At 52.3% G+C, this 142527-nt stretch overlaps 2 protein-coding genes and 1 non-coding gene across 3 annotated transcripts in view; 1 reads left to right on the top strand and 2 right to left on the bottom strand.

Annotated features, from left to right (window-relative positions):
• Nucleotides 1-8819, bottom strand: part of KCTD15 (potassium channel tetramerization domain containing 15) — a 13500-nt gene extending 4681 nt beyond the window's left edge. The window contains exons 1-4 of the mRNA XM_068992696.1: nucleotides 8710-8819; nucleotides 6971-7066; nucleotides 5304-5396; nucleotides 4482-4657 (exon numbers count right to left, since the gene is read on the bottom strand). Coding sequence (XP_068848797.1) covers nucleotides 4482-4657; nucleotides 5304-5369 — 242 coding nt within the window. The 5' untranslated portion in view covers nucleotides 5370-5396; nucleotides 6971-7066; nucleotides 8710-8819. The remainder of the gene's footprint in view (nucleotides 1-4481; nucleotides 4658-5303; nucleotides 5397-6970; nucleotides 7067-8709) is intronic.
• A 20193-nt stretch (nucleotides 8820-29012) lies between these two features.
• On the top strand, nucleotides 29013-29084 carry TRNAC-GCA (transfer RNA cysteine (anticodon GCA)). The gene has a single exon. It is a non-coding gene; the product is annotated as a tRNA-Cys (tRNA).
• A 12911-nt stretch (nucleotides 29085-41995) lies between these two features.
• Nucleotides 41996-114876, bottom strand: CHST8 (carbohydrate sulfotransferase 8). The gene is made up of 3 exons (XM_068993338.1): nucleotides 114747-114876; nucleotides 43678-43715; nucleotides 41996-43102 (listed from the first exon to the last, which is right to left on the bottom strand). The coding sequence occupies exons 1-3, from the start codon at nucleotides 114874-114876 to the stop codon at nucleotides 41996-41998; spliced, it is 1275 nt and encodes a 424-aa protein (XP_068849439.1).
• Between the last annotated feature and the right edge of the window lie 27651 nt (nucleotides 114877-142527).

The following is a 142527-nucleotide window of genomic DNA, read 5'->3' as shown; positions in this document are numbered from 1 at the left end:
GAGACAGACACCTTGTCCCATGCACACAAACCCTTGCCCGACAGACCCGCCCAGAAAGCCCCCACCAACCATCAGATACCCCAGCCCGCAGCCACACGCCTGGTGAACACGTGTAAGCCAGCCAAGACACTCCTGGGTCACACGCCTCACCCAACCTGCATGAACAAGCATTGGACACAACACACCCAGCAACAGGCACAGGGTCACACGGGCTCCGCCCTCGAAGCACACCGACCACAGGCAGAACCAGACACATCCTGGTGAGGGACACACTGACAACACGAGTCCACCAGAGAGACAGCTACGCACACTCAACAAACTTACAAACGATCTACCCACAGCTTCGGCTCAGGGCAGACCACAGGGACAGCACATGTGGGTGCAGTCACAGGGCAGACACCCACAGTCCAGTGTGTGCACACACACATGCACGTAAGTGTGCACACCTGCCACAGAGTGGGCACACCAGTGAGGGGGGCTGGGAGGGAGGCAGCTCCCAGCACCCCATCCTCTGAAGGGCAGTGGTTCTGACCTGAAGGACGCTCTTGGAGAGCCCCGATGCCTGGCCCCCTCCACTTCCGGGCGGAGGAACCAGGCCTCCCCACTGCCCAGGGCAGCAGGCTCTGCACATCCCCTGCAGACCCCAGGCCCCAGTGGGGAGGGTTAGGATCCCCTGAAGAGGGGTGGGGGACATCAAAAGCTTGACTCAGGAACAGGAGGGAGGGCAGCAGGGTCTCCCCAGGGACACCACCTTGGCAGGCAGGCTGCACACGCATCCCCAGCTGGACTCAGCACAGCCTGGGAGAAGGGGGGCTGGATCCCGGCCCCAGGCCTCCCAGCTCAGTCTGTACAAGTCGAGGCTCAGCCCCCTCACTCTCTACCTGCAGCGGCAAGGATCTCCCTCGACAGCCCATCCCACCCTCCGCTCCAAGTCACCACTCTCAGGCTGTCTCACCCCTGCCACCCAGGGCAACGAGCTGGGTAGAAGCTGAGGGGTCACAGCACCCACAGCCTCTCTAGGGGCCCCGCACCAACACTGTCTGCTCTGCTGGCCTGGCACACTCATCAGCCAGGAGGGTGAGTGACTAACCCCGTTTCACTTGGGACATGGCCCAGTAGGGCTGTATATAAGTCAAGGCTGCCTCATAAATGAGTGTGAGCGGGTCAGAACCCATGGGGAGGTGTGGAGCAGCCTGAGTCTGTGAAACCAGTGCTGCGGTCACCCAGATACAACTCATCTCAGAGTTCCAAAAGCCACAGAGCCCTCTTGACCTCCAGGCCTGGTGACAATGGCACTGGGGGACATCACCCTGCTGGCAAGCTCTGTGGGCTCCATGCCTATTCTAGGTGTTAAATTCCCCCAGACCTAACCTCAGCAGAGCATGGGCACCCAGATGTCAGAATGAAGGCCACCCAGCTTGCCTGGAGACAGACAGGACAGACTGAGGCTGTCAGGCACCATGGGCAGTCATCAGCAGACCACCGAGGGCCCCCACGTGGCACTGGCAGGAAGATGAAAGAGCCACGTCTGCAGGTCAGCCTCCCCACGGAACTTTCTCCAGCCTTCCTGGTTGAGCTCAAGCGTTCTGTGCAGCAAGCAATATTTCCAGGCCCTCTGTGTTGCAAACCCCTCAGACCATCCTGGTGGTCTAGGGGACTCCCAGTCCACCACATTCCAGGGCTGCCTGGGTTCTAGGTCGTCTTAAGGGTCTGAGGCTAGAAGGCTCTCATTCTGTCTTATCTTGGGACTGGCTGGTTCTAGGTCTTTCCATGGTTCAGCATCTCTTCCCAGCCTAAGGCTTCTTGTGCCCTCAGGGTCTGAAGCTATTAAAGAGGTGTGCAGCTTGAGGGAAGGTTAGGGCAGTCACCTCAAAGGCACCCACTGACACTTGTGAAGTCTTAGAGAGCCTGTTCTTACCTCGGGCCACCCTCCAAGGGAGGCTGTAAGTTTGGGGTACTGACTTCAGAAGGTGTATAAGGAATAATCTGGCCAGTTCTGACCCCAGCTGATGGGGGTCACCTTCTTTTTACTTCTTTTTTTTTTTAAGTTTTGGCTCTAATTTCCTGGATGTTTCAGCGGTTACACCCAGGTTTACTTCCGAGGTTCCTGGACATTGGTGGCCTCCCACAGCCAGGATGGACACTAGCATGGGGCTGTGATGCAGGAGCTAAGTGATGTCCAGCAAGCGTGGAGGCAGACACAGGAGTCCACTCCCAGTCCTGGGCAGCTGGGCTGGGTGGGTTCCAGGCGAGGACCAATGGCCATCCTGGGCTGACTAGCACCAATGGGGGCTCCCTGCTATGGAGCCACCCTGACCAACCAAGAACGAGAGCCCAGACCTAGCTCTGTGGGCACAGGGTCCGAAGGGGTGAAGGCACAAGCCCCCTTATCTCACAGCATTGCCCAGGGTGGGACTTGACATCCAGAATGAGCCCCCTTCCCCGGTGACCTTAACACAGTTCTCTATTTCCAGGTGACTTATACCTCAGTGACCCTGGGTGAGCCACTGATCATTCTTTCCAGAATTAGTGAAAAACTGTTTTTTTTTTTTTTTAATTTTAACATTCACTCAAAGAAGGAAGAGAGAGATGTGAAGGGCTCCAGCCAGCACAGCTGCCCAACGCACATGTCAGGCCTGGCCTGACCCACTGTCCTGACTGTCCTATAAGTCATTCCACCTCCATGGCCTCTAGGCCAGAGCTTCCGTCTCAGGAGCACCTCTCCTGCGGGCCAGGCCAGGCAGAGCCATCCAGGCAGAACAGCAGATTTATCCTGAGGTTCAGCCCCGGGGAAGAATGCAGACTGCCACCCCCCTGGGCCCATCTTGGTGGCCCGAGGGTCCCACAGGTCATGGGACCACTGAGGCAGCCTGGCCAGGGGGCCTGCCCCAAAGCAGGATGTGGGGGGCGGGGTGCAGTTTGGATGGCTGGGAGGGGAGGACCACCCCCGCCCGCCACGCTCCAGGCAGCAGCCGGGAGGCAGAATGAGGAAGCTGGTCCTCCCAGGCCTGGGTTGTGATTACTCCAGAAAGGCAAGTGTCTGATTTCAAAAAACACTCTTCAGAGAGGTGGTGGGCAAGGGTTTTATGAATGTCACTCGCAAATGTCAGCTGATTAAGGGATGCTCTATCTCAAACAACGCGTGAATGCTGCAGAAGGCAAAATTGAAATGAAATAAGCAGAATCCATCTCCCATCCTAGACAGGGCCCTGCCGGTTAGTGCCAGGCCAACATAGCCAACGTGGCCTCCTGGCTGCTGCCCCCCAAGGTCCCCGGGTCACGAGTACCCCAGGCCTAGCCTCTGTCTGAGGAGGCAGAGAGCTCCAACCACACCTGCACCCCACACCCCAAATTCTGAACCAGACGCTGCATCGGCCTCCAGCAGTCCCTCCTCCAGGGCACCCCCTTGGCCTCCAGTGCGCTCTCTATGCAGCCACCTCCACACGCTACGAATCCTTCCTCCATAAGCAACCACACCAGCAACAAGGCGGCTAGATCAGAAAGCTTCCCAGAGACATCCCTTGGCGTCTGGGGGATTAATTATCTCCTCTTTTTATTTTAAATGTCTAAAACAGAGGTGATGCCCGCAGGGGTGGCCCTCCTGCTGCCAGCCCTTGGCAGTGGCCACCCTGCAGTACCCGGAACAGGCGGTCCTGGGCTCAGCCAGCAGCATGCAGCATCACCGCCCAGAGCCGCTCAGAGACCCATCCCACCTCCGGTCAGCCCTGCTGTTACATACCAACGAAGAAACCTAGGAGAAAATGCCCGACAGGCAAGAGCAGGGCAGTCGGCAGTGCCTGGAGCCCCCACAGGCTCAGGAGTCAGGGTCACCAGGGAGCCGGGCAGAGGGTAAAGCTCCCTGGTCAGAGATCCTTCATCTGCTGATGGTGGTATGTGGCTCATGCTCGTCCATAGCTGTGGATATCCCCGGACATCCTGGAATTCTTAGCCAGTCACTGCCACCCACCCCCTCCCAACTCCAAAGGAGCCTGCTGCTAGCCCTGGGGGTCCAGCAGTGGCCACTCAAACAAAGATGACAAATCGCAGCTGCGCCCCCGCCCCCTCCCCCGCCACCATCCTTGAACTTATGCACTATCCCAGTCGTTAAGACTTGGAAATAGGATGAACTACTTCTCCCCCAAATGACCCCAAGAAGTACACAGCATGGCTCACAACCAGTCTCCTGCAAAGGCCAGGTGTGAGTCACACACAAGAGGAACCTGAAGTAACATGAGGTTCTCCAGCCAGCTGCTGGCCAGCTTCAGATGGGGCTGGCTCTGAAAAGTGGCCTCTGCCAGTGGGTCAGGAGCTCCACCAGCGCCACCAGCTCAGGGTCATAAGTCCCTGTGGTGAGCAGCCATGGGCAGGTGGCTCTGAGAGCAGAGGGACCCTGGGGAGCCCTGTGTGTCGGCTGGCAGCAGGTTTCACATGCTCCCTATGGCCACCACACGCCCCGGTGCCGTGAGGGGCTCGGCTCTTACCTGGAGTCTGGGTACTTGGTCAGTGTGGCCAGGCTGCTGGTGTACATGTGGCCGCCCACGTCGATGTGCACAGGCGCATTGGACTTCGTGAGCTGGGCTGGCAGCGGGATCCCCTGGGCGGCCAGGGGAGACACAGGCGACCGGGTGAGAGACAGCCGAGACATGCTTCCTCCCTCCTGGAGATGGAAACAAGGGACACAACAACGGTTTCTCCACGACAGAGCTAGGCACTCCCTTGATTGCCAATGTGATCACAGATCTAATCAGATCACTTCTGCTTGTGCCTGATCACATATTCGCCTGACAAATTATGGCCACCACTGTAATTAAGTGTATTTGCATCATTTTCTTCAAAGTACCAGAGGGGGAAGAAAAAGAAAGATGCTTATTAGCAATAAGAAATCAAGAAAAAAAAATTTTTTTTCAAGGTGTCAGCCTCCAGGGGCATAAAACAAACTGCAAAATTCTAATTAAAGGTCGCAGGCTTATGTGTTAGATGTGAAATATCCCCTGACAAACGAATCACCAATTTGTGAATTGGGATTCAGGGGTTTTTGCAAGTTTGTCTCAGTAACGAGACACCTCTAAATTAGTGACTTCCTCAGCACCTAAGGCGTTGAGTTTTATACATGTAGTAAATTTCACATCAAATTAAGAGCATTTTTGTTTCGAGAAAATACATAATCGTACAGCCAGTCAACAGCCATCTCTTGAGCACCACGGCTGTGGCTGCGAGGAAGGGCAGCCAGTGAGCAGGTGCTCAGGAAGAGGGCATAAAGGGGGCCACCAGCCCCCGACCCAGCCCACCCTGCCAGCTCTCACCGCCGTGCCGGTGCTGCCGTGGGCGTGAAGCGAGGACCCGCTCGGCCGCTCCTTGCGGTGAGGCATCTAGGCTTCCATCGCTGCCCAGAACATCTGTGGGGAGCGCCGACAAAACCAAACACGACTTACTCCTCAGTGGTCCGGGGTGCCGAGTCTCCCAGTCAAAGATGCTTATAATCGTCCTCTCTGAACATGCTTCCCAAGACCCCATGCCCTACCACACAGATGGCAACTAGCCTGTCCCCACACCCCAAGGCAAGCCTCTGGGCCATAGGAGATTAGTTATACACACATGCACACACACACATTCACTCACACACGTGTTCTCAGGGCAGCTCCATGTCTGCTAATTCAGCTAATGACAGTACTGAAACATATGCTCACCATTATTGCCCCCAAAATGTTTCAGAACAAATCCAATTTGCTTGGTATTTTGGTTTCGAGCCAGGTTACCAAGCGTGTCTCCTCTTGCTTCAGAGAGCACCCTGGGAACCACAGCTCGGAGAGGATCCCCCACCCTCCAGGGGCTGGGGAGCCCCACTACCTCTTTAAACACGGTCTCTGCAGTGTTAACATGCAGCCTGAGACTGGCTGGACCCAGAGAAGCCTCTTCCAGCAGAAGCCAGGGAAGAGCAAAAGTCACCGAGGAAGCCGCCACTCCCGCTATGGCTCCTTAGAGAGGAAAACTTGTCTTTGTTTGCCCAGCCTGCACCTCTGCAGCTTCTCCCCAGGCCCCCAGAAAGGTCTTGACTGTGCCTGATATATTCTAGATCCCCTGGGAATCAAGCCCCAAGGCATGACAGAGATGGCCAGAAGGAGAGAGCAGCTCAGCTAATGAACCCTGCCTCTCCCTATAGTCACTCAGCGACTCTCCTCTGTGCCCTGGCCACCTGAAATAAGATTGTCCCATAGTCTCCAGAAGCTGCCTGAAGACATTCTGCAGACCCTACGCAGGAGGGCTGGAGAAGATCAGTTTTAAGCAGACCCTTCCACTGACCTGGGGCTGGGGAAGGTGGACACGGAGTATCACCCCCTCCCCTCCCCCCACTGGCTTCCCCACACCTAAAGCTGTACTTATCTCTTGCAGGTTCAACCCCACCCTCCCTCAAGGATTGACTTTGTGCCTTGAAAGTCAACATCCAGTTTTCACACATGGACCAAGGTCGAATGAGAATCAAAGCCTGCAAATTTCACTCAGGTCATTCTCCTAGGATTTGTTCGCCCTCCGTGTGCTGGCAGGTCCTCTGACAGGAAACTGGGGTGGGGGTTGCCATTAGCAGACAGTGATGTTTAATTCACGGCCGTCCAGGCTCGGCTGCTTTTGACATTCCTGAGTTCCCTCAAGTTTCAAGAAAGAAAACCAGGTCACTTATCTCAAGTTCTGAGAAACCAAAACACATCTCAGGAATGGGTTCCCCTGCCCTGGGAGGCTCTGCTTGGGGGAGGAGTCAGAAGGAAAGCCATACTGAGGATAAACTGAGCTGGAAGGAATTCCAATGGAAATTCTATCAAAGCGGACAGCACAATATTTGCCCAACTACCAGGACACTGCTCGGAAGTGACATTTCACACCAAGTACTCATCAAAAAGCTGCTCCATCCTGTTCTCACCCAGCCTCTTCTCCATCACAAGCACAACCTGATGTTCACGGCAAACCAGACACTCACCATTGGAAGCCCCAGGCTGTACGCCTTGACGCGAACCTCCACTGCTCCCTCCGACAAACACATCTGTGCTGGACAAGGACCCTTCCCCCGACACCACTGCTGAGATCAGAAGCACAAAGTGGGTGCAGGAAGAGACGCAAGTTCATTCTGCCAGCACCCGCATCAAACCCACGACCCAGCCCGCGCGCGCCACGGCCCTCCCGAGGTCGGCCAAGACCGCCTGTTGCAGGGGCCTCGGCGGTACCGGGCTCCACGGCCCGGCCCCGCGGGTTTCCAAACTGGCTGGGTATTGACCCGTTTCTCCGCGCTGAGGCGGGAGCCCCGGGTCCCACGCCCGCCCGCTGCCAAGCCCCGCCCGCCAAAGCAGAGGGAAGCGAGCAGAATGCCACGCTCATTTACACACAAAATGATTTTGTGTCCCATTGTGCTCGCAGTTGTTCAGCTCTCTGGGGGTGATTAAACTGGCTGAGCTGCGGCAGCTTGAGACGATTTCACTAAATCGCTTCTTCGTGAAGTCGCTTCTTTGCTAAGCTGTTATTTTAACCATAAAAGGTAAACAGAAGGCGCCTGGAGAACTCTCTTCAGCTCTGCGCCCAGGGCGCCAGCCCCGGGGCCAGAGAGCCGGGGGCCTGCCGAGTTGTCCAGGAGGTGGGCCAGAAGGGAGGCAGGCGGGCCACCTGGCGCGCGCCTGCCCTGCCGCGGAGCCCGCCGGCCGGTGTGAACTTCGGGGCGGCCGGAGCCGGCTGGGCCCAGGCCGGCGGCGCCGCGGGGCTGGGGTGGCCGCGGAACCCAAACCGCCTGGCAGGACCGGGAGGGTGTGCGGCAGGGGCGGGGCGGAAGACGAAGTTAAATCAGGAGGCAGACACTTAGAGACCACAGATGGGAAGCTCGCCTAATTAAGGACGTAAAAGCGCTTTTGTTCTCAAAGTTTATTGTTGCCAGGGTTTAAAAAAAAATTAATTGAAACTAATGCTGTTATTCATTCGTGCAGTTAAATTCCTCCATGCACATTTGAGACACGGAGTGAAAACTTGAAGCTTATCTTGTTGCAGTCGGGGGTGGGGGGCAACGGGAGGACGGAAACGCGCTCCAGCTGCGGGGGAGGGGGGAGGCATTTGCGAGTGTGAGCGGTGCCCGCGACCAGGTCAGGGGCTACCGCCGGGCAGCAGGGATCCGGACGCGGCGATCGCGTCTCCGCGCGGCCCGCCTGGGGGCTCCAGACCCCGAGCGCTTGGAACGACCACCAGCGCGCCAGCCCCTCCCGCTCCGTTTCGGACTCGCGGGTGGGCGTCACAGGACGCACGTCCGTCCCGTTGGAGACTTTTCCTCGCTCTGATTTGGACACCAAGCCGGGCCCAGTCAGCCTGAAGCCCAGGCTGCGTGAGCCGGGTTCTGACCTCGGAAACTCGCCGCCCCTGCAGGGCGGTCGGCCCTGCACCGAGGCCCGAGTGCCGAGACCTGAGGAAACCCCCACCCCGCGCGGCAGGAAGCTCGCTGACCGCCCGCGAGGGGAGGGTCCACCCGGGGCGAGGGCCGGCCCACGTGGGCAATCCCCCACTCCCGCGCCAGGCCTTTGTGCTGGGTGCCCCCTCACCGTCAGCCCCCGCCACCCTGCACCCGGACAAAGCAGCCGCCCCCGCCCAGGTCCGAATCCCGGCCGGGCGACTTTCCGGGTATCGCAGCCACTTCGGGGACAGGGGTGCGCGTCGCTGAGTGGTGGCCGCCCGCGCGGTGCTTACCTCGGAGCCGGAGCGGCGGATCGGGCTCGGGTGTAGCCCCCGCCCCCCGCAGCCGCCGGTCTTGGGAGCCGGGCTCAGCCTCGCAGCCTGTGCTCGCTGCGCGGGTCGCTCCGGTCTCGTCCTGGAGTTACTTTCTCTCTCGCCCCCAACCCTCCCCCCACCCACCCCTCCCGCCCCGGCCCCCGCTTCGCGCGGCCCCTCGCGGCGCGGCGCGCCGGGGCCTCCCCTCCCCGCCCTCCCCTCGCCTCCTCCCCTCCTCGCGGCCGCCGCCGCCGCCTCCTCTTCGCGCCGCTCTCCGGCTGCCCTCCCGCCGCTCCCACCTCCTTTCCTCCCTCCTCTCTTCTCCAGCGGCCTTCTCCGATCGCTGGCGAGAAAACCAGCCCCCCACCTTAGCCTGTAGCCCGCGCCCCGTCTCGGCCGAGCCCGGACGCAAAGGGCAGCGATCCGGCTTAAAATTAACCCAGCGCGGCGAGCGCGAGCGGGAGCGCGCTGCGACTCCTGGCTCGGGGCTCGGCTGTGCCGCGGGGCAGAGGATTAGAGTCGCAATTAGCTCCGCGCGCCCGCGCCTGCCGCGCTCGGCGACAAAAATGCGCTGTTTCCCTTCCTTTAGCCGAGCGAGCACACCCGCCTCCCCCGGAGCCCGCGCCTTCCCGCCGGGGCCTCCGCCAGGACCCTCCCGGGAGCGGTGCGCCCGGGCCCCCGCGCCCTCCGCCGCCCAGCCCCCCGCCCCCCGCCGGCCAGCCACGCGGCGCCCAGGCTTCCTCCGGGCTCGAGAGGGGGCGGGGGAGAAGCTGATTTTAATCATTGTCATTTCATCTGATGTAATATTTCCCCGGGCGCTTTCAGCTGGGCATAAATTTTCGGCTCCCAAATAAGTAACACAGGGCACGTTTCTCACATTTCTTGACTCCTCGGTTACAAAGAGGAGAGCAGCCGCCGCCGCGGCGCCCGGGGGTAGGGGCGGGACTTGGGAAGAAAGTAGGCTGCGAGTCGGCCCGGGCAGGAGAGGAGCTGGGGGCCAGGGCCACCCCTCCCCCTTCCCGGCCGTCCTCCCTGGGTCCCTGCCCCGACTGCCCCTCTACCGGGGCGCCGCGCCGCGCGTGACGTCTGCGGACGCGCGGTCTGCCACCGCCGGGGAGGGGAGCACGGGGGGCGCCCGGCCGGCCGCCCGCGGCCAGACGCGCCATTTCCTTTCCGCGCGCGGCGCGATGGAGACGTCTACCGCCAAGACTCTTCGCGGCACCGAGGCCTGCGCTCCGGGCGTCCCCTCGGTCCCCGGGTCGGCTGCCCCTTCCTCCTTCTCTCCTACCTCCTCCTCCTCCCCTTCCTCTTTCTCCTGTTTCCCTTGCGCCCCGTCCGTCCCCCCGCCCCCCCTCCTCCTGGACCATTTCCCGGCTCCTAGGAAACGGAGCGCGGAGCCTCCGGTGCAGTCCGCCCCGCCTGCACTGCGCCCCCGTCCGGCTCTCCGGGGACGCCCGGGCCAGAGCCAGGCTCGAGCTGGAGGACCGGTGCGCTCCGGCCCGGAGCCGCGCTGGGGCCCCCACCCCGAGCTCCAGCCGGATCTGGACGCCCTCTAGCGGCCTCACTCACAGGGGCGCTCGGGGCGGCTCCGAACCCGGGCGGGGGAAGGTGGTGAGAGGAGGACCCGGTGGGAGCCTGCCTGCATTGACCAGGGGACTTCGCGCGTGGAAAGAGCTCCAGTAACTTCTCCACGCGGGAATAAGCAGAGACTTCCCTCCGAGGGAAGGTTTTATTTATTTATTTATTTTAGAGCTCGAACTACAGGAGAAGGGGGAAATTTTCTCATTAAAGTTACATCCCTGCAGTTAGTTCAATTACTTGATATATGCAGAAGATGTTGTAAATTTATAGATTTAAATAGCTTACAAAGATGCCGCAGGCCCCATCAGTTAATTTCCTTAATTTATGGATTTTTAGCTGCTCCTAGAACAGAAAGGGGCCGTGGAAGTAGGTCAGGGATCTGTGCAGCGGCTGCAGCACGGCCCAGGGGCTGCCCACCCTGCTCCCCACACCCTGGCGCCCCCCAGACTTCTGGCTCCCAGCTCGGACCTGACAGCACCACTCTCTGCTCTTTACATCTGGGCCAGGCCCTGCAGGCCTGCTTTGCTCCCTGGTGACTGCCTCAGTCTCTCCAGGGCTGCTCAAGGCTAAGGAGCAGCAAAGCCCCCATCTACACCCTTCCGTTCCGGCACTGAGGGACGGACCCAAATAAGAAGTGAAGCAAATATCCAAATACTTGGACCTCCAGGGTCTTCACTTCAGTGCTGGCTGGGATCACAAATGGAGAAGGGCATGTGTAGATAAAACAAACCTTTTCAGCCTTTGAGAGCTTAAGGGGAAGGAGGAAGCATGAGGAAGAATGCTTTAGGCTCCCTTTTCAGGAGCACCCGGGTGCAGGCTCAGTCGTGTCCCACTCATTGCGACCCTATGGACTGCAGCCTGCCAGGCTCCTCTGTCCATGGGACTTTCCAGGCAAGAATACTGGAATGAGTTGCCATTTCCTTCTCCAAGGGATGTTCCCCACCCAAGGGTTGAACCCCAGCCTCCTGCATCTCCTGCATTACTGGAAGATTCTTTACTGCTGAGGCATCCCAGAAGGCCCGTTGAGAAACATAGACCCACTGAAAACCTGCTTGTCATGGGGCCGTCCCTGTGGCTCCCATCACCCTTCACCACTCTCCCCTCACCCCCAGGTGCCTGCTAGAGCTTCTTTGTTTTGTGTTCAATATGGATGAATATATACATATAAATTAATACTTAAAAGATGGGTATAAACTAAACTGTTTTAGGAAGCCACATGGCGATGTGATTAGTATTGGTATTCATGATTTAACATTTCTTTTCCCACTAGATGAAGTTTCTAAGATTTGCAAGGTACATGTCAAGGACGGGTGTATAAATGGATTTTTATTTATTCACAACTCCAAGACTAATTGCTTCTCTTTGCCTCAAGGCCAAGAGATTGGTTTTAATATGACACTTCAAAAGTATTCATGGGACTACAGAGATAGTAAGTGTCATTGTTTAAGAGACAAATCTCACTGTGGTACTGGTGACCCTGCAAAGAGGAGGTTCCGTTTCATTTTAAATTCCTCTATGTTTTTTTAAGAGTTTCACTTTATACCAACTGTATTAAAAATGCACAATTTAATCGAAATAAGAACTGACCATTTTGGAAGACCTTTATTTCCTTAATATTGCTGGGAACTTTGTTTTCATATTCCTGAATCCTTTTATTAAAGAGCTGAACTTTATACGTGTCATTAAAAAGAGTAAGTTTGGGCCATAATTTATTCTCAAGTGTTTTAAAAGTTCCCGGCTAAATGTCAACCATCTTTTACATTGAGAGACTTGGACATGGGCTATGATAGGCACTTAATGATCTGTGGTGTATAATGCAATGGTGAGGGTTTTTCTTTTTTAATTGAAGATGTATAATTAGAACTGAAAACATACTGAAACATCTTGTGAAATACATCTCGTTTCATTACTATAGTCCAAGAAATTGGATGTGAGTGATTGGATGAAATTGGATGTGAGTCTAATCAGAATGGAACTTGCTTTATCAGTAGATTTGACTAGCCCTTGAGCCCTTATGGTTTACATATTTTAAAAAGTGGGTTCAAACCTGGGCTTGCTTTGAGGTTGGTGTCCGTGAGTTCACACCAAACTGATGCAGGTCGGGCCCTGCATCTAGGTGCTGTGGATAAGACAGTCTCTGGACATTTCAAAGTGGTTTCCAGTGTAATTTTGTATTTTGTTGCTGCTGTTTGTAGACTATATTTTAAGATGAAGACCTAAATAAGAAAATGAGGTCCCAGGGTCTGCTGAACTCAGCCTTTTCAGAAAATCCGTGACCAGATAGCAGATGAACAGGCTGTATGTAACACAGCGGCTGCTGTCTGAGAGGGGCGAGTGTGGGGTGGGGGGTATGGGGAGAAGCTGAGGTGTTGTGGCAAGGCTGTCTGCTTCCCCACCCCAGGCTCCCTGGGGTGAAAGCCAGACCCCTGTAGTTCTGTGCCCACCTCCAGGCTAGAATGGAGCCAGCCTGTCCCAGAGATCACAGTCTGACATCTACTTGACCTCTGCCTCCACACCAGGAATCCCCCAGTCTTCTCTCTAGGATCCCAGTGAACCTGGAGAAAAAAGGGGGTAGTGAAATGGGGGTTGGTTACTACTGCCCCCTGCAAACGGAGCTCCTGACTGTCAGCCAGTTGACCTAGTCCCTGGAGAGTTGCAGTCCAAACATGACTGAGAGATGGGAGGTAATAAAACAGGACCACCCAGCTCTCAGGGAGTTCTGCCCAGTCCCCAGCACCATGCCAAAGCTTCTGATGGAGCGAAAGTAGAGCCTGTCTGCAGGGGCTATAGACCATCCCCTCCTTCTTGCCTTCTGCCTGCAGCCCAGGTATGCTGCTCAAAGCCAAGCCACCTGCCCTCTCCAGGAGCCAGCATCAGGGTGGCAGTGAGACAAGACCAGGAACTCTAACATGGTGGCAGCTTGTGGATGACCTCTGGGGGATCAAAACCCCACCACTGATCAATATTCGGCATCTGAACCTTCTTCCCAAGAGAAGTTTCAGCATGTTTACCAGATTCTCAGAGTCTCTGTGAATTTGTGTGCAAGTAATGAAACTCTCTTGGAAGAAAAGTTATGACAAACCTAGAGAGCAAATTAAAAAGCAGAGACATCACTTAGCCGACAAAGGTCCAGCTAGTCAAAGCTATGGTTTTTCCAGTAGTCCATGTACTGGTGTGATAATTGGACCATAAAGAAGGCTGAGTGATGAAAAATTGATGCTTTCCAACTGCGGTGCTGGAGAAGACTCTTGAGTCCCTTGGACTGCAAGGAGGTCAATCAGTCCTAAAGGAAATCAACCCTGAATATTCATTGGAAGGACTGATGCTGAAGCTGAAGCTCCAATACTTTGGCCACCTGATGCGAAGAGCCAGCTCACTGGAAAAGATCCTGATGCTGGGAAAGATTGAGGGCAGGAGGAGAAGGGGGTGACAGAGGATGACATAGTTGGATGGTGTCACTGACTCAGGGAACATGAGTTTGAGCAAGCTCCAAGAGATGGTGAAGGACAGGGAAGCCTGACATGCTGCAGTCCATGAGGTCGCAAAGAGCTGGACATGACTAGTGACTGAACAACAAAACCCTCACAATGGCTTCATGATAAGGAAAGTAGATTCTTTTTGGTATAATGGCCAGTGGAGACGAGTGGCCCTAAAGTCCACTCGGAGACTCAGCAGAGTGTCCAGGGACCCAGGCTCCCTCCACTTTCCCCTGCTGTCCTCTGCACACCCTCCTGTTCTTATGCCATGTCCTCCCTGGTTTCAGAATAATGTAGTTCAAAGCTCCCTGCACAGAGAACAAGGAAGTGCTCCTGAAACCGTTTGGTGGTGTTTCAGGGCCTCCAAAGAGCTCCAGTACCGTAGTCCTTTATGTCATGCCCTGGGAACTTACTGAGCTACAGTTTTATTATCAAAGGAAAAGTGGGGAGGGAGAGAAGAATTTCTTTCCCTTTCTTGAGTAGATATCATGCCTCCATCATCAGCTCCTCCTCCAGGTTAAGCAGGAGAGTTTTCTTGTCCCTGTAAGAACAAGGTAAAGAAAGAAAGTGAAGTCGCTCAGTCGCGTCCGACTCTTTGTGATCCCTTGGATTGTAGCCTACCAGGCTCCTCTGTCCATGAAATTTTCCATGCAAGAGTACTGGAGTGGGTTGCCATTTCCTTCTCCAGGGACTCTTCCCAACCCAGGGACTGAACCTGGGTCTCCCGCATTGCAGGCAGACGCTTTACCATCTGAGTCACCAGGGAAGCCTGGTGTACAAGCTAGGTCCACAAATTATCCTTTTTCATGTATGCAGAGAGCATGTCCTAGGGATCATTAACTTACTGAGCTCACTGGGCAGGATGTTGGTCTCATGCCAACATTGTTATATTGTTTGGGGGCACATTCCGTGCTTCTGTTGCCTGGTTTTGTTAAGCAAGCCTGCTTGGTTTTGTGGTTAAGTAAACCTGCTCTCCTGAGTAATCATTAACTTACAGGGGTCTCCGATATTTTGTCTACTTACAATCCCCTAATAGGATTAACTAATCTATTAATTAATCACCTATTTTGTCCCTTTACCCTGTCCCTATCAATCCAGCGGCCCTCACAGCTCTCTCTGGCACATCCCACTGGCCAACCTGCAAGCCAGTCCCAGGGAAAACATGAACCAATCAGGCTTAGTCCTGGCCTGCAGGGGGCTGGAGGTACTGTGTGGGGAGGAAGGTAGACCCCGAGCACAGTCAGGATCTGCCTGGGGAAAAGAGGAGAGGATGGGTTTTGTGTTGGGGACCCCAAAGGTGAAGAGCTATTGACCAGAACCCTGAGCTGGAAGGAAGGGACAAGTGTTAGTCTCTCAGTCGTTTCCAACTCTTTATAACCCCGTGGACTGTAACCCACCAGACTCCACTGTCCATGGAATTCTCCAGGCAAGAATACTGGAGTCGATAGCCTTTCCTTTGCCTAGGGATCGAACCCAGGTCTCCAGCATTACAGGCAGATTCTTTTACCATCTGAGCCACGAGGGCAGACCCACCTAGAAGGAAGGCAGAGCCCCAAAGGGCACCTGCAGAGAGGCTGCCACACAGATGATGCTCCAGATCCTTCTAGAGCCCCAGGAGATAGCTGACCTGCCGAAATATGGCTGCCCCCAGGCAACCAGGCCAGGCCACTGGCCCCAGGCCCTCCGCCCTCCTCACCTCTGGCTTCGTCTCAGGTCTCTTTCTCTGGAGCTACATCCGTGAAGTCATGAGGTCCTCCCAGCAACCCCTCAAGGTCTGAAGACGAGGCTGTTCCCTGTCAACAGCGCCTGGTGTTCATCAGGGCATTTGACATGTGTAACTCTCCCCATGACACACACAGAAAAGAATTCCAGAAATATGAGGCTGCTGCAGTCACTGGGGGCCGCGAGGCCCTCTCTAGGGTCCTGCACGTCTCTCAGTCAGTGTCAGGCTGGCCTGGACGCCTGGGAAGCACCAAATCCTGCCCCTAAATGACTTTGTGTGGCTGCCATTCGGGCTCCAGGCAACCACTGGAGTGGCCCTGGGTCACAGGACCCCAGGGGCCCTGCATATGCATTTACACGGGCCTCAGGGAAAAATAGAGTTGAGACAGGGAGACAGCCTTTGATCAGTCAGCAACCTGCCCAGGGTTCCTTCCTCCGGCCAAAGCTCGGTACACCCACCGTCTTCCTTGTCCCAGGCAATTCATTCTCCCGGGGCCTATTCTGTAGCAGCAGTCCCCAACCTTTTTGGCACCAGGAACTGGTTTTGTGGCAGATCATTTTACCCTGGATGGGGAGTGGGGGATGGTTTCAGGATGATTCAAGCACATTCCGTTAATTGTGTATTTTAGTTCTATTTTACTACGTCAGCTCCGCCTGGATTATCTAGCATCAGATCCGCAGGTTGGGGACTCCTGCTGCAGGGAGACAGTCTGTATATGGCAGGAACTTGGACTTCTGAGTACAACTGGGTGACCTTCGGTTTCATCTCACGAAGTCGTGTAGCCGCCCCTGTAATGTGAGAACAGTAATAGTGCTGAGCTGCTGCCCTCGTGGGGAGATTTCAGTGTGACAGCTGACACAGAGAGTGCTCAGCCCAGCATAAGCACCCTTGGAAGGAGCATGGTTGCTTGCTCTTCCAACTGACCTTCCAGAACCTCTGGTGGGGCCGTAGTTACACCCCCGGATCCTACTTCAAGCAGTGTTGGCCCAACACCTACCTACAGGAGACACACATTAGCTGGGGAAGGTGAGTGAGAGGGAGGCCCCTTGACTGCAAGATTTCGGGGTTAAAACCTCGTGATTGTATAATTAAGATAAGCATGTATACATTAAAGGGGAGAATGTAAAGGTTGCCTAACGTTGCAAGATAAAACAAACTTCAGAGAAATTTCATGCTTGCTTTGGGCCATGCCCTTGGGGTGGGGGTAGGAAGTGTCCTTAGGCTCCTCGGAGCTCAGTGTGCTTGGGGGTGGATGGAATCCCAGGTTGGGACCCAGGGGCAAAGGGGAGCCCCGGAGGGCATCTAGGGTCTGCTGATAAATTCTTCCCATTTTTCAAACTGAGAAACTCTTTACTGTCTTTTTAAAAGTATTTTTAAATTTGAAGAAAGACTACATGATCATTATAAAACAAAACAAAATAAAAAACCGTACACACAGTGAAACGTACAAAGGAGAAACAAAAATTGGTTTCTTCTTCCCAGGGGGCAATGAGTCAGTGATCTGGTGTTTGTTCAGCCAGTGGCCTTCCTGTTCTTGTTCACACAGCACAGATACACACACAACGCACACACAGTCAAAGACACATGAGCACAACCGTGGACACATACAGTTGCACAGACACATGCACATAGAAGCGGCAGACACGAAGGGAGACACAGTGTACACACACACGCACACACAATGTTGCACAAGCGCAGATACGCATGGAGTTGCGCAGAATCAAAGACACGTGTGCATATACGTCTGAGCACCTAGGCACACACGCACGCGGTACATGGTGTTTAAACTGTGGCATCAAACTCTTCCCACTAGTCTGCAGTCAGTCTTCCCCGTTACTGTGTATTTCAAAATACAGAAAATCACCTAACAAATGTCTACATACCCACCACCCAGACATGACAAATAGTCACAGCTCCAATATTTGCTTCAGATCCCTTTTTAAAAATCAAATGAAAATCCCTCCCTTCTTCCCCCCACCCTGTAATTGCACCCACAAAGGTGCTACGTTCCTGAGCACATGTTTATACTTTTTGCAACACATGAATGTATTCAGAAACAGTGATGACATGTGTGTGTGTGTGTTGAACTTTCACATAAATGGTATCCGTGGGTGCCCCCTCTTGTACTGTGCTTTGGCCACTTAACTCTTCTCACAGTCCTGGTAGGCACCCTCCCTTGTCACTGCTTTGATCTGCTGGGGGATGGGGGGCTCTGCCTCCTGCCCTGGCCCCTCCCTCAGCCAGCGCATCTGTGTGTTATGTGCCAGGGGTCCCCAAAGGCCTTTCCTGGTGGAACTGGGTCTTTGATGCTTTTGCTGAAAATTGTGGTTTCTGGCCACTGGTGTCAGAGGGAAGGAACGGCCCCACCTCCCACCTCCACCTCCCACCTTCCACCTCCCAGCAGGCTGCTTTTGGAAGAGCTGCATGGGTGGGTGTGGTCCACTCCTTCCTGCTACCTCCCTCCCTCTCCCTTCTTTCTGCCCTCCCCCTCCCCCAACCCTCATTCCCCTCCTTTCTGCCCTCCCCCTCCCCATCCCTCATTCCCCTCCTTTCTGCCCTCCCCCTCCCCATCCCTCATTCCCCTCCTTTCTGCCCTCCCCCTCCCCCATCCCTCATTCCCCTCCTTTCTGCCCTCCCCCTCCCCCATCCCTCATTCCCCTCCTTTCTGCCCTCCCCCTCCCCCATCCCTCATTCCCCTCCTTTCTGCCCTCCCCCTCCCCCATCCCTCAGTCCCCTCCTTTCTGCCTCCTCTCCCACCCCCTCCCTTTGCCCATCCTCCTCCTCCTTCTTCAGTCCCCCTCCCTTCTCTTCCCTCCGCCTCTCTCTCTTTCTCTCTCCACCTCTAGGCGATGCAAGCCTCTGGCTGGAAAGCTGGAAGGTCACCCAAGGAAGTGCAAAAAGAAAAGGCATCTTTCTATATCTCGAAATATTATCTCCCGACAAATTGTTACAGCTCTGTTTTTGCATTTAGGTCTCTTATCCTCTTAGAATTAACTTTTGTTTGTGGTTTGAGGTCAGGATCTAACAAAGAATTTGTTTTTCAAAATGGCTAGCCAGTCTTCCTGGTGAATCAAGTAGGAAAAATTTTATGTTAGGATTTTGACTGGGACTTGGGAGAATGAAGGTCTGATTTTTGCTTTCTTACAGAGGAATGTGGGATTACAGGTAAATTGTAAAAAGAAGGAAAAAAATGTTATTGTAGTAATTAGAGTTCCAAATTATGCCCCACTCCAACACACACACAGCACCACCACCACCATATCCACCCTGACAGTCTCGTATTCCTCTTTCTAGGGAACCTCCGTTTGGTACCTGATAGACTAAATTATTGATACCAGCTTTTCCCTGCCTTGCAGTGGCTTTCGACATCTATACCTTTGCCAGGGCATCATGCGTGGGAGAATGTACTCCTCTAGTCCCCCATCCTGGGCTTCACTGAAGGGAAGTTAGCAGATGCTGCTTAAAGAGCAGAGGCTTGAAGTGTGTGAACTTGCCTCAGGATCGAGCTTCTGCCATTGCAGAAGGAAGAAAATGCCCCAGGCTGCCGCTGACCTTCCAGGCTGAGCCCCAGAATGAAACACGTGGGGTGGGGCTGCACTAGCAACCACCAGCTCAGGAGCAATAAATGCTTAGTGTTGTATGCCACTGAAATTATGGGTTTCTTTGTCACACAGCACAAGCTGACTGATACAAATTGTATCCTTGTGTGTGTGTGTGTGTGTGTGTGTGTGTGTGTGCGCGCACATACACAATCCCAATCCAGTTGGAGTAGGAATGTATATACTATATATATATGTGATACCTTTTATTCTATGATTTAGAATTATGTAATATATATTTATTATAGATTATATACAATATAAATAATATATAAAGTAATATATATTTATGTGTATTTGTCTGTTTATTTATTACATATCTTGGCCCACCCTTAATATTGGCAGGGTTCAGAACAAGAGGATAAGTGGAGATCCACATATCTTATGTCTAAATACTTGAAAGTGAAGGTCACTCAGTCGTGTCTGACTCTTTGCAATCCCATGGACTATACAGTCCACGGAATTCTCCAGGCCAGAATACTGGAGTGGGTAGCCTTTCCCTGCTCCAGGGGATCTTTCCAACCCAGGGATCGAATCCAGGTCTCCTGCATTGCAGGAGGATTCTTTACCAGCTGAGCCACGAGGGAAGCCCAAGAATACTGGAGTGGGTAGCCTATCCCTTCTCCAGTGGATATTCCCAACCCAGAAATTGAACTGGGGTCTCCTGAATTGCAGGCAGATTCTTTACCAACTGAGCTATAAAAGAAGCTCACAATTGTTACATCAAAATACATTACACGCTCCAGTCTCAACAAATATACCTTTATAGTGATCTAGAAGGTGAGATTCTGTTTGAAATTCTCAGATTTCTTAGCGTGGCATGCTGGAATGTGGGGATGGGGGGTGAAGAGAACTGGTCCAGGCCAACCCCATGCTCTCACTGCACCTGTCTCCATCCTCACAGTGGGGGTCTTCATGGACACTGTATTCATACCCACCCTGCACATCCAGGCTGTCCACATGGCCCACAGATGACTGCCACTTGCTCACCTCTCAGACCTTGGGGTGCACACATTTGTGGGTGCTGTTCATGCTCGGGACAGTGAACCCAAGGAAGAGGCCCACTCAGGTCCTTGAGTGAGCTGAAGGCTGTTGGGGGCAGGAAATTCCAAGGTTCCAGTTGCATCAGTTAATACAGACCTTCTTCCCTGTGACTAACCCATCTTTCTCTTGCATAGTTAATCTCTCCCTTTCAAAGGATGCTTTCCATTGGCCTTCACACACATTCATTATCTCCCACTAAGAAAAAGGAAACAAAACTCTGAAGTGTTTGGGCATCCTCTCCCAGCCTCTTCCCTGCCTTGCTCTGCCTTCCCAGCTGATGGAATGGGAGGCGTGGTCTACACTTCCTGTTCTTTTCTCGCCTTCCAGTCCCTCCCCAGTCAATTCCAGTCACCTTCTGGCACTGATTTATTTCTTTTTATTGGAGTATATTCCATGTTGTGTTAGTTTCAGGTGTACAGCAAAGTGAATCAGTTATACGTATACTTATATCCACTCTTGGGCTTCCCTGGTAGCTCAACTGGTGAAGAATCCACCTACAATGCAAAAGACCCTGTTTGATTCTGGAGTCGGGAGGATCCCCTGGAGAAGGAATAGGCTACCCACTCCAGTATTCCTGGGCTTTCCTGGTGGCTCAGGTGGTGAAGAATCTGCCTGCAATATGGGAGACCTGGGTTCCGTCCCTGGGTTTGGAAAATCCCCTGGAGGAGGGCATCACTACCCACTCCAGTATTCTTGCCTAGAGAATCCCCATGGACAGAGGAGCCTGGCAGGTCACAGTCAGTCAGTCATGACTGAGAACCTAACACTTTCACTTTTTTTCAGTATGTGTAGGCCAACCCTAAATCTTCCAATTTATCCTTCCCCTGCTTTTCCCCTTGGTAACCAGACATTCGCTTTCTACGTCTGTGACTCGATTTCTGTTTTGTAAATACGTTTATTTGTACTATTTTTTTAAGATTCCACCTATAAGTGATGCCACATGGTATCTGTCTTTCTCTGCCCGACTTCATTCATACGGTCATCTCTAGGTTCATCCGTGTGGCTGCAAATGGTGTTATTTTGTTGTGGTTTTACTGAGTAGCATCCCACTGCACGTGTGCACCACATCCTCTTTATCCATTCCTCTGCTGATGGATGTTTAGGTTGCTTCTACGCCTTGGCTATCGTAAACAGTGCTGCGGTGAACTCTGGGCTGTGTGATTCCTTTTGGATTCTGGTTTTCTCTGGATGTAGCCCAGGAGTGGGATCCTTCTGGCCTTTAATCCTTTAAGACCACCACAGAGCTCTTTGTCAGGCCTCCAAGGACCCACATCACCTCCATTTTTCAGTCCTCATGTCACTCTGTCTCTCAGCAGCCTGTGGCTTGGCCAGCCACTTCTCCCCTGCTGATCTAGGCTTTCCATAGCTCCCAGCTCTCGTCCTCTGTGAACTCCCTGCCTCCTCTGAAGTGAGGCGAGGCCCTCAAAGTGTGTGCCAAGCCTGAATCTGTCAGGGGAAAATAAGTCAAACCAAATAAGAAATAAGAATACCAAGGAAAACCAAAAGAAGAATACCAAAGAATACCCCCCAAAATAAGAAAACCAAAGAGGTGGCAAAAGAAAGAGCCATTGGGGCCGGAAGCAGGACAAGAGATGGACCCCTAGGGGACCAGGGCAAGTGAGGGGAAGGGTCCAGGGCCTGGAGGTGCTTCCCGGGTGTCGGGGGAGGCAGCCGCACTGTCTCTCTCTTCCCTCTTCCACCCCAGCTCCAGCCTGGCCTTTTCTTTTCATCCCTCTCCCGCAAGACAGAAGCTGTGGCTCTGATACAAGACCGTGTTCCTGTGTCCCCTGCATGTTCCCCATGCTTCACCCTCTCCTTTTGCGTGGACCTCATTACAGTGAAATTTAATAAAAACAAAAGCAGAAAAAAAAAAACCCACACGCCCCTTCATGTACGTGCCACATGGGCCACACTAGGCCCCTTCCCTGCCTGGGCAATTGTGAAGACTGGTTTTGGGTTGGAGCTTCTGTCAACCCTGTTCCCAAGGGACCAGGATGAGCAGAGTCCCTGCTGACCCACACTGGCCCCACACGGTGAGGGAGAAATAAACGTCAGTCTTTTGTGGCCTGTGGTTTTTTTAGGGAATGTTCGTTTATGCATCATGTCCATCCTTGGACAGGCTGTTGCACTTGACATCCGCAGAGCCAACTTTGCCTGTCTCTTTCCCCTCTTACTCAGCCCACTGCTTTGCAGCTTCGTTTGCTGGCTCTTTCACCCTATTTGGCTATTTCCCAGGCCTCCTTCTCCTCTCCTCTTACACTTTCTCCCCCTATAGTCTCACTCACAGCTGCTCTGCATGACAATGACTGGCATATTTATACCTCCTCCCATCCATGGGTCCTGTTGCTCACCCGACGCCTCCCCAGGGATGTCTCAGAGGTTCCTCAGGCTCAACATATCCCGACTCAGCCTCATCCCCTTCCAACCTGGCCTCCTCCCAGTGTCCCCATCTCACTCTACCGCTTATTTGTACAAGACAGAACCTGGGAGTCATCCAGGAATTTCCTTCTCTATGACCCTGTTTTTCATTTCTTTCTTTCTTTTGTAACTAATAGACCATGTCAGTTAAAAAAAAAATTATTTAATGAATTCATTTTTATTTTTGGATGTGTTGGGTTTTCGATGCTGTGCTCAGGCTTTCTCTAGTCGCGGTGATCGGGGACTACTTTCTAGCTGTGGTGCTCGGATTTCTCATTGCCACGGCTTCTCTTCTGGAGCTCGGGTGCTGGGTGCGAGGCTCTGTAGTTATAGCACACGGGTTTAGTTGCTCCATGGCGTGTGGAAGCTTCCTAGACCGGGGACCGAAACGGTACCCCCTGCATTGCAAGGCAGATTCTTAACCACTGGACCACCAGGGAAGCCCTCTTCTCCACTTCTCATCTGCAGCCATCTCCAGCATCTGTCAAATTACCCTTCATACCCACCCACGTTTCTCCGTCTGCACCCCCACCACTCTGGTCCCGCCACCTCCTCATCTCATCTCATCTCATCTGGAACTCTTATCCGGATGCCTGCAGGACTATCTTCTGGTCTCACGCTCTCACAATTTATTTTCCTCGTGGTAGCCAGAAGGATCTTTTCAAAAAGATCCTGCAACTAACTTCTGGCTTAAACCTTGCCAAGTTCCCTTCACTGCACATCACTCTGATGCTTTCTTGCCTCCCTCTTTTACTTAGAAGGACACTATCCTCACCTAGATAATTTAGGAAAATCTCCCCATCTCAAGATCATTAATCACACCCTCAAAGTCCCTTTGGCTTAGTAAAGGGAACATATTCATAGGTTCTGGGATTTAGGGCAAGGATGTCTTTGTGTGGAAAGGTTGTTATTCTGCCAATCACACATGGGTAGACTCATGTCAACCTGTTGATTTTTCTAAATTAATTGCTATTGGAGTATAGTTGCTTTACAATGGTGTTAGTTTCTGCTCTACAGCAAAGTGGGTCAGGTGTCCATTTACATATACCCCTCTTTGTTGGATTTCCTTCCTGCTTAAGTCACCACCCAGCATTGGGTAGAGTTCCCTGTGCTATGCAACTAACTAGACATTAGTGATCTGTTCTATACATAGTGCCAATAGTGTATATATGTCTATCCCCATCTCCCAGTCCATCCCACCCGCCTTCCACCGTGGAATCCATACATTTGTTTTTTACATCTGTGTCTTTTCCTGCTTTGCAGATAAGATCATCAATACCATTTTTCTGATTGCACCTATATGCGTTAATATACCATATTTATTTTTCTCTTTCTGACTTAATTCACTCTGTGCAATAGTCTCTAGGTTCATTCAGGTCTCTGCAAATGGCATAACTTTGTATCTTTTTATGGCTGAGAAATACTCCATCGTGGGGCATCCCCAGTGGCTCCACAGTAAAGAATCTGTCTGCAGTGCAGGAGACGTGGGAGGCACCGGTTTGATCCCTGGGTCAGGAAATCCCCTGGAGGACGGCATGGCAACCCACCCCAGTATCCTTTCCTGGAGAGTCCCATGGACAGAGGAAGCTGGCAGGCTACAGTCCATGGGGTCGCAAAGAGTCAGACACGACTGAAGCAACTGGACATACACGCACAACGTTCCATTGTCTACGTGAACCACATCTTCTTTACCCGTTCCTCTGTTGACAGACATTTGATCTATTGTGTTTACTCCTAATAAAATGAATCACCGCTTCTTTCAGGATGAAAGAGATCCAGTGTGGTCAGCTTGGATTTCTAGTGTCTTCAAGAAACGACCCTGTGTCTACGACTTAGCTTGGGCTCTGTTGCTGGAAGAGTGACCGCTGAGCAGCAGCAGCAGCTGGAGCAGCCTCGCTGAGTGAGAGCCCATCCTCTCAGGCCTCTTCAGAGCTCCACCTCCGCCCCTGGGGCCAGCAGGGGCGCAGGCAGGAGCCAGTTGATGTCACTTGGCCAAGTCATTCTGTTGAGTTCGTTCTGGTTGTCTAGTGCCTCCTCCTTGAAGGATGCTCTCCAGTGATACAGAAAGAATCACTCTTTGTGCCAGGTCCCTTCTGCATTACAGCCCTGGACAGCCTCACTTCTGTCTAATCATTCTCCTTCTCGTCTCCCAACCACTTTTTTTTTTCTTTTTAATATTTATGGTGACGTACGCTGTCTATGGGCTTCCCTGGTGGCTCAGACAGTAAAGCATCTCCCTGCAATGCGGAAGACCTGGGTTCGATTCCTGGGTCGGGAAGATCCCCTGGAGAAGGAAATGGCAACCTACTCCAGTGCTCTTGCCTGGAAAATCCCATCGACGGAGGAGCCTGATAGGCTACAGTCCATGGGGTCACAAAGAGTCGGACACGACTGAGCAACTTCACTTTCACTTTACGCTGTCTATACCAGAACCCACAGCGTGCCAGGAACTGCTTTTCAAAAGATTTATAATTTTCCATATGGCATGACTTTATGGCAGAACCTGAGGAGTCTGCATCATAATTCTCTCCATGGGGCTTGCCAAAAACTGTACATGGTCTCTTTCCCAGGGCTGATACCTCCAGCACCACTTTAACTGTGCTTGTACAGGCTCTTCCATCGCTTTATTAACTGGCAGATTCAGGGAGATACAGGAAGTGATCTGACTAGTGCATCTTAAGATCGTGTGCTGGGCCTCACACCTCCATTTGCTGACACCGAGAGGGGCCCTCTCTGTGGTACAGCCCGAGTCGGCACTTCTTGTGTCAGAGCCTGGACCTGCTGCAAAGTCCTGTCCATCTCTGGGCTGAATCAAAGCTGGCAGCTTTTCAGGTCTCCTGGTATGTGGTTTGGAGTACTTCTACATGGGGATGGTGCCTTGAGGACCCAAGGAATCCCACCAAGCGTTACGCTTCCTTCTCTGAGGTGGAAGGTGAAAGGTGCCATCATTTGTTCTTCGCTTTAAAAAGACCATCTGAGCCACCAGCTTCCCTGGTGGCTCAGAGGTTAAAGCGTCTGCCTGGAATGTGGGAGACCCAGGCTCGATCCCTGGGTCGGGAAGATCCCCTGGAGAAGGAAATGTCAACCCACTCAGTACTCTTGCCTGGAGAATCCCATGGAGGGAGGAGCCTGGTAGGCTACAGTCCATGGGGTCGCAAAGAGTTGAAGACGACTGAGCAACTTCACTTTAAAAAGACAGATTTATTTATTTGGCTGTGCCAGGTCTTCATTTCAGCACTCGGGATCTTTGATCGTCATTTCAGCATGTGAACTCTTAGTTGTGGCATGAAGTGAAAGTGAAACCAAGCCGCTCAGTCATGTCCCACTCTTTGTGACCCCATGAATTATACAGTCCATGGAATTCTCCAGGCCAGAATACTGGAGTGGGTAGCCATTCCCTTCTCCAGGAGATCTTCCCAACCCAGGGATCAAACCTAGGTCTCCCGCATTGCAGGCAGATTCTTTACCCGCTGAACCACCAGGGAAGCCCAAGAATACTGCAGTGGGGAGCCTATCTCTTCTCCAGCGGATCTTCCTGAATCCAGGAATTGAACCGGGGTCTCCTTCATTGCAGGTAAATTCTTTACCAGCTGAGCTATCGGGGACGCCCAGACAAACTCTTATTTGCGTATGAGGGATCTAGTTCCTTGACCAGGAATCAAACCCCGGCCCTCTGCCCTGAGAGCACGGAGTCTTGGCCCCTGGACCACCTGGGAAGTCCCTACTGGTCCTTTGCTGTGGTTGCCCCGGCGTGTTCCAGATCACTGCAGCTCCTGAAAGTCGTACGGGTGTAACTGGTCCCTGAAACTTCACTGGGCTTACCCCCTCACCCTTTGGAGTGTGTGGATCCACAACATACTAGCTACTTCTTGTTCATTCATTCTGATGAGCACGAGGTTATTGATACAGCAGACCAATGCAATATTTTGCAAGATAGGGGGCCAATTCAGGTCTTTGGGGCCTATGATTAGACAGGGGCCTGAAGAGTGAATATATTTCTGGGGTAAGACTGTGAAGGTATACTATTAGCCATTCCAACTGAACACAAACTATTTTTTAAAGATTTATTTTGGCTGCACCAGGTCTTAGCTGCAGCGTGTGGGATCTAGTGCCCTGACCAGGGATAGAACCCGGGCCTCCTGCATTGGGAGCATGCAGTCTTAGCCCCTGGACCACCAGGGAAGTCCCTGTAAACTGTTTTTGATCCCCTTTCCTGTTAAGGATAGAATGTAATGCATCTGCTAGATCGGTGGCCAAGTACCGTGGACCGAGGAGTACTACGGACTGAGGCCGTGATGGTCGCCACTAGCCAGACTATCACGTTTGTCACAGCAGCTGTGATTCTGGCTAGAACTTGACTGGATTTGCACTGTCATCTCTGAGATCTGTCTTGTTTTTGCAGGGGCCAAACTGGTCAGTTCCATGGAACTGTAATGAGGACCATTACCCTTTGATCCTTGAACTTTTAAAAGGGAGCGCCAATATCTGGTACCACCCTCCCCCTCCCCCATTTGGGATGGGATATTGTGTGCTTTTTAACATACTTTCTAAAGTTTTTATTTATTTGTTCTTGGCTGTGCTGGGTCTTTGTTCCTGCATGCAGGCTACTCTCTAGTTGAGGCGAGTGGGCTTCTTGCGGTGGCTTCTCTTGCTGCGGAGCATGGGCTCTGGGGCACACGGCCTTCAGTAGCTGTGTGGGCACACAGCCTTCAGCTCCAGGGGCTCAGCTGCCCCATGGCATCTGGGATCTTAGTTCCCGGACCAGGAATCGAACCCATGTACCCTACACTGTAAGGTGGATTCTTAACCCCCGGTCTAGCACGGAAGTCCCAGAGATATCTTTTTTTTCTTTTTTTTTTAAATTTACTATCTCAGAAGGGAAAAGAAGACAGTTTCAGAGGCTTCCTCTCTGCCTACCCCACCACAAAATCTCTCACCTTGCAAGCCAAGGAGTCAAAGTGGGGGTTGTGACAATTACAGTCTCTAATTGCACTTTGGGGAGTAGGGAAATGATCACTGGGGTGAATCTATGGACCCACTGGATCCATTGTGAGCCAGGCCTGGTCCAATATTCCATCTATCACCTGGGCTGTAGGGCCCCACTAATGGAGGGCCACCACGGTACACCAGAGCTCAGCGTATCTTTATCAAGCCAGACTCTGTCTTACGTCCTAGATTTATTCAGGTGGCCTCTTTCTGTGGGACATGTTTCAGGAGGACTGAGGTATGATCGCTAGACACACTTGCTTTGTGTTACTGGCTCATCCTGCGGGCTCAGTGTCTCCTTTAGTCAGTGGGTTCCGGATCTGAAAACTGACCTCCAGAAACTTGATGAGGAGTCCTGACATTTTTGTTTCACTGGGAGGATTGCCCTTGGCCTCCTGACTGTCCATTCTTGATTTCTCTGATTGTACAGCTCAAGTAGGACATTTGCTGGCTGCCCACCTATTTCGTGTCCAGGGAACACCTTTGGAGGACTTGCTCTAGGCCTGGTCACCTGGGGCCACTCTGACCTGACCACTCATTATAATGATTGCATCCACCTCTCTTCGGATGGGTCGGCATCACCACCAGACCATGATTGTTTGGGGCTCCCTTGCCCTCGTTGCTGTTAGGGACCCTTGTGCCATGAGAGCTGACCCCGCCAGCACCAGGCCCACAGAGGCGAGCCTTCGTCCACCGTCTCGGTGATGCTGGGCTCCTCTGCTAGGGGAAGTGGTGTGTCCACCAGGCCCTCCAGACAAACATACTCTTCACTGGTTTTCCCCGCCTTACATCTTTAGCACATCCATTCCAGCCCACCCACTTCACAGAGCCCTTCAATTCCCCCTTCTACCATCTGACACAAAAATCCCAGCTTCCTAAACATACAGGCCATGCTGTTTTCTGTGCTGCTTTTTTAACTTTTTAGAGCATTTATTTATTTGGCTGCACTTGTTCTTAGTTGCGGCATGTGAACTCTTAATTGTGGCATATGGGATCTAAGTTCCCTGACCAGGGATTGAACCCAGGTCCCCTGCATTGGGAGCTCGGAGTCTTAGCCATTGGCCCACCAGGGAAGTCCCTTTCTGTGCTTCTAGCAGCATCTTTGTGCCACCTCCATGGTCCTTGCATCCCGGGAAAGTACTGCCCCATCAATAAGATTTCCCATCAGTCTAGCCTTCTGTGTCTCCCCCACCATCTGACTTTGGATGATACACCTTCAAAATCCAGTCTCACCTGTGCTCTCCAGCTCCTGCCCATGGGCTATAGTTCCTTTCCTTCCTTATCAAGTTCAGCACTGCCTTGGCCTGGTCATCATGTGACTTGACCCCCAATTACTGGTCTAGTGACCGAAAGGGGAGATGGAGGCAGATCCTGGAGGGGCTTCATAAAGTTGCAGAGTGGAGACCTCTGCATTTTTTGTAAAGGAATAAGGAAGTATTAACCCTTAATAGGGCTTCCCTGGTGGCTCAGACGGTAAAGCGTCTGCCTGCAGTGCAGGAGACCCAGGTTCGATTCCTGGGCCGGGAAGATCCCCTGGAGAAGGAAATGGCAATCCACTCCAGCACTCTTGCCTGGAAAACCCCATGGATGGAGGAGCCTGATAGGCTACAGTCCATGGGGTCACAAAGAGTCGGACACAACTGAGCAACTTCACAACTTCACAACCCTTAATAGGGGCTTCCCAGCTGGTGCTACTGGTAAAGAACCTGCCTGCCAATGCAGGAGACATAAGAGACACGACTTCAATCCCTGGGTAGGGAAGACTCCCTGGAGGAGGGCTTGGCAACCCACTCCAGTATTCTTGCCTGGAGAATCCCATGGACAGAGAAGCCTGGTGGACTACAGTCCATGGGGTTGCAAAGAGTTGGACACAACTGAAGTGATTTAGCAGCAGCAGCAGCAGCGGCAGCCCTTAATAGGGAAGAATGGGTTACTTCTGCAAGGCTCAGAGGGTTCAAGACAATCAAGGGATTTCAGATTTGGGGTGCATCAACTCAGATGTCCCATCTGAAATGTCAAGGGGCCATCCTCTCCCCATCAGAGCACAGTCTTGACACAGAGCTAAGTCAGGTTGCGTTTAATCTTCTTTGGAACTTGGCTGCTCTGAGCTCCTCCTCTTTGTCCGTTCTCCCACTACAGGACTTGAGGACCTCCTTTCACGCTTAGCTCTTAATTACTCTCAGCTTTTGGTTATCTTTTTTTTCAAAGGGCTAGTCAAGTTTAGCCATAGCCACCTAAATCCACTTATTTTGCTATTTCTCAGCTATCCAAATAGCTGCCCTCAGCACTGCATTTCCTTTCACAGGTGAACTATCTTAATTCATCGAAGGTGAACGTTCTAACGTATTGTCAGCTTGTTGCAATCCACCTACTACTGTTGCCAGGCAGGAGAGGGGTGAATCTGCCCAAATCCCACCTCAGCACCTGCTTTCCCAGACTCCTCAGCCCTCGCTGCTGTAGGAGGGGTTCCCCAGCAAGCGGAACTTACTAGCACGCAAGAGGTTGATAAGGGAGAGTTCCCAGGACCCAGAAGTTGGTCTCCAATGCTGTGTCAGTTTCCTGTTGCTGTTATAACAAATGGTCACAAACAGAGTGGCTCAGAGCAGCATAAGTTTCTTACCTTACAGTTCCGGAGTTCAGAAGTTGAGAATGGGTCCGCAGGGCTGTGTTCCTTCTGAAGGCTGCAGGAAGAAGGGGTTTCCTTGCTTTTTTCTGGAGGCTTTCTGCCTTCCTTGGTTCATGGCTTCTTCCTTCCATCATTCTGACCTCTGCCTCCATTGTTTCCTCTTCCTCCCTGACTCTGACCCTTCTGCTTCCTTTAAATTCATTTTTAATTAAAGAAATTATTTCTTTACTTATTTATTTGGCTGCAGGGGGTCTTAGTTGTGGCATGCAGGATCTTTAGTTGTGGGCTTTGAAGTCTTAGCGGCAGCATGTGGAATCTAGCTCCCAGATGAAGGATCGAACCCAGACTTTCAGCATTGGGAACTTGGAGTCTTAGCCACTGGACCCCCAGGGAAGCCCCTGCCTCCCTTTATAAGGGCACCTGTGATTACATTGTGCCTTCCCCCCACGGATGAGCCAGGATCACCACCCCACCTCTCAATCCTTAATAATAGTGAAGAGAATCCTTTGGCCCTATAAACTAGCATATTCACAAGTTCTGGGGGTTAGGGTGTGGACGTCTTGGGGGGCCGTCGTTCAGACCACATAGGTGGAGCTTTGAGGCTGGATGGCCCTTCAGAATAGTTGTATGAGTGTGCTGGGCCTTTCTGTTTCTATGTCGATTAGGCACTGGGTGTGCCGTGACCTTAAGCAAACACCTGTCTTTAGCCTACGTGTGTGCCCGCTAAGTCCCTTCAGTCGTGTCTGACTCTTTTTGACCCCTGGGACTGTAGCCCACCAGGCTTCTCTGTCCATGGGGTTCTCCAGGCAAGAATACTGGAGTGGGTTGCCATGTCCTCCTCCAGGGGATTTCCCTGACTCAGGAATCAAACCCATTTCTCTTGTGCCTCCTGCAGTGGTAGGTGGGGTCTTCATCACTAGCACCCCCTGGGAAGCCCCCGTCTTTAGTCTAGACATTCCCATCACAGCATTGTCTGCCAGCGGCGCTGCTGACACTGGAGGCTCTGCCCTCCCGAGGGGCATCTGCGTGCCTCACCGTGGCGTCCACCACCATCTCTTTTTCTCCTTCCGTCATTGGCCACACAATCTTTTACCCCTGGACATTTGTTCATGCTCTTTTCCTTCATCTCCCTCTTGTCCTGATCTGGGTGCAATCACCACTTCCTCCAGGAAGTCTTCCCTGACTTCTCTATCCAGGCCATCTGCACCACAGCCCTCCGGAGCTCAGGAAGCTGCACCTGTGGTGTTAATACATCATTAGCATCAGACTCCCCAGGTAGAGCGAGCTCTGTGAGGCAAGGATGGGGTTTGGCTTTGTTCACTACTGTGTCCCCTTCACTGAGCACAGTGCACCTCCCACAAGTGCTCAGAAGGTATTAGTTGAATAAGTGAATGAGGGGAACTATTGCTTTCTTAATTAGGCGGATACATCAAGTTTGGCAGCATGAGTGGATAGCATTTGTCTATTTCTCTACTGATGAGCGTTTAAGTGTTTCCAGTGTTTTAGTAGCTAGTTCACATCATGCTGCAGTGATCATTTCCTGCATATTCTTGTCTTCCTGCCTGGAGTTTCTGCAGGACTGGTTTCTAGAGACAGAACTGCAGGGCCCATGAGAGTGTCCCTGGGACGGGGGCTGGGTCCAGTCCCTCCCTGGGCAGCGGGGTCCCTGGCGAGTCCCCTGCCTGAGTTTCCACTGTGGGCGCTGAAGGAGCAGAGGAAGTGGATGATGTACAGTGGGACAGAGAAGCAGGAAACAGCCCTCCAGGGGAGCACAGGAAGCCCGATAAAGAGCCTTGGTGGCACTCCGGGTCCTGGGCTTGGGCCCCTGCAGCCCTGCTCTGTGTGTCCCCCCATCTTCCTGGACCTCTCATCAGGTCCTCCTTCAACTGAAGCTGCTGCCAACACATTTCTTATACCTGCTACCAAAAGGTCCCAGCTCTTGTAAGCTCCAATCACATCACTGACGTCTGAATATGTGATTTTTATATTTTACATACCTTCCTTGGGAACTGAGGGGTGTGCGTGTGTGTGTGTGTGACAGAGACAGACAGAGAGACTCAGAGGGAGCTGTGAAAACCTTTTTTAAAAAAGTTTGTTTATTTATATTTATTTTGGCTGTGCTGGGTCTTGGTTGCTGCACGGGCTTTTCTCTAGTTGCGACAAGCAGGGGGCTACTCCAGCTGCGGTGTGCTGGCTTCTCATTGCGGAGGCTTTCCTGTTGCGGAGCACGGGGTCCAGGGCACACGGGCTTCCGTCGTGCTGCTCCGCGGCTCTAGTGCGCCGGCTCAATAGCTGTGGCGCACGGGCTTAGTTGCTGTCACGTGGGCTTCGGATTAGGGATCGAACCAGGGTCTCCTGCATTGGCAGGCAGATTCTCTACCACTGAGGCACCAGGGAAGCCCTGTGATAAACTTTTGTCTATATTCCAGAGGCCTCTGAAAAGACGATGCCTCCTCTGGGGGAAGCGGTGCAAAGCGACGTTTAGACTATAAGCCTATCAGCGTTTCCTGAGGTTTGTGACAGGAGCTGGAGGCAGGCTGTTCTGGGAGAGTCTTTTGCGCACCTGCCCCACTGGCTCAGACAGTAAAGAATCCGCCTGCAGTGCGGGAGCCCTGGGTTCCACCCCTGTGGTGGGAAGATCCCCCTGAGGAGGAAATGGCAGCCCACTCCAGCGTTCTCGCCTGGAGAATCCCCAAGGACAGAGGAGCCTGGCAGGCTACAGTCCCTGGGATGGGAAAGACTCACACGACTGAGCGGCCGCGTGCACACGTGGACACACCCGCCCTTCCCCATCATGTTCCTGTAGGGGCAGCAGAAGCTCTCTGACCCGACTGAGTGGCTGAGGGTTGATCCACATAGGGGACCCACAGTCCCAGCGTCATCCCACGTGCTGGGCCCTGGTTCTTAGCAGGAGCACACGGGAGCCAGCTCCATGTGCCCCCAGCGCCCAGCACAGTGCCTGGCACGTATGGCGGCTCAGGAAACCTGGTGGGGATGAGTGCCCATGGCCTCTCCTCTTATGGACCTTTCTTTTTTTTTTTTTTAACGTTTTTTTTTTTTTCTTTTTAGCCTCACTGTGAGGCATGTGGGATCCTAGTTCCCTGACTGAACCTGAGTCCCCTGCAGTGGAAGCACAGAGTCTTAACCACTGGGCTGCCAGGAAAATCCTTTTCTCAAAAAAAAAAAAATATATTATTTTATCTTTTGGCTGTGCCCTGCAAAAAGTGGGATCTTAGTTCCCCAATCAGGGATCAAAACTGCAACCCCTGCATTGGAAGGTCAGAATCTTAATCACAGGGCAGCCAGGGAAGTCCCTTATGCATTTTTTTTAATGCATCTTTTTTGACATAGAAAAGCTGTTGCATCTCCAGGTCTCAAAGCCCTTCTGTGGCTTCCTGTTGTTTCTAGCACAAAATCCAATCTCCTTATCACCACGAAGAGGTGCTGCCCTCCCCACCCTGCACACAGGAGGCAAGCGCCCTGTGGAAACTCAAGCCCACTCTGCCTGGGGGTATGGGTGGGGGTGGGGATTCCTTGGAGGAGTGTCCTTGGAGGCAGCCTTATGGGATGACATTCCTCTCAGCCCTCAGGCTCCCGAGGCTGGTCACTCCCTGCCCCAGATCAGGGCCCTCAGCCCCACCCTGGGCCCTGCAACCTCACAGACCCCATTAGGTCAGCAACCCTGGCTGCAAACCCATGGAGAGCATGAGCCCTAAGAAATAATGGCGAACCTGGTCCTTGTGCCATTCATTCTCCTGTGACCCAGGCCTCCTCCAGGGTGGATGCGGGGCTGGGGGCCGAGGGCACCTGCTTGGTGGGAGGTGCAGACGGTGTCTCCAAGTGAAATGCCAAGTGGAGATGAATGACTCCTGAATTGTGGGCACCGGCTACATGAGGCCTGGGTTGAGCCGGGCGGGGCCTGGGGGCTTGGACCCCCAGCCGCTCCCCCCACCCCTTCAAGGGGCAGGGCTGCGGGCTCTTCACCTTCACCCAGGTGCCCAGGATTTCCCAGAAACAGTTGCCTCGGCTTCATGCCTGAAACCTCAAACACAAATAATTTTCAATTTGCCTGGGAGTTTCAATCGCACAATCCAATGTTAAATAATAGATTAGATGCCTCAGGGAGAGAAACAGGATTTAAGCAGAAGAAATAAATAAAAGGAAAAGTAAAATTCAGCACATGGGCTTGGAGAGTAAGAATGCAGCTTTCCTTCCTGACCTATCCGCCTTCACTGCCCTGGCCCGTCCTGCCTGGCTGGGTCGTCTTTCCCGAGTCAGCCCAAACTGCCTTTTGCCCACCTGGGTCTCCCCGCCAGCAGGTCCCAGCCCCACTGCCAGGCTTTGTACCCCAAAGAGAGGTCCGACTCGCAGCCCAGGTGACACCACCTAGCCCGCAGTCAGGCTGACCCACACACAGCGGTTCCAGATAGTCAGGTAGACACAGACTGTCCCAGGTGACAGGCAGGTGACAGGAATGACGTGATGGGGTTGGGTGCAGACACAGGTGTGGGAGGAGGGCGTCCTTGGGCCAAGAGGAAGCTGAAGAACGTATGTCTGTGAGACACTGACTTTCTACAAGCTCTGTGCTCCCCGTCGCCCGCTCCCCTCCCCAGCCAGCTACAGTCGGTTCTTGTCATGACAAGAAATCACACCATCTCCAAGGTCACAGACTCCCAATGCCCACCTTACTTCCTCTACAGACACCTCCACCTTCCCCCTGCCGGCAGCCCTTCTTGTTGAGCCCAGATCCCTTGGGCCTCTGCTTCTGTCTCCCTTCCCTTCTTTCCACCCCCATGTGCCCAGCAGGAGTCTAGTTCTAACCTTTCTCTGCAGAAGCATGAGAGCACACTGGGGGATACCAGGGCCGGAATGCCAGGGGCTGAATCTTGGAACATCCTATTCATAGCTGTGTGAGCTTGGGCAAATTACATAACCTCTCTGTGTGTCAGTTTCCTCTTCTGTAAAAACTGGGAGGATAAATGACTATACCTACCTTTCAGGGTTGTGGTGACAATTACATAAGGTAATATATATGAAATGCTTAGAGCAGTCTCCAGTATAGCAGTAAAGCCAGAATTCTTAACATTGCTTCAAGGGCCTACAAGGGAACGAAGCAGAATCCTGGTGGTTCACTGATTAAGATTCCATGCTTCCACTGCAGGGGACATGGATTCAATCCCTGGTTGAGGAATTAAGATCCCACGTGGAAAAAAAGATGAGGGCACTCGACAAGCAGAGAAGTGCATGGATTCAGGATACCCTTAGGGCACAGAGAGAATGACTTCCAGGGCCAGTCGGGGATGGGAGGCTGATGAGAGGCCTGGGGAGGAAAGCTGGGAGAGATGGGAGGTGCCCTGACACAGCCAGCAGGGGTGCGGTCTGAGGTGCCGGTTTGGGAGTCCACCGGACAGCGGAGTGTGTCTGGCGAGCTGGTCCAGGGAGCATGTAGATCGAGGGGTAACTGTCAAATTCAGAACATGGGATAGCTGGGGACTCAGAAGCGAGCCATTTCTGTGGGTGGGGGGACTGGCAGGCAGACCACAGTGGGGTCAAGAGCAAAAGGCTGGAGGATGCGTGAGGTGGCGGGACAAGTTTTGCAGAGAAGGAGCAGACAGAAATGGGGCCAGGGCTGGAGGGCCTCTTTGGTTTGGGGGCTAAGGCTCCTTTGGTTTTGAAGACGGGCGCTGCTGAAGCCTAATGAGCCAGCAGAGAGAGGGCAATGCCTCTGAGGAGGAGACAAGGGGCTGGGCTCCGAGAGGGATTGGAGGGTGGACCCTGGCAGGGCAGGGGGAGGGCGCAGCTGGGCTCAATGCACTTGGAGCATCAGTTTGACAGGAGACGTGAGGGCCCATCTGGCCCTCCCCTTCCTTGCACTGCAGTAAGGCACTCTGTCAGTTCTGCACATTTCTGTGTGTGTGTGCGCGTGCGCGTGCGTGCGTGTGCATGTGCGTGCCCATGTAGGCATGTGTGTATGTGTGTGCTCACCCTTGTGAACACGTGTGTGCGTGTCCACGTGAACATGTGTGTGTGGTGGGGCTGAGGCCACAGAAGGCTCGGGTCACCCTCATGCACAGTGGAGGACGGATGCTTGCAGGCTGTTGGTAGCCCTGAGAGGTTGTGATGGCGAGTGTACGGAGAGCCCAGTGAGTCCTCGCCTCTTGCAGCTGAGGGGGCAGGCTGCAGGGGTTGGCTGCTTTGGGGTTTGCCAGGGGCAGGAGACAGCAGGAACAATGGCCAAGGTGGGTCAGGGTGTGCCCCCGATCTAAGCTTGCCAAAGAGGGGAGTGAAGCCAGCAGGCCTGAAGGCAGCACCCCAGCTGACCCCTGACCCTTCTGTCCGTGTGGACCGGTCTGTGCCCTCCAGGGCTTCCTGAAAGCTTACCGCCCCATTAGGCCCATGAGGGGCGCTGGGGATGTTTGGGGTCCTCCGGAGCTGGTGGGTTTGAGACTGACCTCCACGGTCTGCCTGGAGAGACAGTTGGGGAAGCAGGGTCCCTGCGGCCCCAAGGCTGGGAGGGGCAGCGGGCAGATGACCAACAGTCTTCTCTGTGTCTGGGGCACGCTCCGGACCGCAAGAGCTACACACAAGCGGGGCGTTGCTGCCACCTCGTGGACCGGTCGGGGATGCTCAGGCCGCGGATCGGGAGTGAGGATTTAGCGCCCTCTGGTGGCCTAGTGCTGCCCTGCCGCGCCCCCTTCCCCGCCCGCTTCTTGAACTGCCCTGAGGTCGACCAGGGCGGGGCGGTGGGCGTGCACAAAAGCGAGGGCGCCCAGTCCTCCGGGTGGGATTCCGGCACCAGGTGCGGTTGCTGTGCAGCCCTGGGCGGGACTCCTTGTGCCTCCTCGGTCTTTTCATCCATAAGGTAGAGGCGTGGTCAGAGCTGCCAGGAGGGCTGTATCAAGCAGCGCGTGGGAGTGGCCAGCATCGCACCTGCCCATCAGGAGCGCTTGATTCATGCCGGGCACATCCTGGGCCCCACAGTTTGGAATTACTCACTTTGACCTCTGACCCCGGACCCTTGTTCTGGGCTTCAGGTGCTCTCAGGAGCAGCCCTCCAGCCTACTCTCTCCCCTCCCCTCCTCTTTCGGAGGCCGTCCCAGAGGTGGGGGAGGGGACCGAGGTTCCCAGGTGGCCCCAGCTCCTGCAGACCCCTGGGCACTGTCTGCTGTCATTTTGCAACTGAATCTCCTGTGCAAAGGGCCCTTCTGCACAGCGTGAGAAGTCAGGGAGCAGTACTGGCCTCACCGTCAGGCCCACCATCCAGAGGAACCAAAGCTCAGGGCTCACAGGCCCTGTCCCTCGCCTGGGCCCTGTAGACCCTGGAGGCCACCCTCTCCAGCAAGAGGAGCCAAGGCTGACATATGCCGTCAGCCTCATCCAGGGTCATTGTACCCACCAGCATGGGGGCCCAGAGATGGGGCAGGATGATTTCAGCCCTGCTCAGCCCCAGACCGTCCACCCCCAGGTCCTGGAGAACACCCTGGTCCACTCCTGGGGCCCTGTGCTTAGTGCTTAGTTGCTCAGTCGTATCCGACTCTTTGCGACCCCAGGGACTATAGCCCACTAGGCACCTTTGTCCATGAGGATTCTCCAGGCAAGCATATTGGAGTGGGTTGCCATGCCCTTCTCCAGGGGGTCTTCCCAACCCAGGGACTGAACCCAGGTCTCCTGCACTGCAGGCTGATTCTTTACCGTTTGAGCCACCAGGGGTTCTGGGGTCATGGATCAACACTAATCATCCTGTCCCAGCTGTGGTTCCCCAGCACTAGGTGAGGTGGGGGACATACTAGGAGGAAATTCCCTTGGTTAGCCATGCGTGCTCCCCAGAGAGGAGAGGGCTGAGAAGATGGTGGGAGAGAGAGGAGACCACCTCCTGCCCTCAGGTCTCTCCTGAGTCCCACCGAGGGGACTCAACCTGAGGATGAAATTGACAAACAAGCCCTGCCTGGAAGGGAAGAGGATGCTGGACAACTGTCCCTCCATCCACTGCTCACCCATCACTATCTTAATGGCCAGGGCCCATGGTGACAGTAGACGGGAGAGTTTTGTCATATCTTGGAGCCACAGGTGCCACCTGGCTTGACCTGGCATCTCATCTCCCCAGAGACTATAGGGCTCACCGGTCTCATGGGGACCCTAGGTTTGTGGGACAGCTATTCTCTTTAACTGGCTTCCCAGGTGGACTAGCGGTAAAGAACCAGCTTGCCAGTGCAGGAGATAGAAGAGATGTGGGTTCAATCCCTGGGTCAGGAAGATTCCCTGGAGGAGGGCACGACAACCCACTCCAGTATTCTATCTTGCCTGGAGATTCCCACAGACAGAGGAGACTGGTGGGCTACAGTCCATGGAGTCGCAAACAGTCAGACATGATGGAAATGACTTAGTATGCGTGCATTCTCTTTAATACTCAGAGAACCGGGCTCATGTCTGGGGAGGTCTTAGCCACTGTCAGGAAAAAGGCCTGGTGGGACTTCACTGTGGGTTGCTCCCAGAAAGGGCCCATTTGGAGGACCAAGCCCGCAAAGGGCACTGGGGGTTCAGTGGTTACTTTTTCTACCTTGATGGACTTGCATGACCTCTGGGGGGAGCCTGTAGCCCCTTCTTGGGTCCCTGACCCAAACGGCCCCCTTCAGACTATACCCCACAAAATGGTGAACAAAGGAGGACTGTCCACAGTACCCCCAACCCCTCAACGCATATACAGGCTCACACACATGTGCACATACTCTCACCCCAGACACAGATGCCCATAAGACAGACCCCTGCCACACCACTCACAAAATACACATACACAGACTCACATGCTACCCTCCTTCCCCAGAAATATGCACACACTTTCCTATGTCAACAGTTAAGTCCACTGTCTCCAAGCCCTAGGGCTAGATGAGGCTGGGCTTGGGGGCTGGAGCTGGGTCCAGGACCACCTCAGTGGGTCCAGGTGAGGTCTCAGGGCTGGGCTTCTGGAGCTTGTGCTGGGGGCCATCAAATGGTGATCACGATCATTGCCTGGCCTGCGTCCCCGGCCACTGGCCCCAGAAGGAAAGACCCTCTTTGATGGATGTTTTGTGAGTGCATGCATGCTCAGTCACTTCAGTCGTGTCCGACTCTTCAGTCATGTGTATGGACTGTAGCCTACCAGGCTCCTCTGTCCACAGGGATTCCCCAGGCAAGAACACCGGAGTGGCTTTCCACGCCCTCCTCCAGGGGATTTCCTCAACCCAGGGATGGAACCCCAGTCTCCTGCGTCTCCTGCACTGGCAGGCAGGTTCTTTACCGCTAGTGCACCTGGGAAGCCTGTGTTGTGTGTACACATCTGCCCAGCCAGGCCTGGTTGTCTCTGTGAGATGACACAAGGTACCCTTTCCTACTTTCCAACACACACACACACACACACGCAACACCATGGAAGGATGGTCCCCGGGGCAATCCTGATCGTCTCCAAGCAGCAGCACTGGGTGAAGGCACCCTGCAGGCTGCCCCAGCCTGGCTTCTGGTTCTCTCTTTGTTGAGCAGACCAGTGACATTGCCATGTGCGTACGTACTAAGTCGCTTCAGTCGTGTCTGACTCTGTGAGACCCTGTGGACTACAGCCTGACAGGCTCCTCCATCCATGGGAATCTCCAGGCAAGAATACTGGAGACACGTTTGTCAAATGTGTCCTCGACCAGAGACACTGTTTCTACACAATGCATTCTGCCTCACTTTGTGGGCCCCGCAGCCCAGAAGAGGCACTTTCTGGGTCATGGTGAGCCAGGCTCTCCCTGCCTCTTCTCACACTGCCCTGGCCCTGGCCTGCGTGTGGGTCAGCCTCGCAGCCTCTTCCTGCCTTCCACACCTTCAAGTCTCTTGGGCCCTGACCCCGGCCTCCTCCCTGCCCCTCTGAATTCCTTCTGTCCTATGGCCCAGGTCGCTGTCAGCTGCAACTCAAGGAGAGGCCTTGCCCTACTCAGCATTCTTGGATGCCTTTGGCCTGGAGCAAGCAGGGGGCAGCCTCAACTCCCTTGTTCTACTACTCTTAAACTTTCTAGAGCCCCAAAAGAGAGAGGGAGTAACCCATGCCAGCATGAGCCTGGCTGGGATCCAGTAGCTTGTTTCACCCTGAGGACCAGCAGCATCCTGTCAGGGTCTGGGAGATTCCCCCTTAGCACATGGGAACAGATAGAGAGCAATCTCCTGGGAGGGATCCGCAGACAGGCCATAGAAAGACCCAGGAGGGCCTGCGGCAGACTACTGGGGGACACGCTGACAGAAAGATGAGGCCCAAAGTGTCTGACAGACAGACAGGGCCCTAGAAACAGCCGGGCTGCACTTCCCATTAAAACAAGACCCCAAAACTGCCACGGTCATGCCCACACTCAGAGCTCCACCACTTTCTCCGAGACCTTTCAATAGTCACCCTGGCTTTTGACAATTTCAGAACCATTTCTGCATGTGACAGTGTAAGCTTTTGGAGGAGGTGGTTCCTCTACAGCTTCTCCCCTCCCTCCATCAGTGCTGGTTCAAACAGAAGCAGGCAACCCTGGCGGCTTTGAGGTGATTCTGTCGGATGAATGAAGTCAGGGATCAAGGCCAGTGTTAGGGGGTCTGCAGATGACATCATTGGGCCAAAGCCCTGCTTATCCCGAGGTTCAGAAGGCCAGAGACAGGACTTCCCTGGTGGACCAGTGGTTAACAATCAGCTGGCCAATGCAGGGAACATGGACTCGATCCCTGGTCTGGGAAGATTCCACGTGCCTCAGGGTAGTTAAGCCCATGCACCACGACTTCTGAACCTGGGTCCTCTAGAACCCGAGCTCTGCAACAGGAGAGCCATTGCAATGAGAAACCCTCTTACTGCAACTAGAGAAAGCTCGTGCACAGTAACAGAGACCCAGCACAGCCAATAAAATAAAATAGAAAAGAAAGCCGGGGTGGCATCATTCTCACCTGGAAATGCCACATCCCCTGAGACCCATGTGCACTGTAGCATCGGCCGCAGGGGCAGCCCCAAAGGACAGTTGGTCTAGAGAGCGTGTCAGTGCTCTGGCAGTCCCCAGAAGGCCCCCACAAAGTGCACTGATAGAAGGGCCTCCACGGGGACAGGTCTGTCTTCTTTCAGGATGAAGTGTGCCGGTACCGAGATCTCAGCACCTCGTTGGTGGCGTCCTGGCCTTGGGAGTCTGGGTGGAGGCGCTACTGCGGGCCCTGAACCGGCACTGCTGGGGCCTCTGCTTCTTCTGCGCAGGCCCTGGGCGGGGGCTGCAGGCGCCTGGCTCCCACCATCCTCCCAAGGGGGAAAGAGCCCCAGAAAGCCCCAGGGAAGGGTCCCTGTGCTCCCACACCGACACACAAAGTATAGACACCCCTGCTCTGGAAACCATGTGCTTTATTTCAAACCTCATTCCAAGGGAAACTCCCCCTTGGGTCGTAGAAAAGCTGCAAACCGTGCGGTTTGGTTCAAGGCAACGCTAAGGGAAATCCCTTACTGCTGGGGCCCTCGTCCGCTGGGCCTCAGACTTCCCTGGTCATCCTCACTCTTCACGGAGCTGGGTGTGGGCAGCCGGGACTCTGGAGTGTCCAGCTCACCACCTTCCCCGCCAGCCCCCAGCATCTTCCTTATCTGAGGAGTATGGGAGGGGGTTATGGGACAAGGACCAGGGTCTGGTCCAAGGCCTGGGCCTCTGTCCACCCCCCGCCCCCCGAAGGGCCTGCGCCACCCTCAGAGCCTCCTCAGAGCCCTGTTGCTCTGGGTACATCTCAGCTCCCAGATGAGGACCCAAGGGGGAGTGGGATGCCCCTGCGGGCCGGCGAGTGGTGGCGCTGGCCCCGGCCCTCAGTACAGGTCTGCGAAGGGCTTGGAGTAGTTGAACACCAGGTAGTCCATGTAATAGAAGTCGTAGGTGCGCTGCCGCTGCAGGGCAGAGAGCTGGGCGAAGTACTGGCGCGTGATGCGGGCTGTCGTCCGCGCCTCCTCCGAGTGCCGGTCCTTGAACCGGGGGAAGGTTAGGTTCCGCGGCGCGTGGATGAGGCTCAGGAAGAAGTTGGCATCGTCCTCCATGCTCTCAAACTTGCCCACAAAGTCGTAATCGATGAGGCAGGGGCTGCAGAGCCGGCTGACATGGTCCCAGTGGATGTCCATGCCCACCGGCCGGTGCACGTCCAGCAGGTACTGCACGAACTCGGGGAACCGCACGCCCGAGCCCGTCCGCAGGGCCTCCCGAGAGGCGTTGGCCCGGTAGCGGGCCAGGATGGCCTTGCCGAAGACGGGGTGGTAGTAGCTGTTGGGGTGCTCGAACTTGTCGCGGAAGGCGGAGACCAGCCTCTCGAAGGGCTCGCGCACGAAGAGCATCTTGGTGTAGGTGCCGAGGCGGTGGAGGATGCCCTGGCGGTCGAAGGTGTCCAGCCGCTTGAGGGCGCTGCCGTAGTGCACGGCGTCGTGCGGGATGTCGGCGGTGGACGAGGCCAGCCCGGCCAGCACCATGAGCACGCGCTTCCAGTTGGAGCAGCCTGCCTTGGGCACCTCGCAGTACAGCACGCGGTGGCGGTCCTCCACGAAGATGCGGGACACGTGGCGGGGCGTGACCGCCCTGCGGCTGCTGCTCGCGCGGTACTTGGCGCACGCCTCCCGCATCACCCGCTTGCGCTCCCGCTGGGTCTCGCGCAGGCTGGCCCAGCGGCCGTCCAGGGCCCCGGGGGCCGGCCGGACCAACGTGCGGGCCGAGCTGTTGGCGGGGAGGGCCGCCGCAGCCGGCATTTTCTTGATGAGCAGCCTTCGGCGGCGCTGCCGAGGTCGCAGACGGGCCCCCACGTTTAGCTGAGCTTGAGGGTCCTGGGACATCCGCAGGCTCAGGCCCCGCGGGGCGCGGCTGGACAAGTCTCGGGTGACCCTCTCCGTGGCTGCCTTAAAAGGACCATCCTGGGAACTGCCTGGTGGGAGGTCCTGGGGCAAGAAGAGAGGTGGTTAGCAGCGTGGACAGATCGGCTGGGCACTAAGGCGCCCAAGGGACCAGTCACTCGCCAAGGCCGGGGTCCCTGCCTCCTCTGTGGACTGAGGTTTTTCTCAAATGAGGGCGAAGGGGACAGCCTGGCCCTGCAGGATGCGACCCCTTTGGTCTGAGCTCGCATACAGTCCCCAGAGCCCCGTCTCCCCTCAAGGGCCGTGGTATGTGTGTGTTGGGGTGGGGGTGGGGGTGGGGCAAGTGTTATTTTGGCCACGAGATGGCGCAGGTCTCCCAGGAACATCCTCCTGGCGAGGAGGCGAAGGGGAAGCTGGTGGCCTGAAGGAACCAGGCTCAGATTTAACGCTTCTATTAGCACAAGCGGGAGCCGCCATCCACGGGAAAGGGAAATTCATGGGTCCAAGGTCCCCGGCTTTGTTCCCAAGGCTCCTGGGAAAGGCAGGACACATTTTTCTTTCCAAGAATAGATTTAATGTGAGCTCTGAATTTCTTCCCTGGCCTCCCCAACCTTCCCCAAGCTGCCCATGCTGAGATTTATCAAACTCTCAGAACTCACGTTGTGCGGCTGCTGTGGCCTGATGCTGAACTTTATTCCTAAAAAGCAAACAGAGAGGATAGTATTGGCAGTGGAAGTACCACGTGGTCTCCTGTGGGCAGTGGAACCTGCCTGTAGGTTCCTGACTGTGGGTGCCTGGGCTGGTGGGCACTTGGTGTGAGCTCGGTGAAAAAACAGTTCAGGGGGCCAGGAGGAGAGGCAAGGCATGGTACAAGTGCCCCTCCACTTCCCTGACCCACGTGGAGAGCAGAGGGTGCAGCAAAGACTTGGTCCCACTGGCTCCCACCTGATGTTAACTTCTGAGCATCCTACATCCTAGTGTGACCTGGAGAGTCCAGAAGGTGCCTCGCCCACGTACCTGCTCAATGGAGCAGCTGGGAACCTCACAGGCTGCCCCCACCTCACACTGTCATTAAGACACATGGAAGGGCGCTTCAGGAAGATCTGTTCATCTTCTCTCTATGCCCTGGCTCCGTGAATATGGCACACTTGTGTCTGTACTTGGCACACAGGTCTGGGAGTGGACTCATTCCCCTTGGACTGGGGCCTCCCCACTGGCTCTGGAAAGTTCCTTCACCTCAGCATCTGCTTTGCAATTTGGGCCCCTAGCTGGTCCTGGAGCTCTAGGGTGAGCTGATCTCGTTCTGCCCACCCTGGTTTCCTCCAAAGGGCGGAGGAGAGCCCCAAATAGTGACTGATAGCCCAGCAAGCCCTTACTGGGGACTAGGAGGTGATGGAGAGAGATCAGGGCATCACTGGCCACACCTTGGATCATCCCCTCTGCCCCCACCAAGGAGGTGCTTTGTCTGCACTGGGGCTGGGGTCATTCAGGACGAGTAAGCTTTGGAGAGGCAAATCTTTGGCCAAGAAGAGAGGATTTGGCCTATTTGAAGGGAGGTCCTGCGAGGATGAGAGGATTTCCTTCAAGGAGGTGGCGCTATTTAGAAGTCTTGGCCTCCTTCCCTGTCCCTACCGGGCCATGGAGGCATTGGGCTCTTCCCACCCCTGTGCCATGTGAGTGGACATGGCTTCTCTGAGGGTTTCCCACAAGCCACAGTCACAATCAGAACCAACGATCCTTAAAACAAGCAGAGAGCTCCAGCTCCCAGCTGGCACAATGGGGCACTGCATAAACCACACCTGGTTGAGTTCTGGCTGTTGCTTGGGGGTGGGGGTGGGGTTGTTCTGGAGACCCTTCCCCTGCTGTGTCTGTGTACTCTGCAGAGGTCCAGTGTCTGGAGCCCAGCTGGCCAGGGGACACCCAGGCTCTCTGTCCCTGACCCAGGGACTCTGCTGATTCCTTGTGAGGTCCAGTTTTACAGGTGCAGCCCCTGCTATGACCCTGGCCTTATACTGCTCAGTCTGAGGATGTGCCCACAGTTCTTCATTCATCAGCAAATGAGAGTGGGGGGATGTGAGGACACCTCTGGGTTGGGAAACCTAAATTCCCTGAGTCTGCCAGGACCTTTCCCAAGACCCCAAAGAGGTGCAAGTGAAGGCACAGCTTGTCACAATGCATCTTTCTTCTGCTACAGTGTTCTTCTTTGACCTCTTTGTCCAGGGACTGGCCCTTCCCTGGGCAAAGGGCAGAGTGTCCACACCTTTCTGGGCATCCCCCAGCTTATGAGCATTATGTGTGCGTGTGTGCATGGGTCAGCTCTGGAACAGGCCTTCCTGACTCTTCCATGGAGAAGGGCAAGCTCCATGTAGAACTGACTGCACCCCTCAGGAGGGTGGGGTGTGAGCAGTGGGTGCTTGACCTTGAGGCAGAAGCCTCTAGAATTAAGCCCCTCACCAGGATCCCCCAGTCAGCCCACAGCCTCCTTCCCTTGGCTAGCCACCTCCCACCCCCGCTGCACTCTCTCGTCTCTTCATGCGGCCTGTCCCCAGCATGAGCTTCCTAAGCTCATTTCCAGCTGATACCTGCGGGTTTCCTTCTGCAGCCGATGATCACAGATCCCTCCACCAGAAGGGCTCCTCTGCACACTCAGTTTTCCTCCACACTGCCGGGTTTCCTTAATTATTTTCTTCTGGTGACAGCAGCTGGCTCTGTTAAATCACCTCTCCTCCTCAGAGTCTCAGATATGGGAATTTACTCTGCTTGTCAATCCTGTCAGCTTGTCAAGGTGCAATGGTGCCTATTTATATTCCTTTTCTGGAGCAAATGAGTCATGCCAGATTTGGCTGAGAGTGGGGCTGAGGAGCCACTTACAGAAGGCATCTTGCCAGCAGGCAAAGTGAGACAAGGATGCGCTTACAGAGGTCACAGCTTCTACAGCCGTGACCTCCCACTGGCACCATTCCCTCAGCCTGGAGGGTGGTGGACTGTGAGGCCTGACCCATTTTTATCTGTGCAGACTTCACAAGAGGGCCCTGAGCCTAAGGGCTTTCCAAGGCTGGTCAGGCCAGAGCTCTGAGCGCGGACTGGCGATAAAGTCCTTCTTGACAGAGCCCAGGGCTGCGTGAGTCTCCTGACCTCTTGGGCACTTTTCCCCAACAAAGCTAACCTGGCCGCAATTGCCCCCTTTGAAAAAAAGGATTACCTTGTGGAAAACCCAATAACAGATTTTATATGGAGCTTGAGTTTGCCACAAGCTGAATGGTCATGACCCTTAAACTTATGGCAGCTTGTTTGCAAAGACTGTGAGCCCATCCCATTTGGCCACTTTGGAATAAAGAAACTTAACAATGGAGTGTAACAGAAATGGCCCCATTGGCCAGAGGCTAAGTGTCCCTACTTTTTCCATCAAGGAAGTGGCTCTATATCCACTGCTCAGATAAAGGGTGAAACAAAGACCACCTGCAGCTCTAAGATGTGACAGCTAGGAGATGTCTTGGGCATCTGAGACTTGGGAGGCGGTGGGGAGGGGGGGCGGGGTGTCTGTGCATTCCCCAGAGGACTGAATTTCAGGACCCTGGACAGCTCTGGGGAGCCAGCCAGGGGAGTGCCTCTACTGCACAACCAGGAAAGTACTGCCACCAGGGGCCCTGGAACCCATGCCATGGGGAACCTGGAGGGGGCTCGGCCTCACTATAAGACCACCTGCCAAGCCCCCCAAAAGGTGTACAACATAGATAAAAGCCACAGCCCCGCCCTCTCTTCCATCCAATGTCACCATGCTGCCTCTCATCTCCTGTCCCCGACCTTCACTCTGTGACAGGAACCCCAGGGCCAGTCATGTATGCACTCTCCTTTCAGTGTCTGAGTCTCCTGTCCTCTCCCTTCAGCATAATATTAACAACCTTTAAGGGAGCCCTCTCCCCCCATACAGTAAGAAATGAACCACCACTTTCTCTCTCTGGACAGAGGACATTCGCAGAGTGGTTGAAACACATGCAGTATGATAAGAGTGAGCATCAGTGAGAATAAACAAGGCGTGAGTTATTGAGGCTGCCAACTGTGCTCCACACTGTGAGCTCTTCATTGGCTGAAGGTTTTCTTCTGAGCGTCTGGCTGAAAAAGCTCTCTGGTTACCTGCCAAGGCAAGGCAGAGGCTGATGTGAGAGTGTGTGAGGCCAGTTTCCTATAATTAGGCCAGGCAGCCTGGACCTGAGGCAGAGCTGGGGAGGGGAGGTTTCAAGCATGTGGGCTATTGGGGGGAGGGTCCCTTGCCCACCACTCCTCTCTGAATCACAAGAGGGAGACCTGCTGGGTTGCATTCAGAAGCCTCAATCCTGGATGCCCAGGACCCGCTGGGGGTAGGGGTTGGAAACCAGTCTTTCAGTCAGGTTATGTAGACAGGCAACACGGATGTGGGTCCAAAAAGGACCCAGGTACTTAGAAAGGGCTGCCTCATGAGCCCCTGACCCCTTAGCCCCAAGTGGGTCATTTGAGGAGAGTGATTGCTATTTTGGCTGCTCAAATTCTAGCCCTGGGCTCTGATGCGCAGTGGGGAGAGGGTCCTGCCACTCTAAACACTAGAACCTTGGGGAAAGCATGGCCATCCCAAAGGAGTCAGACCCACAAAGTGGGGCAGAGATGGGAGAGAACTGGAGAGGCCACAGGGTATGAGTGGAAATTCAAAGACCCTGACCTGTCGGGAGCTTCAGACTCATGGTCCTTGGATTCCCCAGAGGTTTCTGCACTGAGCTGGGGCTCCTTGGCTCCTTCTCCACAGCCTGGCTCTTCTAGTGGCTGAGCCTGTGTGGTGAGCATCCCCATGCCCACACCCACTTATGCTGGCCATCTGGCAGGGATCTTTAGGGGTTTCAGGCTGGAGGGAGCCAGAAGGGACATTGAAGGCAAATCCCCCACTGCAGCCTGGTTCCCTCATGTGCTAGAGTCAGCCTCCAGGCATCAGTCCCACCCCAGGTTCCCTGTCAGTTGCCTCTGGGGCATGAGTGTTTCCACATCCCAGTTAGAAAGAACGAGACACCTACCATGTGTGCAGGAGAAAGGCCTCCCTGCTCTGGGGCAGCTGCACAGCTGGCCAGTGTGCAGCACCTCACACAAGCAGTGATGAGCTACAGGGTGTGAAACTGGGATGCCGGCAGGAAAAAAAAAACGCAACCAGGGCACATGTATTGCCTTCCCACTGGGGTCAGAGAACAAACCCCAAGGGAGCTGCCAGGCTCTACTCCACAGGAAATCTGAAAGGTTTCTGAATCAGGGTCCTCCAGAGAAACAACCAATAGGATATATATATATATATATATACATAATTTGTATATCATATAGCAGGGGGATTATTTTAAGGAATTGGCTCTTGTAGTTGTGGGGGTTGGGTGAAATCTGCAGGGCAGGCCAACAGGCTAGAGATCCAGGGAAGAGCTGATGGTGCAGCTCAGGTCTGAGGCCGTCTGGTGCCTTCTTTCCTCCTATGGCCTTCAATTGATTAGATGAGGCCCAGCCACATATGGAGGGTAATCTGCTTTACTTGAAGTCTATTTTTTTTTAATTAATGAGAAGGATTGGGGGTGCTGTGCTAGGTCTCTATGGCTGCACTCAGGCTTTCTCTAGCTGTGGTGAGCCGGGGCTACTCTTTGTACAGGCTTCTCTTTGCAGTGGCTTCTCTTGTTACAGCATGGGTTGTAGGTGCACGGGCTTCAGTATTGGCAGCAAGCAGGCTCAGCAGTCACTGCACGCAGGCCCCAGAGCACACGGACTTCAGTAATTGCAGGGTGTGGGCTCAGGAGTTGCAGTGCAGGCACTTCGTCACTCCGTGGCACATGGGATCTTCCTAGACCAGGGATCAAATCTGTATCCCCTGCATTGGCAAGCAGACTGCTAACCACTGGAGCCCTAGGGAAGTCCACTCGAAGTCCATTGATCTAAAGGTAATCACATCTAATAACATCTAGACGTGCCTGACCAACTCTCGGGGCACCATAGCCTAGTTAAGTTGACATATAAACTTGACCCTCACAGAAGGCATATTAATTTCCTGCTGCTGCTGCTGCTGTTAAGTCGCTTCAGTCGTGTCCGACTGTGCGACCCCACAGACGGAAGCCCACCAGGCTCCCCCGTCCCTGGGATTCTCCAGGCAGGGCTGTTCTAACAGAGCATCACAAGGCTAGCTGGTTTAAAAGTAACAAAAAGGTATTCTCTCACAGTTCTGGGGGCCAGATGTCTGAAATGCCGGTGTCAGCAGGGCCCTGCTCCCTCTGAATGCCCAAGGGGAGCATCCTTCCTTGCCTTGTCTAGCTATCTGGCCGCCCCAGATGTTCCTTGGCTGTGGCAATTTACATCCAGTCTCTGCCTCCATCTTTTTAAGTCTTTATTGAATTTGTTACAATATTGCTTCTATGTTGTGGTCTTTTGGCCAGGAGGCATGTTGGATCTTATCTCCCCAGCCAGGGATTGAACTCACATCCTCTGCACTGGAAGGCAAAGTCTTGACCATGGTCCCCCCGTCTCCATCTTCACATGATTATTTTATGTACCTGTCTACTTGTCTCTTCTCCCTTGGCCATTCTGAATTTTTTGGTTGTTCAGTCATCGTGTCCGACTCTAAGAGCCCTCCCTGCCCCTCACCATCTCCCAGAGTTTGCCCAAGTTCATGTCCATTGAATCAGTGATGCCATCCAACCATCTCATCCTCCATCGTCCCCTTCTCCTCCTGCCTTCAATCTTTCCCAGCATCAGGGTCTTTTCCAACAAGTCAGATGTTCACATCAGGTGGCCAAAGTACTGGACATTCTGAATTAGGGCCCACCCTAATGACTTCACCTTGATGACATCAGCAAAGATCCTATATATATTATGGTCACCTTCACAGGTACTAGAGGTTGAGACTTCAACCTATTTGGCGGGAAGTGGGGCACAATTCAAACTCATAATGGGGGAGGGGGAAGTGAGTTCAGGGGGCTTTAAGAGCACTGGCTGGAACTGCCTAGAGGAGGTGAGGAAACACTTTCGCTGCAGGATTGGGTGGCCCCATCAGTGACAAAGGATTGTATTAGTTCTCTGTGTTCTTGGGACAAGGACTGTGTCAACGTCTGGCACCAGGCCTGGCACATAGCAGGAGCTCAATAAATGCTTGTGGAAAAGCTGATGTTGCCTGAACTGAGAGCTGGCCCTGGAGTGCGGGATGGGTGTTGGGCTTCTCCAGGGTTCTGGCTGGAGTCCACCAACCCCCAGCTGGGCTTCTCCAGCTCAGCCTGGCAGCCTGGGGAGGGTCTGTGCATCTGGTGGCAGCTGCCAGCCAAGTGGCTGGCTGTAGACATGTGCTGCCCTGGCCGAGGGTCTGTCCACCCACCCAGGCTATGCGGGGTTTGGGGGTCTGGGTACTCTCACCTGGCTCCCTCCCATTGCCACTTGGGGGGCCCCTGGCTGGGCCTGCCTCTGGGGCCCCATGGTGGCCATTCCTCCTCCGACTCTTCCTACCAGCTCAGGCTCTGCCCTTTGGAGGGGCAAGCCCTCCCCAACCCCCTCTGGCCTCTGCCTGCCTACTTGTGAGCTGCTCTGTTCCTCTGGGCCGGTTGTTAATATATGCAGATTTGATGCAAAACGGAAGTTTAAACACTCTCAGCAATTAGAGGGCAGCTTGGACTCAGGGCACAGAATTCAAATGGAAGAAGCCTCACCAAAGGGCCTTAAATTCTCACTTGTGTTCACTGGGACATTCAACCCATTAGATTCTCTGCTAGGGCCTCAGAGCACGGCCCTGCCACCTCTGCTGCCCCCATGGCCCAGGGCACAAAAATGGGGCTCCAGGAGAGAGGGGGCCCCAGAAAAAGGTGCCAGCTGCTGCTGGACCCCAAAGATGGATGGCTCTGGGGTCAGAACCTGGACCTTGGGGAAAGGCAGGGGTCAGGCCAAACGTGCTCCCAGGCAGGACGGTGGGTGGCCCTGCAGGGCCCTGTCCTCTGGCCTCAGCCTCTGGGTGAGGGAGCTTCTTCAAGTTGTTCTGAGACACCCAAACTCACAGTGGGATCCCACAGTGACCCCTGACCCTTGGCCCAGACTTGAGCAAGGGTTTCCTCTCCCTTAACTGAGAGACTGCATAGCTCTTAACCCCTTGTTAAAAGTCACAGCTTTTAACAAGGGGTCAGTATATTGGGCTTCCCTTGTGGCTCAGCTGGTAAAGAATCTGCCTGCAACGCGGGAGACCTGGGTTCGATCCCTGGGTTGAGAAGTTCCCCTGGAGAACTTCAGGGGATGTTCTGGCCTGAAGAATTCCATGGACTACAGTCCATGGGGTTGCAAGAGTTGGACATGATTGAGTGACTTTCACTTTCAGTATATTTAAAGGGCTTCCCAGGTGGCTCAGTGGTAAAGAAACCTCCTGCCAATGCAGGAGACATCGATTTGATCCCTGGGGGAGGAAATGGCAACCCACTCCAGTATTCTTGCCTGGAAAATCCCATGGACAGAGGAGCCTGGCAGGCTGCACTCCATAGGGTCACAGAGTCAGACATGACTGTCCATGCACACAAGAGGCAGTATATGTAAAAAGAGGAAAAAAAACGAGAACACTGCTTTGCGACCTTAACCTCCCTGAGCTTTAGCGTCCTCATCTGGAAAAGGGGATGAAAATACGGATCTTGTGGGTCTGCAAATGTGTAAATGAAGTGATGCACGGTGCTGGGCACAGAGAGAGCTCAGAGGATGGAGGCCCCCGGCTTGTGATGTCCCATCACCTGGGCACCTTTGCAGCGCCTGGGTTTCCCGAGCCCAGCTCCTGCACCAGCGCAGGGACTCTGGGACCTGCCTGCGGGGGAGGGAAGCGGAAATCTTCCCGTCCTGGGCAGATGGACACCTGACGGCTCTGACTGCTCCTTGTTTTGTTTAGTGATTCCATCCCCTCGCCTCTGTGATTAGGATCCAGGATTCAACTGAGTAGTTCCCTGTCAGCTCAGCCTTGGCTGTGAATTCCCTTGGAGCTGCCTGTCAGTCAACCAGCCAGGCAGTTAGCTGGTCTGCAAGGCCCCCCGCTGTGCTGCCGCCCACCACCCGGCTGGGGGAGGGGTGTCCCTGAGCATCCTCTGTGTGCCCGCCTGCTCTCGGGGGACGGGTCCTCAGCTCCCACTTTGAGGCTCTCCTCTGTCCAAGCCTGGGGTGACTCCATCGTGTCTGGGGGTGTGTGGCCCCCGTGCACATGCCACGCACACACAGCTGCTCCGTGGTGTGTGCACATCGCATGGAGCGGGATTTGGTGGGTCTTGTGCTGTGTTTCACCACGAGGGCACCTGTGTGCCTCCTGCTGTGTGCCTCCTGCTGTGTGCTGTGGCCTGCGCTGGGCGGGGAGGGTGTGTTCACACCCAGGCACAGTTTCTGAGAGCCTGTGGCACACGCTTTAGAGCAAGTCCTGCTTTTTTCTTCCTTTTACGTATTCAACACCCATGGGCCTGGAAGGATAAGCAGAGGCGAGTGAATGCTGCTGCAGATGAGAAAGAGCCCAGTTCATGACGCTCGCCAGCACAGCCACAGCGGCCCCTGGCGGCCCCGTCCCTGCCTCCCGTGCAGTATGAGGTCTGACAGAACAGTCACACAGGCGGCCGCCGTCCGTCCATTCGCCCACACCGAGCACTGCGTGTGCCAGGCAGTGTCTTAGGCGCCGGTGACAGCGTCCTGGCCGTGAACGAGACAGTCACGGCTCTGCCCCATGGAGTTTTCAGTCTAGTGAGGAGGTGAGGCACTGAACAGCTGCCCTCCATGTGTGATGGGGAAGTTTAGGATGTGGTAGGGGATGCCAGCAACCCCAGGGCATCAGGTGAGGTCTCCCTCAGGTAGTGACAATCAAGTGGCACCTGGGCTTCCTCAATGGTCCCGTGGATAAAGAATCTGCCTGCAGTACAGGAGACACAGGGGATGCGGGTTCAATTCCTGGGTCGGGAAGATCCCCTGAAGTAGGAAATGGCAACCCACTCCAGTATTCTTTCCTGGAGAACTCCACGGACAGAGGAGCCTGGTGGGCTACAGTCCTCGGGGTCGCAAAGAGTCGGATGTGACTGAGCAACTAAGTCCAAACGTGGGTAATGAGGGTATCGCTGGCAGACTTTGGTGGCCTTGCACTGTGACATCAGGGTTCATGGAAGGGTGTCAAGAAATGGCAGGGCCAAGGCTGCAGAGGCCTTATGGTTCTGGCAAAGGCAGAAGGTCCTTCACTTCTCTCCTAAGCCCTGAGGGGAGGCCTAGAAGGGGTTTAAGCTGAGTGTTATTGTGAATTTAAGGGTCATTCTGAGGTGAAGAGTTGAAAACAGAGCAGAAGGTCTGGTCAGCAAATGTTGCCATTGTTCAGGCGGAGATATCTGAGGCCTGGACCCAGGTGAGGATGGCAGAATGTGGCGGAAAAGGGATCTTACCCACTGGTGGTCGAGTGCATAAGATCTCACCCTCCAATGCAGGGGGTGCAGATTTGATTCCTGGTTGGGGAGCTAAGATCCCATATGCCTCACATCCAAACTCCCCCAAACCCCAAAACACATAAAACAGAAGCAGTACTGTAATATTCAATAAAGATGGTCCTTTAAAAAAAAATCTTAAAGAAAGTGGAGAACGATGTGAAGACTATTTCAGGAGGAATAGTCGGCAGTGGGTGTGCTGGTTAAGGTTTAATGACTGGCTCCGGGGGTGCTGGAGTGGGGGTGGGGAGGAGCCTAATTGGTAGCGTTTGCTGATTTCCGTGGTGTACCTACTCCATGGCAGATTCCAAGCTACAGGTGCGAATGTGGAACTGGGACCTCGTGGGCTGGTACCAGCCTGCTCCCTGCATCAGCAGGCCCCAGGGACTGACTGGGAGCAGAGCCAGGGATGCTGGCTTCTGACTTGAGCAGTGGGTGGATGCTGACGCCCGTTCCCACAAAGGGAGGCAGACCCTTGCCGAGTCTGAGACGCCGATGGGTCTCCCAATGGCAGGCATCCACAATCAGCATGATTGCCAGTGCACGGCCATCTGGGGTGCCCTGCTAGGGACCAGCGCATCCATCCCCGAGCCCCTGGGCAGCCCTTTGTAGGAACCTGACTCCCCCAAGGGGCCTGAGGCGCCTCCCTCACCGAGTGGCCGCTGCAGCAGGTGGGGGGGAGCACGTCAAGGAAGCATCAGCTAGATGGGTTTACAGCTGAAGGAGGGGGAAGAAGGGAGGCCAGGGTTAGCAGGTGCATAAGTGGGGGCACATCTGTGGCTCTCGGGGGATCACTGACGGTGTGGGACCAGCACTTTCCGAGGACAGAGAGCAGGGCTGAGGCAGCCAGTTACCTGAAGCCCCGGCAGTGAGCCTGGCCCGAGTCCTGCCTTTGTCCTGAGCCTGTGGGGAGCCACGGCTTCAGCTCTGAGTGGCCTTGGCCAGGTTAAATGGATGGATGTCATGTTCCTCCTGTTTGGCTGTCAGGGCCCCTGGTGACCACTCTCCAGCCAGCTCTGCAGGAAAGGGCCTAATTTGGCTTAAATATTGGTGAGTTTCCATCAGGGGTGACCAGAAAATAAAAATGAGGGAGTCATTCTGGAGCCTGAGGCTGCAGTAGGGCCACCAAAGGGGCTGCCTGTTTGCAGGAAGAATGCCAACCACACCAACTGGCCCAGGCCTGTGACAGACGCTTCTTCACTGGAGCCGAGTCAGGTCATCGGAGGCTGCCGACGGGGCAGCCTCATTACCATGGTGGCCTGACCGCAAGATAATGATCGGTCTGGTTCTGGCCGGCTTCTGGATGTGACGATCCAGGCGACGCGTCAATTACTGAGCTGGTCTGTGGCTGTCAGACCCGTCACAGCTGTTGCTTGCGATGCCCTGAAAAGCCACAAAGCAAATCCTTCTAGCTGATGCTTCCTTGAAGCGTCCCCCAGCCCCCAACTGCTGCAGGGGCTGCTCAGGGAGGGAGGTGCCCCAGGCCCCCTTGGGGAGTCGGGTTCCTACAACGGGCTGCCCAGGGGCTCAGAGATGGAAGCGCTGGTTCTTAGCAGGGTGCCGCAGATGGCCATGCATGGCCACTGATCATGCCCAGAGGGGCCCCTGGCCTTGATTCCAACACCACCCAGGCCCAACTTGTCTCCAGGGTCTCCTCCAGCCCAACTGAGACCCTCAAGGGGCAGCAGCATTTCAGAGATCATCCTCTGTGTCCCTGAGCAGAATGGAGTTCTGGTGACTCACAGATGGCAAAGGGCAGGCGGGGGACCCTGGCAGTCAACCCAAGTGTTCTCTGCCATCAGTCTGGAGAGATGCAGTTCACAGCTAACCCAAATCCCAGCTGGCTGTGGAGATTCCCCTTCCCTGACTACCTGGCTAAAGCCTACTTCCTCTTCCTTCTTCCTTCCGGCTGGCCAGCCCTTGGCTCCTCCCAGCTCAGCACCCAGAGGTCCAACAAGCAATGGACCACACTGGGCTGACAAGGGGCTGACCACAGCAGCCCCAGGCCATCCTGGGGAGCACAGACATCTGATCCTCCTAGCATTTGGGGGATGTCATGTTAACTCTGAGAGGCACTCTTTGCAGGGAATGTGATGTCTGTTTGCCTGGGTGCGGCGGGGGCTGCCGGATTCCTGGCAGGCACTGTCTGAGGTCCTTGAACATTCCCTTCAAGACTCAGTTCTCCTCTTAGCCTTGGCCTGTGAATGGGCAGCAAAGCCCTGGAAATTAGACCTGCCCACTTTGCAAAGAGAACACGGTCCCTGTGTAATAGCTGCTCGAAGGGTGGCGAGGGTCACTGTGAACAGAGAGCTGAAGAAGATGTTCTGAGCTGTTTTTCTGCTTCCTTTGAAGTCCAACCAGCAGCTGCTCTCAGGACGACGAGCACAGATCACAGGCACAGACTCGGCCCCTCCCGGCTGTGTGCATTTCTTTCTGAATTAAGACTCCTGTCTGGATTGCCGGGCACGTGTTTTGGGCATCACTTTGCAGTCGAGAATGTGCAATTCCACAAAACAAAAGCAGCCCAACTCAGGCCTCCACCCGTCCACATCTGTGTGCAGCAGAGATGAGGGCCCAAACGTGTTAGCGTGTTTGCAGCCATCCTCTCTAGAATGAATGATTTGCTGGCTGGGTGAGAACGGCTCAGCCCACTGAGGCTTTTTCTGCAGGATTAAACGTCATTCCTTCTAATGACTTGATTTATGTCTGGAGGTTTACAGCTCCAAACAAAATATTGTGATGATGGCAATAAATCACACCAGGGATGCTTACAACGGCGACGAGCATGTTTTCTGTTTGTTAGGGAGGTGATTACAGAATGAGGGGCTGCTGTGTAACAGCATATGTGGGGCAGGGAGTGCCCGGAACACACAGGGCATCAGGCAGAGGAACACCTGGATAGGCAGGTATCAGGCTTTGAATGCCCAAGGCTTGTGTGAGAATCTGTGGCTGGAGTTGGCAGAGATTTCGGAAGAGTTGGAAACTCACAGGGAGGTACCATCATGCTGGGTACTGGGGGAGGCTCATGGTTGGTGGACATCCTGAGAATATCATCTCCAGCTTTCAGCCACTGTCTGCCCTGCTGCACCCGGGCTGAGAACAAGCGCCAGCTGAGGTTGGGGCCCAGGAATCCACCCTCTCCGACTGAGAACAGGAGCCAGCTGAGGTTGGGGCCCAGGAATCCACCCTCTCCAATTGAGAACAGGATCCAGCTGAGGTCGGGGCCCAGGAATCCATGCACGCTTCTGGAGGCTACATTGCTCCTCTGTGCATCAAACAGCATCTGGACACACTTGGGCCGTTTTCCAGTCTGCAGCCCTGTCTTGGGTAAAGAGAGGACCTGGCTGGCCCAGGCTAGGGTCACTTTGCAGGGCAGGGCTCCTGGGTAGAATGAGGGCTGATTCCACTGCAGACAGGGGCCCCTGGCTGGCATCTCTCACTCACAATCTGCAGACAGGGGATCTCTACACACCCCCTCCCACCCCCGCCCAACACACACTCTGGAGACCTCACCCTGCAGAAGAGAGCTCAGAGAGACTGAAGTCAACCTCAAGGCTTAGATAGGACCCCAGCCTGGGCTCAGGAAGACTTCCATAGCCGTTTTCCCAGCTGAAGTCAGAGACGCCATCCCCCGTGCCCCCAGTGTCTGGGAATGGGGGCAGGGCAGAGGCTGGAGATGGCACGCAAGAGAGGGAACACTCGAGGAGCAGCCACGAAGCAACCTGGACCATTTCCACCGGACCAAATGAAGCTCCCTTCTGGCCAGAAATCTGTGAGAGTACAAGCCTTCACGTTGGTAAAACGGATCCTGTCCCTGGCATCAAACTGGGGGAAAGGCGATGGGAGGAGGCTGGACTGGGGTCAAGTTGTGGGGAGACGTCTGCTCATCCCTCAGGCTACCATTGTGGTTCAGTGGTAAAGAATCCACCTGCCAATGCAAGAGATGCAGGTTCAGGAAGATTCCCTGTAAAAGGAAACAGCAACCCACTAACAGTATTCTTGCTTGGGAAATCCCATGGACAGAGAAGCCTGCCGGGCTAGAGTCCATGGGGTTGCAAAAGAATCAGACACGACTTAGCAACTAAACAACAACATCTGCTCATTGCATGGGAACACAGCGGCTCTTCTGGTCCATGCACTCTCTTTCTAGGCAAAGGGATTGTTCTCAGAAGAACCCAATGGCCTACAGTGCCACATCAAAGACTGTGTGCCATTGGAGGTCATGACAAGAGGCAACTCAGGGACGCTGAGCACTGGGGGAAAGTGATATACGACCAGGTATTGTCTCCAGCCGCTGCTCATGGCACATTTAACTGGGAGGTGTGGGTGGGGAAATTGGGGCGGGGGAAGGCTCATGTGGTACACGCAGAATGTCTTCCACGTCAGATGTGATGCAGCACAGCTGATGGATGGGAGATGGCATGTGAGTGGCACAGCAGATAGTGGTGGGATGAGCAGAGCATGGCATGTGGGTGGTGGTGGTGGATGGTGGGGAGACGGTTGGTGGATGGGGGACATGGATGGAACGCAGATAGTGGGTGAATGGGTTGAGGTCCAGGAAAGGGATTTTTTTAAGACAGTTTTTTAACTGGAGTATAGTTGATCCCCTGGAGAAGGGAATGGCTACCCACTCCAGTATTCCTGCCTGGAGAATTCCATGGACAGAGGAGCGCTATGGGCTACAATCCATGGGTTGCAAAGAGCTGGACATGACTGAGCGACTAACATACACACAGATTTGATTTACAATGTTGTGTGAGTTTCAGGTGTACAGCAAAGTGAATCAGCTATATATATACATATACTTGAAGCTGAACCTCCAATACTTTGGCCACCTGATGCGAAGAGACAGTTTATTGGAAAAGACCCTGCTGCTAGGAAAGGCTGAAGCCAAAAGGGGAAGGGGCAGCAGAGAATGAGATGGTTGGATGGCCACACTGACTCAATGGACATGAGTTTGAGCAAGCTCTGGGAGACAGTGAAGGACAGGGTGTGCTGCAGTCCATGGGTCACAAAGACTCAGACACGATTTAGCATCTGAACAACAAACACATATATCCACTCTGTTTTAGATTCTTTTCCTAGATAGGTCATTACCGAGTGTTGAGTGGAGTTCCCTGTGCTGCATAGTAGGTCCTCATTAGTTACCTATTTGATGTCTAGTAGGCTGTGCATGTCACTCAGGGAAAGGACTTGAGATGGAGGTTGGGCAAGGACTGGACAGGTGGGTAGCTGGAGTGGGGTCAGAGGAAGGAACACAGACACAGGCAGGCTCCAGCCCAGCCCCACTGGCCAGCGATGCAGCCTGGGGCTACGCTCTCCCCGGGAGCAAGATGGACAGAAAGCCCAGCCCCTGACCATTTTTGGCTTCCCTGATGCTCAGGAGGTGGCCAGGGTACAGCAGCCGTGGGAACCCAGGACCCCCTCTGACCCCCTTGGGCCCTGAGTGTACATCCTGGCTGCTTCAACTTAGATGGCATGACCCTCTGCACCAAACGCTGGGAGCAATCTCCAGGATGTCGAGAGACAAAGCTTCTGTCCATCTTTGATGAAAACAAAGCCCCCCCCTCCAAAAAAAAGTGTTGTCTGTCTTATAAAGTCTGGCAAATTTTGATAATGAATGAAAACTTCAGAACATAGGAAACCAAAACCTTTCTAATCCCGGGCAGCTAAGGAGTAGTGGTAATGTATCTCAACTTCAGAAGCAAGAAATAACCTTTTATCACCTAATTTAACAATGTTACTGGGAAAATATGTTAAGAGAATGTGAAAATGCTATTTAAATGATAAAATATGCTGTCCTGGATGGCAAGGATTCTAATTGCCATGCTCAGAGTCCAAACACACTCCCATGCCAGCTCCGACAGACACTGCTAATGACACGCTGTCCGTAACGAGGCACGGCAGAGAGGGCCAGCATCTCTCCTGGGATCTGCCAAAACCCGACAGCTGTCTGGGCTCCGCGGCGCTCATCAAGAGCCCTGCCTTGTGAAGTACGAACTGGCTTGGTATTAATATTAATCGGCCAACACATTAATATTAATCAGTTAATATATACTTCCCATGACAACAAGAGATAAAGGAATCTTATTATGTAGGGGATCAGGGAACACGGAATTTGTAAGTGGATTTCTTTGGGATGCATGGCATGAAGGAGCCTAAGCCTCTTAGGCATGTCGTCTCCACAGAGAAAGGAACTGGGGCGCACATGTGGAAATATATGAGAGGAAGCACCCGGGGTGGGATGAATCCTCTCAGGGGCAGGGAGACGTCTCCCCTAGTTGGCGAGCTGGTTGGTGGGAAAGTGGCTGGGGGGAGGTGTGGGTGGCTCCCACATCCCTTCCTCTCCGAGAAACAACTGTTCTTGAGGGGAGCAGCCTGCATAACCCCCGAGGAGAGAACACAGTGACAGCCCTCGACCCCCAATCCTCCCGGTCCTGATGAAAGGGGACTGGTGTGCTTCTGGAATTACTCACCTGGGGCCTGGCATGAGTCTCAGGTTACCTGTGTTGCTGGCATCCAGGCTGCTGGCCCTGTTGGTGGCAGAGCCAGGGGCCAGGCCAGACCTGTCTGACTCCAGGCCTTTGTTCTAACCATGAGGCAACACTGCCTGCCAGTGTCTGGGGACAGTGGGTTGGCCAGGTAGGGGCTCACAGCAGGTCTCACAGAGTCATCACTACTGGCCTCAGGTGGATAGGATGAGTACTCGGGGGTACTGCCCACTCTGGGGTTCCTGGGAAGACCAGGCAGTTGGGTGGTGGCAGAGCCCTCTTCCACCAAGGATTGCCTTCCTGTACGCTTGCCTGTAGACAGCTTCCAGAGGCAAAGGCACATCTGAGCACAATTAACATTTTAAGCACTAATTATTTTCCTTGGGTGTCTAAGTCTGAGGATCCTTCAATCTCAGTTTAATTGGAGAAAAATGGTCATCAGTTATTGAACAGCGGGAAGGCGGCTCCACGCTTCCCCAATACGAGCCAAGCTGAGAATCATCCAAACATATGAGTCCCTGTGGGCGGGCCACAAGCAAGGGTGCGGTGGGCGGGCCTCAGGCGCCCTGCCCTGCCCTCCCAGACATCTGCCGGGAAGGCTCTGGGGCCATGGGGCCTTTTTGTCTTTTCCATTTTGCTCCACTTTCTGCAACAGCATCTGTTGCAAGAAAACCAACTGCAAGAGGAAATGGGATTCATTATTAAAAGGAGCACTTATAACGTCCCCTTCACTGCCCCTTGTACTTGATGATAATCTGAGCTCATAATGAAATCCTCAGGCCCTCCCTGGTGAGGCTGGGAGGGCTGCGGGGTCGGCAGAGGATGCCCTGGTCTGCAGTTGAGTGACACAGTGATGCTGGCCCGAACAGATACTGGCTATTCAGTCCAGTGCCCACAGCTGCCTTGCCCCTCCCCCTGGGGTGGGCACCCGCTGTCTAGGGTCTCATGGGAGAACCATGAAGTTTTCATGCCCAACTCGTGGAAAACCGACAGGAATGTTTTATTTTGCTTTGTCTATTTTTTCCCACTTTGATTCTCTCTGAGCAACCAATTAAAAGGCTCATTAGTTCAGGAGCCCTGACAGGGAGCTGAGAAGGTGGCCCCCAGGAGCCTGGCGGCTGGTGAATCAGGGAAGTGAAAGCACTCTTCTGGCAGAACCTCTGTAGACGGGATGGCCTGGCCCAAGGCTGGGGTTTGGGGGGGGGGGTGGTCCAGGACACAGCGGGGTGCTAATCTGTGGCTTCTCGGGGGACAGGCCCCCAGGTCCAAGTAGCCCTGGGGAGAAATGCACAAAAGACTCTAAGGAGGAAGGGTCTGACCCAGTGAGTGCCCTTGCTGGGGACCAGAGCCCCGGGTGAGGGCATCTAGTTGTGTGTGCAGCTGGGAAAGCTGAGTTCAGCTGTGTCCATCCGTGGTCATGTGACAGCCCCCTGTCCAAGGGCACATACTCCTACCCGCCCCCCGACTCCACTGGGTAACCTCCCCTAGTCACGCCCTGTGACCCCACTCACTAATGACCCCACGCTGACACCTTCCTGTTCAGAATACCCTTCTCCAGCCCCATGTCGCTCTCAGCTTCCATATCTCTGGCCTCTCCTCCTTGGGAAGGGATCAGAGCAGCCTGATGTACTGATGCAGGGTCTGAGTCTTTCCTGGCCTGTCCCCCCTAGCCTGCCTCTGGGTGCCATGGCCCCTCAATCACTTCAGCTGCCTGGGATCACCCTTGGCCCAGGCTCCAGCTTCACCAAGGCCCTCAGGCCTGCAGGACTCAGGCAGTACAGTCTGTGGACAGACGAAGGGCAGGAACCACTCGGAGATCCAAGTGCCTGATATGGCCCCTCCCCATCTGAGGTGGGGGCCTGCCACACGTGCCCTCCCTCTGCAGGGGGCCCCTGCCTCCCTTCCCTGGAGCTCTGATCCTAGAAGGGTGGGTCTCCGTCTCAGCAACTTTCCCACAGCACCCAGAGACCACCCTGGGGGCCACCCAGGGAAGACCTCACTCTGCTCCCACACTGACCCTGCTGTCCCTGGTCAGTGAGGGTATTTGTCGATTCCAGGTACCCTTATAGAAGCTCTGGACCCTTACACAAGCCCACAAGGTTGGTGCCATTTTGACCCAAATGGACTCACGAAGAGATGGAGGTGCACACACATGAAGCCACCCAAGGACGCACAGCTGATCAGTGGCTGAGCCAGGATTTGAACCAAGTGGTCCTTGGCCCCCAGGTCAGCTCTCCTCCCCACCACTGCTTTCTCACGGAGTCATTCCTGCCTGGAGTCAGGGTCCTGCTGAGTGCGAGACACAGGTTGTCTCGCTCCCTCTCCTCAGCACCTGGCCCCTCACCCGCACCCCACTGGGCCTCTCTCAGGGTCGACTCCGGGGCAGGGGAATTTTCCTTGCTAACCCCTCTCCAGCTTCAGCCCTGGCCTCATCCAAAACAGCATCTGGAACATCTCTGATGCCTTCAGGCATCTGTGTGCACCCACGGGGCGTGAGCTTCCCAGCCTGACATCTTTCTTTAGACTCCCCTTGGCTCTCTGCCTGCAGTCCTGGCTGCCCCCACCTGGGCTGTGGTCCCTCTTTTCCTGTGGCACCAGCTTCCAGATGAATGAAGGTGGCCTGGCCCTGGAGGTCTGAGCTGTGAGAGTCCCCACCAAGCCTGTGAGCAGCAGCAGTTCACTGGCCTGCAGACTCAGTTTCACCATCTCTATAGCAGGAAATCAGTGGCTTTGTGCCCACAGGAAATTGTGTCTCCCAGAGGACAGGGTGATGTGAACAAACTGGTGAGGGAGTGTGCAGACCGCCCCCCACCCACCCCTCAGCTGTGTTCTGATGGTAGGAGCCCCTGGGCACCCAGGTCTGGATCACAGCCTCCGTCTTTCCCTCCCCAGCGGGGAGCACCGCCCAGGCTGCAAGCAGAAGTGAAGCCCCGGGAAGGAAGCCTCTGGTGAAGAGAACCTGGGCTGCTGGAGGGGACAGTGCTGTAAGCTGCTCAGAGGTGCCGGCACCGGAATGGAGGGGGCACCGTGTGACTCTGGGAGCAAGCCCTCCTGCTGGAAGCTGTGGCTCCATTTTCTGCCTTGGCAGGTTCCAGACCTGCTCCAGTATTTCATCTCCTCTCATGGAGAATGGCTTGATAACGGTTACTGTGGGGAGGGTGGCAGGAGCTCATCTACGGGAGAGGAAAAGCAGAGTGCCCAAGCCTACGAAGTACCTGGGGCAAATTTAGATCCGGATGCTCAGTATCACAGGCTTCCCAGGTAAAGCTAGTGGTAAAGAACCCGTCTGCCAATATCGGAGACTTAAGAGACGCGGGTTCAATCCCTGGGTCGGGAAGACCCCCTGGAGGAGGGCATGGCAACCCACCCCAGTATTCTTGCCTGGAGACTCCCTTGGACAGAGGAGCCTGGTGGGCTACACTCTATAGTGTTGCAGAGTTGGACACGACTGAAGTGACTTAGCATGCACACTCAGTATCACACCGAGGGGTGGCCCGGCTCTCACAGCCCCCTCCAAGTCAAAAGAAGAACTGCTTTGGGTGAGGTGGGGGCAGATCCAGCCTCAGGCCTGTGGGCAGCCTTCCCCTTGATTCCCGATGAGAGGTGGGCGCTGCACAGGGCAGTTCTGTCCACAGTCCCTTACTCATCTCCTCCTGCTGCCCATTCTGAGAGAAACAGGAATCTCTATCCCCCAGACCACACTCAGAGCTTGTTAGGAGTATAAAGTTTGCAGCCACACCCAGGGAGTGGCTGCAGGGGGAGTCAAGACCAGCCTTCAAGCTGCTTCTACTGGTCTCTGCCCCACATGTGCAGGCCAAGACAAGTTCAAAGCTCAGAAGACATCTTTAGAATTGCTTTTGTCACCAAATATTTCATTTACTCAAAAGAAAATATGTAGCATCTAATGTACATGGTATAAAGAAAAAGAACACAAACATCCAGGCATTCACCACCCAGCTTAAGAAACACAGCTTTATTAAATAGTATCAATATCACCCAGATTCCCTTGGCCCCTCTCCAACATTCCCATCCTGGCCGGTCAGGATGCCCACTGCACTGAATTTTGTGTTTATCATTCCCTTGCCTTTTAAAGGTCATTTTTCTTTGGCACGTGCTTATACTCCTAAGCAACTTGTTTATTTTTGCAAGGTAGCTTGGAATTGGCCACGGTGGGAGCAGCTTCACCGCAGACATTGGACAATGTGACAATGCTACACATCAGGGCTTGGCTGGTTTGTTCCCTGCTCCCAAAGCCCATTTACCAGCGTGTGCCTGGTTGCAGGCCACCTCCGGGAGGGAGGTGTCACCTTCTGGAAGAGGCTCCTGTCAGCTGAGGTCAAATCTCTGAATTAAGGGTGCAGCTGTGAGCCATTAGCAGTCCATACTCATGGTGGCAGGTGACGGGTGCATCACTGGGAAAGCAGAGCTGAACGGGACACCCACAGCATCAACTGCAAAGAGTTATAGCAAGATCCAGATAAGATGTGACCCCACAAATCTGTCCCCCTCGTTTTTTATTCTGTGGCTCACAGTATTTACAGGCCATTCCCTGGAGTCAAGCACATGCTTACCAGAGCTCTTCCCAACCTGAAATTATTTATGACTTGGCATTCAGGGAGGAAAAGCAATTTTCTCGAAATGTCTGATGTCATGATATACAGTCCATTTGACATGCATGTGCCCAAGCCCACTGCTCTGCAGGTCTGCCCCTCAATTACTATTACCCTGAATCAGCAAGGAAAATTAATACTGCTTGGCAGGATACTAACTCAACTAGCATCCAAACAAAATGCCTACAGAATCTTCTAGAAAAATACATACCTTGGAAGAAATTACCAAATGCACCAGTTATTTGGCCAGAGCACCATTTCCCAGGGCTCTTTGGTTAAGTGATGCTGGAGTGAGATCTGGTTTCCTGGCTCATGGAGCCCCCTCCTAGCTACTCAAGGCTGCATGGCTGTGTACAGGTCACACCCATTTACTGTAAACTCTAAGAACCGCGTGTATGCATGCTAAGTCGTGTCAATTGTGTCTGACTCTGTGCAACCCCACGGACCATAGCCCGCCAGGCTCCTCTGTCCATGGGATTCTCCAGGCAGGAATACTGGAGTGGGTTACCATGCCCTCCTCCAGGGAACCTTCCTGACCCAGGGATCGAACCTGTGTCTCTTGTTTCCCGCATTGGCAGGCAGGTTCTTTACCACTAGCACCACCTGCATCAATGGAGAAGCAAATTGTGGCATATCCATACAATGGAATTTTACTGTCCGTAAAAAGAAACAAACTACACCATGGGTGACGCTCACAGACCTCCCGCTGAACAAAAGAAGCCTTTCTGTACGTCCTGCAGTATTTCAGATAAAATTCTACAAGAGGCAAAACTAATCTCTAGTGTCAGAATAAGATGGGTGGTTACCCGAGGGATGGGGTGGAGGGAGCTGAATGAGCAAGCATATAAAAGAATGTTCTGGAGGTGAAGGAAATGCTGTATATCTTGATTGGGAAGATGGCATACATTTGTCAGAACTCACTTACACAATGTTTTCCTGTGTATAAATTATACCTCAATTAAACTGATAAAAAATTGTGTGAACACGTTTTAGAACTCTAAAGTGCCGTGTTAAAAACACTGCTATTTCCGCTTTACAGATATCATGCTCATATCTCAGAAACCAAATGGCAATTCCTGGAAGGAAAAAGCTTTTATAAAACTGAAAAAAAGAAGTGAATTCAATGACTTGAGCAGGAACTTCCCTGGTCCACTGGCTAAGACTCCAAGCTCCCAGTGCACAGGGCCCAGGTTTGACCCCACACACTGCAACTAAAGATCCCACGTGTTACAACCAAGACCAAGTGTAGCCGAATAAATAAACAAAAATAAATATAAAAGTGTTTTTTTTTTTTTAATAACATTAGCCACAGTTAGTTTTCAATGATCCTTGAGTAAGCAAAGCAATTTGGAGAAAACTACTCTCATAAAGGAAGCCTTTAGGCACATACGGGAGGGAGGAGCCAGGAGAGAGGGGCCGGAAGTGCAGGGAGGCTGGGATCAGATAAGATTTTGGGGATGACTGGGTGAAGTGGCCACCACGGAAGCCCAGCAACACTGCTCACAGCCGAATTTCCCTCCAGAGACTGCTCTCGGCTGGGCTGCAGAAAGTCGCCTCACCCAAGGCTGCATCTTCCCTGGGGCTGTCTGCATCCAGTGACTGGCTGAGGCAGACTGAAGGCTGCAGCCCCTTGCCTGAATTCAGGGCCATCCCAGCTCCAAAGCTCCAAGTGGGGCTGGCTGGCTACATCACAGTCTGACTTCTCCCTCTTCCCACTCTTGCTTCCCTCCCTTCCCCACAGGTGTTGATCCAAGAGAACACCCTCCCCACATACTTCCTGCACGTCCCCAGAGTCTGCTCTGCAGGACTCCGACTGTCGGTGCCAGAGATCTCAGAGAGTAGATGCTAAGGTGAGGGACGATGGAGTTGGTTGGCTCTCACCTCTCTGGCAGGGTATCGAAAGACTCTCATCTTCTGCAGTAAGAGGACCAGTCCTAGGACTTCACACTAGGAGTAGCAGAGCTGCAGAGAAGGTTAATTCTCAGCAATGTCAAGCACCTGATGGAGAAGGAATGGGAACGGGAGAAATGGGGTGGCGATATCTGGATGGATGGATGGATGTAAAGAGGAAAGGGACTATACTCCGGAGAGAGGTGAAGGACCCAGGAATATACATTGAACTTTATTCCGAGGGTGTTAGGCGAGAAATCAGAACATCAAGTTGAATAACGAGGAACAATTTATAGGGGAGCGCTCTCCCGGGATACAGGATTGAAGAGTATGGCAAGGAGCCCAGACGCTGCTGCTAAAACACTGCTAGGATGGCTCTTAGAAGCACAGGGAAGGCTATGGCCCACACAAATGAAGCAGACAAGATTGAACTGCTGTGGCAGACAGTGCAGGAAGAGATCAAAAGGCTCACAAAGGTGATCATGCCAGGGTGATGAATGAAAGGCTGGAGAACTCACCACATGACTGTGTTTTGTAGGAGGACCGGGGGGTGCTCCCCTGTCTAAAGCAATAGAGAATGCACCGGTGAGAGGGGTACCAGCATCAATAGGAAGCTCAGTAGTGGCTCTCCTATGTAGGACAGGACTGAATAAAGACCCATCATTAGAGATCAGGAGTCCCTGTTATCAAGGGGAGATGATAGGCTCATGAAATAATATTACAAAACCTACATGGCAGTGCTCAGCCATCATAAACAAATTCTAATGAGCAGCAATGTCAGGGCATCAACCAAGAGGAGCTGACCTGCAGAAAGCTATGAAGAAGGTTAATAGAACATGGCATCACAAGGGCAAGAAAGATGGGCAGCCATCAAGGGTAGTGATCAACATATAAAATGGGAAGAAGCCAAAGATGGGCAACCAGGAGGCTGAGGGTAGCTGTTTCAATAAAATGGCACGATCTCTGGACCAGTTTTCAAATCCAGAACTCAATGACTGAAGGGAGGTTGGGTCCCCAAGTGGATGAACCTTCTATCATCACGGCAACTGTGCATAGCAGGCCTTCCTCAAAGTGACTGGCAACCATTTATTTGGATAAGTGCATGCTACAGGGGTTGGGGGAAACAACACCTAAATATGTCTAGATTTTTGTCTGAGTTGACATTTGTATCTAGGGACTTGGCTCTTGGAAACCTGACCTGTCACGTAGCCTTCCTGGTACAGAGAGAGAATATAGGGACCAGGTAATAAATTTGTCGACAAAGGTCCATAAAATCAAAGCCATGGTTTTTCCAGTAGTCGTGTATGGATGTGGGATTGAACCATAAAGAAGGCTGAGCACCGAAGAACTGATGCTTTCAAACTGTGGTGCCGGAGAAGACTCTTGAGAGTCGCTTGGACAGCAAGGAGATCAAACCACTCAATCTTAAAGGAAATCAACCTTGAATATTCATTGGAAAGACTGATGCTAAGGCTGAAGCTCCAATACTTTGGCCACCTGACTCACTGGAAAAGACCCTGATGCTGGGAAAGATTGAGGGCAAGAGGAGAAGGGGATGAAAGGGGATGAGATGGCTGGATGGTATCACTAACTCAATGGACATGAGTTTGAGAAACTCTAGGAGATAGTGAAGAACAGGGAAGCCTGGAGTGTTGCCATTCATGGGATCAAAAAAAGTCAGACATGACTGGGAAACTGAACAAGAACAATAAATGGCCCATATCTGCCTCAAGTCAGGTTCACAGACTTCCCCACTCCAATGGTCATTCTCCCCATCTCTGAATTTACCACTGAAATGAACACATGTGGTAGTTGGCAGAGCCCCTAGGTCCTGACCCATGGGATAAGAGCTACCATAGTGAGGAGCCTAGGAAGCCTCTGGAATTTACTGTACACCCTGAGCCAAGATATTAAATCAAAGGTAATATTTAATTTTCTATTTTGCCATTCCTGGGGAAATGGCAGAGATTAGTGCTACCATTAAAGACCTAAAAGATGCAGGAATAGTAAAACCATCAAATTGCCATGTAATTCACTAGTCTAGTCCCTACAAATGACAAGTGGATACTGGAGGATGACAGTAGATTGCTGCAGACTCTCAAGCTGTAGCCCCAACTGTAACCACTGTGTCAGGTGTGGTATCTTTGCTAGATTTACGCGGCCTCGGGTACATGGTATATGACCATGGTTTGACAAATAGATTCTTTTCCATCCCTGTCAAAAAAGAGTATCAGAAACAGTTCACATTGACTTGGAATGGACAACAGTAGATGTTTAGTTTGCTCCAAAACTACTTTAACTCTCCTGTCCTCTGTCATAATATAGTCCCAATAAACTTCCTGCACATAAATCTCTGTCTCAGAGTCTGCTTTCCCAAGGAAGCAAGCATGCAAAAGCCTGAAATAGAAATACAGCTTTGCAATCGGAGGCCAAGCCCTGGTTCAGGGCCTGGCAAGACTGAGGTCCTGGCAGAGGCCCTGAGCAGAGCTGATTCAGACAGGATCATGTCCATAGCTGCAAGGACTAATAGCGTAACTGAAGCAAAAGGCCAGATTCTTTCTGGAATCTAAGCTGCACTAAGAAGCATAGCAACTAGCAGTTAGGTGATTGAAACCAGGCTGAGACTGGGCACTAAGACATGCCTGAAATGGGAACCTGTGGTGGCAACTCAGCCAACTGGAAGAAGGGAGGCTGTTTTCAGGACCACGGATAGCTCCAAATAGCTTCTTTTTTTAAAAAAAATAAAACAAAATTCCAGGTTTTGGCCCCAGGTTGTGTTCTGGTTTCCCATTCCAGGAGCCCTTGGAGATGCAGTGTGAAGTCTATCAAAAGACATCACTGGATAACCAGGTGCAGTCCTGGCCGTTAGCATGATCAAGTGAAATGACTGCAACTGAGTCTCAACATCATGAACTTTTCAGAAAGCTCAGAAGCCAAGATGTTCACATGATACCAGTTCTGGGGGCCGATATAAAAATAAAGCATTTATCATGAAAAGATGCTCAACATCACTCATTATCAGAGAAATGCAAATCAAAACCACAATGAGGTACCACTTCACACCAGTCAGAATGGCTGCGATCCAAAAATCTGCAAGCAACAAATGCTGGAGAGGGTGTGGAGAAAAGGGAACCCTCCTACACTGTTGGTGGGAATGCAAACTAGTACAGCCACTATGGAGAACAGTGTGGAGATTCCTTAAAAAATTGCAAATAGAACTACCTTATGACCCAGCAATCCCACTGCTGGGTATACACACCGAGGAAACCAGAATTGAAAGAGACACATGTACCCCAATGTTCATCGCAGCACTGTTTATAATAGCCAGGACATGGAAACAACCTAGATGTCCATCAGCAGATGAATGGATAAGGAAGCTTTGGTACATATACACGATGGAGTATTACTCAGCCGTTAAAAAGAATTCATTTGAATCAGTTCTGATGAGATGGATGAAACTGGAACCGATTATACAGAGTGAAGTAAGCCAGAAAGAAAAACACCAATACAGTATACTAACACATATATATGGAATTTAGAAAGATGGCAATGACGACCCTGTATGCAAGACAGGAAAAAAGACACAGCTGTGTATAACGGACTTTTGGACTCAGAGAGAGAGGGAGAGGGCGGGATGATTTGGGAGAATGGCATTCTATCATGTATACTATCATGTAAGAATTGAATCGCCAGTCTATGTCTGACGCAGGATACAGCATGATTGGGGCTGGTGCATGGGGATCACCCACAGAGATGTTATGGGGAGGGAGGTGGGAGGGGGTTTCATGTTTGGGAACACATGTAAGAATTAAAGATTTTAAAATTTAATAAAAAAAAAAATAAAAAAAATAAATAAAAAAAAAGCATTTATCTCTAGAGGGGTTCAATGTCCAGTGGGGAAGTCAGGCAGGTGAACACATAATGGCCTTTATGGGTCCTTGAACCTCCGGAGATGGTAAGCTGGCGAGCAGTGTGTGTGGGGGGTGTGTGTGTGTGTGTGTGTGTCTGTGTCTGTGTGTCTGTGTGCTGTGTGTGGGGTGTGTGTGTGTGTGTGTGTCTGTGTGTCTGTGTGTCTGTGTGCTGTGTGTGTGGGGGTGGTTGAGAGAGACAGAGACAGGAGAAGAGAGAAAAGGAGAGGGAGAGGAAGGCCCCCAAATATTAGGATCCACTCCTCCAGTTGAACCTCCATGATGTGGTTTAATCTCAAGAGCCTAAGAGTATGTCTTAGGCTGCTGGCCTAGGCCTGTTTCACAGTGACTTTCCTCTGCCTGGAAAGGGTGCTTACACTAATGCTCTGAAGTGACCTCGGCCAGCAATGTCTCTGACCCAGACTCACTTTCAAATGGCCACACAACCCACAGGCCACAGGGAAACCCCAAATCTTCTTGCCCGACAGGTGCTCAGACGTTGAACTTTAGTGTGACACTCGGTTTTCATGACACAGATCTGCAAACATACCCACAGCCTTGGGGGTCACTGGGGCTGTCCCCTCACCTTCAGGGACTGAGAATTTCTACTAAGGAACCCCACAACCCATAGTGAGGCACTCTTGTAGGAAGCTGCGGGAGGTCTGCTTGATGACCTGGTTTGACTTTCTCTACTCAGGACTTGCTGCACAGGTCCAGCACAGCCTCATATTTGCATTTAATTCCAGGACAAGTTGTAGACATTTATTAAAAATTGATTTAGAAAATATTTTAAAGCACAGCCTTCTTTTAAAAGGTATGGAAGGATTGATAAGGAATGTGACAAGGTCCCCATTCTTACTCCCGCTTCTTTCTGAGAGCTACCCTCTACCTACCTAGGCTGCACCTGACCAAAGCCTTGAGTGCGGGGCACCACTTTCCTGGGTTTAGGCTTGTGTGTGTGTTAGTCACTCAGTCGTGGCTGACACTTTGCAACTCTAGGGATGGTAGCCCTCCAGGCTCCTCTGTCCATGGGATTCTCCAGGCCAGAATACTGGAGTGGGTAGCCATTCCTTTCTCCAGGGGATCGTCCCAAGCCAGGGACTGAACCTTCGTCTCCTGTACTGCAGGCCTATTCTTTACCATCTGAGCCACCAGGGAATGTTTATCAGCCCAAACCCCATCAGATCCCTCGATCTTCTCTTTCTGAGAGATGCCCAGAGCCTGGATATCAGAGAAGAGAGCTGTCATTTTCAAACTATTACCTGAGCATTCAGGGAATATTAGAAGAGACAAATGTGTTTTTGTAAATACGTAATACCTGTGAGCTCTTGGGAACAGGGTTTTTGGGACTGGTGGAATAAGCCTTGAATTCCATTTAACACACAAGCAGACACACAATTTCACACCCATGCATTCATAAATGTAAGTATTCCTCGAGTTTCATGCTGTGATTTGCAGCAAAAAGAAAATGAATGACTTAATTCTTATTTATTAACTAGCTCTGAGCACACAGGATAAAACAAGTATTATTTGGGATGAGTAAGGCCAGACATTGTGTGAAGTATCTGAGGATAATCAGAGCCTCAGGAGAGGAAGACAACTGGTCACCCAGTTCTGAAGAAGGGGAAGGAAGGAAGGAGGGAAGGTTTTCTGCTTCTGTGACTTCCAGGGGAATGGGTGAAGATGGGGTGAGGGCAACCTTTCTCTGCTTATTATCATTCTGTCTCATGGGAGTGGGAGAAGTGTCAGCTTGGGCTGGTAACAGCCATGGCTGAGAGTGGGTTGAGAAACAGATTAGGTGTTTGGAACACCTAAAAGGAGAGTCACCTAAAAGGATACTCTTCCTAAAATCTCCATGAACTTACATTTCACTTTCTCCCTTTCCCTCTGTGGGTGGAAATGGAGAGAGAAAGGTCAAGACATGCCTTGTGACCTTAACTGATAAATGGACTTCTGAAGGGGTGAGGGCTGGGTAAGGAGCTGTGTCTTGAATTTGGACACAGCCCACAACATGGAGTTCAGCTGAAAGGGAAGGAAGGCAAGATTCTCACAGCCTTAATTAATTCTGGTAATGTCCTCTCCTCCCACTGTCCCCATCTCTGGCCAGGCAAGCATGTGTGCCCTTCTTGTTAAAGAACTTGAGCTCCATCTTTCCAGATGTCCAAAAGAAAAAAGTGAAAGTGAAGTCATTCAGTTGTGTCCGACTCTTTGCAACCCCATGGACTGTAGCCTACCAGCCTCCTCTTTCCATGGGGTTCTCCAGGCAAGAGTACTGGAGTGGGTTGCCATTTCCTTCTCCAGGGGATCTTCCCAACCTAGGGATCGAACCCGGGTCTCCCACATTCCGGGCAGACGCTTCAACCTCTGAGCCACCAGGGGAAGCCCCAGATGTCCCAGATGTCCAAGAGAACTGATATTGACATCAGAATAAAAGCACACAGGTCTGTATTGGCTTTCTGACTCATTGGGTATCCATGACTCCCTGCATCTGACAGAACTGAAGTTTTGCAGTAATATGGGAAAGTGTTTCATAAATTCCACTCGGCTACAGCCTCCCTGGGTTGTGGCATTTTGCCAAAAACCCAGGGATGGAGACCTCAGAATGGCCACAGAGTCTTTGCAAAGGTTGACACAGGTCCTTCTGCCTCTGCAATCGTGCCATCTCCCCAATTAATTTTAATGACTCTGGGAAGGGCAGAGATCAAATGTTGCCCAAATTTTTGAAACACACATTTTCAAGGCCATTTGAAGTGGCCGGTCCGTGACCCTCATCCTCTCACACTGGCCGAGGGTGGCCAGGGAGGATGGAAGACACAGAGTCCCCAGATCAGCTCTGGGATGTTATGAGCAGGCTGAGATTATGATATATTTATCTAGCAGAATGTTCTCTAGCTACATGTCATATCCTCATCAAGAATGGGAAAAGGGTAATTGGATTTAAATGTCAAGATGTTCCCAGTGTAGGGTGGAAGGCACACCTCTATTTTCTCAGCTACACTGTTTTTTTGGTCTTATGATAATGAAAACTGCAACCACTTGTTGCTGAGGATGACAGGAGAAAATTCTCCAGGATCCGGAGCTGAATGCTGAGTCACAGCCCAGGGGCCAGGTGGGCGACTAGCAAATGCAGGAGTCACGAGACAGGTGGTCAGGGAAAGACGGAGAGCCCAGCATCAGGCACGGGGACAGGCTGGGCAGAGGACAAGCTGAAGGCCCCGGGGAAGCCCCAGGGGAAGCAATGGCTACAGCACCCAGCCTGGGAGGAGCGCGCGACGAGCCCAGGCACTCCCTGAGGATAACTCCTTCTAGGAGTTCTGCCCTGCGGCCTTTTCCTTGATTTTGTGAAGCTGACTGTAAGGACCTGACAGCAAGGGGAAGTGAACTGTCTCGGCTCTAATCCAGGCCACCCTTATCCCTGGTCACCAGGCAGGTGATTTCTACTGCAGCTTTGAACGTATTTCCCACTGGCTGTGCACTCGGATGGAGAAGGACACACCACGCATTCTTCCTTTCCTGTATGCTGGGAACAGGGCTGTGGGCTGTATCCTACAAGGCCACAGACCTCCAGCTTTTGTGATGGAGGGAGGCGGGGGGGCGGGGTAGTGTGTCCACTGGTGCTAGACCATCTCTTCAGGAACAGGAAGGGAGTCTGGGCAGGACAATTCCCAAGCCCGAAGGACCTGGGACTTCTGCAGTGTCCTAGCCCCCCCAGACTGCCCACATACACTGTCTGCCAAGTAGGTGATCGCCCGGATTGTCCTGGCAGGCACGGACTGTGCACCTAGTCTGAGCTGAAGCAGGGCTCCCCGAACGCCTCACAAGGGTCCTCAGGGAGACCACTTCTCTGCAAAAGCAAAGCCCCGCTCTCCAGAGAAGAGGGCATGTGTGCAAAGTTGCCTCGTTTGTGTCCAACTCTTTGCAACCCTATGGACTGTAGCCCACCAGGCTCCTCTGTCCATGGGACTCTCCAGGCAAGAATACTAGAGTGGGTTGCCATACGCTCCTCCAGGGGATCTTCCCAACCCAGGGATCAAGCCTCTGTCTCCTGTATTGGCAGGAAGATTCTTACCTTCTGAGTCACCAGGGAAGTCCCCTCTGGAGGTGCAGTGCCTGGCTAAAGAAACAGCCAGGTGGGAGGGGAACTGGGTTAGCCAGGGTGAGGTGGGGAGCCTTTTTATGTGCCAGCAGGAAGCACCACCCACTCCTTCTCTGGGAGGGCCTCTTGCGATTCTGCCTGCATCTAGGGTTGAGCCCTGGGTTAGACTAACGCCTCCTCCCTTGACAACATTCAGGCTTCTAGCTGACGAAGAGAGGCAGTCTCCCCAGGAGTTGGGAGTGGAGTCCTAGAGGGCCCCTGGGGGTGGCAGGCAGGACCCCAGGGCAGGTCGGAGTCTGGCTTAATCAGTTCCTGGCCAGCGCTTCATTGCCGGTTCCCCCAAGCACCTGGACTTTGAAGTTCTCTCTAATCCACCCGCCAGCCTCCTTTCCTGCCCTTCAGGGCCCAATTCTCAGTTCAGTAAGCATGACTGATAGGAATGGAAGCAAGTCATTCAGCCCAAGGGCAGCATTTGGACTGCTGCTAGGAACTTGGTGGGTGCTTCCCTGGTGGCTCAGGGGTAAAGAATCTGCCCGCCATGCAGGAGACATGGGTTCGATCCCTGAGTCAAGAAGATCCCCTGGAGAAGGACATGGCAACACACTGCAGTACTCTTGCTTGAAGAATCCCATGGACAGAGGAGCCTGGGGTGCTATGATACGTGGGGTCACAAAGAGTCGGACACAGCCGAGTGACTAAACAACAACAGGAATTCTGAGGCGCACAGGCTTAGGAAGAGATCTCAGAGACTGCCTCCGCCCAGAAGGCCTCCAGGGCCATCTCCAGGCTGAGAGCCGATGCAGGGGAGCAAGGCTAAAGGCCCTGCCAAGAGAAGGCTGGGGCTCGGGGTCTCTCCGGTCACCACAAGTTCTTGGCTTGGTTCCTTGACAGGGAGCTGTCCGCCTTGTCAATGGGGGGATGACACCTTTGAAAAATGCCCCTGGTGGCTCAGATGGTGAAGAATCCGCCTGTAATGCAAGAGACCCAGGTTTGATCCCTGGGTCAGGAAGATGCCCTGGAGAAGGGAATGGCTACCCACTCCAGTATTCTTGCCTGGAGAATCCCACGGACAGAGGAGCCTGGCGGGCTACAGTCCACGGGGTCGCAAAAAGCCGGACACGGCTGAGTGGCTTAACAGACAAGGACGTGAGGAGATGTTTGATTCCATCCACAGGTGTTAGTGATCCTACTGGTGGAAGGCAGAGTCTGGTTTTCTGTGGCTGATGTAGACAGAAGTGTGTGTGTGTGTGTGTGAGACAGAGAGAAAGAGAGTGAGGGGGAGAAGACAGACTAGGGCGGATCCCCCCGGCCGTCTGTGGGCAGGGAACCAGGAGATGGGTCAGTGCTCAGCTGGAGACTGGCACTGCCCCCTCTCCCATCCACGTCCTCACGCTGCCAGGGGCGTACTCGGTGCCTCTCCCCATCAATCTGTGAGTTCTCTTCTCCAACCCACCCCCACTTACTCTGCGTGTGAAGTGTTTGAAGCCTTGGCTGGAGGTGCCCCCTCACCCCATGCTGGGAAACAAGGTGGCTTCTGTGGTTGGATGAGGGGGTGGGGGAGGGGACCTGAAGCTGACCCCGCCTCTCCTCTCTTCCATCTCTCCCCACCCAGGCTGTGTCCAGGGTTTGTCTTTGTCTCTGCCAACAGCTGGGATTTTTCTAACAGAAAGCCAGGTCCGACACTGCTCCCTGCCAGCAAGCACATGCCTTTGAAGGTTGCCTCCTCCTAGCCCAGGGCCACGGGCTTCTCCACCTGAAATTACTATAGCCTCTAGCTTCTCTTGACTGAGGCACAGAGGACCCTGGGACAGAGACCCTGCTCACCCTCTGCTCAACTTGATGCAGGGAGCGGGGATGTTTGCTTTGGGGACCAACTGGGGGGGTTGATGGTTGTCACCGGGACCTTACCCCCATCTGTCCAGGCACAATCTTTACTCTCCCGTCTCCTGGGTACGAAAGGTACTCAGGGTAAGTCAGAGCTCCCAGGGAGGGGTGCTAGGCCTGATGGGAGGGGCAGCTCTGGGGGCAGGAGGCTGGGTCCCCACTCTCAGTGGACTCTGGAGCTGCCTCTCCTGCCCCGCACAGGTGCCCTCCCGCCTTCTCTCTGCACTGAGCTCCTATAACTGGAGAGACAAAGGCAGTGCATACTCCTTGGGGGTAGGAGCCTGGGATCTGGCCTGGCCAGCCACCACCTCCTCCCCTTCTTCCCCACCCCATCCGAAGGCAGCACCCCAAGTCATGTCATGGGAGCACACCCCAGCAGACACACCCCAATGCTGTCTGCTCATAGAGAAAGGAGCCTTAACTTGGAGAACCCACAGATGGTCAACTGAAGTCTCTGCAGCAGGCTGTGGATGTGCAGGGGGGCCCCCCAGATCCGTGGTGATAGATGCCAGGTGTGCCACACACAGGAAGCCGTCACTCTGAGGTCACATGTTCTCTGGGAGCTGAAGCTAGAACTAGGGCTCATCTATCAGTCATACTCCGTCTTGTGCAGAGAGGGTTAAGGATGGCATACAAGATACGACAGCATAAATTAAAAGAAGGACTGACAGAGGAAAAGCAAGAGACGGCCTATAGATATAGGATCCTGAAGCAAAGCTGAAAGTTGCATTTCACAATGACATATTCGCTTGAGAACAGGCTGTGATACAATAAAGAATACAACTGGTCTTTGTCCTCAGGTTATTGGCAGAGAGCTTATAAAAACCCTTGGAATTTCCTGAGTGATAGGGGTCTTTGTTATGCTAACAAGGGGACTCTTGCTGGCCCTCCTGAGAGCTTCAGGATGGGAGCTGGTCACCAGAAGAAGGGTCAACCATCGGCTTAGAGGACAGGAACTTTTCAGCCCCTGATGGAAGAGGGGTGGGGCCCTGGAGACTGAGTTCCACCCTTTGGTCAGTGATTAACAGATCCTGCCTCCATTCAGAAACCTCAATTAAAACACTGGACACTGAGGCTCAGGGGAGCTCCTGGTTAAACACAATGGCGTGCCAGGAGGGTGACATGCCCTGACTCCACGGGGAAGGACATGGAAGCTCTGGGTTCAGGACCTTCCCATACCTGCTCTCTATGTACCCTTTATAATGAAACTGTAACTGTAAAAATCCCACTTCCCTGGGTATCAAACTTGAGGGGATCGTGGGAGCCCTGAATTTGAGCAGGGTGGGTAGCCTGGGGACCCCACCTGTGGCTGGAGTCTGCATGGCGCTTAGCTGCATGGACTGCGGCCTCCCTGCGAGGTCTGATGCCAAGTCTTGGGTGTTGCAACTGCACTGTTGTGCCCACCGAGAAACAACGTGGGCTTGAGCTTCCTAAGGGCCAAGGCGGAACAAGGATTCTTGCCGATCTCATCCTTAGGTTAAGGGGTCATGAGCTTCAGGGAGCTGTTTTCCAGACCCTCCAAAGAAAGAGACAGCATCGCAGGGAACACATCCAGCTCTTGGCTGGGCTCACAGCCCGACGCTCAGTGTGGTGGCAGACCTGGCCGGACTCCAGCGTGTGGATGAAAGGCCCCCACACTTGCACCCCGATCTCTGCCACGTGATCAAGGTGCTGAAAAGTCTCTCCTGTTTCCCCTGAGGCTATGAGCTGCTTCAGGTGGAAATGGGATCTGAGGCAGCTAGCAAGGAAAACAGAACAACCTCATTCCTTTCCTCTGCCCAGGCTCTTCTTGGGCAAACCAGAGAACTGGGCCACACCTGGCCACACAGGGCCCAGGGCTCCATGGGAAGAACTTGAACTTGTCTCCAATCATTGTGTGCAGACATCCAGACACACAAAAACACATCCCATGAGCTGAAGGTCATGAGCTGAGTCCCCCTGAAACTGAGTTCCCCTACAAGTTTAGGGTTAACCTTTCTATCCAAAATGTTATTCTTTTTCCCATCCTGTGCCTATTTCCCTCAGGATCGCAGCAAAGAAAAGGGGGATCGAAGCTGAGCAAGACCCTGCAGGGCCTTCCTAGGTGCAGAGGCCTTTCTGTGGCCCGTTAATGGTTCGTAGAAAAAGGCTTCAGTCTCCATGGGCTTCCCTGAGTTTCAAAGAGCAGATTCAAGCAGTACTATTCAGGGAAATGAGGGAAGGCAGAAACAAAGGAAGAACAGTCAAGAGACAACAGTTCAGCAACAAAACAGAGTCCTAGTTCCTCCTCAAAGGATAGCTGGTTGTTCTGCAGGAACTAAGACCCCCCCACCCAGGTGGAGGGAGATGACCACATGCTGAGGACAGGTGTGTAGACCCCAGACTGGCTGGCGCCAGAGGCTGATGATTGGGATTCCTGAAACACTACCAACCAATCAGAAGAAAGGCATTCCCCCTGCAGCCCTCACCCCAAATGTTACCTTTAAAAACCGTATGGCCTGGGGCTTCCCTGAAAGTCCAGGGGTTAAGACTAGGAGCTCCCAGTGCAGGGGGCACGAGTTCGATCCCTAGTCAGGGAACTAAGATCCCACATGCCACATGGTGCAGTTCCCAAAATAAATAAGCAAATGCATGCTAAGTCACTGCAGTCCTGTCTGACTCTTTGTGACCCCATGGACTGTAGCCCACCAGTCCCCTCTGTCCATGGGATTTCCCAGGCAAGAATATTGGATTGGGTTGCCATTTCCTCCTCCAGGGGATCTTTCCAACCTAGGGATCGAACCAGCGCCGCTTGCATTGGCAGGTAGGTTGTTTACCACTAGTACCACCAGGGAAGCCCAAATAAATAAATAAAGTTAAACAAACAAACAAACAAAAAAACACCTTATGCTCCAGCCAGCCGGGAGGATGGATCTGAGACAAGACTATGTCTCACATCTTCTCGGTTGGGGCTCACTCAATGAAGAAACCTTTCTGCGCTCCAAACTGATGGTTCGGTTTGTTTGGCTTCACCCTGATGGTTTGGTGTGTTTGTGCGTCAGACACACAAACTTGGGCTTGACAACAAGACAACAAAGGGAGCAGCAGCAAATGCCAGACCCTGGGAGGGGCAGCGGCAACAATACTTTCAAGCGAAAAAGAGGACAGGGCTGCATAGCCCAGGCTGAGCTTCATCCCCATATTATCTCATTTAATTCTCATAATGACCTTGTGAGGCAGGCTCTATGACCAATCTTACACCCGATTTACAAATAGGGAATCTAGTCTCAGAGAAGTGACGTCTCCCTGCTTCACCCTTGCCCCACCCCCGTTGAGCCTCCACACAGCACCAGAGGGATCCTTTACGACGTGAATCAGAAAATGTTATTTCCTTGTGAAAGCGCCTCAATCACATCCCACCTGTGGCCGGCCACCCCCGAGCTGGTACCCAAGGAAAGCCCTGCCTGGTAACTTGCCTTGTGATCCCTTCTCCCTGCACGTGGGAGACCAGCCCCTAATACACAACACGCGGGAGCCAGCTAATGTGATGCACGCCGCTTCTGAGGGTAAATTATAGAGACACTGAGATGCCCCATCTGGTCTGCCCTGTCCTGCTTCCTTGCTCTGAAAGAAGCCAGCTCCCAGGTTGTAAGTCATCCTATGGAGACGCCCATGCAGCAAGGAACCGAGGGAGTTCTTGGGCCTGGGAGGAAAAACTCCCCCCAAAAGCCGTTTGGTTGAGCTTAGAAACAGATGTGCCCTCAGTCAAACCTTCAGATGAGCCTGACTCCCTGACTGCACCTTGACTGTGCCCCATTTCCCTCTGAGCTCTCACTGGATTTCCCTCCAAGTTCCATTGGTGACTAAGGCCTGGAGCTCTTGGGATGCCCAAAAGGCAGGGCATTCTGGATCAAAACGAGGGTGGCCCCATTTCATCTGCGTCTCACTCCTGCTAGACGCCAGCAGAGTGGTTCCCTGCGTTTTGTCAGCACAGGATCAGATGCTCGTCCTGCCTGTTCCCAGCCCCTCCCACAGGACATGATGTGGTCCACAGAGAGTGGATTGAAAGTTGGACTAGAGCAGTCGAGACCATGGGTGTGTGCTTGCCTCCATGCTGAGGCCCAAGGTTCCCTCAAGGGGGCAAGCCTGCCTTAGGATGCATTCTTTGCCTGGGAAGCCCCAGCCCCTCTGGACCCCAGCTCACAGTCTCCCAAGGAGCTGGAAGGGGTGGGGTCTATCTCCCTCCCTCCCCTGCTCCAGGCTCCCTCACACCTCTCTTCCCTAGTGGGCTGTGAGTCTCTTGAGGACAGGTCGGTTCAGTTCATGTCAGCCGCTCAGTCGTGTCTGACTCTTTGCGACCCCACGGACTGCAACACACCAGGCTTCCCTGTTCATCACCAACTCCCGGAGCTTGCTCAAACTCCTGTCCATCGAGTTGATGATGCCATCCAACCATCTCATCCTCTGTCATCCCCTTCTTCTGCCTTCAATCTTCCCAGCATCAGGGTCTTTTCCAAAGAGTCAGTTCTTCACATCAGGTGGCCAAATTATCGGAGCTTGAGCTTCAGCATCAGTCCTTCCAATGAACATTCAGGACTGATTTCCTTTAGGATGGACTGGTTTGAGCTCCTTGCAGTCCAAGCGACTCTCAAGAGTCTTCTCCAACACCACAGCTCAAAAGCATCAATTGATGCCTTTGAGGACAGGTGCACATTTTGATACCTGCAGCCAGCCCCAGCAAGGCCAGAGAGACCTGGGTGAACCAAACCCAAGTATTGGGACATGCTGGAGGCTCTCTCCTGAGACTGCTGAAGCCCCTGGGGCATGGTTATGTGAAGTCCAGCCTGGACACGCCTCTTCTTCCCCTGGCACCTGTTGGCACTACTTCTCCATCCCCCTTCTTTGGATCTAGCAGCTACCCTGAAGCACATCCATCATTGAGGGCTGCACTGTGAAGTCCTGAGAAAAGCCGGGGGAAGAAGCAGATGCTACCCAGGAAGCTGAGGGGTACCACCACCCCTGTATAGAAGCCACCCCAAAGCAGCAGCATACGACCAGATGGAGGACACAGACACCACCCCTCGCCCAGGCTGGAGCTGGGAGAGGGTTCTGAACCAGATGGGACTATTTATTATCCTGAATTTGTCCAAGAAATCTTGGGTTGGGCAGAATATACCTGAAAGAGTAGCTAAGCAATCAGGCACAAAGTGGGTTGGAGTGGGTGGTCTAGAACTGAACAACTGAAATCTATTCTGGAGATAAAGTTCTGCCAGAATTTTTGTGGACTGTCACAAAGGTGGGGCTATGAACCTGCCATGAGGCTCAGGCTGGCTGGAGCCCCCGGGCTCTGCTCGCGGCAGGCCCACATTGGTGCCCATAGTCCTGCCCTTGACCCTCTGGGGAGCACCCATCCATGACCCACCACAGATGGTAGAGCCTGGCTAGGTTCCGGACTCAGGCAGTGGGACGAGGGCAGCAAAGGGGAGGCACAGAGGTTTTTGCAAACAGCACATAGAAGCTGGCCTGGAATGCAGCCACCAGCCCGCTACAGCAGGAGACGTCCCCGGGGAGCAGATCCACTTGGCACCTGGTCACAGTAATTACTGCTGAACTTTAAAACCTAACGCAGCAAAACCGCAAATATTTAACATGTGGTCCTCCTCCCGGGGGGCATGCAGGAAACAGGAGCAAATGGCCAGCTTCACAACATGAACTCAGAGTCTGCTCAAACAACAGATTAATAAAGAAGCCAGCTGAGACAAGGGACCCCCAGCAAACAGCAGCCAGCCCCCCACTCCCAGTGCCACTCCTTGAGGCAGTCGCAGGCTCCCAGCTCCCCGAGGGCCACATGTTACTCACGTGCACAGACACTCGTGTGCGTGGATGCACCGGCCCCCAGGCTTGCAGCTCCCTCCCCCTGCCCTGTCCTGGGGGGATCCCAGAGCCAGGACTCCTGGGGTGATGCTAAGAGCTGCTGTGAGAGCCTCCTGGGTTAGCACGAGACTGTGGTCCAGCCCTGTCTTTCCATCCGAAGCTCTGCAGATGGGGGACCTTCAGGAGGGGATGCCCACAGTGCCGGATCTCCCTGCTGGCAGGAACCCAGGTTCAGCCTTGGCGCCAGAACACACATGATTCTGAAGACCGCCGTGTGTCTGGCACCGTGACCTGGGCACACCTGGGGAGCCGGACACACAGCTGTTGGCTCCCGTGTGATTCTGGACCAAGCGCGTCATCCCATCAGGTACATGTACTTGGGAGGGGGACCCGTCAGGTCGGGAGCAATAGGGGAGTGCAGCCAGGCCGTGCTGGTGTGGGGGCTGTGGGGAGGGAGCAGCGCTGAGGCTGGGCAGATGGGGAGCCCCGATGTCACCTTTTCCTCTGGCTCCCTTGGCTCACAATCCTCAGCCCACCGCTCTCTTGCCCCTTGCCAGGGGAGCCTCTCCTTCGTGGCATGGTGGTCGTGATGAAAATACAAACCCACAGCCACCTTTGCTAAGTGTAGGGCTGGGCACTTTGTGAGGGGCAAAGAGTTGGTGGGTGTCTCTGCTCCCAGGAAAGGGACCCAGCTCCATCCTATTTCCCACCTAGCAGGGAGGTCTAGGGCCCAAGACCTTGGGCCACCCCTAGGCTGATGCCTCACATTTAAGTGGCCCAATGCCCAGGGTGGCCAGGCCCGTGTGACCCGGCTCTGTCCCCTGCCCTACCCTGAGCTCCACCTTGCACTCCCGGGGCGGGGACAGCACAGCTATCTCCAGAGAGCAGTGGCCCTAAGACCCTCCGCCCAGGTGCACGAAGGTCTCAGGGCAGAGCCAGGTCAATTCCAGTCTCCAGCTGACCACCCTCTTCCAGGTCCAGCGTGCCCACACCCCCATGAGTAATGCCACTTCTGCCCCATCCTGGCTACTCCTCTCTGGGCTAGTGGGGGCAGGCGAGAGCCCTGAGGGGCCCCATTCCAAGCATCCCCAGCGGCAAGTCCAGCTGAGCCCAGGCCCCCACCCAGTCCACCCTGACCCGAGCCTCCCCAAAGGATCTACCATGACCAGACGAGGGAGCACAAGGGGACACTGGGCCCCGGGGTGAAAGGTCCCTTGTGGCTGGATGCCCCAGCCTGGGTCTCCCCACCCTGCTCACACCTTTTTAAAACCTCCCAGAGTCCCAGGTGAGGACCAGGCGGGAGGTCGGGGGGAGGGAAGAAAGAGCCACAGGAGAAACCCCCACCTCCCACTTGGGTGGCATTCGGAACAAAGGAGGAAGGGAAGGAGGGAGGAGTCAGCCCTTTCTAAAGGAGGACACCAAGGCCCGTTCGTGTGCCAGCAGAGGGGAGCGGTCAGGGCAGGGCTTGCGCTGCCTCCAAGACCGCCCCCGGCGACCAGCAGGGAGCCTGGGCTGGCGCAGTGACCAAGGAATGTGGCTGCTGGTTTTTAATTTTCACCTTTCACAGATTTCATTACCGAAAATTTCAGGTTTGAAGGGAAGGGTTGGGACTTCAGGCTCAGCTCTCAGAATGAGGGTCTGGAGGAGCCTGACAGCGACCAGTGGATGTGCTCTGGGGCGGGATGGCCCTGGGGTGCCTCCGGGACTATGAGGGTGAGGTCAGCCTGGAGCCAAAGGGAGATGCCCTTCCAAGCTTGGGACCCCCCAGCCCTGATGAAGGCTCTGTGACATGCAGAGCCATAGACCTGCCCAGAAGGGCAGATGGGAGACCCAGGTGTGACCCCTCAGCCACTCAGCTCCTGGTGCATCCACACAGTATGATGCCCTTGCACACGCACGCTTATGGCCCTTGTGACTTCTGCCCCCACCCTCAGCATGTCACATGCACAGACAGCTCCCCAGAGCTGGCACACTCACTAGCTGCCCCCTCTCTCCATCACCTGCCGGTCCCTCCGCCAGGGAACTGCCTTGGAGCAGCTCCAGCCTGGCCCCTAGCTGGGATCAGCCCAGCTGTGGCCGCTCTCTCTCTGGGCCCCCTGGAACAGCTCCAGGAGGAGGAGCTGGTGGGGATGGCCCAGGCCCCTCTCCGGCCCCCGCCCCTCTGTGTGCAACCTGGTCCTTCCTGCTTTGCCATGCCTGCCTTGGGCAGCAGGCCCTCAGCAGACCCTCTGCCGCCCTGACGGCTCCAAGGAGGGGGGCGGGGGAGGAGACTGGCATAGGGGTGGGGGAAGGGCAGGCCCAGAAGGGCAGATGGGACTCACCCAGCTGCACCGCAGGTCTGGGCCTGCTCCTGCATGCAGTGGCGGAGGGGCGTCCTCCAGGCTACAGACGCACACGTTAAGGTGTCTTCAATTATTCATGGGCACTTGGAAGAGCTGCCTCCTGCTTCCAGCAACCCAGCAGCTTCATGCAGAGAGCTGCTTGCAGCCCCTCTAGCTGGACCCCAGAAGGGCCCTGGGTGACTCCATCCAGGAAGGATCACTTGGGAGGGCAAGGACCCCACAGGCTGTACCTGACTCTGCAGGGCAGTGGAGAGAGGGGCCAGTCCAGCACCTCTCCCTTCTTCTGAGAGGCTGCAAGGGGTTAGGGGCCCCACATCAGGGCACAGATACCACCTGTGGGTCAGGGTTCATCAGGAAGGGGGCAGGCTACAGAGCAGAAGATGGACAGGGCCTGCCCAGGGAGACTGGGGTAGGGTTCGGGTTTCATGGGGAGGAGCCAGTTCAGGGCCTGGGTGGCTGGTAACCAGTGGAGCCTGGTCAAGGGCACGTGGCTGGAGGCCATCGTCATGGAAAGCCTGAAACCAGAGCAGCTGAGCTCACCCAGGGCCTGCAGAGTGGCTGTTGTGAGCCCCCATGAAGGGCTGGGGCACCGAGGAGGTGGCCCCAGTACCCTTTAGGCTTTACCCGTTTCTGCCTGGGACGTGAGACCTATACCAGGGAGAGCAGTACCCACACCCTACTCCTCTCACCCCACCTCCCTGTTTCCATCCCATGAGCACCCGCTGCACCCCTGCCCCCTACTCTCAGTCCCTACAGTTTGGACAGAGTGACACACACCCACGCCAAGAGGGACCTGTGATCCAGCTGCACCAACACGCTTAGTCCATCTCTAGCCACAGGCACTGGCTCAGGAAGGTTCAGGTGATGACAAAGCTAGGGTGTCAGTGGAGGCCTGGAGATGCCGGGGCTGCCCCTTGGGGAGAGACTGCCTGGGAGTAAAGCCCTTAAAGAGAAACACAGGTGAAGAACGGAGAAGCTGGCCGCTTATGACTAGGATAGCACCTGAATACAGCCCTACCTGATGCCGTCCCTTTCAACTGAGAAGTTCCCGTCAGCCCAGGACCCTTCTCCCTACAGATGCCCCTCCTCTCTCTACACCTGCTTCCTCCAGCAGCAAAGGGACAATGGATAAGCAGAGTTCCAGCCATCACTTCTCCCTTCCAGGCACCAGCTAAGGGGGCAGTGACCGTGAGATGGCCCAGAGTAGCACATCCGTCAGGCACCTTCTTCCAGAAGAGGGCTCAGGGGATCTCAGGGGGCTGCAGCCTCTGGCATGTACAGCAGCACCCTGATGATGGACACAGGCCCTGACACCTACCTTCATGTAGACACACACATGCACACACACTCACAGACACGGGCTTCTGTACCCCAGTGCATGCACACACACAGACACTCAGAGATGCATGCAGACACACTCACACATACAGGTGCACACATTCTCAAATATGTTCACAGTCCTATGCACACCCCAAAGGCCAGGCACTTACTCTCCAGGCTGCTCACATGCACAGATCTGTTCACACACACAGGCATACGTGTGCACACGAGCCCCAGGGCATGTTCACATTCCCATTAAGCCACACAGTCGGTGGGACTGCATGTTGGGAGCGGAAACGTGACCTGGGTGAGCGCCCTCAGCCTGCGGGGGAGGTGGGCAGAGTCTGACATCGCCTCCTGATCTCCAGCAGGCCTCGGAGCAGAGCCGTGGATCTGGGGAAGGGTGAACACCAGGTGAAAAATGATTAGCTGTCACTCGGCACTTGACTGATGTCGTTTGCTCTTGGCAAAGGGCTGACATGCTATTGATCCACTTAGTGTACTCATGCCAGCAGCCCACAGCCTGAGCCAGGGCCAGACAAAGAACACGGAGCAGGGGAGAAGAGGGCTGAATCGGCGTGAGGGGCGGGGTGCTGGGCCAGTGGTGTACACTGGGTGGGAAATGGTGGTTTTTCTCCAGGAACCTCATCTCGGCAGTCATGCCACTTCAGGTTTGCGTCCTAGTCATGAGCGTCCAGCCCAGGCTGGAGAGGGGAAGGGGAAGAGAGATCAGAGGGAAACTTCATGACAAGACGACAGGAACCCCTGAATTTGAGGAAATATCAGCATGTGCACCTTGTTCCTGAAGAAGCTGGAAAACAAGCTTCCTCTCTGTTTCCTGAATTTAGTCCACAGGAAAGACTATAGCTTCAGTTGATCAATTAGCCTTTACTGCCCTCCTCTGCCTTCCTTCTTGTAGGACCTTTACTTGTCCATCCGTCCATCAGTCTGTCCATCCATCCATTTATCCACCCATCAACCTGCCAACCCACCCACCCACCCATCCATCCAACAGTTGATATGTCCATCTGTCTATCCAGCTGCTTGTCCACCCACCCACCATCTGTCCAACTACCCATAAGTGCTTCCTTTTTTCCTTCTCTTTCCTTCATCTGTCCATCTATCCATCTTTCTGTCCATTCAACAGACAGCGTATTAAGCACCTAGCATGTGCTAAGATCAGCACCCGCTGAGGTGATGAGAGGTGAGAAGGTGGCTGGAGGTGGACTGAGGCAGGAACAGACCTGGGGGTGCCCTGTCCTGGGGGTGCCCTGTCCTGGGGGTGCCCAGTCTCTGCAGACAGAGGACAGCGGACTGAGGGGAGACTAGACTGTGGTGAGCTGACTCAGGGCGCCCTCTGCTGGTGGAAAGGCAAACACACACCTCGAAAGCGAACATGGGTTCTAGGGACCTTGCAATTGGGCTTCAGCGTGGGTCACAGCTCCCAGAAAGGGTCCCAAGGGACTGCCAATCTTCTTGTTGGGCCCTATCACCTCCCACAAGGCTTTCATTTGTGTATATGTGGACTTTGGTTTCCTGTTGCTACCCACCCACCACATCTGGGACAAATGGCTTTGAGCCTGGGGATGGCCATAGGCACAGGCCGAGGACAGACAGACCATGTCTGGTCAGACCAGCTTCCGCCACCCTGGCTTGGGCTGGGTCCAAGCACTATTACTCCCTGTGTCCAGGCTGAGGCAGAGCACAGCAACGATGGGCAGGGCCATCCGTGTTGTGGGCTCCCCATCCCTGGCCCAGCTCTCGGGCTAGGCTGACCCCGCAGAGGGAGAGGAATCAAGGGGTGGCCTTTAGGATGGGAAGGTGGGCTCCTGCACCGCACACCTCTGCCTGCCCAGCTCCCTGCCTGCTGTACCCTCATTGCTTTGGAGTGAAGGAGGCACCCAGCTCTCATCACAACGTGTGCTGTAGTCACCGTGGGAGCCCCAAAAGGCTAAAGGCGGGGAAGGGGCTGCCACCCTGCAGCACGCAAATGCCAGGTGTGGCAGCAGAGCTTCAGCTGTGCACGCCTTTGGCTGGTGAACTGCAGCTGATGGGATGGGTGGTGGTGTGTGCGTGTGTGTGTGCACATGTTATGCGGTCTGTGATAGGGCCTGTGTGTGTGTGTGTGTGTGTGTGTGTGTGTGTGTGTGCACATGATGCGTGTGTATGTGTTATGTAGTCTGTGACGTGGTCTCTGTGTGTGCACGTGTGGATGTGTGTGGACCACAGGGCCCACACAGCTCCTCCCTGGCTCACCAAGGTATGGGGAGTGTTGGGTCCTTTCCTTCGTCTGCCAGGTTGGTCCCTGGTCAGGAAGGTCTGGCTGGGAGTTTTCACCGTTCAGAGGGGTAACTCTCAGCCTCTGCAGAAGACGGCCACTCAGACAGACAGCAAGGCTGCCCCACGTCCCAAAAGCTACCCATGGATTACTCAGTGCTGAAGCTCCCAAGGCGGGGAAGCTGGAGCCCAGGTGTCTCCCTGTGGCCCTACCCCTCATCCAGTGGCTGACACCTAAGTGTCCAGGGGCACTGTCACGACGGCCAGCAGCCTCCCTGGCTGGTTTGCAGGGGATGGTCATAAGCCATGTGAAGCCCGGCTTGCTGTGAATGGTTCTGGCCCCACTGCACAAGTTTCTTCATTACTTGAAACCGAAGTAAATTGCTCCAGGGACTTTCCTGGTGGCCCAGTGGTTAAGAATTTGCCTTGCAAAGCAGGGGACAAGTGTTTAATCTCTGGATGGGAAACGTAAGATCTCATATACCACAGGGCAGCTAAGCCCAAGGGCCACAATTAGAGTCCATGAACCGCAATGAAATATCCTGCATGAAGCCACGAAGATCCCGCATGCTGGAACTAAGACCCAACACAATCAAAGAGATAATAAATAAATAATATAAAAACAATAAAGTAAATTGCTCCAGGCCCCATTCTGCTGAGAGGAGGCTCAAGCCCAGCCATTTTTGGCCCCCTCTCTTCCTTTGAGGGTCCTGAGAAGCCCCCAGGCTTAGACAGTCTGGGGTATCCGTGAAGGCCCTCTGTTCTTTGGTTCTGCTTGACCATTGCAGGTACGTGGAGGAACAACCCTCAGACTCTGCCAGTCTCCCTAGATGTCCCTACAGACCCTGAGTGCTGCAACTAAAGTATAAATAAAGAAAAAATTTTTAACTAAAAATAAAAGACCCCCCCATCCCTTTGCCCGAGAATAGTTCCTCCATGAGCTCAGGCTTTCCAAAACAAACACCAGAAGTCTCCTCAGATATAAACACACTGCCCCTGAAGACACACAGAGACCTCAGAAGGAAAAATTCAAACCAGGACTAAACACAGATGACTCTCACTAGGGATTATCTTGCAACTCAGCACTGCCTCTTCCTGCCTGCCCTGCAGGTCCCCCTCCCTCACAGACACAGCCCCCCACCCTCCCACCCCAGGCCTGGGTCTCCCTCCAGGTCTGTCCTTACGCTCTGAGGGGAGTCCTTGCTCTGATCCAGCTTCTCCAGTCTTAGGCCCCTGCCTCCCGACCCATGCCCAGTCGACAGAAGGTATTTGCCTTATATCAAAGGAAGTGTAAACGGTTTTAAAAAAACATTTTAGCAGCTTCAGCAACAGTTTGGAAAACATGTATTATTTTGGAGGTGTCAGACGCCCGCTCTGTCTCTGGCTGTAGAGTGTCACACCTGTGACATCACCAGGAGAAGAAGGGGCTGGCAGGCAAGGCGGTTCCAGGCCGTGGGAACCAAGCCTTGTGGTCCAGAGACCCTCTCATGTGGAGCAAGATCTGGAAACCTCCTTCCCTCTCTCGAGTAGCAACAGGGATTCAGGGTTCAAAGGGCAGCTCCACAGGCCCCACTCGCAGCCTCAGTCCTATCCCACCCCCAAGCCCCAGGTGTCTGCGTTCAGGAAACCACTGACCAAAACCGCCCATCCTGGCCAGGCACCGCAGTGACCATTTGCATGAGTCATTTTACAACAGGAGGTCCTGGTAAGGAACACGGAACTAACAAGCCACCAGCAACCAGAAGAATTTGGGAAAGGTCAAGAGGAGACAGGAGACACCAGAGCATATGTCCTAACGACCTCCAGGAATTCCCGCTGCCATCCATCTTGGCAGGGCTATGCGTGCGCCACCAGGAACGACCCTGAGTCAGAATGATTGGCCAGAAACAACCTGGAAACTAACCCCATCACCATGAAATGCGGGACTTTGAGCTGAGTCTACGCTGCTTCTGGGCCTCCCCACCCCAGACCCCTGCAGGCCAGGAGGCTGCTGGGTGGACACAGTGGGTTGAACATACACATTCATCTCATTGTCCTCCCAAGATTCTAGCGTAATGACAGCCAGGGAATGAAACAGATAGAGGCCCCACGGGAGCAGAGACCTGCAGGGGGACAGCAGACGACAGATTCCGACATGTATTTGGAACTTGGAGAGCTGGATGGAGGGTTGTAACAGATTCTGTAGGGTGACAGAGAAGCATAGCCGAGCTTATGGAAGTGAGTGTGGAGGGCTGATCTGCTTCCCAGCACCCGGAGAAGCTCAAGACTCAGAGCAGCTCAGCTGCCAGGGCTGGCGTGTGGGCTTGAAAGCCCAGCAGCCAGGCAGACTGTTCCCTAAGCACCACCTGCACCCCGACCTACAGAGCAGGAGATGGAAAATTTCCCCTCTGAGGAAACTGCAAAGGGTCTGAGGGCTCCAGATTGGGAGGGTAACAGGGCAGCTCTGAAATAAGAGGACTGACTGCATGTACCAGGGGTCTCCCCCTCAGACTGGAGACTGCAAATCTCTCTGTTACGGGCTAAGCTGTGTCCCCCCTCAAATTCATATGTTGAAGCCCTGACCCTCAGGACTGCAGAATGTGACTAAAGATAGGGTCTTTAAAGAGGCAGTGAAGTTAAAAGGAGGTCATGTGGGTGGGTTCTAATCCAATGTGACTGGTGTCCTTCATAAGAAGAATTCAGACATAGATAAAGATATGTGAAAACACAGGGAGGGGACTTCCCTGGTGGTCCAATGGCTAAGACTCAGCACTCTGAATGCAGGGGGCCTGGGTTCGATCCCTGATCAGGGAACCAGATACCACATGCCGCAACTAAGGGTTCACACGCTCCAGCTGAAAGATTCCTTGTGCTGGCACAGCCAGGTCTTATAAATTAATAAATAATACTGTTTTTTTTTTTTTTAAAGAGACACAGGGAGAAGACAGCTATCTGTAAGCCAAGGAGACAGGCCTCAGAAGAAAGCAACGCTACCATCACCTTGGTCTTGGACTTCCAGCCACCAGGACTGTGACTAAACACATTTCTGTTGCTTGAGCCCCTTAGTCTGTGGTGGTCCGTGGTGGGCCTAGCATATAACTCACACTTCCTTGGAAGACTCCAGTTAGATGGCCGATTCCTCCCCGCACCTCATGAAGTAGAGCTCTGCCCCCAACCTTACATCAAATAATCAGGCGTTTGGTGACTTGCTCTCAACTATGAATTGACATCTAAGGGTCATCAAGCATTTGAGAACCGCGTCCAACATGACAGAGACCAAAAGCAGCAAACAGGTAAAGATGACCCCAGAGGAAACAGAAATAATTCACAAACTAGCCAGAAAACTGCAAACGCCTGAAACGTAAGTCAATAGGGAGCTGGTTAAATAAACCGATGGTACATCTTTACAATGAAGACCTTTAGGCCGTTAAAAAGGGTGAAAAGAATCTTTACATGTTTGGTGGAAAGAGGTCCATCATTCAGCATTGCATGTGTGCGGGCTAAGTTGATCTAGTTGTGTCCAACTCTTTGCATCACCGTGGACTGTAGCCCCCAAGGATCCTCTGTCCATGGGGATTCTCTAGGCAAGAATACTGGAGTGGGTTGCCATGCCTTCTTCCAGGGCATCTTCCCGACCCAGGGATGGAACCTGAGTCTTTATGTCTCTGCATTGGCAAGCAGGTTCATCACCACCAGCGACACCTGGGAAGCCCCCGTGTAGCATCAGGTGAAAGAAAACAGATTACAGTGTGAAGAACGTGATTGTGTTTATGCAAATTACATGTATATAAGCAGGGCCTGACAGAGAGTGGTAGGCAGGCTCGTGGTGTATATGTGTTGAGAATATCTTCTAAATGAACTCACATACGTGCTGGTAAAAAACAAAAAATCTCTATGGCTTTCTTGACCTCTGGGCTTGCCCAGTTATCTCTGGACCCACAGAGGGCATTCCTGTTTGATTTAGAGGGCTGGGAACTCATATACTGGCCTAAAGAGGCCAGCACAAAGCCAGGCACACAGCAGACACTCAGGGACTGTTTACGGATGATGGGTGGCTGGTTGGACATGATCACAGGATCTTGCAGGTAGCAGGATGACAAGTGAGGTCAGCAAATCCAGCAAAGAGGTGAGGAACATCTTGGGCGCTGAGCTATCTGCTTGCTGAAGACCTGCACACCACCAGGGCTCCTTTCACCTCCTGACTGAGCAGACAGCGATGCCCGGAAAAGGGGTTGAACCTGTTGAGTTGCCAAGGCAACCAGAAGCATGTTGGGATGCAGAGCTGACAGTCCCAGCAAGTCTTATCTTCCGTTTTCTAAATCACAGCCCTATCAGCACTACCTTAAGGTCCGTCTCTGTTTTCTAAATCACAGCCCTATCAGCACTACCTTAAGGTCCGTCTCTATCAGTTCCCAAACCAGTCCTCTGGGTCTGCTTTGCGCCCTGCCCCCAGTTCCAGGAGAAGCTGCAAGACTGAGGCCAAAACCTCTTGAGTTCCCCACCCCTGGGAATGGGAGTCCCAGCTCCTGAAGGGGCTCAGATCGACAAGGCTCTGGTCGACCCCTGGCTCTGATCCCCCTGCCTCAGGCAACAAGGCAGGGGACGGGCCAGGCAGACAGTGGACTGGGAACGGCGGGCCACTTATAGTGCACCCATGACTGGACCAAACAGCAGCCCCAGGAGGGCGGGGAAAGGGAGGGCCAAGGGTGCAGGGTGAGCTAGTGACTTGTTTGAGGGCAGAGCTGGAGTTCTTTACTGGCGGGAGCAGAGAGGCAGCTCAGATGGCAACAGGGTAACTATGAGAACAGCAGAGCAGGCACTCCAGCCAAGCTCTCTAGAAGGAAGTGGGTATGTGGGAGAGGGTGGCAGCCAGTGGCCTTGGTGCTGGGGTCAGGTCTCTGTGGAGGGTGGGGCTGACTGGCTCTGCAGGGAGGGTGCAGTGGGGACCTGTGTTGGATATCCGGCTGGGTCAGGCCCCAGCGCAGGAGAGTGAGAGAAGGATCTCCCACCAGGCAGCATGGGGAAGGAAGTGCTGAAGCACGGGGCATAGGGAGAGCAAAGGGAGGCCCATATCCGGCTGGGTCAGGCCCCAGCGCAGGAGAGTGAGAGAGCGAAAGGGCTGTCAGGGTTCCGGAAGGACCCAAGCCTGGGCTCTGTCATCTGATGGCAAAGAGACCTTTGCCTGTGACCCCTGATGAGGCCCCGGAAGCAGAGAGGGCTATCCCTCTCTCTAAGGCTTGCTGGGCTGCTGGCGTGCATGCTAAGTCACTGCAGTCGTGTCTGACTCTTCGTGACCCTATGGAATGTAGCCCGCCAGGCTCCTCTCACCATGGGATTCTCCAGGCAAGAGTACTGGAGTGGGGTGCCATACCCTCCTCCAGGGGATCTTTCGGACCCAGGGATTGAACCCGTCTCACGTCTCCTACACTGGCAGGCAGCTTCTTTACCACTAATGCCACCTGGGAAGCCCTTGCTAGGCCATTAAAGTCTCCTAAACCAGCATGTCTCAACCTCCAAGTGCATTCAAACCACCTGGGAATCTTATCAAAATGCAGATTCTAATTCAGTACATCTGGCAGCCGGCCCGAGAGTCTGCATCTTTAGGAAGTTCCCAGCATCTTTAGGGAGCTCCCAAGCTTTGTGGATGATGCTGGTCCACAGCCACACTTTCAGAAGCATGATTCCAATTATGAACACTTGCTGTCAGCCATGCAGAATCCTGGGCCCAACCTAGACCTACAGAATCAGAATCTGCATTTTGACAGGTTGTCCAAGTGACCTGCAGTTATGTTAAAGTCTGAGAAACACTATTCTGAATCCAGTGGCTTTCAAAATTGTTTGCATAGTGGAGTGGCCTGGGGAGCTCGGAAAACTGCTGCTGTCTGGGTCCCTTTCCTCCAGGAGATTTGGATTTGATTGGTCTTGGATGGGAAGGCTGGGGCTCGGTGGGGGCAACTTGGACATCAGATTTTTAACACTTCCGCAGGGTTTCCCAGGTAGTGCTAGTGGTAAGAAACCTTCCTGCCAATGCAGGAGACATGAGACTCAAATTCGATCCCTGGGTTGGGAAAACTGCCAGAGGAGGGCATGGCAACCCACTCCAGTATTCTTGCCTGGAGAATCCCATGGACAGAGGAGCCTGGTGGGCTGCAGTCCATGGAGTTGCAAAGAGTCGGACTCGACTGAGTGACTGAGCACGCAGGTGACTCTAACACGTAGCCCAGGCTGAGAACCATTATTCTAAGTTGCAGCTGCCCCTTCAGGTGCCAGGTATGGAAGCTGGCATGCAGGCTGCTCTCACTCAGCCTCGCACTCCTCAGCCAGCCTCTGTCTAGAATCCATGGCTCAAAACCCCAGTCCCAGCCTCTCCAACAGGAACAACTCGGAATGCTCGGGTTTTGCCTGGTAGCTACATGCCTCAAAGAATGGAGACCCTGGGAAGGGAAAGAGGGTGGGGAGGCAACTGCCTCACCAGCACAACTGCCTCCACTGCCTCTGAGACGGTGCCTCAAAGGGCTGAGGGGGGAGCCTGCTGAAGTGGTACCTGCCAGGGGGACCCATGCCCGTTCTTCTGCTTTGAGAGGAGACGCTGGAAGATGCGGCGCTTTTCACAAAGCCCTGTGGACTGGGAGCAGCCACATGTGGCAGGTGGAGCCTCGCTTCAACCGCCCGCTGAACTACGCTGGTTCCTGAAACGGCAGTGAGCAAGGCCCAGGCTCCAGACCCCTTGTGTGCATCAGGGATGAAGGGGTCTGTGGCAGGTGATGCTGGGTTACCTGTGGCAGGTAGGGGGTATGAGTACCAGAAACCCCAGTGCTGGGCTCAGGGCCTCGCTGTTGGATCCTGGCTGCAGTCCATGGGGTGAGGGCCACACTGGTTGGCCAGTCTCCCTCTGTATAATCCTTTCTTCCTCTTTTTAGAAATACGTGTATGTTTATTTATCTGGCTGCCCTGGGTCTGAGTTGCGGCCTGAGGCATCTCCAGTCTTTGTTGGGGTGTGTGGGACCTTCAGTTGCAGCATGTGGGATCTAGTTCCCCGACCAGGGATCCAACCTGGGCTCTCTGCATTGGAAGCATGGAGCCTTAGCCACTGAACCACTCAGGAAGTCCCGACATCGTTTCTGAAGGAGTCACAAACTAGGCCTGGAGCCTATGGGTTTTTACAGCATGTGCCTATAAAATGGATATGAGGATGGACAGATGGTGGAGAGAGATGGATGTACAGACAGGCAGGGTAGAAGGGCAGAGGGTAACGAGCAGGAGCCAGGAAGGTCCCGGCATCCTAGCCGGGCTGGGGGGAGTCCTGAGACTACAGCAAGAAGCCCCTTTTCCAGACCCTGGCTCAGGGCTGCGCCCACACGGGATGAGGTATTTCTACTCTTAGGCTCCTATGGGACAGTCTGCTGCTGAAGGGCAAGGCCTAAAATTAAGGCTCAATGCCATGTGCTGCCTGGTGAAACCGGGAGGGCCTCCAGCAGCCCAACGCAAGGCCCCTCCCAACTCTGCTCCTGCAGAGAAGGTCCTCTAGGCGAAAACCCATCAAGGGGACCAGATTATTTCTGCTTACCCCAAGTAGCAGGTTTCAGTGCCCTAGCAGCCCATGGAATCGTTCGAACAAGCCAATGACATCCTCCTGTGAGACCCAGGGGCCGCCTCGCCCTCCTGATACTTCTAGCCTGCCTCCCGTGACTCCTGCGTGTTCTCTCTCCCTGTTCCCGAGGGGTGTGGCACGTGGGGTCCTCCTCCCCCAGGCTGTGACTAGCTCATGGCTGTTGAGCTCATCTGTCTAGTGCTGAGGGTTTACCATCCCCACAACCACAGGCTGGGAGTCCCCTTTCACTAAAGAGGTGAACAGGTGCTCAGCTCTACACTGAGAGGGGCCAGTGCAGGGACTCAGAAGATATACATTTTACTTCCAGGATTGAGCCACATTGAAAGTAAAGTCCAAAGTTTATTACTATCTCATTTTGCTTTGTAACAAGATAAAGATCTCAGAACTTTTGAATCCAATTACTGGCCCCCATGCAAGCCTCCATGTTATTGTAATTCCTAAGCCCCCGCAAGATGAGTGCTTATTTTTATTATTATATTTTGTCTTTGTTGCTGTGCACAAGCTCTCTCTAGTTGTGGCAAGGGCGGGGGGCTACTCTCTAGGTACAATGCTCAGGCTTCTCCCTGCGGTGGCTTCTCTTACGGAGAACAGGCTCTAGGTGTTCCGGCTTCAGTAGTTGTGGCCTGTGGGCTAAAGAGTGTGGACTCAGTAGTTGTGGTACCTGGGCATGTGGGATCTTCCTGGACCAGGGACTGAACCTGGCAGGTGGATTCCTAACCACTGGACCACCAGGGAAGTCCAGGTTTTTATTATTTTTTAAAGTAAATATTTATATTCTTCTACATCACACACATGCTCAGTTGCTCAGTCATGTCTGACTCTTACGACCTCATGGACTGTAGCCCGCCAGGCTCTTCTAGATTCTCCAGGCAAGAATACTGGTGTGGGTTGCCATTTCCTACTCCAGGGGATATTCCTGACCCAAGGATTAAACACGCATCGCCTGCATCACAGGCAGGTTCTGTACCACTGAGCCACCAGGGAAGGGTCAACAAATAGATCAGTGGAAACGAATTAAGACACCAGCAACAAACCCTTACACTTAAAGCCAATTTATCTGGACCAGAAGAAGGCAATGGCAACCCACTCCAGTACTCTTGCCTGGAAAATCAAAAGCAGCAAGGCAATTCAATGGGGGTGGGGAGGGGCAAGACAGCTTTCAATAAGCAGTGCTAGGAAACTGGATATCCACCTGCAAAAGATCACTGCGTTAGTCGCTGAGTCTTATCTGACTCTTTGCGACCCCATGAACTGTCAGACTCCTCTGTCCATGGGATTTCCAGGCAAGAATACTGGAGTGGGTTGCCAGTTCCTTATCTAGAGGATCTTCCCGACCCAGGGATGGAACCCGCATCTCTTGCATCTCCCACATTGCAGGCAGGTTCTTTACCATCTGAACCATCAGGGAAGAAAAAGATCATAGTCTCACATAAAACACAAACATTAACTCAAGATGTATCATAGACATAGAAGAGCTGAAACCAGAAAACTTTAAAAGGAAAGCATAGGTGGAAAATCTTTATAACTTAAAGCTAGGCAAAGATTTCTTACATACAACACCAAAAGAATGATCCATAGAAGAAAAAAATAAGAGAGAGAGAGAAATGTACTTCTTCAAATTTAAAAACTTTTTGCACTTCAAAAGACACCATTAAGAAAATGAAAACACAAACCACAGATGGGAGAAATTATTTGCAAATCTAATAAGTACTTGTATCTACAAAACAAAATAACAACTCCATAAAAGACAAATAACTCAATTTAAAAGATGGGCAAAAGATCTGAATAGATATTTCAGCAAAGAATATATTCAAATGACTGATAAGCACATGAGAATATGCTCAACAGCATTAGTCATTAGAGAAGGCAAATTAAACTAACAATGAGATACCCTTACACTCACTAGAATGCCTATAATGAAAAAGACAGATAATAACAAGTGTTGATGAGAATGTGGAGAAATTGGAACCCTCATACATTATTGGCAGGAACATAAACAGTGTAGCCATTTTGGCAACAGTTTCTTTGAAAATTCAACATAAAGCCACTAAGCAATCTAGCAATTCTACTTCTAAGTATCTACCCAAGAGAAACGAAAACATATGTTCACAGGAAGACTTGCATATGAATGTTCATAGTGACATTATTCATAACAGACAAAAAGTATAAACATTCCAAGTGTCCATCCACTGGTGAGTGGATAAACCAAAAATCCATGGAACAGAATACTACTGAACGATAAAGAGGGATAACTACTGAAGCAGGTTACGTGATGACAAGTGATCACAAACATGATGCTAAGTGAAACAAGCCAGATGTAAAAGACTACATATTGTATGATTACATTTATGAGCAAATCTATAAAGACAGAAAGCAGATTAGTGGGTGCCTGAGGCAATGGGGAGTGACTGCAAACGGCAGAGACCTGGGGAGGGGGCGGTGGCAATGAAAATACCCTAAAATTGGATTGTGGCGATTACAGAGCTCTGTAAATTTATTAAAAAATCACTGAAGCATGCACTTAAAACAGGTGAATTTTATGGCATGTAAATCATACCCGGATAAAGCTGTTTTGCATAAAAGGCTCTAGCCGCAGGCCTGGTGGCAGGTGTCCCCTGGTGCTCACTGCTTCTCGCTAATCCTTCTCACTTGCTGGTCCTGGGATTTCACTTTCCTTCTGGAGTTTTAAGGAAGTTGTAGGTTCTGTTTTACCCAGGGTGGGTGGGTGCATCAGCTCTGTCAGCCATGCTACCGATCTTTGCTCTCTTGGGATTCTGGCATTTTCTGCTCCCCGAGGAGGGCTGTGTGTTAATCTCAGGGAAGCAAAAGGAAGAAACACAAAACTGGCTTGGGGAAGGGAGGGTCCAGCCTGGGTGCGAGCTCCACCTGACTCCTGTGGTTGGACCTGGTTCCCTCACCCCCGCTCGAGGACACAGGACAGGTCAGGTGGGGATCATGCCATTCCAATGCCCTTCCTTCCTCCTTCTCTGATGAGCAGGGAGTCCCAGCATGGTGTCAGCCTCAGACCCTAAGTTGGGGCCCTAAAGTGGAAGGAAGAGGCAGTTCTAGACATCACAGGACTCCTGGGACCAGTCTGCTTTGGAAAGAGGTGGGTGGACACCAGGAATTCCCCATCACCCTACTTTCTGGGGCTTACCAGGTGGCGCAGTGGTAAAGACTCCTCCTGCCAGGAGATTTAAGAGACTCGAGTTTGATCGTGGGTTGGGAAGATGCCATGGAGTAGGAAATGGCAACCCGCTCCAGTATTCTTTCCTGGAAAATTCCATGGACAGAGAAGCCTGACAGGCTACAGTCCCTGGGGGTTTCAAAGGGTTGGACGCAACTGACCATGTGTACATACAGTACTCACTGCTGAGTTCCATGAGCACAGGGGTCTCACGGCCCTATTCCCTGCAGATTCCCAGTGTCTGGCTATACTGGGATTCAATAAATACCTCTAACATAAATGAACGAAAGTGGAAAAGCTGTAAGAACCCACCTCCTTCTGACTGGTGGCCTTCCTGCCCTCACTGACTGTCATCCCGTTCCCAGGCAGGTGCAAGCCGGCACACATTTTGCAAGCCCTGTATATTGCACGTGCCTGATGAGCAGACTTGGTTTAGCCCAGAAAATCCTTTAATTACTGCCGCTACTTCTGGCTGGGTTCTGGGAAGGAACTAATTCGAGCAGCAATCACTCAACCTGAAATATTATGAATGTAATTTCATTATTTGGTCTGCTCCGGTCGCAGGCAGGGGGTTACAATAACTGGTTTGCCGAGTTCCTGCTGGAATGGTAATTAATTTCTCACCCACTTCTGTGCTGACAACCTGCAGACAACTCCTGCCCTGGTGCCCAAGTCACTTGCCCCAGCCCGGGCCCTGATTGTGTGTGTCCCACGCTGCTTGTGGCAGGCGGGACTGTCAGTGTGCACAACGAGGAGTCAGCCCCCAACTTCAGTGGGAAACGGTCCCTATGTGAGCTGCGAGCCCAAGGCACACACACACGTACCTCGTGGTTGCACACATATACACTCCTTCACAGGACTGTGAACGAGAGTCAGACACGCACACCATTCGCAGAGGTCTCCGTCCTTCACCAGTCGATCTATGAACAAACCAGAATATGCCTGCAACTCACAGGAAAGAAGTGCACCCCACACATCAGCATGGCAGCATATGCAGGCTCCCCAGCTGGCCCTCCAACACTGTGCATCTCAGCTCTGAGTGGCAGTCAGTTGTTGCTGTTCAGTCGCTGAGTCATGTCCAACTCTTTGCGACCCCATAGCTGCAGCACACTAGGCTTCCCTGTCCTTCACTGTCTCCCGGAATTTGCTCAAATTCATGTGCGTTGAATCAGTGACGCCATACAACCATCATCTTCTGTCGCCCCCTTCTCTTCTTGCCCTCAATCTTTCCCAGCATCAGGGTCTTTTCCAATGTGTCGGGTCTTTGCATCCAAAGTATCGGAGCTTCAGCTTCAGCATCAGTCCTTCCAAGGAATAGTCAGGGTTGATTTCCTTTAAGATTGACTGGTTTGATCTGTGTCTTTGGGACCCAAACACCCAGGTTCTAGTTTAGGTACTATTAGTTCCCCGTTGTGTGAAAGTGAAATGTGAAGAGTGAAAGTGAAGTCGCTCAGTCGTGTCCGACTCTTTGCAACCCCATGGACTGTAGCCCATCAGGCTCCTCTGTCCATGAGATTTTCCAGGCAAGAATACTGGAGTGGGTTGCCATTTCCTTCTCCAGAGGATCTTCCCGACCCAGGGATTGAAGCCGGGTCTCCTGCATTGCAGGCAGACACTTTACCGTCTGAGCCACCAGGGAGGTCTCCTCTTTGTGTAACCTTGTGCAGCTGACTCTGCCTCTCTGGGCCTCAGTTTCCCTCACTGCTGTGAGGCTTCAGAGTAAGAATATTTATAAAGAAGGTCAGCTGCAGTGCCTGGCACCCAGCAGGCACCCAGCACTCATACCAACACACTGCTCACAGCACACTCCCAGGTGGCCCTCCCTGGATGCTACTGGGACACTCAGGTGCCACTCACAGCCCCTAGGCCACTGCCCCAGATGTGGAGCCACTCCCTGACCCTTGACTCCCTGACACTTCTGCAGATCAGTCACCTTCTGGGCGTCCCACCCCAGGTCCCATGCCTGAATGGTAAGGAGTGATCTGGTGGGGCCCCTAAGCTGGGTAGGGGCCCCTCGGGCTCCGGGAGGCCACCATTGATCAGCAGACACCTGGAAAAGCTCTGCCTGGGACTGGCTTAAAGGGAATCTTGCCAAGGCTGGAAAGAGTTAATGAGTTCCTTGTCCGGCAAGGAGACCTACCACCTCTCTGTCCTGGGGGTGATGATGGGGGTGGGTAGCACAAAGAAGGTGGGAAGGGGCAGGTCTCAGCCCCGAGGAGGTTGGGGCGGTGCACAGCCCCTCTCCTTCCAGCCCATCTGACCAACAGGAGGTGCCAAGTGTGACCAACTAACTCTGAAAACACTTTCTAAAATTTGAGCAGCCACTTATAAATCAGAAGAAATGACATAACTGCATGTTACAGATGTCTTGCTTCCTTGAAAGAATAAAAAGGAAGATCTGGCTACCCTGGGCCCACATCCCACACAGAACTCTTGGCTGGAGCTGAGCAGCAGCCCTGCCCAAGGAGCCAGGAGCCATCTGTCCCCCTTTCCCCTGAACGCCGCTCCCGGTGGTCTCCCTGGCAGCTCTGTGCCGGGACATATTCTGATGGGCCTGGTGACCCCACTCTATTTTTTACTGACATCCCCCCCTCGTCCCTTCCTCTTTCTTATCTCCCTCTGTCCCGGGCACACCCAGACCCTGAGGGCAAGGGGTGGAAAGCACTCCCAGATGCTTGTAGCCTTTGGGGAGTTGGGGTGGGGATCCCAGACTCTTTCCAGGCTACCTTTTCTTCCCAGGACCTATGCACATTGAGACATATGAGCAAAATGCGGTGAGGGGTTCACAGATCACTCCCTGGGTCCAACCCAGGTTGGGAACTGCCTGGACTGAGAGTCACTGGCTGGGGACTGGACCCTTGACCTGTTTTAAAGAAAGAAAAATAGCACTGAGTTGTGTCCGACTCTTGTGAGCCTATGGACTGTAGCCTGCCAGTCTTCTCTGTCCACAGGATTCTCCAGGCAAGAATACTGGAGTGGGTTGCCATTTTCTTCTCCAGGGGATCTTCCTGACCCAGGAATCAAACCCAGGTCTCCAGCATTGCAGGCAGATTCTTTACCAACTGAGCGACGCGGGACCTGCTTTGGGGCACCCAAGCTGGGGTGAGCGGGTAGCTTGTATGGGGCCAGCCTACCCTGTAGGTGGTCAGTCTTCAGCACTTCTGTGGAGGGCTGGGAAACGCTGTGGCCAGGCTGTAGGGCTCGGGGAGAGGCAGCCCCCAGTTTCCTGCCTGTACCCCAGACCAGGAGCATGGGAAGACCCCCCCCACACCCCGCCAGGGCTCCTCACCTCCCTGTTGGGAGCCAATCAGCTGTGCAGGGGCATCAGAGCAGCAGCTGTTGAGGGCAATGGAACCCATTTACGTTTGGCTGTTTTCCCCATATAAATGGAAAATTTTAAATGAGAGAATTGTCCACCAAGTTTTACCATGATCCAAGTTAAACCTGTAGGTTTCCCTGATGGGTCAGATGGTAAAGAATCCACTTGCAATGTGGGAGACCCAAGTTTGATCCCTGGGTCGGGAAGATCCCCTGGTGAAGGGAATGGAAACCTACTCCAGTATTCTTGCCTGGGAAATCCCATGGACAGAGGAACCTGGTGGGCTACGGTCCATGGGGCCTCAAAGAGTCGGACACGACTGAGCAACTAAACTTCCAAATTAAAACTGTAGAGCCCCAAATCCTGAGGGATAAGCTTTATAATGGAAACATCAGCAGATACATAACAATGAGCTTCTGACTCAGATGAGATCCACCTAAGTCCCCAGCTTCCTGCAAAGATTTTGGGAAGGACACCCATAGTGACCCTAAAGCCACATGAAAAGTGTCACCATAAATGGAAAGGCAGTTTATGTATACAGCCACCTGGCAGGCAGTTGGGGTTCAGGTGAGAGCCCCCACAGAGCCTGGCCAGAGGCACTCAGGTCTCGGCCCACACACAGAGCACCCCTGATGGGCCCGCTGCACCATGGACCCACAGAGGCTTCCAGAACCGTCCTCCAGCACTTCCGTTGTCATAACTACCACCATGACCTTTTCCAGGTTGGAAAAAAAACCCACAAGAACCACCCGGTGACATGGAGAAATGCGACAATCATAGCAACGGCCCTTGTCCTTGGATCAGGTTCCCGCACAGAACCACCTCTGTGCCGCCCACGTTAGCAGCCTAGGACTTCTGGAAGGTTAGTGGGGCCTGGATAAGCATGTGTTAGGACCTCACCGGGCCCTTCCCATGCTGGCAGCGAAAGTCACTGTGTCCCAAGCCCCTCTCCCCACACCCCCTCCCACCGCCCTGAGACTGCAGACCAAGTGGGGCTGAGCAGGGAAACAAGCCAGGCACGAGGCCACCCCTGGAGGCCTGTGCCTTGGGGATTGAGGTCTTGCCCTACCCTCCTGCTCTTCCTGGCAGAGCTCTCGGGCTGAGCTGGGGGTGGGGAGGGGTAGACTCTGATGTCAAGTCAAGTGACCCCACTGCCACTGAAGATGCCTGGTTGGTGAATGGGCACAAAGTGGGGGAGGTGTGGGGTGCATGGCCCACTGCTGCCTGCCCAGGTGAGCTCACTGCAGTGACCCAGACCAGGAGTACTTCTGGGCATCTCACACACAGATCTTGAGCCCCCCTCCTCCCTGCTGGGTCCCTCCTATTCATTCTGGGTGGGGCAGATGGGAAAGGGGTCAACCCACACCTGAGCCCCGCTCTGGGCCCACGGAGTAGTGACTCACGCTGCAGGGGAATAGAGCCTGATTCACCTCCCAGGTAGGGGCCTGGGGGCTGCGGAACAATCAGCTGCTGTGGAGACACAACCTGAAACCAGGGCTTCCGGGGGAGGCTTGAGCCTCGGAACCTCCAGTCCAGCTCAGGTCGCTCAGCCCTGTCCAGCTCCACCTGGACTGGGACACAAAGGGAGACCCAGTTTCCCAGCTGCACTGTAATTTCAGAAGGGGTCATTGTGTGGGCTGTATTAACCAAGAAGCCAGAGAAGCCCTGGGGTTTGGGCAGGGAGTCAGGCTGCCAAAGAAATCTGCTGCGTGTTGGCAAGAAATGCCCTTTGAGAAGATGGCAGAAAGACATCAGAAAATGTAAGAACTGCTGACCGTGCCATTAAGGAGTGGCAGCGGGCGAGGGCTGCAAAGTGAGCCTAGGAAGGGCTTTTCAAGCAGGCAGAGCTGGGTTTGAATCTGGGTTCTGCCACTCTGGCTGCGGGACTTTGGGCAACTGACCTCACCTCTCTGAATCTAAGTTCAGGACAATGATGCCTGTATCTCACTGGGTGAAGGGAGATAACGTAAAGGCACCCGAGACAGTGCCTGGCGCCAATAAATGATAACTATTACTAGGTTTCATGCACACCGAAGCTTAATTACATTGTCTCATTTAAAAAATTATCATCCTACACGAGTGTAGAGCTCTGTGGTTTTCAAAGCCATCTTTGTCCATTACTTCATTAGAGCCTCACAGTGATCCTGTATTCTATTTTTAGCATTTTACTTTAGTCCCTTTAAAACATAAGTCTTGCTCTTATTGGATACGATTGTCCCAATTTTCCGTTCCGCTCTCCTTCTTAATTTCCCCACCCCAAGGAACCTTTAGCATAATGATGCTGGGACCATCTTCTATTAATATCAATTTTCAGATTACAGTGATAAGATGTCTGTTTCCTAATTTAATTAGGTGATTCCTGTATTTAGTTCCTACACGCTCATTATTTTTCATTTAGTGTCTTCTAAATGCACCAAAGGAAAAGCAAGGCTCTGGCTGGTAGACCTCCAGGGTGTCTTCTGCAGTGGGGAGGGAGGGACCCCAGAAATGGGGCCACATCAGAGAGGCAGGTACCAGGGTGCTGGGGGCTGGGGCAGTGTCTCAGGAGAGGGGATGGGGGCAGAGAAAGTCCTACTGCAGAGGGGCTCAATGGTGGGCACCCCTGACGGAGGGCTAGGTCTCTTACAAAGCTCCCCTCAAAAGCAGACTTCAAAGAAGACTCTGAAACCGGCACCCGCAGGGCCCACCAGCCCCTCTGGGCTCCTATGCCAACACTTGAAGGCCATGTGATCTTCTTTTTAAAAAATTTATTTATTCGGCTGTGTTCAGTCTTAGTTTCAGCATGAGGGATCTTGGTTGCATCACGCAAGATCCTTTGTTACCGTACATGGACTCTCTAGTTGCCTCATCCGTGCTCTAGGGCACTCGGGCTCAGTGGCCGTGGCTCGGCCTCGGTGGCTCCATGGCATGTGAGATCACAGTTCCCTGACCAGGGACCGAACCACGTCCCCTGTATTGCAAGGCAGTCTTAACCACTGGACCACCAGCGAAGTCCCTTGAGGGCTATGTGTTCGGACGCATCCCCCTCCCTTTTCTGGCTCTCACTGTCTGATTGCCATGGAGGTCCCATGTCTGCCCCTTCGTCAGTACTATTCTCTGCACAACTCCAGGGGGCGCCCTTCACACCATAGTTTAAATCAACTCTATGCTGGAATCAGCACAGAGCACAGTGTGAGTGGTGCCCTAAAGTGTGCAGGCCCTGCCTCAATGCTCCCACTCCATCAAAGCGGGGCTCAGCCATCATGCCATGGGCTCTGGTCACCCCTGGTCCCCAACCCTCCAACTATCCACGCTAACCTGACCAGTTTTCTTCCCTCTGCCAGCACAGTGATAGCTGGGCTGATCCTGCTCATCATCTGAACTGTGGCGCCAGAAGGAACCCCCACTAAAGCCCCTCAAGTTGAGGAAAGGGGGACAGGAAGCCCCAGGGCCACGCTTGGAAGGAGTACTGCCACAAGCATCCTGGCCACAGTTCTGACTTTGAGAATCCACTGCGTTCTGTGTCACGAGGCAGACCCTCCAGAGAACTGAAAACTCAGTTGCTGCTGCTGCTGCTAAGTCGCTTCAGTCGTGTCTGACTCTGTGCGACCCCATAGACAGCAGCCCACCAGGCTTCCCCATCCCTGGGATTCTCCAGGCAACAACACTACCCAGCATTAATTTTTCTTTTGGCTTTGTGTGTATGCATGCTAAGTCACTTCAATTGTGTCTGACTCTGTGCAACCCTATGGACTGTAGCCTGCCAGGCTCCTCTGTCCATGGGATTCTCCAGGCAAGATTTCATTTCCTCCTGCGGGGGATCTTCCCGACCCAGGGACTGAACCCACGTCTCTGACGTCTCCTGATTGGCAGGCAGGTTCTTTACCACTAGTGCCATCTGGGAAGTTCTTATTTTTGGTTTTACCTAGCGTTAATTTTTCTTCGCTATGGTCAAAGAAAGGCAAGGCAAGGTATGGCGGGTGAGGCAGCCTTAGTGAATCCTGGGCAGCATTTGGTGAAGAGAGTTTGAACACACACGCTTGCAGGTGCATTGTTTAGAAACACCGAGTTCTGAGAGTCCCAGCCGTGCTGATTTTGCAATGATATATTGCCAGCTACTTAACAGGATGGATCACCGCAATTACATGTCACTTCTGATATTCACAGTCACAACAAGGAGGTGTCAGCTTCGCAAGGGTTGTAGGAAATATATATGATGTTCCGCAATGCCGTTAGGAAAGGATTTCAGGAGACAGACTCAAAAGGATTCCAATAAAACCCACCTGCCTGGGCAAAGCAGACGGCACCATGGAAACTGGAGGGGCTGGTTCCCCTGGCCAGGGAGGGAGTGTGGGCTTAGGCACCCGGGCTCCACAGGCTGCCCATCCTCTGGCAGTGGAGAGTGGGGAGGACAGCCAGCACACTTCTGGTTATTCCATCACCCTCACGTGACTTCCCTGGTGGCTCAGACGGTAAAGCGTCTGCTTGCAATGCAGGAGACCCAGGTTTGATCCCTGGGTTGGGAAGATCCCCTGGAGAAGGGAATGGCAACCCACTCCAGTACTCTTGCCTGGAAAATTCCATGGACGAAGAAACCTGGTAGGCTATACAGTACATGGGGTCACAAAGAGTCGGACACGACTGAGCGACTTCACTTTCTTTCCACATGGGTGAGCTGTTGAGAGCAACTCAGCAGTTACTCCTATGGCCTTTGGCTTGGTGGCATCTCAGGGTTAAAAGGGTCACACCCAAATAAAGGCAGTCACTGCAGGAACAAGACAAATCCTCTGAGATTGTTCTGTAGCCTTCAGAGTTGGCACGGGCAGTAACCATGGAACCAACAGTGAGAGCCACACTTTCTCTGGCCAACACAGCCCTGCTCCAGGGAACCAAAGAAGTTCTGTTGATTTCTGAGTCAATTCTGGCTCTGTCAGTTTCTATGAGATATAGGGCACCATTCTTAGCATCTGTCAATCCTAAAGGAAATCAACCCTGAATATTCATTGGAAGGACTGATGGTGAAGCTGAAGCTCCATACTTTGGCCCCCTGATGAGAAGAACTGACTCCTTGGGAAAGACCCTGATGCTGGGAAAGACTGAGGGTAGGAGGAGAAGGAGGCGACAGAGGATAGGATGGTTGGATGGCATCACTGACTCAATGGACATGAATTTGGGCAAACTCAGGGAGATAGTGAAGGAGGGAGAAGCCTGGTGTGCTGAAGTTCAAGGGGTTGCAAAGAGCTGGACATGACTGAGCGACTGAAAAGCAACAAACACTTAACATGCACTGGGGAGAGACACCCCGGGCTCTGAGTCTTGCCCAAGTCCACTTCACTGCTGCTGCTGAAGGTCAGCATCTTGTCACCTCTTGTGCCCTGGAGAAGGCAATCAAACAAGCCACAGCTCCCCTCCTCCAGGAAGCCCTCCTGATTCCTCCAGTCGGGACTTTGCCCTCAGGTGTGTGATAGCGAAGGAGTGAGTGTGTGACCCGTGTGAGAGGAGACGCAATGGAGGAGGAGTGGGGCAGGGAGGGAGCTTTCTGCTCCTCTCACCTGTTCCCGCGGTCTGTGAGTCTGCACCCCTGGGTGGAGGAGACGCAGGGCAACTCCACACACCCTGCCTAGCATCTCAGAGGCCATCTGCCCAAAACAGAACACGCGATCTCTACTCCCCTCCCCCAACCACTCCCCATCTGGAGTGTCTCCCTTGATGGGTGGCACCCCAACTCCCCTCTACCAATGCCAGAAACCCGGAGCCAGAGTCACCTTGAAACCCTGACAGCTGCCCTCCTCAGCTTCCCATCCATGTGGTCGCCAACTCTGCCCCAACCTTATGATGCCGCTGAACCACCCTCTCCTGCCCCTGCCTGCCTGCCCCAGGCCTCGCCCTCTCTTCTGTCCCCATTCCACCCCTCCCAGCCACTCTCTGCGTGCCTGAGGTCTCTTCCTCTGCTACTGTCCACAGTTCCATGACATGCAGTCACTGGAGTGGGCTCTCTGACGGCTGCTGCACCCTCAGAATCCCCAGGGCTCCCCGACTGAGCCTGCAGCAAAGGCTTGCGCCCCTGTAGCACTCCAAGGGCTCACGGGAACTGGGGCCTGCCTGAGCCTTCAGCCGTGAGTCTGGGTCCGTAGGTCTCACGCCAGCCCCTGATGCGCTGGGAGCTCTTCTTACGCATATTTTCTCACGTGTCCTTGATCCACACTCTGCTCTGGATCTGGACAGGTCGGACCGAGCGAGCATCACTGGTGTTGAGAAGGCAGGAGGTGCTGCAGGCAACAGTTGGCTCCCTACGGATGAATCCCAGCATGGCACGTAACCTCTCTTACCTCAGGAGTCTTGTCTGTCAAATGGTGTAATGGTATTTAACTCAAGGGGTTCCAAAGGTATTAAATGGGCACTAAATACATGTCAAATGTGTGTCTTAGTGCTGGGCACACAGTGAGCAACTGGAAGCATTAGCCCCCATCAGTGATGTATGTCTGTGTCCACTCTGTAAGTGGCCACCTGATACAAAGAGCTGACTCATTGGAAAAGACTCTGCTCCTGGGAAAGACTGAAGGCAAAAGGAGAAGCGGGCAGCAGAGGATGAGATGGTTGGATGGCTGGATCACTGACTCAGTGGACATGAATTTGAGCAAACTCCGAAAGACAGTGAAGGATAGGGAAACCTGGTGTGCTGCAGTCTCCATGGGGCGGCAAAGAGTCGTACAGGACTTAGTGACTGAACACACACACACACACACACACACACACACACACACATGGAAAGGGGGACTTCCCTGGTGGTCCAGTGGCTAAGACTCCACACTCCCAGGGAGCATGGGTTCCTAAGATCCTGCATGCTGGGTGGCACAGCCACAGGGGAAAATAAAACCACATAAAGGGCTTGGCACAAGAGCTGGCATGTGGTAAACTTTTGTTATTACTATTATTATTCCTGGGTGCCCTGGAAGTAACACCCTAGGGCTGGTTATGGGCTGAGTCATCAGAGACTGTCTGCACTCAGGGCATCATGGGCCAACCCTGTGGCTGCCTTCCTCCCTGAGCGTCCCAGCACTGGCCTCAGGCCCCAGCATCCCCCCACCCACAGTTCCACGGCTTTGGGAAAGCAAAGAGCCACTTCACTAAAACGTGGGGGTGGCCTGCTTTAACAAAAATCCACTCTACAAAAACCAAGCATTTAAGAAAATAATAATCCACTCTACAAAAACCAAGCATTAAAAAAAAAAAAATCTGTAGTGTGCTAGCAACAGAATCTGTATCGTAAGGTCACATTTTTGAAAACATATCAGCAAATAAGCCAATCCAGGCACTGTTCACTTTGGATTCACGGGTCACTAACAATATCTCACCTCATTCCATTAAAACAAAATCCATCCCACTTAAAAGAATGAAGAAGAAATGGTACAATTAGAAGATCACGGGGGAGGGAGTTGGGGGAGGGACGAAGCAGGAGGCTGGGGTTAGCGGATATAAGCTTTTATGTACAGAATGGATAAACACTGAGGTCCTACTGCATAGTACAGAGAACTATACTCAGCACCCTATGACAAACCGTAATGGAAAAGAACGAGAAAAAAAAGGAGGTATATGTGTGCATAACTGAATCATTTTGCTGTAAAGCAATAATCAATACAACATGGCAAATCAACTAAACTTCAATTTAAAAAATAAATTTAAAAAAGAACATTGAATTGTGCAGCCTTGATTGGATGGTCTAGGCCAGGGGGGCCCCAGCCTCTGGGCCACTGACCAGTACCAGTCAGTGGCCTGTTAGGAACCAGGCTGTAGAGCAGGTGAGCGGCGGGAGGCGGCGCAAAGCTTCATCTGTATTTACAGCTGCTTCTCATCACTTACATGACCGCCTGAGCTCCGCCTCCTGTCAGATCAGCGGGGCTTGAAGCGTCCCGAAACCATCGCCATGCCCTGGTCTGTGGAAAAATTGTCTTCTATGAAACTGGTCACTGATGCCACTGAGCAGGCAGAGTGCCTGCATGCTTAGTCACTCAGTTGGGTCGCTCTTTGCGACCCCACGGACTGTAGCCCGCCAGGCTCCTCTGTCCATGGAACTTTCCAGGAAAGGATACTGGAGTGGGGTGCCATTTCCTACTCCAGGGGATCTTCCCGACCCAGGGATCGAACTCGCCTCTCTTGCATTAGCAGGCGAATTCTTTACCATTGAGCCACTTAGGAAGCCACAGGGTCAGTGGCTAACCAGTAGCTCAAAGCTGGGCAGATGTACTCCTCCCCAGAGAAGAACACAGGATCACATATGAATTTTTGCCAAAAAAGGGAAAACAAACCTATATCTGATCAACTGCTAAATTTACGTAATTTACAGGGAGTACAAGGGGCAGAAGGCTATGTTGTTCTATACCAAACAGGCACGATCAGCAAAAATCCCAACTGTGGGAAACTTACAGAACCTGTGACCCGGTTTCCTCCAATAAATAGCAAGAGGGAAGTAAAGGCATGCAGGACATCTCAGAGACTGAGAGGCTTAAACGACTCGCCCACCAGTTGTAACACGTGAGCCTTATCCGGATACTGACAAGACAAATTGGAAATAAAGGTGTTTGTCACATTTGTGGGATGACTAGAAATGCGGACACTGGACATTTGATGAGATTAAACAATTGTTGAATGTTAAAAGAAAGAATTCTTATCTTTTCAACTAAGAAATACATTGAAATATTTATGGCTTTATGGCTTTATGGTTATGCAGGGAAGCAAGGGGGGGAATAAATTAGGACTGACATAAACACACTGCTATACATAAAATAGATAACTAATAAGGACCTCCTGTGTAGCACAGGGAACCCTACTCAATACTCTGTAATGACCTACATGGGAAAAGAACCTAAGAAAGAGTGGATGTAGGCATATGTATGACTGATTTACTTTGCTGTACAGCAGAAACTGACGCAACACTGTAAATCAACTATACTTCAATAAAAAAATTTTTATAAGAAATATTTAGGGGACGTCCCTGGTGGTACAATGGATAAGAACCCCCCTGCCAATGGAGGGGACACGGGTGGGATCCCTGGTCCAGATGATTCCACATGCTGTGGAGCAACCAAACCTGTGAGCCACAACTACGGAGCCTGTGCTCTAGGGCCTGAGAGTCAAAACCACTGAAGCCCGTGCTCCTAGGACACATCCTCCGCAACAAGAGAAGCCACAGCATAACAAGTGCTCACACCATGAGCGGAAAAAGCCTGCAAACAGCCACAAAGACCTAGTGCAGCCACACTAAACCAGGACACTTTTTTAAAAAGAAATATTTATGACTGAACTGACTGGCCCTAGTATATATGCTCTGAAAAGAGACAAGTGTATGGGCCTGTGGATGGGGCGCCGTTGAGGCTGTCGGGTGCCCGGGATGTGGGGTTCACTGTACTATTCTAATCTACTTCTCTGTGTGTCCCAAGCTCTCCATAATACAAAGTTCTGCTTTGTATTAAAGCCTGTATATAAAGACGGGCCACTCATAACACACACGTGGAGAGTGCCCTCTGCACCTGCAGGGCCAGCATGATGGGATGTGTTATTCCCAGTTCTGGTCGGCTCTCTTCCACTGTGGGAAGGGGCAGGAGTAGTCTCCTGGGTCAAGACGTGAGTTTCCGGAGGCCTCAGGGCCTGGCAATATTGGAGATATGAAAAACAGTAGGATAGGTAGATTCTCTGATACCCAAGAACACCTAATCTTAGAATGAAGGCAGGTGAACCGGCAGTGATTTATGTTCCAAAAGGTTTGATCTAAAATATAGCAAACATTTTGGAAAATAGCGCTTGGTTTACAGAAGTTGGCAATCCCACAGGGTTGCATCTAATGCACGAAGCAGGTGAGATTTGCTGACTGGTCTCTGAAAAGTTCAGGTGCTTTTAAGAGCTGGTAGCTGCATGGGAGAAATCTGAAGGACACGCCAACCCCAAGGGAGCACAAACAGCTAATGGCTCTGTCCGCCTTTCCAAGCTTGTTTCTGCATCTTCACCTGACCACCCTCCCCCTCCCATCTTGGCGAATGCCACCAACAGCGGGTCCCAGACTGCATTCCCAGGAAAGTTTCTGCTGCTGGAAAAAACCCCAGAAGAGCCCGTGGGGAATGTCCTCTGTAGATGCCCCCACCGCCTTGCCCAATCTGGATGGCAGGGCAGCCTCTCACGTCTACATCTCCCAGGGCTGAAATTCTGGCTTGTCCAGGACTCTTGGGGCCAAACCACCCATCCAGCTGGATACATACACTTTGTAAGCACTGGTTTCCAACAGATAAATGTAATCAAGGTTTATGTGCGCAGAGAAGACAACAGGATGGGATTGTTTCACTTGAAAGATCAGAAGAAAATTGTAACTAATGTTGTGGAAAATTACTTTGATATTGCTTTCTTGGTACCGAATCACAATTAGGCTGCCGTGAGAAGTACAGGGGAAGAATAAATGAACAGTAACAAATCAACACAAACAGCCTGTGTCAGGAATACTTTGCTCAGGGAAAGTAACGTAAGCATTACTTAAAGTTTTACGACTGTGTTTGAGGTGATTTACGTAGAACGTACAGGTGCTACATCCAGGTGGTCCGGCTCCATTTACAGCCAGAAAAAGGGAGCTCAAAACCCAAGCATGCTCCTCACCTGGGTCTGCCAGGTCCTCGACATCCCCGGCTGCAGGGGGAGGCTGGCCTCAGCTTCCTGCCATCCCGCCTGCCAGTCTACCCATCCCAGAAACCCTCACTGTCCGCTGGGCCCCCACTCCACCAGTGATCGAGGTAATCCGCACGTGTGCACCAGGGTAGCTGTGCACATGCCAGCCGGCGAGGACAGGAATCCGTGACACAAGAGGCAAGGTCTTTGTGCTGTCAGCTGCTGGAGCACGGCAGGGCACGTGTCGAGGTCACCAGGCAGCGACCCCACTCAGGACTATCACACCGGTTCCCAGAAGACACCATGGGTGGGCACCCGGCCCCAGTGGACACCACAGACACGCTCGAGCCTTCTCTCCCAGGCTGGTCCCACAGAAAGCAGACAGAGGACATGAGAACCCTCTGCCCATGTGTGCCCCAACCGCGCGCGCACACACCAAGATGTGCAGAGGACACACGGCGCCGTGATCCCCAAGCCATGTCCGAGAGGCCTTTTTTGGGAGCTTGCTCCAGCTCATATAACACACAACTGTGGAGAGCAACTCTGAGTGCTCTGGGGGGACGCGGCCCGTGGAGCTAGGTGCTACTCACAGAGTCGCTGGCCACACTGGGGCCCACGTGAAGCTGCAAAGTCTCCACAGAGGGACCGGCTCAGTCACGGGTCTCTGCTTCCGCAACTGGGAAGCAGCCAGACCCATCTTCGACAGCCACCTCCATGGAGGGTCCAGCCCAAGCGTGAGTCAGCACCAGTGACTCACCACCGGCCCCAGGGGGTCCGCCCAACGCTGGACTGCTTCCGGCTGAAGCTCAGGGATGAAAGAAACGACTCACCAGCCTCTCCCGCCAGGGCCTCCAATAGCAGCTGCCAGGCCCAGCTCTGGCCTCCTGCTCCTTCCGCCTTTCCACGTGGCACCTATGGGCCCCCAGGCTGAGTTCAGCATGGATGCAGGCTGCCCCGAGCATGTGAGCCGTGGCGGGCCCTGTGCCCTCCCCACTCAGGGCCAGGGACCCCCTAACACTGTGTCCTGCACTCCTGGGCTGTGGGCTGTAGGCAGGGATGGTGCGGGGGAATGCCTCTGCCTAACTCTCCAGCCTCCACGCCCCTTTTCTTCTGTCTGTGTCTGGGAGCCCAGGGGTGTCCAGCCATCAAGGACCCTCCCCTAACAAGGCCTCTGGGACCTCTGTTGTAAACACAGGTGCTTGGCCTGGCAACTGTGCTTTCCCCTCACATGGTGCCAATGATTCCTGGCTTTGGTCCCACGCTGGCGGCCCTCCAGGTCGGCTATGCTCTCTGGGGCTCGGCCACGTCCCAGTCAGAGGGGCCTTGCCTGAGTGTCCCTCTCTACCTTCTGTCCACCATGAGGCTTCAGGACCATCCTTCCTGCTCTCCCCTCACTGCCATCCCCACCTCTGCGAGTCCAGTGGGCTGGGAGGCAGCAGGTGGGGAGGCCATCAGGAGGCTCTTCAGCATTTACAAAGCCGGGAGACACTGAGGCACCCCGACTTTCTTGCCCAGGCTGGAGAGGCTGAATTCGAGAGGTCCCCAGCTCTGGGCAGAGAATCAGAGTCCCATCGGGGAGGCCTGGGCTCAGGGAGAAGTCACTTGTCCTCTGATATCCCAGACCATGTGGGAGAGGACCCGAGAGGTGGTGGTTCCCTGAAATCTGAGTTTCACCAGAGGCAGCGACCAGATGAGAGAGGGGCAGACTGGCCATTCTTCCCAAGAGCAGTGCACGGGCCAGAGGTCAGAGGCCAGAACCACATGGTTGGTGGCCTTACCGCAGATACAGTGCCCCCACACTGCGGCTGGTGAGTGGAACCTCTGCCTTGGCCCCGGGGCAGCGAGAAGGCCTGCAACTCGGGCGGGAGAGCCGGGTCAAGCAGGCGGCAGGGCCGAGTGCAAGGGCTCACCTGGCGCTGGGTGGGGGGCGAGCTCCGTGGGGTCCTGCAGGCTGATGAAGAGAAGGAGTCCTGCAGCTCCGAACAGCAGGATGGACGAGAACATGCAAGCCAGTCGCATCGTTCCTGCTCGCGGGGACATCCGGGGCTCGCTCGGGGGTCACCTCTCGGGTGCGGGAGGTGCGTTCTTCCCTCATTGTCCACACCGGGCGTCCATCAGGCCAGGTCTACGGAGCAGTGGGGGAGAAAGAGGGCCCATCACTGAGGCCCAGGGCCCCGGTCACTGCTCGTGACCAAGCGGAATCCCTGGACCCCTCCACCCTTACGTGCGTCCCTTTGACCTTCTGAAGCCCAAGGATGTGAAGCCGGGTCACCACCTGGGGCTGAGACACCAGCCTCCTGCCAGGGTCTCCTGTATCTGAACCTTTAGAAAAGCCACGGAGAGAGATACTCCCCAGCTCCCACCCAGGAGGGGGACCCTGGTGTGGACCCCATCACCCACAGCCAGGGGACAGCAGCCACCCCCTGCCCTGTTCAGGCAGGAATCCAGGTCCCTGTGGCTCACAATAGGCCCAGTAGAAGTTCTTGGGCCTGTCTCTGCCTTGGCTCCCGTCTTCAGGATGCTGGGGACAAGGGTCTCCATAGAACCAGAAGCTTTGAGAAGGGGCCTTTCAGGCCCAGAGATGTCAGGGACTGACTGACTTGCCACTGTATCAGCCAGAGCTGTCCCTGCCCCCGACAGACGGAAGGATGATCTGGTGGAATCATAGCCCTGCTGGCTAGTCACACCGACAGGGGCTGAAGTTCCAGCCAGATCATGGTCATCTGAGCTCTGGAAGCGGTCTGGAGCTGAGATGGGTGGCCAGACCCAGATCTAACAGATCCCAGGCTCAGAGGCTGTGTCCCTGCAGATGGACACCTGTTGATCCGGCCACTGCAGACCCAGGCCAGGCCCATGTTGCTTGCCCCCACCTTCATTCCCCTTGAAGTAGAAGAGACGCCTGCCAAATATCCCGATACCAACTAGTGACATCAGTTGGGTCAAGCTGTGGGTCAAGACGGGGGCACCCTGGGACTTCCCTGGTGGCCCAGTGGTTAGGATTTCGAGTTTCCACAGCAGGGGGAATGGGTCCGACCCCTGGTTGGGAGAACTAGGATCCTGTATGCCATGTGGCGTGGCCGAAAGAAAGAGATGACAGCCCCCAAGGCCATCTGCCTAAAGGGAAGATGTAAGTTCCTGCAGTGGGGGGTGGGGCGGGGTGTGGTGGGTGGTTCGAGCAGGCTATCACTTGTTCCCCTTATTTTCACCCGACCCTACCCACTTGGATTCAGGGACATTACCCTTTTTCCACCTAAGGAGCCCTTTGGGAACTTGTCCCTGCCTGGCACAGGGCAGTGCCCGAGGAAGACTGAGGCCAGGTGGGCAGTCCCCAGTAACCCCTGAGACTCAGCAGGGTGCTGATCAGGCCCCAGACCAGTGTGCCACTCAGCACAAGGATGAGCCCTGCCTGGAGTCTCCTTGCCTTGACATTCTGAACAGGGAACCCATCTCTGACCTGGCACCCAGGTGCTGGGGGAGGAAAGCCCAGCTTTTGTCCCTCTGTATCCAACCTGAAGATGGGGCATGAGGCAGGAAGTGATAATCAGAGAAACCCCACCCTCCCCTGCCCAAACACACATCCCCAAGGACTAGACAGTTCTCAGCAAGGCTCTGAGGCTGAGAGTTAAATTGCAGGTTTGGGTTTCTCCCCTCCGCAGTCTCTGTAATTATTTTTTCACTCAGTTAACTTTAATTAACCTGCCCCAGGCCTCCATGCTAGGGAACGCGCCTGAATGCCAGGCTCTCTGGGCTGTGCGAACAGGAGTTTCCCACGACATCCCAGCTTTCATGTTTCGGAGGCAGTGCTGACTGGGCACTGTTTGCCTCTAGCATTGGCTCTGGGGTTCCAGATGGCCCTGACCTCCTTGCAACAGCCCCTCCCATACCCCCCCACCACCTCGCTGCAGAGAAAGGTGGCTGCTTCCTGCCAAAAACAGGGATACCCTGCCTCCAGCTTGCAGTGGGTTAAAATGGGCAGCAACATGTCCCCAAAGGCTCAGACCCTGAAGCCCCTCAGGGTCTGTGGTGTCCTTCTCCATGGTGGCCCAAGATGGGACCATCCTGGGGACCTGGCTCATCATTCTGAAAAGACGCAGGTGCAGGGGTGCAGGCCCCAGGCTCCAGGGAAGGACAAAGCCCACAGCATGCCTGATGGCGGGAGGTCTCCCAGGACCTCAGTGATGACAGGCCCTCCGTGCGGGACCCACAGGTTGAACCTATACGCAAGGCCATGGCTATAAGGACACCCAGCTTATGCTGGCCAAGGTGTTGACATACTGCCTGCAGACATACCAGCCTTCAGAGTCACGAGGTCAGGGAACCAATCTGATCTAGGGTGAACCCCCAAATTAGGACATTTCTCAAGGAGGGGAGAAGAAAGAAGAGAGGAAGAGGGGAAGAAAGGATGGCAAGTCGATGGCCAGCAGACACAGTGGCCTGGTAAGGCAGCTAATAACGTGTTGCCCAATCCTGACTCTCTATTTGATGAGAAAAAGGGACTCAGAGGCACGTGCGATCATTATCGCATTGTTTGCATGGTGGCAGGCACTGTGGAAGTGGCTGGAGAAGAGCTGGTCAGCCTCCTCTTCTTTCTAATCTGTCACACGGTCACCGTTCAAGCCAGTACAGATCTCCCGCCTCCTCCAGCCACGACCTGTTCTCACTTGTTTCCGAAGCAGCCCAAACCAAGCCCACCAACTGGAGCCAGGCTTCCAGAAGCCCATGTGGCTGGAGCCAGGCTGAAGACCACATCCCTGACCCCAGAACCTGCACTTTCATGGTGGCAGGAGCCTCAACCATTCAAGCATCTCAGTTTAGAGACTCTCTCCCAAGAGAATACAAGCACACTCTCTCTACACCCAGGGAAACTGGTGTTAGAGACATGCATGGCTTCCCCTGCCCAGACTTAGCTTCTAGGCCTCAGACCCCAGCATCCACCCCTTCATTGGGCCTTTCTCCCAGGGTTGGCTCTCACTGGAGACCATCTGATTAGCTAACTCCCTGCTTCGTGCAAACAGGAATCAAAGGTTAGCCTGCCTCCTCAACTGGGGGAATGGTTTGCAGCCTGACTGAGTCTTCAAGGCCCCAGGAGGGAAAGAACGACATCACAGAATCTGTCGGAAACTCCTTCCTTTAAAGAGAGGTAGGTGAGAGATCACCAACAGACCACGAGACACTCCAGACGGTGGGCACATCTGATCCCCTGTAGTCCCCATGAGAGTCCCTGTCTTCAAAGTCACATGTTATTTTCAAGGCCACAGGAAGATGATATTCAAAGGCTGTCTCCCTCTCCTGCGAGTTGAGCTGCTGCCTGGGGAGGGTCACGACAGTCAAGGCTGGGGGTGGGCTGCCCTGGACCCCGCAAACACATTCACAAGCCCCCACTCCCAGTGGAATGGGTATAGGCTCAGCATGCACTGCATCACACTCCGATGACAAGTGAAGAACCCTCTCCTACTTCCCTTCTAAGATCAGCAGACAAGAAGAAAATTCAAATGATGGAGTGGAAGGGGGAGGGGTGAGGCAAGAAAAATAAATAGCCCATTGAGATTTCATAAGGTTCTGCCCTCCTCACAGTTCCTAGCGCTCCCGGTGGCTTCTCTCCCTGAGGCCCCGAATGGCGTCACCAATTTTTACAGGAAGAAAGAGAAATCCAATTAATCTTGTAAACACCTCCTGGGACACAGGGCAGGGCCAAGGATTTCTCCTATTTCCTTATTTATCTGATTTAAAATTTTGTCTCTAGAAAATTCACTCCAGGGCACAAGCAAGGACTTGGGAATTCAGCCAAAACGCACGCACCTCCAGTGGCGAAGGGCCGGCAGGCAGACAGACGGACAGCTCCAAGGACAGTTGGCTGCAGATGCTCCAAGGCCTGGATACTCCCCCCAGTCACCCAGAGGACCCCCTCAGGCTGTGGAGACCCACCCTTGTGCCCCACTGGAGGCAGGAGGAGGCGTCCAGCCTCGCGTTGGTGGGTGCACCCAGTGGGTGTGTGGGCCCCGGGCCTGGGAAAGTTCTCTGTCCAGCCGCTTCCTCCTCGAACCGGCAGGAGTGAACAATGACGTCCCTCCTGGCTGAGGGCTCCAAGAGAAGCTGCTCATCGGGAGAGAGGCTGCTATGGCAACTTGAGGAGAACAGAGCCAGACATTGCCGTCACCTTGAATCCAGCACCGAGCATTCCGCTATGGCAGCAGAGGGGGCCACGCTTCCAGCTCTGCCCACACCAAGGCTGGCGCTGGGGCTGACCCACTGGCTTCCTTCCTCAGCCTCCTGGCCTCGGTAACTCATTTGCTCCTTGCTGAAACAAAGCACACAGCCCAGTCCCCTGAGAACACCACCTCCATCTGTTTTGTCAGAGTTCTTCCCTGTGTTCGGCTCCTGCTTAGTTCTGAGATGGGGTTCTTCTAGATTTCAGCTCATTAAAATCCTGCAGCTAATTAAAACTGCTCTAACGGCAGCGGCGATGGCAGCCGCAAACTCTGGGACGAGTCCCTCCAGTTTTTATGCACAGGCATAAAGTTGCAATGCTCTGCGAGGATGACGGATGGCTGCAAGGGCTCAAGACTCTGAGGCGGGGGTGGGGGGAGGGGGGGCGCTGCAGACTCCCGCCTCACGGCTGACACGGCAGAGCGCTGACCTGGGTCCTGAAATGGGCAGGGCCCAGCCTCAGCACATCCGGGCAGGCATGACTGCACCCCATTCCTGGGGGAAGCATTTTATTTGATAATCACCCCCTTGTTACAAAGCAAGGATTCCCTCCAATCTCCCACGCTGTCTGCAGGGAGAGAGAAAGGCGACCCTGAGGCGAAGGCCGAGGTACAAATCAGGTTCAAACAGCCCCAAACCTTGTCCCCACGGCCCCACTAGGAACACCACAGCCCAGCTCATACAAAAAGGATGAAGGGAAGCCATGGCAGGAGGGTCCCGAGAGCCTGGCCAAGATGTCACAGGCTGCAGGTCCCTCTTTGCTATTAGGAATAGACCAAACTATGGGTATCATCTCTGCACAGAACTTATATTTTTAGGGTACTTTATTACCCTAAATAAAGGACAGGGTATGGAAAAATAATCCTACAGGTAAAAAAACTAATTCCCTCCCCACCAGCTTGCAGGCAGTATCCTCAATCTTGTGAGTGCGGGTATTTCAGTTACAGCCCTCCCTCCACTATGTGGAGAGCATTCTCATGCCTGTTTTGGACTCTTCGTACATCTTTGTATTCCCAGCACTTAGCACAGTGCCTGGCACAGGTGATCAATAACCTTTGCCACATGTTGAATGAGTGTGAGTTAATAGAGGTGATTGGACCATCTGGAGAGAGGCACTTCATGAACCTGGAATTTTAAAAAGGTTATTTCTGTTTCAGGGAGCTGAGGGTCTGTTTTGATCAGGTCTGAGCTGGAATCAGGTTCAACGAGTAGTTCAATCCTATGACTAAAGAAGAGACAAGGAACTGAGCTCCACCAGGAAACCCGACAGAAACTGACAGCTCCCAAACACCCTAGGCACACTCACCACCAGGATGCCATTTTTGTATCTTCACGTTTGATAGGGCAGATTTCAAAACATGGGGCTTGAAGACTAATATATTTGTAGAGGTAAATGATGACTCTATTTCTACGAGTATATTAGAACACACAACACAAACAAATATATGTCATTTAGATCCTATAAAATGGATGATTCTCAAACCTTTAAAATACAGTATGATGCTAGGGAACTCCCAAACAAAAGTGTAGTTTGCACTGGTCAGTCGGTTCAGTCGCTCAGTTGTGTCCAACTCTTTGCGACCCCATGGACTGTAGCACACCAGGTTTCACTGTCCGTCACCAGCTCCTGGAGCTTGCTCAGACTCATGCTCATGAATTGTTGATGCCATCCAGCCATTTCTTTCTCTGTTTCACCCTTCTCCTCCTGTTTTCAATCTTTCCCAGCATCAGGATCTTTTCTAAGGAGTCAGTTCTTTGCATCAGGTGGCCAAAGTATTGTAGTTTCAGCTTCAGCTTCAGTCCTTCCAATGAATATTCAGGACTGATTTCCTTTATGACTGACTGGTTTGATCTCCTTTCAGTCCAAAGGACTCTCAAAAGCCTTCTCCAACAATACAGTTCAAAAGCATCAATCCTTCAGTGCTCAGCTTTCTTTACGGTCCAACTCTCACATCCATACATGACTACTGGAAAAACCATAGCTTTGACTAGATGGGCCTTTGTCAACAAAGTAATGTCTCTGCTGTTTAATATGCTGTCTAGGTTGGTCATAGCTTTTCTTCCAAGGAGCAAGTGTCTTTTAGTTTCACAGCTGCAGTCACCATCTGCAGTGATTTGGGAGGCGCCCCCCCAAAAACTAAAGTTTCTCACTGTTTCCATTATTTCTCCATCTATCTGCCATGAAGCAATGGGACCAGAAATCACAATCTTATTTTTCTGAATGTTGAGTTTTAAGCCAGCTTTTTCCCTCTCTTCTTTCATCAAGAGGCTCTTTAGTTCCTCTTCACTTTCTGCCATAAGGGTGGTGTCATCTGCTTATCTGAGGTTATTGATATTTCTTCCAGCAATCTTGATTTCAGCTTGTGCATTTTGAGTGATGTATGCTGCATATAAGTTAAATAAGCATTGTGACAATATACAGCCTTGATGGACTCCTTTCCATATTTGGAACTTAGTCATTGTTCCATGTCTGGTTCTAACTGTTGCTTCTTGACCTGCATACAGATTTCTCAGGAGGCAGGTCTAGTGGTCTGGTATTCCCATCTCTTTCAGATTTTCCAGTTTGTTTTGATCCACACAGTCAAGAGCTTTGGCATAGTCAGTAAAGCAGAAGTAGATGTTTTTCTGTAATTCTCTTGCTTTTCCTATGATCTAACACATGTTGACAATTTGATCTCTGGTTCCTCTGTCTTTTCTAAATCCATCTTGAACATCTGGAAGTTCTCGGTTCACGTACTATTGAAACCTAGCTTGGAGAATTTTGAGCATTACTTTACTATGTGTGAGATGAGTGTAATTGTGCGGTAGTTTGAACATTCTTTGGCACTGTCTTTCTTTGGAATGAATTTGGAATGAAATTTCTCTGGAATGAAAACTGACCTTTTCCAGTCCTGTGGCCGCTACTGAGGTTTCCAAATTTGCTGGCATATTGAGTGCAGTACTTTCACAGCATCATCTTTTAGGACTTGAAATAGATCAGCTGGAATTCCATCATCTCCACTAGCTTTGTTCATAGTAATGCTTCCTAAGGCCACTTGACTTTGCATTGCAGGATGTCTGGCTTAGGTGAGTGCTCATACCATTGTGGTTATCTGGGTCATGAAGATCTCCTTTGTATAGTTCTTCTGTGCATCCTTTTTTTTTTTTTTTTTTTTTAACATGAGAACTCCATGAATAGTAGTTTGCATGGGTTGATCAAAACCCAGTGAAAGCAATTCATGGTATAACATGAATGAACCTTGAGGACGTAATGCTGTGTGAAAGGAGCCAATCACAATAGGCAGAATCAAATACTGCATGATTCCATGTAGACAAACTCAGAGACAGGAAGTAGAATAGTGGTTACCAGGGACTGCACGGGGCGGGGGGGGAGGGGCGGAATGGGGATTTATTACTTAATGGGGACAGACTTTCAGTTGGGGAATATGAAAAAAGTTCTGGAGAAGTGCAGAGATGATGGCTGCACAACAATGTGAATGTACTTAATGCCTTTGGACTTAAAAATGGTTAAAATGGTTTACATTATGTATATAAATAACAACAATATTAATTTTACTTCAATCAAAAATCAGTGAAAGCAAACTGGGCAGAAATCACTATCTTATCGTTTCACTCATCCCACACGTGCAGGCCCAGGAGCTAAGAAAGACCAGAATTGTCAAGTTCATGCCTGTGTGAAACATGACCAGGATATAGAGGAAATGGGTTTACAAACCCAGGTAGCCCCCTCCCCACAAAGTGGCCAGATGTCATGGGATGCAAGCAAGGCTCAGAGCAGGGGGCCCAGGTTCTGGGCCTGGCTGTCCCTCCAATTTAACTGTTGACCCTTAGGACTTGATTTGCCTAATCTTGGAATCAATCTGCATCCAAAATAAGCACTGTAGATGAGTTTCCAAGTTCCTTGCAGCTCTAGGGTGTGACTAACACGTCTTGGAGAACAGAAGGACATCTTGTGAATTTTATCTGCAGGAGGCCACTTTCAGGCAGAGCAGGTGGCCCTCTGGCGAGGTGTCCCTCACCCACAGCTGCTGACTGTCCCTTGCCACAAATCTGGGTCAATGCTGTGTCTCTATGGACCAAAGCTGCCAAACTGTTTCCCTTCAAGATAATCTCATCCTTATTGTAAAGGACAATGGACCCTCATGCAAGTGTCAAACTGGAAAATATGTTCTCAGGTTCTTTCTGGTCCACAGTCATGCCTGAGGCCTGCCTGGTTGAGGCGAGTCTCTCTTGGGTCCACTCTACCTGGGTGACCACTGCTCTATGTTTGAACCCATCAAGTCCAGCTGGGACAGTGCCTCATTTAATGATAAAAATCATTTTAAGGCAGAAGTCTAGAAAGTCTAAACAGGGATAATGATTTAAGTCCCACCATATTCATGGTCACCATTGTCATTTAAAAATCTTTAATTTTTAAAGAATGTAAAAGGGCAACAAGGGGCATCCTTGTGGTGATAGAAATGCCCTCTATTTTGACTGTATCTATGTCAACATTCTTACTGGGATACTACACTGTAGTTTTATAAGACATTACTATTGGGGAAAAATGGATAACGGGTACACAGTATTTCTCTGTATTACTTCTTACAATCATATGTTAATCTATAATTATTTCAAAATAAGGAGTATAATTAAAAAAATCAAGCACTTGAAAGTTACTGGCCTTTCAGCTCATGCATAATGGAAGCTAAAGTCTAATGTTGTGCATGTAAATAATAGATAACATTTTCATGGATCAGCGCCATCCTCTGTTGTATAAGAAACACTTTAAAGGTAAGGGAATATGCCTTTAACAGGAAAATTTGATGTGTTAGCAACTACTGGTTGATCTTTGTGCATTTTTCAATTGCAAATTGCACTTTAAAAATGCAAACAATTATTAATATTGATTTGGACTAAAACAATATTGAATTTCAGTATATTTCCAGCTCTTTTATGAATTACCCTGTGGATACGTGGTGATTATGATAAAAGAGTATTTGCATGCTCGATTTCTTTTCAGTGAGGAACCTTGAAGAGGGCTGATGTGATCCATGGATAATGAACTTCACAGGGACAAGGCTGGCTCCAGAGTCCTCTGCCAGGTCCTTAAACTTAGCAGCTGGAAGGAACTTTCAGGGCTACTTTCCCCTCTGGACTTTATCCAAACCAGTATCACAGAGCACAGGCTGTGAACAAGCGCTTTGCAAGGCCGGGAATGGGGCTTAGCATCAGTTTTTTTTTTTTTTTTTAAGTTTTTAAAAATTTATTTATGTTTAATTGAAGGATAATTGCTTTACAGTATTGTGTTGGTTTCTGCCAAACATCAACATGAATCAGCCATAGATATACCTATATCCCCTCCTTCTTGAACCTCCCTCTAACCTCCCTCTCCATCCACTCCTCTGGGTTGTTACAGAGCCCTGTTTTGAGTTCCCTGAGTCATAGAGCAAATTTCCATTGGCTACCTATTTTATCCCAGCAGGGCCTGTTCTCAGCCTGTTGGGGCTTCCCTGGTAGCTCAGATGGTGAAGAATCTGCCTGCTAACGCAGGAGGCCCCTGTTCGATTCCTGGGTCGGGAAGATCCCTTGGAGAAGGGATAAGCTATCCACTCCAGTATTCTTGGGCTTCCCTGGTAACTCAGATGGTAATGAATCTGCCTGCAATGCAGGAGACCTGGGTCTGACCCTGGGTCAGGAAGATCCCCTGGAGGAGGGCATGACAACCCACTCTAGTATTCCTGACTGGACAATCCCCATGGACAGAGGCGCTTGGTGGGCTACAGTCCATGGGGTTGCAAAGAGTCAGACACGACTGGGAGATTAAGCACGTCTACTTTACATACAGTAACATGTTTCCCTGTTACCCTCTCCATACATCCCATCCTCTCCTTCCTGCCCCACTTCCCATGTCCATAAGTCTGTTTTCTATGTCTGGGTCTCCACTGCTGCTTTGCAAAAAAGTTCATCAGTACCATTTTTCTAGATTCCATATATATGCTTTACTGCTACTGCTAAGTCACTTCAGTCGTGTCCAACTCTGTGGGACCATATAGATGACAGCCCACCAGGCTCCGCCGTCTCTGGGATTCTCCAGGCAAGAACACTGGAGTGGGTTGCCATTTCCTTCTCCAATGCATGAAAGTGAAAAGTGAAAGGGAAGTCGCTCAGTCGTGTCTGACTCTTAGCGACCCCACGGACTGCAACCCACCAGGCTCCTCCATCCATGGGATTTTCCAGGCAAGAGTACTGGGGTGGGGCACCATTGCCTTCTCTTATGTATGCTTTAGTATACGATATTCATTTTTCTCTTTCTGGGTGTCACAGCTTTTAAGAGAAAAGGAATAGACATTTGTCATGCTTTGTTAATATTCCAGGCATTATGCTGGGTATTACATAAACATCCCATTTAGCGTTCACACAACAACCTCTCGAAGTGGAAATCTTTATCCCTGTTTGTCACAGGATTGGTTTTCTGTAAGGAGAGGTTGAGACAGAGTTTGGGGTGCAAGATATTATCAAGGTTCAATATCTATGAAGAGAAAAGGGAGGAAGGGGAAGTGAGTAGAAGGAGAAGTTGGTCAGGGATGCAGGTTCGACAAAGCCTGGATGGGAGCTCAGGAGTGGCTGTCAGCTGTCAGAGCATCCAGCAGCCCGCAGAAATGGCTGTGCCCGTATGCTTCCACCTGATTCGGTAGCTGGATGCAGGGTGCCCGGGGAAGGGCATGACGTGGGATGAGGCAGTTTCCTGCAGATCCCTAGGGAGCTTACAGCTGACCCCCCTGTCCCATGGGTGGTCAATAAGTCCTTCCTGGAAGGGGCTTGAGGAAGCATATCTCCAAGTCCTCCGCTCTGTTTTACAAATGATAAAATTAAGACCCAGAGAGACTAAACATTGTCAAGGTTACACAGTAAATAAGCCACCCCAGATCTCTTTGACTCACTTCTTCCAAACAAAGGCGTAGATCAGACTGTCCTGACCTTCAGTTACTGAGACACAAGGGTTTGAAAGTCTCCTGAGGAACACGCAGAAAGTTTGACTGCGTAAGCAGACACCTTCGTTTCACCTCTACTAACATCTCTGCAACACACACACATGTGCCTGTGTGCGAACACACATACGCTTACTTTTTGGCAATTATCTCATTGCTAATGGTAGGCGGGGACATGGATTATTTGGGTTAAAAGTTCCCCTGACAGTACAGCCTGGAGAGCATCTTCCCTCCCAGCAGAGCTGTCGGATCTTGCCAAGAGCAGCAGACGATGTATGAAGCTGCACGGCCTCCTTTTACTTTTAGAAAGCACTGAGCTGTTCACATTTTCCAGCTGCTCTGACATCCAACAGCCACAGCAGGGAAAATTACAGGGAGGGAAAAAATTGCATATTTACTTCTCAAAATTGAGAGTTGGGGTATAATATGGACAGAAAGGAGTGTACGAGTAAACCCAGAATGCCCTGGCCCCTGGCAGGGTGCAGCTGCTGCCAAGTTGCAAATGGGAATCCATAGACTCCAGAGGAGGAGAGAATGGCAAGGAGGGCTGGCTTCCTTCCAGGGAATCCCTCTCCCTGTGCCGCCCCCAGAGGACTTGCCTTTGTGTTCCCAGCTGGCAAAAGTGCCTGGCACAGAGGAGGTATTTGGGCAACGTGTGGTGAGTGATGAAAGGTTAGGAAGAGGAGGGAGGAAGGGGAGGAATGCTTGTGCCCTAGGGCCAGCTGAGTCCTTTTGAAGTTGACGTCATGTGGAGCCTGGCAGGTGTCCCCTGGGCGTCCCGTGGGACCAGGCTGGCTTTTCTGAGCTGGCTCCGGGGCTGACCAACCACATTCTTGATTTTTACTAGTCCAGCATGACTGTTCCTGGATTTCTCAAAACAGGCTGGCTCCTTCCAACCTGAGGGCTCAAAGACTAAGGATATGGCAGAACAATCAAGTCTGTTGGCTCTGTTCTGATTGTTGTGTGGAGAATCGGGTCTCTCTCAGGCTCTCAGGAAGGGGCCAAGACTGTGAGAGACCTGGAAGTTCTAATGAGTGGCTATGCATGAGGTAGGAGCCTGCCTTCTTCACGAGCTTCTGCCTCATTTCTTCCTTCACTTGACTTCGCGTATTTCAAGTCTCCTCCCCCTCAATACCTTCCCTCTCTTTCATCACAGGGTGTTGGAAAACCATAAATTTAGGACTAACCTCCACTCCCTTCCGTTTCCCCCTACATCCAACAGTAGACTTGGTCCTCTGCACCTGTCCTATGTTCTCCAGCCTTTCGGGGGGGCTGATTCAGCACTGGGGTCATGGACAGCTCCCTACCTCCATCCCAATCCCTGTCTTGCATTTGCTGTCCTTCCCTGTTTAAAACCATCTGAATGTGTCCAGTTCCCCTGTGGTCCAAGTTTAAATATCTCAGCATGTCCCACAAGGCCTGTGAGTACCGAGTCTCACATCTTACCATTTCCTGACAGCCCCAGGCCAGGCAAGGCATCTGCCTTGTATGTTTTAAAGAGGCCGCAGGCTTTCCTCCAACACAAGTTAACAGTGAGAAGTTAGCGTAGAGAAACGATCACTGGACTCTGAACTGTCTGCTACTTAACATTAAATTTTCTCCCTGGGAGACTTTGGGCATCATCATTTTACATTTCTGAGCTTCAGTTTTCTCAACCAAGAAGTTAGTCTCTGGGAGACTGATAGCATAAGGCTCTTTGTGAAGATTCCTGCTGTGATGGGATGCTGCTTTGCGGTGGAGCAAAGAGGCTCAGGGCAGGTGGAATGGGATGCTGGGTCCCTGTCCCTTCCTTGCGGTTGATCTTGCCCCTCTCGCCAAATGATTCTGTTGATTTTTTTGCTTACCTTGAACAACCTACAAGGCAAGGGTCGGGGGTGGGGATGGGTCTGGCTTTTCTCTCCCTGAGCCCGTAACCTCTTTTCTGAAGCTTTGAGTCCTGGTTGTCCTCATCTTTCAGTCTCAAGGACACAGGCAGGAAAGGGTTGAACCTTTACAACCCTGGACATGCCATGCTTGCCAGGCTGGAATAGTGGACAACACTCAGTGAACTGGGAGCATCTGAAAGCAGAATAGTATCCACACAGGCCCCATGTTGTGCCCTATACCACTCTTCACGTGAAGGGGGACTTGAGTCCTGACTCTCTACAGGTTGCTAAAAACAGGAAGACACAGGTGCAAATACATATTTTTATGATATGAGACTCAGAATGCCAATCGATGGTCTTCAGTGAAGCTTTGCTTAAAGCAGCCCATTTTCTAAAATGGGCTTTCCTGATGGCTCAGATAGTAAAGAATCTGCCTGCAATGCAGAACTGGGTTCTAACCCTGAGTTGGGAAGATCCCCTGAAGGAAGGCATGGCAACCCACTCCAGTATTCTTGCCTAGAGAGTCCCATGGACAGAGGAGCCTGGTCAGTTACAGTCCATAGGGTCAAATAATCATATGAAATTTCAATATGAAAATTCTTTTTTAAATGACTGTTGGTAGTGGATCCAAATCTTCAGATTTTCTTGTTTGTAAACTTGGATTTTTAACTTCAAATTTCCTGATTATCCAATTGGCAAGCAATGTACATTTTAAAAATAGACTTGAGCCAATAAAAAACTCATATTCAAGCTGGATTTGGCCTGGGCTCCACTACTGCTGCCTATGCCATGAAAAGCAAAGCCTGGATTAAAGGAAAGCACCTGATCACTGGATAAAAAAGATGCCTAACAGTTCAAGGAATTTTGTGCAAGATCAGCTAAGGGGAGAAAAAGCTTATGAGTCAGTCACATTGGAGCAAAGCTGCAGCAGCCCCGCTGGTCAGGAGTGGCTCCCTACAGCTCTGGAACTGGATGGCACTCAGGCAGAAACAGGGGCTTCCAGCCCAGGGCATCTGTCTCTGCCCAGAGCCACTATGGTGAGACAGGGGAATCACGACATAGGATCCCCACAGAGTAGTGGCAAACACACAGGCTCACATTCGACTGTGCCTGCTATGAACTGAATGGTGTCCCTCCCTCCCAGTTCATAGGTTTAAGTCCTAATCCCCAGTACCTCAAAATAGGATATTATTTGAAAAGAAGATCATTGCAGAGGTAATGAATTAGAATGAGGTCACACTGGAGGAGGGTGCACCTCTAATCTAACAGGACTGAGGTTCCATAAAAAAGGGGAAATCTGGATACAGACATGCCCATGAAGAGATGCTCTGAGAGGATGAAGACAGAGATTCAGAACCCAAGGGGATGCCAAAGACTACAGGCAACCCCCCAGAGGCCTGGAACAGACTCCTCCTCACCATCCTCAAAGGGAACCACTTTGATCTCAGGCATCTGGACTCCAGAACTGAAACAGCATGTTTGGGTTGTTTAACCACCCCCAGCCTGTGGTATTCTGTTACGGCAGTCTCAGCAAAGGAATATACCTCTGTAGCAGAAGACTCAGCCCTCACCTACCGGGCAGCATCCTTGGTGGGAGAGGGAGGAGCTGGGGTGTTGCCAGGAGACCGGCTCTCGCCTGGTTCAGTGGTTGCCATCAATTGTGTTCAGTGTCAGGCTCAGCATTTGCCATGATCCCTGTGACAACCAGCACATGTTTGGAGGTGAATAATAGAAAACCCCAGCTTGGTGGGAATCTCAAAGTTTCACGGTGTCACTAGGACTCAGGTCCTTCCTGGGGCTCTACTCCTCTGCAAGCGCTATAAGGGTCCCTGAGACACAGGTTTTTTCCTCAGATGGCTCCTTTATGGTTGTATGATGGCTAAACCAATGGTCCAACTTGCAGCCATCCTCATTACAACAGGACAGAGAGAGTCCCATCTCCAACTGAACCCTGAGCTGATGACACCTCTGGGCTGGGGGAATGCCCTCTGCTGGTGGATGCAGGCCTGGGTTTCCTGGAACCAGTGGGGTGGAACTGGCCTCCCAGGAGCTGAGGGTGGGTTGAGTCCCTCCCAATCTCAAAGACTAGGGAACAAGAGGTGGAGGGAGAGGTGACCTGGAACTGGCCACTGAGTTCACTGCACAGTTATCTTGTCTGCTCCATACAAAAGCTGTGTGAACAACTATACCCCCATTTTAATGATGAGGAAACAGACTCAGAGAGGCTGAGCAACTTACCCAAGGCCACACTGCTAGGAACTGGTGGTCATATTTGAATTCAGAGCTAAGTTCAAAGGACATGCTCTCCACCATTCCTCTTGCTGACCATGGAATCAACCCTGCCTGTGACCAAGGGAGGCATATTCCAGACACTCACCAGCACAGACCTGTATCGGTTGGGGGCAGGGGGTAGAGGAAGGGGGTTGATCAGGGCTGCTCTGCGGCTCTCAGGAGCCCTGTCTAAGCCACACCCTGCCTGCAACACTGGCCCCCTGGCTCCCAAGCAGACACTTGAGACACAGTGAGAGCTTGAGGGACCACAAGAGTGAGGAAGAGGGCCCTTGCTCGTGCATGAATGCTTACGTGACTACATGTGTGCCCACATATGTGTAAACAGGCAGACCTGTCTCTGTGACTCTGGCCTATGGACAGAGTGAGTGAAGGCCGATGTACGTGTGCCTGGATGAATATGTGCATGAGTGGACATATGTGTGGATGTGTGTGCATATGTGTGCCGATGTGTGTGGGATCCACAGCCTCTCACCTCCTTGCCCTGTGGCCACCAGTGGGGAGCAGTCCAGCTGCAGCCCAGGCCATTCCCAGCGCCTGGACGATGACCACAGCGGCCCTCACCCCCAGCCCAGCGGTGCTCCCCGACCCCAACCACTGCCTGGGGTCAGGCCTCCTGCCTGGGAGAGGAGAACAAGGCTCATTTTCTGCAGGGCCCGGAGGGAAGGCGGTAAGAGGCTGGGCTGGGGAGGAGCACTCAGGGGTGGCAGCCCAGCAGGACCATCTGCCATCTGTGGGGTGCCCCCCTCTCCCCGCTCCATCCTCCTTCCGCCTCAGGGTGCATCACTCTGGCGACCCCTGGGAATTGGAAGCTAATTTTCCACGATCATTAGTGATGGAAAGACCTCAGGTTCTGCCTTTAATTAAAGTCAAACGTGGGACTGAGGAGACGCGCTGCACGCCAGCATCCTTTTCTCACTTGTAAAAGCCATATGCAAATAATTAAGCCAGGCATGGAAGCCATAATTAAAAATTTCACAAACCCCCTCATTAGCTGAGCAGCCTGCATGGAGGAGTGGAACTGAGTCCCTCCCCCATGTTGGCGGCAACTCCAACAGATGGTTAATTGGGGCTGGGCGGGGAGAGCAGGGCTGCACCTAGGTGACCGGGCACCTGGCAATGAGCTGACAGGGTGCTGACCTCCCAGACCAGCAGTGATGACCTCTCACCTCTGTTGAGGAAGCTTCCAGCTAAAGACCAGGGCTCCCAGAGTGATGTGGGTGACCCCAAACATCCATCCACCTATCCCAGGGCGAAGAGGACCACAACACAGGACCCTGGTTCCCAAATCTCACAGCCTCGCTGGTTCGAGTCCTCATGTGTACAACTAGAGCCTAGAGATGGCTCCAGCGGGACCTCATCGAAGTCCCTCCCCTCAGTGTGTCCAAGGGGGTGGCAGGACCCTTGGATGGAGGCAGGCTCAGCACACCACTTCTCTCTCCCAGCAACTGCGTGTGCAATGGCCCTTAATACCCCTCCATGCACACAGATGTCCCAGTACACAGATGTACAGATGTACTGTACACAGATGTACAGTAAACTGTAAGTTACTCTTTACATGCACAGGCCTAGGGGCCACTGTGCAGTGAATGATCGATCTGAAGACAGAGGCCTCAGACAGGATACCCCGCCCTCCCCCAACCCCGCCAACATCCCAGAAGCACTCCATCAGCCCCAGTTTCAGTCAGCATCCAGAAAGCTGTGAGTGGAGTGACGTGGCAACCTCGTGGTCCCAGTTATCTCTGGCTCTCTCTCCCTGTCCAGCCCCCGAGCCTCAGCCCCTGTAGACATCTGGTCCACCTTGTGTCCTGAATTGATCCTGCCCAGCCGGTCATCGCAGGCATAATCTCCGCGTGTTCTCTCGCAATGCCAAATGAATATTCACTCGTCACGATCGCCACCACTTGCTTTCCGTCCTGCCTGATCAATGGCACTCCTCTGAAGGAGCTGTACTTTCCAGAGGCACTGGTCAACACCTGGGAAGCTGCCATAGAGCATGAGGACAGGACCTGTGCTCCTGGCTGAGACCAGCCCTCCTCATCTGTAGACCACCGGCCATGACCATCACAGACTGTCTACACAGTTGGCTCTCAGAGACTGGCTCTCCTTTTGCGGATTTGGGGATCTTATAGGGCCACAGAAAGTCACAGAGCCGAGATCTGAGTTCTGTCCTGCTCAGGTCAATCTCAACCCAGAGGAGCCCCCATCCGAATTTTTCACCAGGTGCCTGAACTCACCGCTTTCCACCTTCCTGGTGGCTTGGGAAACATCATTCCTCTTTCCGTCTCTCCTCTGGAGAACAGGGGACACGAGTCCTTCTGCCAAGGACCATCAGACACATCCCTTACCCCCCGAACATCCTGCTTCCGGAAGCTGGCCCAGTGCAGCCTTCCTCTTGTTTCTCAGCTGTCCCCAACATGCTTTGATGGGCAGTTCTGCAAGTCAGCTCAGGGTACTTCAATTCGCCCACCCTCCAAGTCAAGCTGCCCTGATGGTCAGAGCCCCTGCCCCACCTTCTCCTTCTGTCCCTCTGTTACTGACCAGGGTTCTTGGCTTTCCTCAATCAATAGAAATTGATAAGACCAGATAAGAAACTCATACAAGGCTTTTCTGGGGCCCTGCTGCAGCGAGGGAGAGTGAGCTGTTTCCTTATATGGGGTGAGGGTAGGGGTGGGTTCAGGGGTCAGGCCAGAGGGGTGGCTTGGGTGGTTTGCCCACTTCTTTGGTGATGCTGTGTGCAGGGGCATGCACGGTACCCTGCTCTTGCTCCTGGATCTTCGGAGTGGCAGTTCGGTTTTTCGGTCTTCTTGTATCTTGTTGTCCATAATTTGCCCCAACTTCACAAGCACACAATTAGTTTTAGTCACGTTTAGTTTCCTTGAATTTTGTTGCTTCGGGAGATATCTGGCCAGGTGCAAGCACTGTAAGGGTCCCAGATCTCAGGTCCTAGCCTGTCTCACCTCCACATCCCCCAGTTACAAATGCATCTCCCCAAGAATCTGAAGTTGAAGCTCCAATACTTTGGCCACTTGATACAAAGAGCCTGGTGCTCATTAGAAAGGACCCTGATGCTGGGAAAGAGTGAAGACGGGAGGAGAAGGGGACAACAGAGGACGAGATGGTCGGATGGCACCACCGACTCGATGGACATGAGTTGGAGCACTCTCTGGGAAGTGGGGAAGGAGAGGGAACCGTGGCATGACGCAGCGCATGGGGTCACAAAGAGTCGGACACAATTTAGTCACTGAACATCAACAAGAACCTGAACTGTTAGCCACTGACACAGGATGGTACACAGAAGTAATTCATTTGGATGGGGAAGGGGACTATCCCACTAATACAAATCATAGATAAATCTTACTTTTGGACCCAGTTTGATTCTTGAAAATTCACTGTGAAACATTTCGGACAGACAAATAATATATTAAAATAATATAAAGAACCACCAGTATACTTACCCTCAACCTAAAGAATAAAACAATTAACACTGTTTGGAGCCTCTTTTGTATTCCTTCCTACTACTTAACCCCTCCCTTCCCTCGAGAGGTAACCACTATGTAATAAATATTTAATGAGCACCGACTATGTGCTCGGCACTGTTCTAGGCAACAGGGATCTACTGGTGAACAAACAAAGATTCTGCCCTTGCAGAAGTACATCCCACCAGGGCTTCCCTGTAGCTCAGATGGTAAAGAATCTCCCTGCAGTGCAGGAGACCCGGGTTTGATCTCTGGGTCGGGAAGACCGCCTGGAGAAGGAAATGGCAACCCACTCCAGTATTCTTGCCTGGAGAATCCCAGGGACAGGGGAGCCTGGTGGGCTATAGTCCATGGGGTCTCAAAAGAGTCAGACATGACTAAGCGACTAACACACCACACACACACACACAGGAAAGAGATAGTGCTACCAAAATAATAAATTAGTAAATTACAAATACTACTAGAGGGTGGTAAATGCTATGGAGAAGAGGAAACTAGCAGGGTGAAGGGGATAGGAGGGTTGGAGGCTAGAGGCAGTCTCAAGACCTAAGCACGTGAGTGGAGGTTTCACTGAGAAGTGGCATTTGAACCATGTGGATATCTAGGGAACAGCCTGTGCAAAGGCCCTGGGGTGGGAGCATTCTTGACACCCAGTGTGTTGGGAAAAGTGAACATAAGGAAGTTGAAATGAGATAAGGTAAAAAGAAGCAATAAAGGGCCAGTCATGGACCACTGAGGGCTTCCCAGGTGGCGCTACTGGTAAAGAACCTGCCTGCCAATGCAGGAGACATAAGAGACACGGGTTCAATCCCTGGGTCAGGAAGACCCCCTGGAGGAGGGCAACTCAATCCAGTATTTTTGTCTGGAGAATCCCATGGACAGAGGACCCTGGCAAGCTACGGTCCATAGAGTCGCAAAGAGTCAAACATGACTGAAGCGACTTAGCATACATGGACCACTAAGAGGATGCTGGCCTTGATTCAGTGAGCTGGGGAGAAAAGAAAGACATTATCTGACTTGATTTCAGCAGGACCCCTCTGGCCATGTAGGTAGGTAGGCAAGGGCAGAAACAAGCAACAGGCAACCATAATAATCCAGGTGAGAAATTTCAGCTACAACATGAAAATTCATGTCTGCCATTCTCATGAGAATTGGCACTTTAGGAAGACAGCTTTATTATGATGTTGAAAATTACATGTTTTTACTTTGATGCTCAGGTATCACTGTGTGTCTCAGGTCCACTTGCTGAGCATTTCTCATGTGAGTATTCTGGATCCTGAAAAAAACTATAAGTTACTCTTTACATCAAGCCTGGCCTTCCCAGCTGGTTTTCATACCTAGCAGTGCAGGAAACTCAGCTGCCTGGTATATGTGAGCAAAATGGAAATGAGATAATGAGATGTACAGTGATGACTGAGAAGGCCTGGAGTAGCCAGGTTGCTTGGGTCCAGATCCCAGCTCTATCACTCATCAACTCTGTAGCCCCTGAGCAAGTGACTTAAATTCCTCGTGCCTCAGTTTTCTCATCTGCAAAATGGGGGTAATAATGGTTGCCTCCCCAAATTGTTATAAGGACTGAATGAATAAAGGTGATGCTCTTAGAGAAATGCCTGGCACACAGAGAATGCTCCGTCATGTTAGTGGCTGCTTTGGGGAAGACAAAGAGAGATCCCCAAAAGTGCTTTTTGCCAGGCAAATCCATCAACCTGGACCCAAAGAAACAACTCCTTCTAGCAAAGCCTGAATATCAGCAAGAACCAGGAGCTGTGGAAGCTTCCAACAGGGGTCTCTGAGAAATGTTTCAGGGACTAAGGCTATAGGCAAACCTACAGAAAAATGTGACGTTTCTGGAAAGGGCTTCCATGAAACTGGCCCTCAAGCACTTCATCAAGAAGGGAAAATAAGCAGCCGTTCCAAGCACTATGCCTCTGCAGCCTGTGCTGGCCTTGGGCAACCTTTACAACACGTGTCACGATGAGCAATGGGGTTGATATTTATTCTGAAGTTCCGTGTTTGCAAAACTATTTCAATCATGTCTGCTGAGTGTGCCGAAAACTTCAGAATGATCAATTTCATAAGTTCAATGCAGTTGGTCTTTTCCCTGATGATTAAAAATATAATACAGTCAGTCATTCAGTCTTGTCTGACTCTTTGCAACCCTCTGGACTGTAGCCTGCCAGGCTCCTCTGTCCATGGGATTTTCTAGGCAAGGATACTGGAGTGGGTTGCCACCTCCTCCTCCAGGGGATCTTCCCGACACAGGGATAGAACCCAGGTTTCCTGCATTGAAGGGCAGATTCTTTAGCACTGAGTCACTTGGAAAGCCCCCAAATATGGTAACGTCTACCTTCAGCCCATTTATTCACCAAGCGCTTTTGACAATTTCAGTTCAGACCTAGAGAACCCAGTGGGCAATCCAAAGTCTCTGGCATGCAAATTTTCACAGAATTAAGGAAACAGCATGGCATCCAATGCATTGGGTGGGTGTTTCTGGTTCTTGTGAGGTGTTTTTTTTTTTTTTTAACAAAATTAATTATTTTGCTAGCGAGGTCGACGTCTTCTTTAAAAACTGGCAAACGCTGAAACTTGGCAGAGAATGATGGAGTATATTCTGAAAATATTTATGAGGCTTTCCCTTGTATCCACACACAGACACACACACACAGAGTCCTTTTCTTGAATTTGGCATTGCAAGAACACCCCTAATGGAAGTCTAATATTATTTTCCAGTTCGGCTCATTTACTTCGAAGAACTTTGACTCCAGTTCAGAGACATAATCAATTCCATTGGTAGTCTCCAAGGCTTAGAAAAACAGCGTTTCCTCCCAGACTGGCTCCCGAGCCATGGATCACACACACCTGGGTAGCTGTGCGTGGTGTCATTTATCACCCATTCATCACAACTAATAGCCAAATAATAGAGCTGACCTTTTGCAAAACTTTTACCCCGCCACCCTAGTAATGGATTTCCTCCAGGCTATGTTTTCAGCTTCTTCACTAAGGCAAGGTCTGGCTGCCTCAATGTAGATTTCATGGGAGTTTCCAAAAGGTGAGAATCTGTATCCTTGAAGTGTGCAAGAGTTTTGCACAGGTTGGTGACAAGATCCTGATAATGCTAGTTTCTTTCATGTGAAGCAGAGAATGACGTTCTGCAAGGAAAAATTAGACCCACAGGCTTTAGAATAAAGTTCACGTGATATTGGCCCAACAGTTTAAGCTATGAGGGTGGTTTGGCATGACTGTCCAGAATTTGCCAATGCCTCAAGGAAGGTGTACCTCCTCTTCGCACTACAGATAAATCTACCCTTGATATAAACCTCATGCATCATTACCATTAGTTTTGTCCCAGAAAGGACCAAAGAAAGCAAAACTTGATGTTCAGTTTGATTTGTAGATGGCAGTGTGACCTCCGGGGCCAGCAGGCAGAGGGTAGTGGGGGCAGGCCAGGCACCCATCCACACACAGGCTCCAAGAAGCAGGAATATGGCTATGGGTTTCTTTTGCATAAAAAGTGGTGAGCACAGTGTACTGTGGTGATGGAAATGATTTTACTTTGATGTCCAGCTTGTGTAGTGTTAGGACCAACTTCAACTCTTGGAAAGGATAGAACTGAAGATATAACAACCTCACTGTCCCTTTTTTGTGCTACTCTTTAGTAAAAACAAAAATCAAACTTTTCCCCAAAGCATATCTTCACTGTAAAACAGAAAGTGCATATTTTTATGATGTGTAATGGGAACTACAGTACACATGTCAACATAAACACACAATATTAGTCCACAACATACATAACACAAGTGTCAGAGAGCAAAAGCTCAGAATCTCTTTCATTCAAAATTCCAGAGTCCCACCTGCCAGGAGAATTGAGAAAAGCTTTCCTTTCTATAGCTTGCTTATGAAAATCTAATTTTATACTTTGAACCCTCTCCACAAAACACCTCTCCAATGGCAAAATATTCTTTTTCAAGCCTTTCAAATCTTCCTCTCCCTCCCCAGATACTGATCCACCTGCCAGAGCTTCATCTGCCTGTCCCTCTTCTTCCCATCCCCCTGGAGAATTACTACTGTTGACCCTCTGGGGAAGGTGGTGAAACAATACCACTTGTTTTTCCAAGCCCTAATTGCTCAGAGACTTTCTTTCCCTCCCCCACAAAGCCACAGTACCTCTTCCCATCTTGGTCAGGACCAAGCCCCAACATCCATCATGCTGGAGGGTGGAGTTCCCCGAGGCCGTGTGTTCTCTCAGCCAGTGAAGGCTCTCAAAAGGAAGGCAGAGGTAACCATCAAGGACCTACTGCATAGAACAAGCAACTCCAATCAGGATTATGTAACAACCTAAATGGGAAAGACCCTTGAGAGTCCTTTGGACTGCAAGGAGATCAAACCAGTCACTTCTAAAGGAAATCAATCCTGAACATTCATTGGAAGGGCTGATGGTGAAGCTGAAGCTCCAATACTTTGGCCACCTGATGCGAAGAGCCAACTCATTCGAAAAGACCTTGATGCTAAGAAAGACTGAAGGCAAAAGGACAAGGAGGCGACAGAGAATGAGACGGTTTGATGGCATCACCAACTCAATGGACATGAATTTGAGCAAACTCTGGGAGATACTGGAGGACAGAAGATCCTGGCGTGTTGCAGTCCATGGGGTTGCAAAGAGTCAGACATGACTTACTGACAACATCAACAACAGACAGGGGAAGGATTTGAAAAAGAATAGATACATGTATATGTATAATTGAATCACTTTGCTGTACACCTGAAACTATGACAACATTGTTAATCAACTATACTCCAAAATAAAATACAACGTTTTTTTTAAAAAGGAAGGCAGGGGCTTACACAGCATGCCTAGTACGGAAAACCCAGGATCCCCAAGCTCTAAGCCTCTATCCCCTGGCAATAATCACTCAGACGCAATTTAGTTAATTCCCTTCCACATCTCAGCACTCATGGCAGCCTTCCCACATACAATAGCAGAGAGGGCAGAGTTAGGGGAATGGAGGGACCTCAGAATCATCCTTTCTCAAGCCGAGACAATTAAAAACCAAGTGTCAGATTTGCTCTCTGACACGTGCAGGGTTATGGCCACTCTCATTCTTCCCCTCTGGCCCTGTTGTTTTAGGATGATATGAGGTGACTCTAAAAATGGCCAATATTTCTCCGCTGACACAAAGGCATAAATCACTACATGTTTGGTGCTTTCTTCGTGGTATTGATTCTTCTGAAAACGAAGGCAGATGGTTCTGATATGGCATCATCTCATATTCCCCCAGCCTGATTTATAGATTTCCTTGTGCATTACCTGAACATAAACCAGTCTTGCATTATTTCTTGCACGCTAGTCAAATTAAGGTAAGATATTCTTGTTGACCTTTAAACCTTAAAAAAAAAAAACATTAAATATGCCTGAGACATTTTCCAGCAAGTGTAAAAATGAGCTGGATCCTCAGATGCCAATTAAGAGGATGTAATTATGAAGGGGATCGTTGTCTGTGCTTTGGGTAATGATTTAATTTTAGTTTTAACGTGCTCACTCAATGGAGGAAAAGAAAATAAGCTGGTTACGAATAGTTTCGTCAAAGAGATGAGAACAATTTGGCACCATTTGTCCCTTAATTTACCAAAATGGGAAGGAGCTGGGGGAGCTTGGCACCCCAGCCTTCCAGAAGGGAAGGAGCGCTTCTTGAAAGGTGCAGAGAGGAAGCAGCAGTGGCAAGGACCAAAATAGAGACAAGGCGGCCGTTTGCTGTGATGTTATCAAACAGAGCCGGCACCAGCCTTCAGGCTGTGCGAGGGTGTGAATTGGATCTAACTTTCAGCAGGGGAGGAAATTCCGTTTGGGCGCTGCGTTAAGGCTTTCTCCTACGTTGTTTCTCCCTCTGCCCTTCCTACCACCAAGCCCAGAACCAGGGAAAGAGTCTCTGGGCAACATCCACACGAGGCTGGTATTGTCTGTTGGGACACAGACACAATGAACGCACCATCCACTCTTCTACACACTCCACTCTTCAAGGCTAAGTGATGCTGGCTGCACCTATGTGGTCCAGGCTCGGTATGTACAGTCCTAGGACTGCACACACGCATAGCCCATGAGGCTGACTTTTTGGCATGTTTGAGGTCCCTTTCAGAAAAATACCCACTCAATGCACTTTAATCATTTATGAAGCTAGTATAAAGGTTGAAAGACAAAAGTGCAAACGAGTGTGATTACAACAATTAGTTAAGGGAGACAACAGATAAAAAGACGTCAAATGTGACATCAGAACCATGAAACACGGGGAATGAGGGAATGGGGAAGGAATAATGTCAAGCTTTGCAGTGGGGTCCAACTTAAGTTGTTATCAACTTAAAATAGACTATTGCAGCTGTAAGTTATGTGTAAGCCTCATGGTGCACCCAAAGCAAAAACTTATAGTAAATACACCAAAGAAAAAGAGAAAGGAATGTGAGCATACCTCTAAAGAAAGTCATCAAATCACAAAGAAGGCAAGAGAAGATAGGAGCAGAGAAGCACTATAAAACAGCCAGAAAACAAAGCATAAGCACATATGTATCAATAATTACTTTAAATGTACATGAACTAACTTCTCCAGTTGAAAGACACAGAGGGAATTCTCTGGTGGCCAGTGGTTAAGACTCTGTGCTTCCAATGCAGGGGGCAAGGGTTTGATCCTTGGTTGGGAAATAAGATCCCACGTAACATGTGGTGTGGCAAAAAAAAAAAAAAAAAAAAAAACATAGAAAGGAGATAGATACAAGAACAAGACTCATTTATAGGCTGCCTATAAGAGACTCACTTTGGATGTAGGAATACAGGTAGATTGAAAGTGTAGGGTGGGAAAAGATAATCCATGCAAATGGCAACCAAAAGAAAGCTTGAATAGTTATATATCAGACAAAGTGAAGTGAAGTCACTCAGTCATGTCCGACTCTTTGCAACCCCATGGACTATAGCCTACAAGGCTCCTCTTGTCCATGGAATTTTCCAGGCAAGAGTACTGGAGTGGGTTGCCATTTCCTTCTTCAGGGGAGCTTCCCAACACAGGGATCGAACCCAGGTCTCCCACATTGCAGGCAGACACTTTACGGTCTGAGCCATCTTTACACCTCAAGGAACTAGAGAAAGCACAAATGAAACCCAAAATTAGTAGAAGGAAGCACATAGAAAAGATTAGAGCAGAAATGAATGAAATATGGGACGTCCCTGGTGGTTAGGTGGTTAAGAATCCACCTTCAAATGCAGGGGATATGGGTTTAATTCCTGGTCATGAAACTAAGATCCCACATGCCACAGGGCAACTGAGCCCATGCTCCATAACCAGAAATAAGCCTGCATATGGCAACTACTGAGCTCATGAACTCTGGAGCCCTCAAGCTGCAATGAAAGATGCTTCATGCCGCAACTAAGACCAGACAAAGACACAAAATAAACAAATAAATTTTTTTTAAATTAATGAAACAAAAACTAAAAAGACATTTAAAAAGATCAATAAAACTAAAAATTGGTTTTTGAAAAGATGAACAAAATGGACAACCTTTAGCTAGATTTACCAAGAATAAAAGAGAGATGGCTCAAATAAATAAAATCAGAAATGAGAGAGAAAACAATACAACTGATACCACAGAAATACAAAAGATCAGAACAATTACACATCAACGCATTTGATGACCTAGAAAAAAATGGGTAAATTTCTAGAAATATACAAGACTTAATCATGATGCAAGAGAAAATCTGAACAGGTCTTCCCCGGTGGTTAAGAACCCGCCTGCTAATTTAGGGTACATGAGTTCGATTTCTGCTCTGGGAAGATTCTACGTGCAGAGGGGCAGCTGAGCCAGTGGGCCACAACTACTGAGCCAGCACTCTAGAGCCCACGTGCCGCAACGACCGATGTCTGTTCACTCTAAAGCTCATGCTCCGCAACAAAAGAAGCCACCACAACGAGAAACGCGCACGACGCCCGTTCACCCTAAAGCTCTTGCTCTGCAACAAAAGAAGCCACCACGATGAGAAACCCACACACTGCAACTAGACAGTAGCCCCCGCTTGTCACAACTGCAGGAAGCCCATGTGAAGCAATGAATACTCAGCACAGCCAAAAATAAAATTAATTAATTAATTAAAAAAGAAAATCTGAACAGACTAATTCTTAGTAAGAATATTGAATCAGTAACCAAAAATCTCCTAACAAACAAGAGTCTAGGACAAGACAACACCCCCTCTGGTGAATTCTACCAAACATTCAAATGAGAATTAATACCAATCCTTCTGAAACTCTTCCAAAAGACAAAAGAGGAAGGAAGGAACTCTTCCAAATTCAAGGCTAACATCGCTCTTATACGAAAACCAGACAAAGATGCCACAGGAAAGGAAAACTACAGACCGATAACTCTGGTGAACACAGACGCAAAATTCCTCAACAAAACATTACCATACCGAATTCCACAATACATTAAAAGAATCATACATCATGATCAAATGGGATCTATTCCAAGCATGCAAGGATGGTTCAATGCCTGCAAATCACTGTAATATACCACATTAAAAAATGGAAGATAAAATCATTTGCTCATCTCAATAGACAAGTAAAAAGCATTTGACAAAATTCAACGTCTGTTTATTATTAAAAACTCTCAACAAAATGAGCATAGAGAGAACATACCTCAACATAATAAAGGCCATATATGACAAGCTCACAGCTAACATCATACTTAGTGGTAAAAACCTGAAAGCTCTTCCTCTAAGATCAGGAAAAAGGCAAGGATGCCCACTCTCACTGTTTTTATTCAACACAGTATTAGAAGTCCTAGCCATAAAGAAAATAGGCAAGAAAAATTACGAAATAAATAAAAGGCATGCAAACTGGAAGGGAATAA

Source organism: Capricornis sumatraensis, chromosome 20 (genome assembly GCF_032405125.1).
Source record: "Capricornis sumatraensis isolate serow.1 chromosome 20, serow.2, whole genome shotgun sequence".
Taxonomy (NCBI): Eukaryota; Metazoa; Chordata; class Mammalia; order Artiodactyla; family Bovidae; genus Capricornis; species Capricornis sumatraensis.
The sequence above is the reverse complement of the archived record's forward strand: the minus strand, read 5'-3'. Positions and strand labels throughout refer to the sequence as shown.

What these genes read in the sequence shown, in the direction of transcription:
- CHST8 (XM_068993338.1), bottom strand. Translation starts at nt 114,876, where the DNA reads ATGTCCCCGCGAGCAGGAACGATGCGACTGGCTTGCATGTTCTCGTCC. An exon ending in CGCCCCCCACCCAGCGCCAG is followed by an intron (nt 43,716 to 114,746) that starts GTGAGCCCTTGC and finishes TTTGCTTTTTAG; the next exon opens with GAATAAAGTTCAGCATCAGG. An exon ending in GGCCACAGCAGCCGCACAAC is followed by an intron (nt 43,103 to 43,677) that starts GTGAGTTCTGAG and finishes TTCTTGCCCCAG; the next exon opens with GACCTCCCACCAGGCAGTTC.